The sequence below is a fragment of the Equus przewalskii genome, chromosome 8 (genome assembly GCF_037783145.1).
Source record: "Equus przewalskii isolate Varuska chromosome 8, EquPr2, whole genome shotgun sequence".
Taxonomy (NCBI): Eukaryota; Metazoa; Chordata; class Mammalia; order Perissodactyla; family Equidae; genus Equus; species Equus przewalskii.
The window spans coordinates 54,328,573-54,455,308 of record NC_091838.1 but is presented as its reverse complement, the minus strand read 5'-3'; the positions used below and the strand labels follow the sequence as shown (position 1 = coordinate 54,455,308).

Here is a 126,736-nt window from a genome sequence, read left to right as displayed (position 1 = left end):
CTGTGATCTTGCTAAAGTCACTTATTAGTTCCAGGATGTTCCTGGAGATTTCCTGGGATTTTCTAAGCAGACCATCAGGTTATCTGTAAATACAGTTTTACATCTTTCTTTCCAATTTGTATGCATTTTATCTCCTTTTCTTACCCTACCATACTAGTTAAGACATCAACTACTATGCATAATAGAAGTGGTGAGTGCACATCCTTGCCCTGCTCCCAATCTCAGGAAGAAGACATTTAGTCTTACACCAAGTATGATGCTAGATGTAAGTTTCAGATTTTTTAAATCAAATTGAGGAAGTTTCCTTCTATTGCTGAGTTAGCTTTTTTAAAAATCACGAATGGGTATTGAATTTTGTCAAAATTTTATATTACTTGATATTATCATGCGGTTTTTATTTTCTTCTTAATATGATGGATTACACTGACCAATTTTCAAATATTGAAGCAGACCTGCACATTTGGAATATAGCCCCCTTGGTTGTGGAAACAACTCAAATGTCTTTCCACGATGAGTGGATTACAAGACTGTGGTACATCCATACAATGGAATACTTAGCAATAAACAGGAACAAACTATTGACACATGTAATAAAACCAAGGATCTAAAGGGCAATATGCTGAATGAAAAAAGCCAGTCTCAAAGGGTTATATATTGTATGATTCAACTTATATAACATTCTTAAAGTGACAATTATAATGATGGAGAAAAGATCAGTGAATGCCAGGCATTAGGGTGAGATGACGGTGTAACTATTAAGGGAGTAGCAACAGGAAGTTTCTTTGTGATGTGAAGATCTGTATCTTGATTACGGTGATGGTAACATTAACTCACACAAATAAAATTTCATAAACAGAAAAAAAAGAGCATGTAAAAATTATGAAATTCAAACAAGGTCTGTTACTGAGTTAATAGCATCGTTGCAATGTCAACTTCCTGGTTTGACAATGTACTGTGGTTACAGAAGGTAACAGGGAGAAGCTGGTACATGGGAACTCTCTGAACTGTTTTTGCAAATTTTGGGGAATCTTACAAAGTATTTTAAAATAAAACGTTATTTAAAAAATACAGTAGGAAAAAAAAAAAGAGGAGCCTGACCTTCGAACAATGAGTCAAGGAAGGCTTTGTTCTATACAGCGGGAACAAGCACCAAGTTTGTGGAAGAAGGAAGCATAACAACTCCATGGCATTTAAGTGTGTCTAAATTCAGAAATAGACGACGAGAGTAGAGGCAGACAGTTTAAAGGATCTGAATCATCCTTCCTGGTTCTGATGCCATATAGAACCTCAAAGGACATGTTTAGAGCAGTAAATGGAAAAACCAACTGAAGATTTTTAGTGAGGGGGAGGGTAAAAGGGCATTATTAGTTATGTTTAGTCACATTCTAACTGCAGTGGAGAATGGACTAGGGAGGATGTGAGGATGCAGGAAATCTAGCTATCTGGCTACTATTGTAAGCCAGGTCAGGTGATGGTAGTTTGGATTAGGGTAATGCTGGCAATGGAAATGGAAAAAAATGGACAGATTTGAGATGCATACTAGATGTATTTTATGCATGGAAATACATGAAACATGGTCATGAATTAAAAGACTGAAAATGTCCATTAGATTGGTGACATGGAACTAAACTATTTCAAAGGAATAATTGGGCAAGTGAAATACCAGACTGGAGTAATTTAAAGAATGGGAGGGGAAAAACAGATACAAATTTAGACAACTGAAAAAATTTGGCAGTAAAAACAAAAAGAGAGAAATGAGGTAGTAGCTGGAGGGGAGTTATGGAAATGAGGGAAGGCATTTTGAAAGTGGTAGCCAACAAAGCACATCTTAGTTCAATAGGAAAAATCTAGTTGAAATAAAAGAGAGAAGAGGTGATGAAGAAAAGAAATAGTTTAAGGACAAGCATGAAGAAAAGTGATGATGTGAAGTTTTGGAGGAAGGCAGAATGCTCTGTGGCAGAAGGGAGTATGGCAATTTCATGAAACAAATACGGCTAAAGTATAAAAATTGATGGGGGCAGTGGTAGGAAATTGTTCAGAAAAGGTTAGGGCTACTTTCTTCTACTCTAAGAGGAAAAGAGGTGAATGTGGGTACAAGAATGTCTGATACTGGGTGTGTTTTTATCTGGTGAGTTCTCTTTTTCTCTGTGAAATAGTAAGACGGCTATATTTTTTGCTAGGGCTGCCTTAACAAAGTACACAGAGGACTGGATGTCTTAAACAACAGAAATTTATTTCATCACAGTTCTAAAGGTCAGAAGTCCATGATCAAGGTGTCAGCATGGTTGGTTTCTTCTGAGGAATTGCTCCTTGCCTTGTAGATGAACATCTTCTCTTTGTCACCCCGTCGTCTTTCCTGTGTGTGTCTGTGTCCTATTCTCTTCTCATAAACATATCTAACGTATTGTATTAGGTCCCACCCATATGAACTAATTTTACCTTAACTGCCACCTTAAAAATTCTGTCTCCAAATAAAATCACATTCAGAGGTACCATGGGTTTGAACTTCAACACATGAGTTTTTGGGGGACACAATTCAGCCTCTAACAAGAGGTTATACTTGCTGAGAGTGAGAAGGGAGATAGGATACATCAGAAGGTCAAAGTGAAAGAGGTTTGAAATAGTTCTAAACAGTGTGAAATAGTTCTCAGATTGACTGTAAATGAGGTAACATCTTAAATGAGTAATTTAACTTAAATGCAATTTAGTTCACAAAATGAAATTCTGACTTCCTTATTCCATTAAAAAATTACTTTACAAATCAGAAAACATGGATTGTAATCCCTGCTCTGCTAATAAGCAATGTCCCTTGGATATCTCCAGCTTTCACTTTTGCCACTCTGAAATAGGAACAACATATCAAGGAAGAGACATATGCCTCAGAGTATACTAGACAGAGCATTGACTTGGGAAACCCTGAGACCCCAGTACCATTCCCTGCTCCATCACAGAAGAGTTCAATTTCTTAGAACCTCGATTCCTCATCTTAAAATGAAGTACAACTAAATCATCTCTAAAATCCCTTCTAAAATCCTACAGGTCTATGAAATGAAGTAAAATGAAGTTATACCGAGAATAAATGGACAGTGGCAATAGAAGAAAAAGATTCTTTGAAATATTTGCCAATAAAAACTGTATGCTTCCAGCATACTGAAACATTGGTGTTCCATTCCTATTTTTTCTACATCTTCTATTCCCAAGTCAATACTATCCTTAAAGCTGTTTTAATATACCTTTTTCTCACCTCTGTTGGTTTAAATACTGGGTTCTGAGTTGCAATAAATTATTACTTCTTTTGTTATATGTAATTATCTACTTAACTTTAAATCATTACATTCTGAAAAAGCATACCTAGTATGTCTAAAATAAGAGAGTTATGCATGTTAAAAAAAAAAAAGTTGAATGGTGGATATATTAGTCAGAAACACACATGGCTAAAGTAACAGAATATCCAAACAATGGCTTGAAAATCAAGAGTTTATTTTTCTCATGTAATAAGTGCAGAGGTTGGCAATTGCTCACATAGGTTCAGGTGTTCAACAACGCCATCAGAGACCTAGGCTCCCCCTAATCTTTCTACAGAACCATCTTTGAATAGTAGCTTTCATTCTCATATTTGCTGTTTCATGGTACTAAGATGGCTGTTGTACCCCTAGGCATGTTGTTGGCATTCATGGCCAGAAGGAGGAGGAAGAGGCAAAGAGCCTCACCTCACAAAGCTTTTTTTGCCTTTTTAATTTGAAAGGAAGGCCATTCCTAATAGGATTCTGTTCATTTGAAGAGCCCTAAGCAGGTCACATGCCTACACTTTAGATATTTGTGCTGTCCAATATGGTGGTCATGAGTCACATGCAGCTTTCTAAATTAAAATAAAATTAAAAATTCAATTTCTCAGTTGTACTGGTCACATTTCAAGAGCTCAATAGCCACAAACAGCTACATATTGGACAGCACAAATACAGAACAGTTCCTTTGTTGCAAAAAGTTCTGCTTTGGCATATTACAGGCCACAAGGAATAAAACCACTTCTGTTTTGGATCAGTCATTATATATTCCCTGGGGCTGAAGTAAGGTCCTAATCTCCTTGAAGATTATTATAGGACACTGTTAATAACGAAGAAGTAGAGGTAAAAGCAGTGGAGGGAATTGTCTGCCACAAGGGACATTATCAATACATTTACACTAAAGTTTACAAATTATTACACATTAAAAACGCACTTAATAAATTAAGTAGGAGGTGTTAAAGAAGGTATTAAAATTAGACAAAATAAAACTAAGTCTGATAGTTACAAGAGGCACTAAATTACTTATTACACAAATATAATTGCTAAAGTAACACTACTAATAGTGACTGATAGAAGATTAGAGGGAAGAATGGTAGTGGAATAATATGTGGGCACTATTTTCTCTATAGTAAATAAACCTGAAATGGCTGATTATATTGAAAACGTAGTTACTAATAAATGCATGAACAAAAAGAGTGCATCTTGTGATGATAAAGATTAGCTGATAACAATTATTGGGAAGAGTTATTTCACATCTGCCTCATTACTCATGGGAGAATAAAATGAAAAGGAGTACAAAAGAAATGAAAGACTAGATATGGAGAATAATTTACTGACAGAATTATTCAAAAGGTTAAAAATCTGATATTGACAATAATTTTCTTCCTAAAACTTTCAGGTTGCCCATTCCTCCATGATCCTCACTTGCCGAAATCCAGCAATGACAAGTGTGGAGTTTCTGTATAATTTTGGTGAAAAATAAATATTTACATATGTAATTATGCATATATATGTAATATATATTACAAACTAATACTAACAATATTTGTTCTGAATGAACAACTGCCAATTTTAAACTGATTTGTATCTAAATAAAATTTTTAACTCTCAAAGTTCTTACCTATTAGAATATGCAAAATACTGTTAAGGTAGTATAATGGTTGTTTTTCACGAAAAACTTAAAAGGAAGAATAAATTCTAATTATTACTATGAAGTTAATGAGATATAAGAATTGTAAAAATTTTACTTCTAAAGATAGTTTAGATTTTCTTATTTTTCCCTAAAGTAAAAATAACAGCCACTGAAACCCCTCCCCTTTCATCCCTATTCTCTATGATCTCTAAATATTCTTTTATGTAATTTATAGTTAAACGTTCAATAAATATAACTTTCATAAAGGTTAAATTTGAGTATTTTAGCATGCATGAACTTTTAAGTATTTTATAGGTAAAAATCTCAATTATGTCCTATGGCAAAACAAAAATTTTACAAAGAGATATTGCTGAACTTCAAGGAATGACATATTTTAAGCAAGATTCATCAGAATAACATTATACCACATTAAACAACAGCCCACCAGAATGCAGAGTAAAATCCCACTTGACACTATAAAGAGAGTCAAAATCATCTGCCAGCATTTTGTTCCTGCGAGCTATGCATGCTATGTATTTCCTATTACCAAAAAAGGGAGTAAACTAGAAATTGAGTTCTAAAACAATACGTTCACTATTTGAGTATAACAAAAAGAATCTAGAATCTTCATATGCAAGTTTATTAAATCATCATGGTTTATTTAACAAGGTTATTTCTACATCAGATTGTGGTTTAAAAGCAGTAATATATGTGTGATATGAAGAGAATGATGTACAATCAATAAGAGTTTTATTAAGTCTCTCTTCCATGGACTTTCCCCATCTTCCTGCTTAGCAGTAAAAGGCATTTTTGGGTTTATATAAACACATTCTTTACAATTGCCTTCTTAACAGAAAACTAGTATATAAATAGCACTGGGCATTTAGTAAATAAATCACAGGCCAATAAGTTCAATTGGCAGTTGTGAAATGTAATGTGAAAGAGTTTTTGAAACCTTAAGACTGGGTGATCTGCAGTGTTTCCAACATGTCTTCGACTGCCTTAAGAGAGTATTTGGTTTCCTTCTTACTGCGACCTGCAAACTAATTTAAAAAAAATGCAATTAGACTCAATTTCAGTGGCAGCTTCAAAATCATAATCTTACCTTCACATTACTAATGAAAGTTAACGTTATCTATTTTATCACTAGCATGAAATCAAATATGTTCTTTCTCTTCAATAAACACAAAATATGAGTTTTAAGGACATTTTCACTAAGGTTTCATCTTTAGTTGAAGTGTACAAAAATTTCACTGCAAAATTGTCCAGGTTAAACACTTAAGTAGCATGATAATCTATAAAACCAAAGATTTGATTTTAAAACTATTCTAGGCCAGCCTGATGGCATAGTGGTTAAGTTCACATGCTCTACTTCGGCGGCCCAGGGTTCACAGGTTTGGATCCTGGGTGCAGACCTACACACTGCTCCATCAAGCCACGCTGTGGTGGCATCCCACATACAAAATAGAGGAAGACTGGCAATCTTCCTCAAGCAGAAAGAGGAAGATTGGCAACTGATGTTAGCTCAGGGCCAATCTTCCTCAGCAAAAAGAAAAAAAAAAACCTATCCCCTACACACCAGAAAACTTTTATGAAATAAAAAGCACAATTTATAAATGAAATTTAGCTTATAGAACATGGACCATTTCTACTTGTCTGGTCTCTAAACAAACTTTTATAATTTCAAACAGAGGTAAAATATAAAGTATTTTTTATTAAACATTTTAAAGTTGCAAGATATAGCTACAATTATTTACAGTAGGTCACAATTTTAAAAAATTTTCCAGATTTATTAGCCAACTAGATAATATCATGTTTCTGCAGCAAAGAGCTGCCAAATAAAATTCTATGCTACATATTAAAATGATGTAAACATGTTTTAGAACATGCATCTCTTGTTTATTAAGTTGTCATTTACTTTATAAAACCAAACTGAAATTGGATTTTATCATGAAAACAAAATATAATGCACTAAATACTGTCTTTGTATATTTAAAAGCAAATTCATGGCATATTATAAACTCAATATAGTGAATACAATCAGTGAGGGAAACATTGTTGAATACCCCATGCTGATTTCAAAGTGAGTTTTATAATTAGACTAACAATTTCCAAGATTTATCAGTTTTGATTTAACACTACAGCGTTACTAGATAACTAAGAGTTCCATGTGGGGCTAGGGAAAGTTTATTATATCTATGTTACTCTTTTTCCCCTGGTTAAGGTATTGATTAATATTTGCAATTAGCAACACATAGTATTCTCAAGTTAACATCTAAGCACTCAATACATTTTCAAGTAACTGATCTTTCCTTCAAATACCAATGCTGTCTTAAGTACTTAGTACTTGATTTATGATGTGTTCCTTCTCTTTCTTAATTAACTTAATTTGGCAAACTTCTCGTGACCTGTTGAGACAGATTACATGATCAAGCACAGGTAACATCATTGCTTCAGGAACTGCTAACCTGCTTCTGACCTCTCTGGCTGCAGCTTACCATTATGATTACCCTACTTCCTAAAGCATCAGTTTCTGCGGTTGAATCTTGATTTGATAGAGTAATTAAAGGAGATTTCTATAGGAAGTGCCAAGGAAAGATTCTCATAGAAATCAAGATCACTTTGCCTTTCATAAGACACTACTAATTTAAGGAATTCAAATGTTGCATATACAAGTCACAATTACAAAATATGGTAACAGCAACACCACATTCAAAACTTTGCTTTTTCATAATTTCCCATGGTGAGTAAAGGACGTGGGGTGTGCTTATTACTCACATTATCCTGCTAATAAATTCACTTTCACAAGGACAACCAAGAACAGAAAGCCTTTTCTTTTACCATGGCCTATCCAAAGTAAACAGGAATGGTTCTAATCAGATACTTAAAGGTCTAATTCTGAGAAAAAGCTTTGAAGGGCTGGGGGAGGGGGTACAAAATTGTATACTACCTAGTAACATTTACTCTACTTTTTTAAATAGCAAATAAAAATGAAAACTTTCTGTAAAGCTGAAGTCATAAGGATTTTAAAATACAGCACTTTTCTTGGTTTGTATCTAAACACATTAAAAATAATAATAAATATGAATGTGTAATTTTAAAAAATTTGCTAATCAAAAAATCACCTAAGATTGTGTCTCACTACTACTGACAACCAGTGCAATTTAGAATAAAACTAACTTATTTGTGTCAGAACAAATAAAAAGAAAGTTGGAAATATAAATCTATCACTTCAAATTTAGCCTGACATGCAATTATTTTGTCTATTCCAGAATTATATGGCAATTTAACTGATTAAGCCGGAATCCTATTTTTCCCTCAAATCATGATTTAATTTTCTATTTCCCAAAAGGATAGTAACAGAATCACCTCTGCAATCATAAATAACATATGGATCACTAGCACAGACAAATTTAACAGTGTACCAAAAAAGCATTTATCTGGAAAATTATTTGAGTAGGCTCACATTAAAGTTTTTCAAGAGCATTAATCAAACTTGCCTGCCTCTACTGAACATGCTAAACCAATTACCTAATTGAAGAGCAAATAGTAGCTATATTCTGTTTCATTATTAAGTAGAAACAAAGAAGGAAAAGCAGTTCTTAAAATCTCATTTTCTCTAATTTATAAATGCCTAGAAAAACATTACAATAAGGAACATTTATTATATACTTTATACATGTCTATATGCCTAGACATGAGTCACAAAGTTCTCAATTACATCCCAGAAATGTATCTAATTAATAAAATGTCAATTTCTGAAACTTATACTTTTCCACATTAATCACAAATTCTGCATTTTTGTTTTCATGGACTAGGTTTTGGTTAAGTAAACTCTTCCTTCATATTTCCCCATTGGATCTTAAAGAAAATACACCAGAAAGAACACTCAAATAATAAAAACTTATCAACTTCAAAGTCCAATGATTTATCCATTGTGATAACTGGGATGTAAGATAACTAAAATTTACCTTTATATAATTTACGGAAAATAATATGGGGGGATAACATAATAGGATGAATAAAATGAAATAATGGATAGATGAATCTCAGAAACATTATGCTGAGTGAAAGAAGCCAGGCACAAAAGAATACATAACCTATGATCTCATTTATATAAAGTTCTAGTATAGGCAAAACTAATTCATACCGATAAAAATCAAATCAGTGCTTGTCTGCAGTGCAGGGTAGTGCTGACTGCAAAGTGGCAGAAAGGAACTTTCTGGGGTGATGGAAATGCTGTATATCTTGAATGAGGTGGTGGTAAGAGGGGAGCATATATTTGTCAAAACTCAACTACACACTTAAAATGTGTGCACATTATTCTATAAATTATACCTCAATAAAGTGGATAAAAAGAGAAAAATAAACAAAAAGAGAAGGATGGGACTATGGAGGTATACAATAATGTAATAAATTGCTAAATGACCACATATTTCTCTCTCCATTGAGAGCTGAAGTACTGCATCCCCTACATCTGAAATGACCATGCGACTTGCTTTCCTCAATGAATATCAGCAACATGTGACACCACCAGTCTCAAAAAGCCCTTGCACACTGGAATTTGCTTGTTTGCTAATCTTGGAACCCTAAGACCACCACATGATTAAGTCCAAGTTAGTCTGCCAAATGACAGGCACAAGGCCCAGCACTCTCAGCTGACAGAAAGCCAACCGTCAGATATTTAAGTGAAGCCATCAACCACTAGCACGGGCAGAAATATAAATTAGACCAGTCGAGATTAGCAGAATTTCTCAACTGAGCCCAAGTCAAACAGCCTACCTACAGAATCAGAAGCAAGTCAGTCGTTATTTTAAACAACTAAGTTAGCAAAAGCCAATGGATATGAATATTTATGGAATCTAATTCACAGAAAGAGAATCCACAACCTCTGCTGAAAAAGCACAGAATACGAAAGCTTCAAAAACACCAAGAGATTTTATTTAAAATCTGTTACTGCTGTTTAGAGGCAAAATAAATTTTGTATGATGGGTGATTCCTAGTTGATGAGTACTGGAAGTTGCTATATAGAAACCTGACACGACAAACTGGGAAATGTGTTATCTTCCTGGAGTGGTATCCAAGGTGACAGAAACTGACAAAAATTCCTAATACTAGTCTTTCCTTTAGAGTCAAGAAAAGAAGGGGGCCGGTCCCGTGGGCGAGTGGTTAAGTTCGCTTGCTCTGCTATGGCGCCCAGGGTTTCGCTGGCTCGGATCCTGGGCACGGACATGGCACCATTCATCAGGCCACACTGAGGCGGCGTCCCACGTGCCACAACTAGAAGGACCCACAACCAAAATGTACAACTATGTACTGGGGGGATTTGGGGAGAAAAAGCAGAAATCAAAAAAAAAGAAAGAAAGAAAAAAGAAGATGGGCAACAGTTGTTAGCTCAGGTGTCAATCTTTAAGGAAAAAAAAAGATTGGCAACAGTTGTTAGCTCAAGGTGCCCATCTGAAAAAAAAAAAAGAAACGCAAAGGCAAATCATATCTTCAGTAAAGATGTGCAAAACATCTCTGGGGACTATGGAGTTTACAGTGCAAAACTCAAAGACTGAAGAGCACAAGTGACGCTATAAGAGCTCTTTCCAAAGAACATTGATAAAATAAGTCTGTGAAAAGAGAATGGAGCTAATAAGATACAATAGAATTTTCTTTTTCTTTTTTTTTTTTAAAGAGGATGGCAAGAAGAGCAAATATTACTAAGAATAGGGTTTGGATCTGTCAACAATGGCTTAAAATACTGAAGTGATGAATTTATGTCAAATGGTATAGGGCATCTCAAAAGCAGGGAAGGGCATGTTTGCCTGGTCTTATATTTCTGAAGAGACAGAGAGAAAGGAAAAAAAAAACCCAAAACAAAACAAAACTGAATTTAGTTACCATTCAGAGTTTTAGGTCTGAAATGAAAAGAGCAACAAGTGAGGGTAGGACATCAATTGTTCACATGAGAAAATAACTGAGAGGGAGTTGGAAACTATAATTACAGCCTCAGATACATTTATAATCTGACATCTCCTTTTACAGGCAGTATATTGAAGCCATTAAGAGCACCAACTTTGGAGTCAGACTGCCTGGTTCTGAAAACAGCTCTGTCATTAACCAGTTTTGTCACACTGGGAAACTTATTTAATCTTTCCACGATTTAACTTCCTCATTTATAAAACAGGAAAAATACCTAGTTTATAATAAATTGTCTATAAATGTTTGCTATTATAACTCTTATCGTTGTTATAATTGCAATGAACATAGCAGGCATGACAAAGTGAACTTAGAGCACATGATCAGTAAACACAATATAATGTGTATTACTATGATTTAGTGAAAATTATGTACAAACTTCTTTAATCCTCAGAAAACTTTTATTGTGTCCATCTTTCAGATAAAAGCTAGGGCCAGAGATAGTATGTAATTTATCCAAGGTCACATAGCTAATAAATGTCACAGCCAAACTTGGAAGTCAAACAATATGGATCTAGCATCTGTGTTCTTCGTTTAACTACTACATAGTACCAGCTTCCATGGAATGGGACTCATGACAGAATATGGAGATGGACAGAAACACTCTGGATAGCCACATGGGGGGAAACTGACCTCTATCTCACATCAGACATAAAAATCAGTTCCAAATGGACTGTGGATCTAAATGCGAAAAGGAGAAGGAAAAAAATTCTACAGACACGTATGATTATCTTTATGACTATGAATAGCAAATGATTTCTTAAACAGAACACAAAAAGCACAAACCATGAAGGAAATGAATAATTAAATTGAACATACTTAACTTCAGACCTTTTATTTAGCAAAATCATTTGAGAATAAAAGCCAGTAAGGAGTTGAAGAGATATGCTTCACATATAATGAACAAAGGGCTCATAATCAGAAAATTAAAAAACAAACTAAAATGTCATAAACCAATGAAAAAGATAAACTTCATGAAAGAGGATATCCAAATGGCCAATAAAGACGAAAAAGTATTCAGCCTCAGTGTTCACCAGGCATCAGGGATATGCAAAATAAAACCCCTACACATACACCAGAATGACCATAATTACAAAACTGACAGAACCAAGTGTTAATGAAGATGTGGAGTTACAAGAACTCTCAAACACTGCTGTTGGGACTATAAACAAATAATTTGAAAAATAAGCTTTATCTATTAAATAAATATACATACGTCCTATGACCCCGTATTTCCACTCAAAGGTATACAATCTTCAGAAGTACACGTACATGTACACCAAAAGACTTGTCAGCAATATTCATTGTAGTATTATTCATAATAGCCCCAAACAGGAAATAATCCAAACACCTATCAACAAATGATTAAAACTGTAGTATGTTCATAGACTACAGTATGATGAAAATGAATGAACTACAGACATAAACCAGGATAAATCTCATAAACGTAATAGTGAAATAGGCCAGACAAAAATGAATCCAAACTGCATAATTCCTTAAAGTTCAAAAAAATGCCAAAATCATGTGATTATAAATCAATACTCTTGGGGAGGATAAAAGAAGTAGAAATTGAGAGGAGGTACCACGAGAGCTTTGGGGTGCTGGAATGTTTCTATTTATTGACCTGGATACATTTACCTTGTATAATTCACTGAAATGTACATTTATGACTCGAGTTCTTTCTTCTATGTATGCTATAATTTAATAAAAATTGATTTTAAATATAGTCATACCATTGCAAAAAATGCACTGTGAATAGCTGTTTCTCAAAAATACCTAAAAAACAATGATGTAGTTTGCATACCATTAGTTTTATATTATCCAAGTCTTATCTTTCTTTCTCTCTCTCTCTCTTTCAGCTTATTGTGTGGAACCCCATTACAGATCTGAGCTAAGTTGAACTGCATTTGCAGAAGCACAGCCTAGCTAATAGTTATAAATATTCTGACTTACATGCCAACAGAACTAACATTATTATACATAATAAAAATACATAAAAGTGACTTTAAATGATCATGGGACACTGAATTTTTTAACCTCCCCAACTTTCTCCAACCAGGAGTAAAAACACAAAGAAACAAACAGCACCAAAACCAAAATGACAGAAAACAAGCCCAAGGAAGACATCTTCAAAAAACACATTGCAAGCAATCCTCCAAAACCCAAGAATATGGGTAGCAGGACACATAAAAGATCAACAGCTATGTTGCAGGAGCAATAGGAAGTAAAAGAAGACAACCTACTACTCTACAAGCCACAGAAATGAGAAAAGTACGAACTGATGAATCTGCAAATGACCTGCAAAAACAGGTCAGTCTCAAAGGCTCCAAATGAAACACAAGCATAAAAAATTGCATGCTAATGTGACATTAAACAAGTCTAACAGTCTAGGGCTTCAGAATCTCTGAAATATCCATGAAACACCCTGTTCCAGAAGGAAAAAAACCTTATACTCTGAATGAAAACTACCAGAAACTGAAACCAAACTCAACAGGGTAGGAACACTGGAGAGATGGTTGAGAAAAGGAGGGGTGAGGAAGGTAGCGATGCCCAGAGGCAGCAAATCCCAGAAGAAAAAAAAACTAATAATAAAAAGCAACATTCAAAACTGAGACAACATCTCAAAATTCAAGATCTATAGAGCTCTAGGGGCAGAAGAGAGACTGAAACCAGAAAATCTTTCTGAACTAGACCTACTTCCCAGAAAGACTGGATATACAGACTGGACAGAGCCCAGGAAAACCATCTCATTTAAATGTGGGGAATAAGAAAAAGAATACGAACTAACCCCATAAAAAACTATTACGGAGAAAAAAGAAGAAAATAAAATATAGAAAAGGATTTGAAAGAAAATGAATGATACAGGAGCTGGGAAAGGATAGCCAATAAACTTGTAATTGGAGACCTGAAAAAGAAAACTTAGGCAACCAAACTAAGAAATATTTAAAACTGTAATCTTTTTTAAAATTTTTTTTTTTTGAGGGAGATTAGCCCTGAGCTAACTACTGCCAATCCTCCTCTTTTCACTGAGGAAGACTGGCCCTGAGCTAACATCCATGCCCATCTTCCTCTACTTTATATGTGGGACACCTACCACAGCATGGGTTGCCACACGGTGCCATGTCCACACCCAGGATCCGAACCGGCGAACCCTAGGCTGCCGAAGCAGAACGTGTACACTTAACTGCTGAGCCACCGTGAATGTGAAAGGAGAAGGAAAAAAACTGGCCCCAAAACTGTAATTCTAAAAGCAACTTTTCTTGAAATAAAAGAGGACTGAATCCAGATATTGAAAGGGTCTATTATGTATTTGGGAAAATTGACCTCAGAATAATCAACAAAACATACTGTGGCAAAACTACTGGACTTTAAAGATCAAGAAAAAATCCCTTTGGGAAATCAGACAAAAAGTCTGTCATTTATTAGAGAAAGAAAATCAAGATGGCATCAGACTTCTTAACAGCAATATTTTATCCTAGAAAAAAATGGAACAATACGTTTAAGATACTTAAGTAAATGTAAGCCAAAGTTTGTATAAAAAGCCAAATTTTTCTTCAAATATAAAGACTATAGATAGTAAATTATAAACATGCAAGATATAAGAAGATACACTTTTCCATGAGCCCTTCCTGAAGAATCTCCTAGAGATGAGCTTCAAAAAACTCAGAAATGAGTGAAGAAGTTTCACATAAGATCTGACATGTAAGGAGTATACAGGAACTTTGTTATATAAAGTCGGGTTAGTTTACTTTTAGGCTTTTCTTCCTCCTTTATTACTTGAGAGACCTCTGATTAAACTACACTCATATACTGAATCTGCTTCTGAAGTGCATCATGCAACTTGTTTATTCTTGCTGGACTTTTAGAATTACTTTTTATTTGCCAAATGCAAAACTACTGAGATTTCCAGATGATAAGGCTAATTTATGGGGTCATAATAGCAACAGACATCTTTTAGGAAAAAAAAAATGTGATCCTATAACTACAAGTTAATTCTATATGGTTAAAACAGATTTGATAAAGGCCCTAAGGCTAAAAGTCCAACGACAGACATCTGTCTTTGTAGTCTGTAGAAACAAAAACAACTAAGGAAAACATTAACTGACCTATATGATAATATACAATTATCAATACTAACCTGATAAGCTCTGTTGATCTGACTAGCTGCCCAACTAGCATATTTCATATTGTCCTTTTTCATTTTTGCACTTGCTTTTGGATTAGAAGCAATATGACTTGCCGACTAAAAGCAAAAAGAAACATCAAAAACAAAATTATTTTTTTCTAGTCAAGATAATCAAAAACACATATGCAACAGTCAGTTTCAATGGGATGATAACAGTTTTAAAAATTGTACCAAAACAATTTTTAAAATAAAAATAAAGTTGAATGAAATTAGTATTTAGAGATGAAAATATATTTTAACATATAGAATAATCCAAAGTAATGTGAACAGAAACGATATCTTAAATAATATCTGAAATTATTTTGTAAGTTATCTACCAAGGCTCTTAAAGTAAAATTCCATTACCACTTAAGTACTTTAGAATATTACTGGTGTTATTTCTTGTTACTGAATTACTTCAGCTTTCCTGTCAGAACTATAGAATTATTGAATACTAATATAAGGAATTCCAAAAATAATTTAGTCCAACCCCTACCTTAACAGGTAAAAAGAAAATTTAAGTCCAATAGGAGTTATCTGACTTGACTAAAGCAAGTTAATGAAAGTCTTAGAAACAGAAAGAGATCCTCACTTTCAGTCTACTTTTCACCATACCAAGTATTTCCAAACTGTGTTCCATAGAACCAATTAGAGTCACTATAATTTGATCCACCTTCTCCTTTTCAAAAATGTATTTAAACAAGGGACTATTAATCTGAGATCCATGAAAGAATCTGTAAACCCCCAAAATCACATGCTAATTTTTAAGTGTGTATTTCTGGGGAGAGGAAGATATAACTTTTATCCTATTCTTAAATATATCTTATTCTTAAGGGGATCTGTCCATGTGACTCAAAAAAAAAAATGTTAAGGCTTTCTTCTATACCTAGCTTGTGTTACAGACTTTTCCCGTCTCCTCCTCTGTCAGTGAGGAATTTATATGCAAAATCTGATTCATATATCTCTATGTCTTTAATGTCACCTTTTTGATATGAATTTCAGCAAATGCAGTGTTAAGAGTATGACTGAGTCAACTGCCTAGGCTGGAATCCACCTCAATCACTTAGTAGTTCTGTGTCCATCCTTGGACAAATTAATTAGACCTCTCTGTGTTGTAGTTTCACTTTCTATGAGAGGGTGGTAATAACAGTACCTTCTTAAATAGGTGATGTGAGAATTTAATGATTTAAAACAAAAAATAGAGGTCAGAACAATGCCTGGCATATAAAGTGCTATGTATAAACTATTATTAATCATTTACTTATTATAGATCTTTAAAATTAGTATTGTTAACTTATTTGGTAAAAAGAGACACTGCTACTATTACTGTATCTCCAAGCTATTACACTTGGCACTGGCAGAATCCAGGAAAAATTTCTTAAAATTCCTTTGAACTGTTTTCCAATTATATTGTGCCATTCCTCTTCCAAAAATTATTTCATTTACGCTTCTTCCAGCTTCCGTTTCTGTAATCAATTCTTTTTCACTGAGCCCCAACAAGACATTCATCCAAAAGTTCATGAAAAGACTAGGATAAATTAAAATTTCAAAGAAGTGGACTACTAAAAAAAGCTTACTTTTCCAGTCATTCTGATTGCAGAGAAGGGCTCATTTTATATATATTTTAAAGCTCAGCAAGTTCTTCCTATTTCCTATATTCTTGTTAATTGACTTTTCTAAATCAGTCATTTGGCATACATATACAACAGAAATATTCAATTACATGCTTCCCACAAACAATTTCCACTATTTTTCTATACCATAAAAAATGTTTTAATTTGACATCAGAGATTTTATTTCTAACACGTCTCTTATTGGCACAGTTTAAAAACATCTCATACAACTATAATTTAAGTAAGAAATACAATAATGTTGGGCATAAACCCAAGAATATCAAAACAATTAAGAAATATGTAATATGGTTTGTATCTGTTATTACTTAATTTTATAAGGGCAGATTTCAATTCTAATACATTAAAAGATATTTTGCAATGAAATGTTAAACAGCTAGGATATATTAACATTCAAAAATAAAAGTGCCTTACAACCTATAGCTCATAATTAGCTAGAGCAAAAAAAATCATATTCTTACCAATGAAATACAAATATAAGAGGCAAGTAATTGGATGGGATAGTTAATGGATTTTAAATGACAGATTTCGTAAAATAACATTAAACATACACTTCAACTCACCATGTAAAGCCCAAACAAAGCTCTCATATTTCTGTTGTTCAGTTTCAATGCCTGTGCAAAATACTTTCTTGAAAGTTCGAGGTTTTCAAGTCCACCTTGGGTATATTTAACCTGTTAAAAATTGCAGAGTGCTGAAACCTGTTTATTTTACTACTTTGAAATATAGCATGTTTCATCATGCTACAGGCATTAGTAATTGAAACAGATATTCTGTAAACAAATGCAAGATGTTAAAAGACTTCATCTTAAAATTGTTAAAACTAATCTAAATTTTAAAGCATAACCTTCTCCAAAAAACTATTCTGTTCTATGAACATTAAAATCATTGAGTAGTTTTTAAAACAAAAATGCTGCCAATATAAAGAAGTCAGTATAATTTCTATTTCAAGTGCCTTGCAAATGCTTCACAATTTTATATATTCTATTACTAGCCTTACAAATCTAGACTTAGATACTAAATTGCCCTTTTCAAAGTTGCACTGACACTCCTTAATGATAAAGTCCTTCCAACTTTACAGCATTCAATTACACTGCTATTCTTAATAGTAAGCAAATAAAATAAATACTTTCTACTTCCCAAAACATTGACCTTAATACGAATTTCCTAGAATATGGATTTAAAAATCACAAACATTATAAACGTCTTGGAAACCAGTAAATGATGACAAGTGGGGAATAATTAATTCATAATTAGGAAAGAAAATAGTATAAAAAAATACAAAGAACTTCAGTTTTAAATACAAGCTTTTAATGGAGAAATCAGTAGTTCCATTACAGTATTAAAAATTTAAAACTTTTACTCCAAGTCAATTTACATCATATGTTTTAAATATTTATATATTTGCCGAACATTAAGGACCTATTTTTAGTTCCATAATAATACCCAACACCAACAACAAAAAAATCACATACAATTGTTTTTGAAAACACTTACTTCAGCATACTGCTGAGAGTATAAGTGGTTGTGTGGATTAGTCATCATAAGCTCCTCTAAACAAAAGGCTGCTTTAGCATAGCTGAAAAATATCAAGAGGAGAAATTAATTTTAAAAGTCACAAATTTTATCTTAGTTATACCTTAAGACAATTTAAAAACAATTTTAGTGACATCACATTTTATTCCCAAAATAATTTAAATAGTTTTATTAATAAAGTAGTTATCTTAAATACGAATTATGCTAATTTTTTTAATGAAATGAATAAACAAACAGAGGTCTAAATCCTAAAGCAGCCTATGAACAATCAATAGGTATTACATTTTTAAAACTGGGTCAGTATTATGACATCCAAACATTATTAACAACATAGGCTTTCAGACCTAGGATGAGGTTACATATAAAATAACTTCTGGTCCACTGATCATTTACTAAAATATTTAAATAGCTAAAGGGTAGGAAGGAAACAAATATTTTATTAAATACTCTCTATTCAGTAAAAATCCTTTACAGACATATATTTAACAACATATTCTATTAAAAAGACTTTTCATTACATAAGTTTACTGTCAAATACAAAATCATAATGAAGCTATAAATTTCCAAACTCATGAAAAATAGATCAACTTAGCGGTTTAGATACGCACTCTACTTAATTTAATCATGTTGTAGAGAAACAAAAATCTTGCTGAAAACCTGAAGACAAAAATGCTGCAAAAGGTTCTAGAAAAATGGCTTTACATCATGTGACTCTAATTCTCCTTAATGTATTTCCTATGTTTAAAGCATATGAATGTCCTCAGTATTTACAGAAAAGCCTAAGAACACAGGTGTTGTAAGATTTATTTCCAATGAGGAGGTGATAACAGTACCCAACAGAAAAAGGCTACCTAAGAGTTATTTTTGGCTTTTGTCACCAATATACAAAGGTACCTATCTTTACACTAATGTCTGATGTACTTACTTTTCAAAATATACATGTTGCAGTTTCACACATGTGTACTGACTACTAGTAGGTAACTTTTATTACCTACTTATTATGTATCATGCACTACTCTAGGTGTGTAATATGTGTTAACTCATTTAATCCTACCAAAGCACTAGGAAGAAGGAAATTCTCACCATTCTATAGTTGAGAACACTGAGGCACAGAGATGTAAACTGAAACTCAGGCTGTGCCACTCCAGATAGCCTACACTCTTAACCGCTAAGCATACTGCCTATATGCACTACACACCACAGTGAAAAATCATGGTGTTGACAGTAGTGATGAAGATGTGAATGGTAACATAAAAATGGGTACAGCAATCAAACCCAAAGGGCCCAAGGAACCAAAAACACCCTGCAGATTACCCAAAAACCACAGCATTTTAGATTTATGAATGACCTTATATACAGATTCTCAAAGATCATGCAGCTATGTAGCCCTTTTCATTTTTATATCCAAAATGTCACACTGGTTTTTGACATAGGACAAGTACATAATAAACGATTGAATAAATGATTGAATAAATATCTAGAACAAAAGCATTATGGCCACCTATTTATTTATTATTCCATAAGAGAAGGGAAAAGGGTCTCTACCTCAAAGACGCAACTTCATCAAAAAGACAGCTCCCGTGTAAATTCGTTCCCTTAACTAGGATGATGCCAAAAATTCAACATAATGCTAAGAATAAATATCCTTAGAGATTTAAATGGGTCGAGCACAACTGTGACTCTGGTTCATATAAGGCATAAAGTAAGATAAAACGGGCAGGTACAGTTTCTACTGAAAAATGAATGCCAAGATATTTTTCTCAGAAATGATTTAGCATCACATATAAGAAAGGGATCGCTTCCCCTCAATTTTACAAAGTATAAAATCAAACTAATTTTGTGGATAAAATATAGAATCAAATAAACTTAGAGCTGAAATGGGCAAGAGCTGGTCTAATGCAGTTTTTTCTGAGCCAGGGTCGCCCAAGTGTATTAAGCCATACGTAAAGTGATTTAAGTGATTATGTACTCAGTCCTCCCAAGGATGGTAGCATTCCAGATGCATAAAGAAGTAAAATTCATTATATACAATGACTCAATGAGACTAAGATTAGAGAAGTAAAAACAATTCGAATCTATGTAAAATAAATACTATTATTACATGGTAGAGTCAGTAACCAAATAAAGTTTTTGAAGTTCTTCTCTTCCTCCCAAAAGCATATGTATACGTTATAATATTTGTCCCTAGATTGCTTTATAAACATTATTTTTCCTTATAGGATTTTGATAATTTCATCTGTTATACAATTTTATAGCAAGACTGACCTACAAAAAGGAATCACAATCAAGATCACAATTAATTTACACTACTGGCTGCTCCTTGTGGATATAATATCTAGTTTTAACTACAAATCAAGTAAAAACAGTAAGTGTCTTTGTTTAAAAAACATATTTTTGTTTATAATATATACTCGTGGTGCTAATGGATAACTAATTTTTTATATTTAGAACAAATAAAGTGTCTCAATATGGTCAACTGGTGTAACATATACTACTGGAGTAACTAAAGAGAAACTAGAACTTATAAATCAGAAGGAATGTTAAGTAAAACTCAAACATAAAAAAATATGTGGCAGAATTCTATATCTCCTTTCTATAAAAGTACTGAGTATGCTTATATGAACATTCTACTGTGGACATTTATTTGGAGTAAAAACTCTAGATCTAGCATAGCAATACTGCCTGTGACCTATTATATTTAAAATAGCTTGTATCTATTCATATGCAGAAAAGAATGTCAAAATGTTAAATATGTCTAGCAATTCCTAAATTGCTACATTTCTGCCACTATGTCCCCCAAACTGTGCTAAACTGACATTCCACAATAATTTATCACTTCTGCCCAAAAAAATCCTTTCTATTATAACAACTTGCCCAAACAAATCAAATGAATTAAGAGATTCTGATTTTCATATCATTTCAAAAAAACCTAAAGATATTTATTTCCACTCACTCTAAATCTGAATATTCCTTCTGTGTGCTCAATTAGAAAAAATAAATGGTCACTTTTTTAGCTTTAAGACCAAAAAGAGTTTGTGATATAAGACAAAAAGGTAGCCTGAACACAATTACCATTGCCCCTGATAAGAGATTATTTTTTAGGTGCCTTTCTGTCTATACTTCTTGATTTTTGGGGATTTTTCAGTTCACTTCTCTTAAACGTACATTCAACCCTATCTCAATAAACTCTTTAGAGACTCAAAACAAAGCAAAACTGAATGTGGCCATTACAAGGTGAGGCAAATAATAATAATAATAAATTTAATGGTAGGTTAAAAATAAAATATAACCTATTTGAGAACTAATTAAAGAAATACTAGAAACACATGCAAAAAAGTAAAACAGAAAGAAACAGGAAAATAATTGACATATTTACATAGTTTTAGAGGACAGAAAACATAAAAGCAATAAAAATTGACATATCTGATTACCTAATATAAAGTTTCTACAAATCAAAAAATCAATATTAAAAAGACATAAACAAGGATATATTTTTGACAGGACAAAGGTTCATATCATTTATATAAAGAGTTCTTAAAAACTTTTCTAAAAGGTGTAACCAATTTTCACCTATCAAAATTTGCAAAGGTTAAAAAGAATGAGAGCACCCAGTGTCGTTAAAGGGACACTCTAATAATTGCTGCTGTGAGAGTAAACTGATATTATCTTTCTAGTGAACAATTAGGAACAATTTATCAAAACCACTAAAAATGTGCATATCATATAATCAAGGAATTCTACTTCTAAGATTTTAGCCCAAAGAAACAATTAAAGACAATCAGAACAGCATTATAGTGAACATGAAAAACAACCTTTATATTTCCCTAGGAAATTGGTGAAGAATACTAGGGCATATTATAAGATAAAATAATATAAAGCGATTAAAATCACGTTTTGGAATATTTATGGTGATAAGGAATTTTTGACAAAATATAAATAAGTGAAAAGCATAAACTACAAAAGATAATTCTATTTTAGGTTTCTGTTTAAGAGTTACTGAGGGAAAAAAATCAACTATGAACTGTAGTTAACTTAGGATGATATAACTACACATGATTTATGTCTTCATCTTTATTCTTTATTGGGTTTTTCAAATTTTCTGCATTAGGTATTACTTTAATTAAAACATTTTATTGATGATTTGAAATGTTTTAAAATGCTTTTAATCACATGACCTTCAAAAGGCATAGAAACATTTTAAATGACTGCCATTTTAGGGACAAAATAAAACTAATGTTAATTTTGTTACTGCACTCCAAAAATTCAGTTTCATGTTATTTACATTATATACTGCATATTTTATAAATGTTGACTTTCAAACTATGAAAAATGGAACCATTACCATTTAAACCAAACACACGACCACTCTCACATACATAAGAGAATCATGAGTATGTTTACATATGTGAACATATATCTATAGTGAATATGATTCAGGAAATAATTTCCTAATGAAAAACAAAGAGAATCTGACAGCCAGAGTATAGTAGAGAACTGAAGAATGGTTCCCAGAATACAGTACATACTCATTAAATGACAGCTACTACTTTTACTTTAGCTCCCACTTTTATTAGAATTATGCAGATAACTACCTTAATTCTCCATTTCACATTACATACACAGCCCTGGGCAAAGACAAGAAAGAAGTGTCTTCATTCTATTTTATTTCCTGTGTCAGCTATTTGTAGTATAAGAATGAAGTTAACTATTCATGCACTTTAAGAATATGTGCATGAGAATCTGATTCTATTCTCTCAAAAAGAAGGAAACAAACAACGTGATATACTTCAGATTCAGAAGAACTAAGCAGAAAAAAAAATCGTGCCTCTAGAGGGAGGTTGGCGTTAATGCTGTGATATTAGAAAACTTGCACTAAGACTGGGCTAATCCTCTCACACTGGGATTTCCTCCTGTCACTACAGCAATAAAAAAGCTAACAAAAACATTAAATATCCAATAAGCAAGTTCCTACAACATTCAACATTCTTGATTATTCTTGGTTTTTTACCCAGGCAACAGAATGCTTCTACTTTGGAAGAGTTGATTCTCTTAGTACTAAGGCTAATAAATGCATTCACTTGACAGAATTTTTAAACAGCAGGGAGTCTAATACTCTTTGTATATAAGAAGAATTTAAACTCTAAAAATTCACAATTTTGATTCATTAAAAATAACCTTAGCTTTGCAAATGCAGGCCTTTCTAATTCCAAAGAATGCCATCCGTATTTGAAAGAAAAACTCATTTCCCAAACAAAACGACAAATGACTTAGTTAAAGCAATTCACCTATTATAACCAACAAATTGTGGATTTATTTGTCATTTGTTTACTTTTTTGTTCATTTAAAATGACATGTAATTCATATCTTCTCACCAATCCTTCAGAAACCATTATGCCTTCTTAACATATAGTGATGAAAACTGTACTCTAACAAAGTTTTATGTGCATCTAACAACTTACTCATGTTCATTGATATAAAGTTCTGCGAGTTCATGCCAGGCTTCTTGGTCTCCAACAAATCTGGTAAGAGGAAAGGGAAAAAAAATAAGCGTGTATATATTCTGTAAATGAACAGCATGGAGGCGAAAAGGAAAATCAAATGCAAATTCCATTTTAATTAAAAAAGATTTATCAGAATAACAAAACACAATCCTCTTGTAAGACACTCACTGTTCCAGATACTCATTCAGCTCCCGAATGGCCTCCACATTTTTCCCCTGGGCTTTTCGAATGGCAATCTTACGCTTTCTTGCAGCCTATGGGTTGACATTAATAAAGGATTAGGCCTTCATGATTCCCTGGGTTTTTGTAAAGAAGGTAATTTGACTGTGCAAATTATTATCTCAATGCCAGTGAAATACCATTGTACCACTACTGCTTAGTGGGAGTTTATAAACATACTCCATGACATCCCACTGGGGAATTCAAACATTCCTCTAACAATCATATATGCTTTACTTTTGATGTACACAATGTATGCATCATTTCATTCAAATAAATAACCATCCAGATTCTGATAATTACAAGCCAGCAGGGAATCCTAATCTTTATCCAGCCTAAAGTCCTTTTACTCTGTTTCATTCATAAGATCTGTATCTTAAGAGATAGAAGGATAGTGGAGATTAGAAAAAAAATCTCACCATGGGCACTTGAATGTTATTATACAAATATGGCTTCTGAGAACTTTTTTCACAATTTTAAGAGAAAAATCTACCTATGAGTCTTTCAAAAGAATAACATAGGTCCTGAAAGACATATTTTATAATAATCAAAGCATTTAAAACTTGTATTTTAAAGATTTTTAAATGATAAATATAAAAATCAGTGCCATTTATTTATGTAGTCATCATTTACTCAGCATCTATTGTGTTCCAAGTACTGTGCTAGACAATGAAAATATAAGCATAAAAAAGGAATAGATAATTCCTTGCAGGAGCTCAGTCTCATGAGAGGAAGACATATCAAATAAAAAGACAATGATAGAGATATCTGGGGTGTTGTGGTAACATGGAGATCCTAACACAGGCTGCGGCAGAGTAGAGAGATGGAAGGGCAGGAAGCAAAGTGAGTCCCAGATGTGATACATGTACTGAAATAAAAAGGGCAAGCAGACATTAAGGAAGCAAGAGAGGAAATTATATGGAGGACACTGCATAGTAGGAGGAACACAAGAGCAAAAGCATAGGAGAGAGTAGCATTGTGTGTAATTACGACTATATGTTTGAGGGTGGAGTGAATAGTCAGGGACTGGAGAGCACTATATGAACTATTAAATTTACATCCCCTCCATCTCTGATTAATTCAAAGCTGAAGGATAAATAATAAAATACACTATAACTAGGGCCAGGTTAAGCTTAATAATTAGGAACATGATTATCATTGTTTTATATAATACACACTCCACAAGATGCAGACAAGAGAAGTAAAATGAATGAGGCCTCTTAATACTAACACAGCTACCTGTCTTGGGGTGGGAAAGGTGGAGGTTTTTGCTCTGAAAAAGTAAAAGTCAAAAAATCAGAGAGAATCAAGAGATTCCCCAATAAATAACAAGAGCAATATTTATAATAATAGTGATATTTTGGTAACAAAAAAATCACATGTATTAAAAACATATATCCTTGATTATTCATCTCAGGCTGAAGGCCTAACACAATGCCTGCCACATAGTTGGCATAGAAATAATTTTGGAATAATTTCACTAGGTAAAACAATGAAAGCACCATAATGAATTCAAAGCTTAATCTCAAGAGTTCAGAAGGAGGGGCCGGCCCCATGGTCAAGTGGTTAAGTTCATACGCTCTGCTGCAGCGGCCCAGAGTTTCGCCAGTTTGAATCCTGGGTGCGGACATGGCACTGCTCATCAGGCCACGCTGAGGTGGCTTCTCACAGGCCACAACTAGAAGGACCCACAACTAAGAATATACAACTATGTACTGGGGGGGCTTTGGGGAGAAAAAAGAAAAAAATAAAATCTTTAAAAATAATAATAAAATAAATAAAATATAAAAAAGAATTCAGAAGGAAAGTAAAAAGCTCTAAAAGTAACTCAATCCTTAAGCCTTCAGGAAGAATTACTAGATTTCAAATGTGAAAGCCTTATCCCAAGTCCTTCTCAAAACAGGTGAGGGATGAATTAATATATAATTAAGGAACTAATTTCTTTTAGACATATAATATCTGATTTCACCAATCCAACATCATTTGAAACAGAATTGTTTATTCCTTTCATTTTTCATGATACTACTTCTTCCAAAGGCAATATGGTAAAGCAGAGAGTCCAGGCTTTGAAATAAAAAAGACAAGAAACTGAACCCCAACTCTTGTCACTTACCAGCTTTCTAACCAAGGGCAAAATATTTAGCCTCTCCAAACCTCAGTAATACCATCAATCTCCAAGTATCAATGTAAAGCAACTGACACAATACATTGCCAACAGAGGGAAAACAGACTTCCAGGCACTCCTGCCTCCAAGGTTTATGCCGATGACCCTGGGAAATGTGGCATTCTGAAAGCATCTTCACCCTTAGCACAGAGGCAATTATATCTATAGTCATGTGCCACATAACAATATCTCAGTCAAGGATGGACTGCATACGTGATGGCAGTGTCATAAGATTAGCACCATATAGCCTACCTGTGTAGTAGGCGATACCATCTAGCTTTGTGTAAGTACACTTTATGACATTTGCACAACAAAGAAATCACCTAACAATGCATTTCTTAGAATGTCACCCTGTCATTAAGCAACACATAATTGTACTTTCCACGTTTTATGGCTTTAAGACTGGCTAAAAGAGAAATCCAAATGGCCCCTTATAGACTATGTATGAGGAGGTAGTAACTAAATCTTTACGTTTTAGGTAAATATTTTAGAGCAAGGTGACTAACATGAGCGTTGCCATATATTATTCTTTCATCAAATAGCAGTTTTATCTAATCTCCCCTCAGTACCTTCTGTCCTTCTGTAAATGTTTATCAAGTATCTGTTGTGAGCCACCATAGTGTTAGTGTTACTAAGAATTAAGACTGTTTCTGTTACTCTATCTGTAGAAAGCACTGTGGTAGACGTTGAGGGAAATAACAAAGCCAGATAAGACCTAGAACTAATAAAGACTAGTAGGGGAAGACTTTCACTTAATATGAAACAGTTAAGTTACTATATAGAAGACATCATAATTTCTTTTTCCAAAGCAACTTTAATGTATTATCTCAAAAAGATGAGAAAGCCCAGTTTCATCCTTTTCCTTAGTTATACTACTACAAAGATAGAGCAATATTTAATTACATATTATCTTAGACCTTGAAGTGAAATAATTTACTAAAAATAGTTCCAACTTAAACTGGTATAGAAGTACGATGTTTGACTCCTAATTCCAAGAAAACAAATTACAAGCTACTGATTTTTAACTTGGTATTAGAAATATACATGAAACTCAAACTTTTCTCAGAAACTTGATTTCATTTTTTCAATATATAGCTGTTTGAAAAATGAATACCTTTGAAACTGTGGTGAAATCTTATAATTGAAATAAGTACATGAGAAAGTCTTCAGGAAAAGAAAAATGGTACTATCTATAAAGGATTGTTTTATTAAAACAGATGGCAAGGCATTAGAATAGTTAAGACTAGAAAAGTATTCAAAACTTTCTGATTTTAACTCTTTTTATTGAGAATATCTAGATAAAATTAACAGAAGCTGTTTCTTTTTTTTTTTGCTGGGGAAGATTAGCCCTAAGCTAACATCTGTCACCAATCTTCCTCTTTTTGCTGAGGAAGCCTGGCCCTGAGCAAACATCTGTGTCTAGACTCCTCTAATTTATATGTGGGACGCCTGTGACAGTATGCCTTGATAAGCAGGACATACATCTGCGCATGGGATCTGAACTGGCAAACCCTGGGATGCTGAAGCAGAGTGCATGAACTTAACTACCACACCACCAGGCCCGCCCCCACAAGCTGATTCTTACTTTTATTTTTTATAATAGGTAGGCTTGCAGCTCTGCCAAAACTTTTCCCTGAACTCTCTACATTCTGAGAATCCTCACAAAATAATGAATCCCTGCCATTCAGACACCAAAAATTAAAAAACCTAGGAAGTTTCCAAAGAAAATTTCCCTGGGGTGGGATAATATTAAAAGCAAAACTCTAAACCATTTCACAATATATACATATATTAAATCACCACATTGTGCAACATAAACTTTCACAATGTTGCTAGTCAATTACATCTCAATAAAGCTTGAGAAAACTCTACCCTTTAAGCAATAGATGTTAAGTATTACTATGGAGTATCAAAAGAGGCAAGCAGGGATCAGGGATTTATGACCAATGAATGCCTGGGACAAATGCTATCCAGAAACTGCACACTTCAGTATTGCATAATTTCCCAACTTAGCACAAATAATTTATTTAAAATGAATCAAGTTACTAACGTTCAATATTAAGCATTTCTGGATCTTATAAGTGACAATTGTACATTATGACTTTTATAAAATGTGCAGTTTTAATGAAATACTTGCCAAATAAGAGAACACCTTCAAGTATTTGTATTATGTGTTAATATAACAATTTCTCCTTTTATAAAAGGAAAAAACAAACTCAAACTGGTTTCTTCTTTTTAATTGGTTATATTGGTTCATGTAACTGAGAATTCTTTTTTTGGCTGGGAATGATTCACACTGAGCTAACATCTGTTGCCAATCTTCCTCTCTTTTTTTTCCCACAAAGCTCTAGTACTTAGATGTGTATTTTAGTTGTGAGTCCTTCCAGCTCTTCTATGAGCCACCGTCACAGCATGGCTACTGACAGACAAGTGGTCAAACTGGTTTTTGTTTAAAAATTCTAAAAATATTTCTCTTTTAGAAGGCACATGTATGGACATAATAACATAAGACATCAAAATACCGGATGTTATCTAAAGTTTCTCTTTACCTCTTCACTTAGTAAAAAGTAAGTCTGAGGGAAGTCATTATGCCAATATAGTAAACCAAAATGTTCTCAACATTAAAAAAAATTTTTTAACCAGGGTATTTTTCAAACAAATAATACTATACATTTGTAACAAATACTCTGCCCAATAACTGATACAAAACACTTGTTCAAAATCAGGATAAAGAGAGAGAGAGATATATTCTTATTCAGGTAGAAGGTAGAAAAAAGCAAAACCAAACAAAACAACTTCATTAATTCCCTATATTAACCACAGAGATGATTTCTTTCATTTTTCATTCAGACAAATAAGATATAACTACCCCCCAAAACAAGTTACTATTTCATAAACTTCAAAATATCACAAAAACACTGAGCTCTGCTGGGCTTTCATGTAAGTACATAATATTCTTTCCTTCCAAATTTCAACTAACTTCTCTCTAATAAGATTTAAGTCAAATTTTGCCAAAGAGTTTTAAATCTATAAAAAAAAAAATATGGCTCATAATGAAATATTTGAAATAAAAAGATAAAACCTGGCTCTGTATGCATTTTTCCATTATTTCAAACTGAACTGATTTCGCCTTCTTTTAAAAGTTGGGGTAATATTGGTTTATAACATTATCTAAATTTCAGATGTACATCATCATAGTTCACTTCTGTATAGAATACATCATGTTCACCATCAAAAGTCTACTTGCCATAATTTTGCCTTTTAAAATAAACTTTAGATGATCTTCAGGACAATCAGCTAACTTACAGTGTTGGTTGGATCTTCTTGTAAAATTCGATCATATAGCTGAATAGCATCATCATATCTATTTAAAAAGAAAAAGAAACACCAGGAATCATCAGCTTAAAATTTAATGACAAATAATAAATACAGAAAAAGATTAAAGTGGCAAAGATTTGAATGCATTTACAACTGCATTCCAAGTGTCTTTTGATCTTCACATAACGGTAAAGGTTTGCTACAGTGTCAATTTTTTACGGAAAAAAAAATCATGTATAAGGTACTTATAGAAAAACTTACTTCAAAAATACACTGATTCAATTTGGCCTAAATACAAAGGTAAAAACTAGCAATAGAAAGAGATTATCTCTGTGATCCTAGTTATACATAGAATTACAGCCAATAAAACATAATAAAAAATTTAATTTTAACAAATACACTCACAAGGAAATGATCTATGCATTAATTCTCCTTTAATATTTACGACAGCTTTTCTTAGTTGTTTCAGTTCAATTTATTAAGCACCCATTAAGCATGCACACACAACACTTCTCTTTGCTGCATTACAATCTCATAAGGGAAACAGTTAACAAATTTATCAAGTGAAAAAATAATCAAATATGACAGCATACAACTAAGAAGCCAAAATTAACATTATGTGATAGTGAATCGAAGGGAGGGATACATCAGAAATAACATAAAGAACTTTACCTAACTATGTACTCTTATATACAATAATCTTGATTGGTATGCAAGTTAATTGCTGAGTGATTCTGAAATACCTTCCTACCCATATCAAAGACCCCCAACACCCTTCCACTCAGTTTCTCCACTTCTGGATATAAATCTACAGAGAAAGCAAAAATTAATATTTAAAAACTTTTACAGTAGTGTTTCTAAAACAAGGAACAACAAACAGATTCTTAAGATCCATTCATAAGTTCCCTATGAGAATTTTTTAATTTCATATTTTCCTCTTAATGATAGTCAACATCTTTTAACTGGACACTATCCCACAATCTTAGTGTCCAAGTCTGTACTTGTGATTACAATCACGCCAATAGGTAAGAATACTTTAACTGTAGTAAATAAAATAAAAATACTGAGAAAAATAAAAGCAGGCTTAGTTTGTAAATGTGTCCATATCATGTGAAGGCCAAATGTCATCACTGTACACTAAGTCAATCAGACTTAGCAGCAGTTCAAATAAAGAATATTAGTTTGGACATCAAATATATAGTAATACAGTAGGCATGCTAGCCTCACGATTATATGGTGAAACAGAAAATAAAATCATTAAATAATAATAAAGCAAAATAATAAAGTACACAAACAACAGCAAAATTAATGCTATAGAGCAGGGGTTCTCACAAGGCACTGTTACATGAGAATCACCTGGGAATGTTTTATATAACCTCTAGGAAACAGATCAGAAATGACAGAAGAAGATAGGAATCCATTCATTCATTTCATTAACATAATAATCTAAATTTTAATAGTTTTCTCATTTTGGTATTTTATAAAGAAACTTACATTGTTTTTATAGTTGTACAAAAATGATACACACAAGGCATTAATACTTAGTTTTATATTGGAATATATTTAAGATATACCAAAATAAAAAAATAGTAATTTATGTAAAAACTGAGTGTGATGGTTAATTTTATGCATCAACTTTACTGACCACGGGGTGCCCACATTAAACATTATTTCTGGTTATGTCAGAGTGCGCTTCCAGATAAGACTGGCACTTGAATTCATGGACTCACTAAAAGATACTGTCTTTCCCAATGAGAGTGGACATCATCCAATCCCCTGAGGTCCTGAATAGAATAAAGGCAGAGAAAGGAGTAATTCACCCTTTTTACTGCCTCACTGCAGAGCTGGGACATCTCATCTCACCTCCCCCTGCCCTCAGACTGGGATATACACCATTGGCTCCCTTTGTTCACATGCCTCTGGAAGTGGATCTGACTGAACTACAGCACCAGCTTTCCTGGGTCTCTAGCTTACAGATGGCAGATCCTGGGACTTCTTAGCCTCCATAATGGCGTAAGCCAAGTCTTCATAATAAATCTCCATTTATATCTTCTATTGGTTCTGTTTGTCTAGAGATTTCTAACTAATATACTGAAGGTCCACAAATATTTACCTTTAGACAGCAATTTCTCAAACCTACCTGTCTATTCACCTGCAGGGCTTTTTAAAGAAAGATCTAGATTCAACCCTTACAGACTGATCTCAGTATAGTGGGGACTAAGCAACTACATACTTTTTAAAATGCCACAGATCCTTCTAACTCACATAGTCATGTATGAGAATCAATGGTTAATGGTCCTATGTGATGAAGACATGTAATAGTTACTCTTTCAAAAAAAACCAGTAAAACCTTATTAGGTAAAATGATGAAGTAAGTTTCAATTAAAGAACAAGAGTTGAAGAAATAAAAGATCACTAGATTTCTTAGAAAACCTCAGATAATACTTAAGAATAAATTAACCATGTCAAATTACCATATCAATTTTTTGTATGGTTGGAAAGGGGTTAGAGGAAGAGTAACTACTAAAATGTGTGCTTTGCAAATTAATACCTCTCAAAACTTTACAAGATAATTTTAAAAATCATTCATGTTCGATGTGTTTTGCTAGTCATATATTTTTAAGACGGTCTAGGAATTCATACCACTTGAAATGAAACAAGAAGTGATATTAGAGTAGAATATTGATTCAGGAGCAATTCTTTGCAGATTTCTTCCATTCTGTCCTGATTCAAAATTATTCTCTGCTAACTTAAAATAACAATATTTTATCTATTTTTCTTTACCTATGCTCTTTGTTTACTTCCAGAGAGGATCCAAAGAGATGAAAAGATACAAACACAAACACAGAAGCCAAAAGCAAAGGAGTAAAGGGGTTGAAAAAAATTGCATAAATACATCCTGCTTGGAAAAAAAAGCTACTATAACTGAGGTACAAGTTAATTCTGTCTTACCTAAAACATCAAGTTAAAAAAGTAAGAAGTAATAAGCTGATTCTAAAATTCATACATAAATTCAAAGGACTCAGAATAGAGAAAATAACCTCGAAAAAAAAGTAAAAAGTTGAAGGACTTACACTTTTGAATTTCAGAACTTACTACAAAGCTACAATATAAATACAGTATAGAATCAATATGGTGTGGTATATGATAAATATATAGATCAATGGAATAGAACTGAAAGCCCAGAAATCAACACTCACATTTACATGCAACTGATTTTCAACAACGGTGCGAAAACAATTAAATGGGAAAGTATAGCCTTTTCAACAAATGGTGCCAGGACAAGTGGATATCCACGTGCAAAATAATCAAGTTGGACACCTACCTCACAACATAAAAAAATATCAACTCAAAATGGGTCAAAGATCTAAATGTAAAACTAAAACTATAAAAATCTTAAAACAAAAGGTATGTGTAATTTTTGTGACCTTGGATTAGGCAATGGGTTCTAGATATAATATCAAAAGTATAAGCAACAAAAGAAAAATGAACTGGACTTCACAAAAAAACAATCAAAATCTTTTATAATCAAAGGACACCTTTGAGCAAGTGAAAAGATAAAACACATAATGTGAGAAAGGTTTTGCAAAGCATATATCTGATAAGGGACTTGTATCTAGAGTATATATAAAGAACTCTTACAACTAAATATAAATAAACCAATTTACAAACAAAGAATATGAATATACATTTCTCCAACAAAGATATACAAATTGCCCACAATTTTAAGAAAAGATGCTCAAGATTTTTGGTTACTGATCCAGCATGTAAATACCCTGGAAGTCATCACTCACAACCTCATAAGACAAAAGCTGAACAAACTGAACAAACTGAACAAACCAACAACTCATCTTACATCCATCAGAGAATTAAAGTCTTAGGGTGTACTGCTGCCCCCAAAACTGAGAGACAGGTGAATACATACAATCACAACTTACCGGAGCACAAAACTCCACCAAAACCTGTTAGAACTAACCAACTCATGTAGTAAGGCTGCAGGATACAAAATCAATATACAAAATCACTTGAGTTTCAATACATTAATAATGAGCTATCAGAAAGAGAAATTAAGAAAACAATCTCATTTACAATTGCACCAAAAAAAATAAAATCCCCAGGAATAAATTTTACAGAGAAGTGAAAGCCCTGAACACTAAAAACTATTAAACATTGATAAAAGAAATTGAAGAAGACACAAATAAACGTAAGGATATTCTGTGCTGAAGAACTGGAAGAATAGTGGTAAAATGTTCATACTACTCAAAGCAATCTACTGATTCACTGCAACCCCTATCAAAATTTCAATGCATTTTTCACAGAAATAGAACAATCACAAAATTTGTATGGAACCACAAAAGACTCCAAATAGCCAACACAATCTTGAAAAGAACAGAGCTACAGGTATCATGCTTCCCAGTTTCAAACTATATTTCAAAGCTATAGTAATCAAAACAGTATGATATTGGCATAAAAACAGACACATTAAGAGAATGACATCAGCATCATGGCAGAATGAGCTCTTCCCTTAGTCTCTCCCGGCTAAGACAGAAGGAAAAGCACATTCATAAAACAACAGAGGACACTCATGAAACACAATACATGTCTGAGAGATCCACGCAGCCATATAGCTGAAGATGGGGGCACTGGACGTGCCATAGGAGACAGTGGAAGGAGATAAGAAGATCTCCTCTCCCGCCCCGAGTGGCAGCAGGGCAGCGATGTAGGGTGTGGGGCCACATGTGGTGGCCAACACGCAACTCTGACAGGAGAAGGGGGAAAAAGTAGTCCTCCGCAGAGACAGTCTTGCTCTCGGAGTTGCCTCACAGGCCACAGGAACACTGTAGACTGAGGCAGCTAAGCAACTGCAGGGGCGTCCCCACCAAGCCTAGCAGCCCAGGTAGGCAGACAATGAGTGTAGGGTGGGACTGCACAGGATTGTGCATGCGAAAGAAAGCACCCCACTCTCCTCCTACCTGGTGCAAGAGCTCAGCCAGTCAGCCAGAGCAGGGGATCCCACCAGAGCTCCTCAACCTATGTGTGTAATGCAGCGGTCAGCAGGCAAATGCAGATGGGCCGTGTTGGCATAGCTTATAATGGACAGGCACAGTTGCCAGGGGTCACAGTGGGTTCGGAAAACAAAGCTCCTACCCACTTCAGTGGGAGCAGGTGGAATCTGTGACCAAATACTACCACTATGCAATGGCACAAATGCACCCCATCAAACAGTATGAAATATATTAACACTCCAGACCTGAAAGAAAATGACAAGTAGAAGGAAATCAAGCCTGAAGCCACAGAAATTTAGAATCTAATGACACAGAATTCAAAACAGTTATCATAAAGAAACTCAACAAGTTACAAGAAAACTAACAAAGACAGTTCAATGAACTCAGGAATAAAATTAACGAACAGAGTGAACTCTTCAGAAAAGACACTGAAACTACAAAAATAATTCATAAGTATTGGAGATGAGAAACACAACGAATGAGACAAAGAAAAATCAGGAATCTTTAAAAAACAAAGCTGATATTGTGGAGGACAGAATTAGTAATTTAAGGACAGAAATATATAAGTGCTTCAGATGGAGGAGAAAAGACAACTAAGACTAAAAAGGAATGAAGAAATTCTCTGAAAAATAGCAAACTCAGTTACGAAATGCAACATAAGGAGTATAGTATTCCAGAGGGAGAAGGGAGGAAGAAAGGAGCAGAGAGCTTGTTCAAAGAAATAACAGCTGAGAATTTCACAAACTTGGTGAAGGAGCTGGAATTACAGGCAAATGAAGATAACAGAACTCCTACTTACATCAATGTAAAAAGACCTTCTCCAAGGCATATATTAGTAAAACACACAAAAGTCAATGACAAAGAAAAGATATTAAGGGCAGCAAGGTTGAAGAAAATAATGTACAAAGGAACCTCTCTCAGCCTTCCAGTCAATTTCTCAAAAGAAACCTTACAGGCTAGTAAAGCATGGAATGATATATTCAAAATTCTGAAAGACAAAAGCTTTCAGCCAAGAATACTCCAGTGAAACTATCCTTCAGATACGATGGACAAATAAAAACTTTGCCAGATAAACAAAAGCTGAGTGAGTTGATTGCTACAAGAACCCCCCGTACAAGAAATGATCAAAGCCCTCATACCTGAAAGAACCCCCCACCACAAGAAATGATCAAGGCCCTCATACCTGTAAAAAAGGAAAAGAAAGGGTTTACAAAGCCTTGAGCAAGGAGATAGACAAAATCAGAAAATTGCAGTTCTCTATCACAACATGTTAGCAAATATTTAATTATAACATTAAAGTTAACAGGGAAGAAAGCATCAAAAGTAACTACAATCCCTTCATTTTAATCACAAACTCACAACACAAAACAGAATAAACTGTGACAATACCTTAACAGGGAAGAGGAAAGGGACTGAAGCTGCGTAGACAAATAAGAGGCTATCAGAAAATGGACTATCTCATCTATGAGATCTTTCATACAAACCTCATGTAACCAATAAACAAAACATTAGAACAGAGACACAAATGATAAATACAGAGAAAAATGACAAAACCATCATAGAGAATCATCAAACTGAACTGGCAGTTGGAAATACACAGGTTGACAAACAAGTGAAATACAGAACTGGAAAACAAGTGATTAAATGGCAGTAGTAAGCCCTCATACATCAATAATCAATCTAAATGTAAATGGATTGAATTCTCTAATCAAAGGTCAGAGAAGGGCTGGACAGATTAAAAACAAGAAGCAACAATATGCTGCCTCCAGGAAACACATCTCAGCTCGAAAGACAAACACAGGCTCTGAGAGAAGAGATGGAAGACAATACTCCAAGCTAATGGCAAACAAAGGAAAGCAGGTGTTGCAATACTTACATCAGACAAACAGAATTCAAAATTAAAAAAGCAATGAGAGAAGAGAGGGGCAGTATATAATGATAAAAGGACACTCCACCAAGAGGACATAACACTTATAAATATACATGCACCTAACACCAGAGCACCAAAGTACATAATGCAACCATTAACAGACCTAAAAGGAGAAATTAACAGTAACACATAACAGTAGGGGACCTCAGCACCCCACTTACATCAATGGATAGATTATCCAGACAGAAAGTCAACAAGGAAATAAATGAAATTTACTTATGGAATTTAATGAAAAACTAGACTAGATGAACTTAATAGATACAACACTCCAACCACATCAGGAGAATACACATTCTACTCAAGGGCACATGGAACATTCTCGAAGACAGATCATATGTTGGGAAACAAGGAAAGTATCAATAAATTTAAGACAATTCATATCAAGCATCTTTTCCAACCGTAATGCTATGAAACTAGAAATCAACTACAAGGAAAAAGCTGGGAAAGAGACAAATATGTGGAGACTAAAAAACATGCTACTGAACCACCAATGGATCAATCAAGAAATTAAAGAAGAAATTAAAAAATATTTGAAGACAAACGAAAATGAAAATATACGATACCAAGTCACATGAGACACAGCAAAAGCAGTCTTAAGACGGAAATTCATGGCAATACAGGCCCACCTTAACAAACAAGAAAATCTCAAATAAGCAATCTTAAACTACACCTAAAAGAATGAGAAAAAGAAGAAGAAACAAAGCCTAAAGTCAGCAGAAGGAAGGAAATAATAAAAACTACAGCAGAAATAAATGAAATAGAAACCAAAAAAAAACAGTAGAAAGGATCAATGAAACGAAGAGCTGGTTCTTTGCAAAGAGAAACAAAACTGACAAACCGTTAACCAGACTAAGAAAAAAAGAGGGAAGGCTTAAATAAATAAAATTAGAAATTTCTCCTAGGAGAAATTACAAGAGATACCACAGAAACACAAAGGACTATAAGAGAATAGTATGAAAAACTATATGCTGGGCTGGCCCTGTGGCCGAATGGTTAAGTTCACGTGCTCCGCTGCAGTGACCCAGGGTTTCACCAGTTCGGATCCTGGGCATGGACATGGCACCACTCACCAGGCCACGCTGAGGCGGCATCTGGTGTACCACTGCTAGAAGGATCCACAACTAAAATATACAACTATATACTGGGGGGCATTTGGGGAGGAAAAGCAGAAAAAGTAAAACTATATACCAACGAAGTGGACAATCTAGAAGAAATGGATAAATTCTTAGACACACACAACTTTCCAACACTGAATCAATAAGAATAGAGAATCTGAACAGAACAATCACAAGTAAAGAGATTGAAACAATAATCAAAAACCTCCCCCAAAGTAAAAGTCCAGGACCAGATGGCTTCTCTGGAGAATTACACCAAACATTCAAGGAAGATTTAATACCTATACTTCTCAATCTATTCCAAAAATTGGAGAAGACAAAACACTTCCTAACACATCCTATGAGATCAACATCACCCTGATCTCAAAGCAAGATAAAGACAACACAAAAAAGGAAAATTACAGGCCAATATCGCTGATGAACATAGTTGCAAAAATCCTCAACAAAATATTGGCAAATCAAATACAACAATACATTAAAAGGAACATACATCATGATCAAGTGCGATTTATGCCACGGATGCAGGGATGGTTCAACATCCACAAATCAATCAATGTGATACACTACATTAACACAGTGAGGAATAAAAACCACATGATCATCTCAATAGATGCAAAGAAAGCATCTGACAAGATCCAACACCCATTTATGATAAAAACTCTCAATAAAATGGGTATAGAAGGAAAGTACCTCAACATAATAAAGGCCATATATCACAGACCCACAGCCAACATCACACTCAACAGGGAAAAACTGAAAGCCATCCCTCTGAGAACAGGAAGAAGACAAGAGTGCCCACTCTTACCACTCTTATTTAACATAGTACTGGAGGTTTGGGCCAGAGCAATTAGGTAAGAAAAAGAAATAAAAGGTATCCTAATAGGCAAGGAAGAAGTGAAACTCTAATTGTTTTAAAATGACATGATTCTAAATATAGAAAACCCTAAAGAATCCACTGGACAACTATGAGAAATAATCAACAACCATAGCAAAGTTGCAGGGTACAATATCAACTGATAAAAATAGTTGCATTTCTATAGTAACGAACTAACAGAAAGAGAACTCAAGAATACAATCCCATTGGGCTGGCCCAGTGGCCAGTGGTTAAGTTCGCACACTCTGCTTCAGTGGCCCAGGGTGCGCCGGTTTGGATCCTGGGTGTGGACATGGCACCACGTGTCAAGCCATGCAGTGGTAAGTGTCCCAAATATAAGGTAAAGGAAGATGGGCATGGATGTTAGCTCAGGGTCAGTCTTCCTCAGCAAAAAGAGGAGGATTGGTGGCAGATGTTAGCTCAGGGCTAATCTTCCTCAAAAAAAAAAAAAAAAAAAAAATAGAATTCAATACCATTTACAATCACAACAAAAAGAGTAAAATAACTAGGAATAAATTTAACCAAAGAGGTGAAAAACCTATACAATGAAAACTATAAGACATTATTGAAAGAAATCAATGATGACATAAAGAAATGGCATGATATTCCACACACATGGATTGGAAGAATAAACATAGTTAAAATGTTCATACTACCTAAAGCAATCTACAGATTCAAAGCAATTCCAAACACAATTCCAATGACATTCTTCACAGAAACAGAACAAAGAATTCTAAATTTCACATATGGCAACAAAAGACTCTGAATAGTTAAAACAACCCTGAGAATAAAGAACAAAGCTGGAGGCATCACAATCCCAAACTTCAGAAGATACTACAAAGCTATAGTAATCAAAACAGCACAGTACTGGTACAAAAGCAGACACACACATCAATGACACAGAATTGAAAGCCCAGAAATAAAACGACACATTCTTTGACAAAGGGAGCAAGAACATACAATGGAAAGTCTCTTCAATAAATGGTGTTGGGAAAACTGGACAGCCATGTGAAAAAGAATGTAAGTAGACCATTATCTTTCACCATACACAATAACTCAAAACGGATTAAATACTTGAAGGCAAGACGCGAAACCATAAAACTCCCAGAAGAAAATACAGGCAGTACACTCTTTGACATTGGTCTTAGAAGGATCTTTTCGAATACCATGTCTACTTGGGCAAGGGAAAACAAAATAAAAACTAAACAAATGGGACTTCATCAGACTAAAGAGCTTTTGCCAGGCAAAGGAAACCAGGAACAAAACAAAAAGACAAACAACCAACTGCGAAAAAATATTTGCAAATCATATATCCGACAAGGGGTTAATCTCCAAAATATATAAAGAACATACATGCAACTCAACAACAAAAAACAAACAACTCAATCAAAAAATGGGCAGAGGATATGAACAGACATTCATCCAAAGACGATATACAGATGGCCAACTGGCACATGAAAAGATGTTCAACATCACTAATCACTAGGGAAACGCAAATCAAAACTACAATGAGATATCACATTACACTTGTTGAATGGCTACAATTACCAAGACAAAAAATAACAAATGTTGGAGAGGATGTGGAGAAAAGGGAACAATCATACATTGCTGGTGGGAATGCAAGCTGATACAGCCACTATGGAAATGGAAATGGAGATTTCTCAAAAAATTAAAAACAGAAATATCACATGACCCAGCTATCCCACTACTGGGTATTTATCCAAAGAACCTGAAATCAACAATTCAATGAGACTTATGCACCACTATGTTCACTGCAGCATTATTCACAATGGCCAAGATATGGAAGCAACCCAGATGCCCGTCAACTGATGAATGGATAAAGACATGCTATATACACAATGGAATACTACTCAGCCATTTGCAACATTTGCAACAACATGGATGGACCTTGAGGGTATTATGCTAAGTGAAATAACCCAGACAGAGAAAGACAAACACTGTATGATTTCACTCACATGTAGAAGATAAACAAACACACGGACAAAGAAAACAGATTAGTGGTTACCAGAGGGGAAGGGGGTTAGGGGGTGGACATAAGGGGTAAAGGGGCACATACCTATGGTGACTGACAAATAATAATGTACGACTGAAATTTCACAATGTTATAAACTATTATGACCTCAATAAAATAAAAAAAAAATAAAATTTTTAAAAACCAAACAGATCAATGGAACAGAACAGAGAGCCCAGAAATAAGCCCATGCATATATGGTCAATTAATTTACAACAAAGGAGCTAAGAACATAAAATGGGGTAAGGATAGCCTCTTCAATAAATGGTGTTGGCAAAACTGGACAGTCCCATGCAAAAGAATGAAACTGGACCACTGTCTTTACACCATACACAAAAATCAACTCAAAATGGATTAAAGACCTGAACGTTAAGACCTGAAACCATAAAGCTCCAAAACGAAAACATACGAGGTAAGCTCCTTGACTTCAGTCTAGGCGATGATTTTTTGGGTTTGACACCAAAAGTAAAGGCAGTAAAAGCAAAAATAAACAAGTGAGACTACATCAAACTAAAAAGCTTCTGTATAGCAAAGGCAACCATAAACAAAATGAAAAGGCAACACAGAATGGGAGAAAATATTTGCAAATCTTCTATCTGATAAGGGGTTAATATCCAAAACATATAAAGAACTCATACAACTCAGCAAAAAACCAAACAATCTAAGTGAAAAACAGGCAGCGAAACTGCAAACACATTTTTCCAAAGAAGACATACAATGGCCAACAGGTACATGAAAAGGTGCTCAGCCTCACACATCATCAGGGAAATGCAAATCAAAACCACAATGAGATATCACCTCATATGTGTTAGAATGGTCACATCAAAAAGAGAAAATATAAGTGTTGGCAGGGACATAGAGAAAAGGGAACTCTTATGCACCGCTGGTGGGGATGTAAATTGGTACAGCCACTAAGGAAAACTGTATGGAGCTTCCTTAAAAGATTAAAAACAGAACTACCATTTGATCCAGCAATTCTACTTCTGGATATTTATCCAAAGGACACAAAATCACTATCTTGAAAAGATATGTGCACCCTCAAGTTCACTGCAGCATTATTACAACAGCCAAGACATGGAAGCCACCTAAGTGTCCATTGACAGATGAATGTAATGGGGGCCAGCTCAGTGGTGCAGTGGTTAAGTTCCCACATTTCATTTCCACAGCCCAGGGTTCATCAGTTCCAATTCCCAGGTGCGGACCTACCCACCACTTATCAAGCTGGTTTGGATCCCGGGAGCAGATCTACCCACTGCTTATCAAGCCATGCTGTGGCAGGTGTCCCACATATAAAACAGAGGAAGATGGGCATGGATGTTAGCTCAGGGCCAATCTTCCTCAGCAAAAAGAGGAGAATAGGCAGCAGATGGTAGCTCATGGCTAATATTCTTTAAAAAAAGGAAAAAAAGGAAGTTGTGATATACATACAATGGAATATTACTCTTCCATAAAAAAGGGAAATTCTGCCATTTATGACAACCTGGATGGACCATAAGGGCATTGTAATAAGTCAGACCAAAAAAGACAAATACTATATGATCTTACATGCAAAATCATAAAGAATCCGAACTCATACACAAAGAACAGATTGGCAGTTCCTAGAGGTGGAGGTGGGGGGTATGTGAAATGGGTGAAGGTGGTCAAAAGGTACAAACTTCTAGTTGAAAGAGAAATAAGTCCTGGAAATGTAATGTACAGCATGGTTACTATAGTTAAAAATACTGTGTCGTATATTTGAAAGTTGCTAAAAGAGTAGATCTTAAAAGTTGTAATCACAAGAAAAAAAAATTTTAACTGTGTGGTGATGGATGTTAACTTTATGTTGCAATCATTTCACAATATATACATATATCAAATCATTATGTTGTACACCTGAAACTAATAATGTTTTGTGTCAATTATATCTCAATAAAAAAGAAAGAACAATAACCTCTATACCTTGAGTGCCTGTGAAGGTAATATATCATTACTAATTCCCAAAACAACCCTGAGAAGTTGGTAATGTTCTCTTTTTACAAAGGAGTGAGGCCGAAAGGGCTTAAAGAAGTTAAATAATTTGCCAGATCAACAGGTAATAGATCCTAGCACCACAATTTGAAGCCAGTTCTCACTTCAAGCATGGTTCCATTTCACTAGACCAGAGATACTAAATGGATTAAACTCCTATGTCAAATCCTATTTACTGGGAAGTAGCAGGATTTATAGTGAGAAGCACTCTGACACTATTCCAAAGCTCAGTCGCAAAAGATCTTACAAAATTAATGATGCTCCTATGGGTATGGGAGGGCCTAAATGTAGGCCCCATGTCTGCCATTTTAAAACAGGATTACCCTGTTTACAAGATTCAGTTACCTTTCCATGGCTTCAAACCTCATTCCAGTTAGTCGCTTGACCCTGTGACTTCCGGGGAACTGTCTTCTCAACTCCTGAAGACAAAACTGAAAAAGTAATTGGTAAAAAAGACTTGAAGAGTAGTAATTACACTACATACACTAAATGAGCTAGATGGAATGCCTACATTGTTTTCAATGTATCTTTTTAATTTCATTAGTGTGATCTAATGACACAAAGTGAAATTAATCAGTAAAGAACAATAGGGTGGAAGAATAATTCTGAAATTACAGAGAGGGTAAAAATCAGTTCTCAGAGACTAATTATGCTTTTAACTGGGAAAATGAGCAGATCATGGGTCCCCTAATAATTCTTCAAATCCTATTACCATATTACTCCTCTAAAAATTGCTTCCATAACGTGTTAGGCCCTACTTAAATGCCTGTAAACAGTTTCCTAGCCTTTTCTTCCTAACTACTGCATAAACATTCTCCTGATAAAAATTAAGTTCTTTCATAGTATTCTCAAGTCCCTAGCTAATACCATTAATTCTTTGTTTAATTTTGCCTTGTTGAAATCACATATTAATCAATCATGTTGTCAGCACACATGTCCTGATTTGGGGTCATAAAATACAGGCACAATATCTATGGAGGACCAATCTCCTTAATTCACCCATCAACTCAACCTAATAAATAATCAAATAGTAACTGAATACCTATCACGTCTACAGCAACATATGAGGAATTATAAAAGTCTTGGAAGTGCTAGAAATGGTAAGGATTATAAAAACGGTCCATTCTAGTGGCCCATAAGTGACCAAGAGATGCCTTTAACTAGTGAAGAAACTATTAACCAGTAACAAAATAAGTTTTAATACAATCTGGAAGTATAGCTTCAAAGTCTGTGATTGAATATTTGCCAGGCTAAGAAAAATATTCAAGTTAGTCAAAACTGAAGATAATATTAAGTTATTTCTTTGACATCATGCAAAACTCATACAACTTATCAGCTAAACTGTGCACAAATTCTGAACCATTAAAAAATAGTGTGCTGTAAAAAAATCATTTAATTTGATCTCCTGCTTTATCAATATTATTATCTAATTTGATCTCCTACTTTATCAAATGGCATTTGGCTATTTCAAAAAAAAACAATGCAAAATTTCCCTCAAGATATAAGCTGGTACCTCTGTGAATACTCAAAAGACTATGTGTGTCTCATAGGTTCTGAAGGTAATCCAAAAAGGTTTTGTGGAATATTTTTTACCACTGGCAGTACCACTGGAATTATATGTATAACCAGCTAACGCAATTACCCTGAAAAGGATAATGCTAACTCAGACATGCATGTGTTTTCCTGGTATTTCTACTTTCTGTTTTTGTGTAAGTCTTTTTGGCTTAAATGAGGAAGCAGCATGAAGTAGTACTTAAGAAATCAGGATAATAAGAACAATAGAACAAAAGAATAGAAACCTTTGTTTCTTGATTAATAAAGTAAATACAATGATAATATCAAAGACAAATCAAATTAAGAAATTATTGTGAAGATTAAATAAAGCATTTAGCATAGTGCCTAGCCAGTAAGTGTTCAAAATATACCATTATCATTCTTTTATTTTAAAAGCAGTATTAGTATTTTAAGTCATGTTCTGTACACGTTAGAATTTTCTAATAATTTAAGATATATAATTACAATATTGCAAAATAGTATTTAACATTATATACTATGAAAGTCATTCAACAACCCAAAAGATAAACTTGTTTTAAACTATCTGCTTCTTAGTGTAAACTCTATAATATAGCATAATTCACCTATTAAGTGGATAACCTTCACCAACTAATTTAACCTCTTCCGTAAAACTGGGATACTACCTAGTTCCCAGAATTACTAAAAAGATTTAAGAACACATTGTGTCCCAAAGTATCTAGTTAGTCTCACCCACTCTTAAGAGTAGCATTGAAAATGAGCTATAGAAAGCATTCAGTACAAGCCATATACTAATTCTTAACTGCTTACATATAATTCATGGAACAAATTAAATATAAAATAAAACATAATTAGTTTAAATACCTACCAATGCCAAGTCATCTCGACCATAGTCTAGGGCTGCAATCATCACCTGCTCATATATGATCCAAACTAGATATACATATAAAAAAAAACTCAATTTAATATAAAAATATCCCAACAGAAATTAAACAATGAATTCTTCTTGTTCTGTTATTTATACTTATAACTGAAAATTGATTTATTGTATTATATCTGGAATTAAGGAAAGAAAGCATCCTTATATGTTTTCAACAATGTAAAATATTTTAATATATTTTTACGTAAAAAAATTTCCAGTTATTTAACACCTTTACTGTTTTAAAAGATTCTTTATGAAATACATTTTCACGAGACCAGAACTGCAGCCACATGAGCTTTAAAATAAAAATGCCTATTTGGGGATTTGGGGGGTCGGCCCTGTGGCTGAGTGGTTAAGTTCACGCACTCTGCTTCGGTGGCCCAGGGTTTCGCAGGTTCGGATCCTGGGCATGGACCTAGTACCACTCATCAAGCCATGCTGAGGTGGCACTCCACATAGCACAACCAGAAGGATCTACAACTAGAATATACAACTATGTACTTGGAGGCTTTGGGGAGAAGAAAAAAAAGAGATTGGCAACAGATGTTAGCTCAGGTGCCAATCTTTAAAAAGAAAAAACTCTCATCGACTATTCCAGTTAAAAACTTTAAAAAAAAAAAAGCCCATTTGATAGCTTCACTACTACCAGCCACAATAAATCCCTCTTAAAATAAAGTATCATTAAACTTCCTGAAAAGTTTTTAAAAAGGTGATAAATCACAGATAGACTGAAATGAACAGCAGAAAAGACGTTATAAAAGATAGTTTTAAAAAAAAAACTAAAAACCATATATGGAACATGTGCTGAGCAAGAATACGATAAATTAAATAAACTTACTATCGTCTCCAAGCTTAGAAGCATATTCATTAATTAATTCCTCTCCAACTTCCACAATTTGCTCACTATTTCGTGAGTTTTCTTCTCTCCATTTTCTCATTTTATCTCGCATTTCTGGAAAAAATAAGCTTGTTATTACACATATATAGTTGATCACTGTCAAAATATTGACAAGATGAAATCAACTTTTTAGGTAAAAAAAATAAACACACTAATACACAAGTCTATGGTATCTCAAAGTTCATAAAGGAAAAAGTCAATTTAAAAAGAGCAACAGATCCTTTAGAAGACTGACAATACATTACAACTGATATTATAACTATCTTAATTTAAAAGTAATGAATGGCTTGGGTCCATTACAAAGATCCTCTATCCCTTTTAACAGCAACGACAGATCTTAACTTTTTGGAGGTTACAGACAACAGTCAGAATTTGATAAAAGCTAGGGATTATTTTTCCAGAGAAATGCATAAAATTGTACATAGAAATCTCAAAAAATTCAAGATGCTCCTGAAGTTCATCCACTGACTCAAGAACATAAAATTTTCATAATCACGCTATCATATTAGGCTATCACACTGAAGGAATATTCATCACAACACTACTACAAGAGTACATATAATGTATAAAGATATACAACTATGCAAGGACATCAACAGCAAAAAAAATTAGAACAAAGGAAATCTTTTGATTATATATACAAGAAGGAATAAAATGAATAAAGTCAAGTCAAGTCAAAAGCATTAGCAAACAACAAACATCTTTGCATATTATAATACAATAGGGTACTCTGGAGCTTTTTAAAGAACAGCATTTTGGTAATAGCAGAAATAATAACTAGAAAAAAAGAGTACCTAATCCAGTAAACAAAAGAACCCTTTATAATAGTTAAGGTACAATCAACTGTCCAATTCACCAATTATACACATGCTCTCTTATTCCTACCTCTGAGAATCTTAAATATATAACTCATATGAAGTACCACCTTCTTCGTTCTATAGACACAGATGTTGAATAGATTCAAACAGTTGAATTAAATTGTGTTGAACAAATAAGTTAAATAAACAATATGCTAGCCCCCTAGAGAATAAAGAGAAGCACATGGGATCTTCACCACTTTTATATGCATCATCTGAGTTCCTACAGTTCGAAGTCTACAAAAGAAAACAAAAATCATGAAAATAAGATGGAAATGGACCCTAGCTGAATTTGAAAAATGGTCTTAGAAAATCATTACAAATTAACATACAGTTAATTTCTTCTCTGAAACCCAGAAATCAGTTTGACTCTCACTCTTCATAGGAAGTAACCTTGAACTGAATCTTAAAGGTTGAAGAAGAATTCAGTAGGCAAACAAAAAAGCAGATTATTCCACACAGAAGGAACTCCTGGTAGTTAGAATTAGAAAGCAGAATGGAATCAGGAGATGAGAGGGCAGGAAGTAAGAAGAATGAGTTTCTAAAGGGTCTTATATTTCATACTAAAAAACAGAAGTTTATTTTTGAAGGTGCAGATAAACCAACCAAAAAACGTTAGCAAAAGGAAAGCAGTATGATTAGATATGCATGTTGGAAAAATCATTCTGGTCCAAGAAAACAAAAACACACAAATAACAAACAGAAGATAAACTGGAAAAGAGCAGAAAAGAAATCAGTCAGGGAGGATGTATAGCATAATGGAAAGAAGATGTACTTAGACTTAGTTTGAATCTGAACTCTGTTACATGACTTCCTACAACTCACCTAATCTGTGCTTAGTTTTCTGCACCTATGAATGGAGATAACAATACTCATAGTTCAGGGATGTCTAGCTAGAATTAAACAAAAATACATATAAAGTTCCCTCAGCAGAATATCTGGCACACAGTGGTGACTTAGTAAGCACTAGTTTCTTCAATGTCAACCAACAGTCTAAGGGAAATATATGCATCAAGCAATGGCAATAGATATAGAATAAGGGAAGGAATGAGAGGCAAAAATTATGTATGAACTATTTTACTTCTTTTTAAAAAACAGATTGGAGAGACTATGGAAGGATGGTGGCAGATATAACAGCAAAGTCAACAGTTATAAGATCGGCATAGTAGCATCATCTATGCAGAAGAAAGCTAATGGAAGCAAGTATTCACTGGAAAGCACCATGAGCCAATCTGAATAGCAACTGAAACAAGGAAGGGCTCTGCCCTCTCCAATCCCAGGCAAATGTATACAGACAGTAGTAAGTAGGACTGAAAAGGCTGAAGCAGTTGAATCTATGTGAATTCTCAAAATTGGCCAAGGCTCCTTCTAAGACAAGATTCCAAACTAAAGAGAGAGTGATGGAAATCGAATAAAAATTCAGCAGCCCAAGGACAACAGGATATGTAGCCAAGAAATCTCAGAAAGCAAAAACACTACACAGAAACAACAGAAGAGGGAGTGCTCTGAAGTTAAAAAAAAAAAAAAAAAAAAAACTTTATACTGAATCCTACCTCATTTCAAAATTTCAGGAAAACTAATTTCACATAAAAATGAGCAATAAATGCACAACAGTATTCAGGTCAAGTTATCAAAAGCAAAAAGAGAACAAACAGTTGAATATCCTTGCAATACACACTGAAAGCATGCCAGAAAGACAAGCCCACAAAACAGATCAAAACTGTAACATTTTATTTCAAAGTAAGCTAAAAGACATTAAGAAAATGATATAAAACATAAAATAACAACATGCATCAGAATTAGAAGAACTGAGAAACGAGGTGACAGGACTCAGGACAGAATGAGAAATAAAAGGAAAATAACTTCAGAAACTAAAACTAACTAGAAGAAACATAGCACAAATAAACACAGAGTGAAAAAGAAAAAACATTTTTTCTTTCAGGTTTGAGATATAATTGACATACTGCATATATAATTTAATGGAGTACAACACAACTTGACTTACATATACTACAAAATGATCATCCCAATAAGTTTAGTTAACATCCATCACCACATATAGACACCCAAAAAAAAAGAAAAGAAAAAAATATTTTTTTCCTTGTGATGAGAAATTTTAGGATCTACTCTCTTAGCAACTTTCAAATATACCATACAGAGGTGTTAACTATAGTCATCATGTTGTATATTACATCCCAAGTACTTATCTTATAGCTGGAAATTTGTACCTTTTGATTACATTCATCCAATTCCCCCACCCTCTACCCTTCACCTCTTGTAACCACAAATCTGATCTTTTTCTATGAGTTTGGTTTTCTGATTTTTTTTTCCAGATTTCACATATAAGTGGGATCATACAGTATTTCTCTTTGAAAAAAATTTTTTTTAATGAAGAGATAAAAAGGGATTGAAAAAATAATGATGAATATTGAAGACAGGCAAAGAATATCCAACATATGGATAAAAGGAGTCGCTGAAGAAAATCAAAGAAAAGCAACAGAACAAATTCTAAAACCTGTAATTCAAGAAAACGTTGCTGACACAGAAAGAAAATGTGAATTTACATACTGAAAGAACACACCATGTACCTGAGAATATTAACCCTGGATAACCAATATGAAGGCATATGCTAGTAAAATGAACGGAGGTTAAGGGGCAAAAAATCCTTTGAGCATCTAGGAAAAAAAGACTTCTAAGACAAAGAAGGTTAAAGGATTACTAAACTTTTCCACAATAATGTTTTATGCCAGAAGAAAATGGATTAACACAATTAAGATACTCAAGGAAAGAAGGTATGAGCCAAAGATTTTATATTCAGCAAAACTCAGTTCCAAGTATACAGGATTCCAAGTATACACAAATTGTGATCAACATGCAAGAACTTAGAGAATATTGTGCCAATATACTCTTCCTGAGGAATCTACTAGAGAAGGTTTCAAACAACCAAAATGGTTAGAAAGACACCAATCTAGACTTGTGGTGATCATTAATTATATAGTTACCTGTGGAACTAAAAACACATAATGGCTAAAAGAAAGAGAATATCTGTTTTATGCTCAGAAAATGCAGACATAATACAACAATTTTAAAAAATGGGTGAGAATAATAGCATATGCAACAAATTTGTTTTAATAACTTCAGTAATAATATTGGTGGTAACATTAGTACTGTTTTTCTAAGAATCTAGTAGTTGTAATAAAACAAATGAGTAAGGCATTCAGAATGGCAGCCTGCAAACCAGGACCGTGATCACCCCTCAGCAACAGTGAAAAGAGACCGCATAAACCACAAATTTTTGTTTCCATGATGGGCCATGGCATTTATTCCAGTTACTTCCATTGATGGCCCAAAGAGGGAAGTGAAACCAGTTGTTTCAGTATTGTTCCACTGTGATCGGTCCGGGAACTCGGGATATACTGTTAAAAATAAGGCATAGTGAGAGGAATTCCAAGATGGCGCCGTGAGTAGTCCTCTTTGTCTCTCGCCCTTCGAGTCTACAATTATTTGGACACTTATCGCTTGACAAAGGATATCCAGACAGCATCTCAGGACGTCTGAGACACCCACGCGACTATACATCGGAAGGCGGACGGACTTTCCTCCGGGAGGATGTGGAAATAGGTGAAAACTCTCCGACCCCGACGGGCAGCCTAGTACCCGCAAGCGGCTTTCGTCCAACGGACGCCCCCAGAGGATCCACACACATCTAGGGCAGGAGCGAGAACACAACAGAGGAGCGACGGTGGAAACAGGTGACCAGAACCCTACCTAAACCCCCGGCAATTACTCCTAAACGCAGAGGGAAACTTTGGAGTTGCACACCTGAGCCCGCGGGGAGAGTCTCTCCCCGCCATTGGCGGGGAGACCCGGCCTGGTGCTCGGGGCGCCCGGAGGGTCCCAGAGAGAGACACGGAGGGCACGGAGGTCTCCCAGCTGCCGTTGCCCGCCCCGTGGGACTAGGGATTGCCGGAGATCTCGGAGAGGACCGGGGCGGGGGAACTTTCAAAGGCCGGATCGGCGACCCGGAGGGGAAGCGCCGCAGCTCCGCCAGGCAGCAGACAAAACTCTCTGTCTGCCGGTAGCAGAGGGGCCACGCTGAGCACTCAGGGCTCCCGGCAGAGGCCCGGACAGAAGCCCAGAGGGCGGGGCGACCCCCAGCTGCCGTTGCCCGCCCCGTGGGACTAGGGATTGCCGGAGATCTCGGAGAGGACCGGGGCGGGGGAACTTTCAAAGGCGGGTCCGGCGACCCGGTGGGGAAGCGCCGGAGCTCCGCCAGGCAGCAGACAAAACTCTCTGTCTGCCGGTAGCAGAGGGGCCACGCTAAGCACTCAGGGCTCCCGGCAGAGGCCCGGAGAGAAGCCCAGAGGGCGGGGCGACCCCCAGCTGCCGTTGCCCGCCCCGGGGGACTAGGGATTGCCGGAGATCTCGGAGAGGACCGGGGCGGGGGAACTTTCAAAGGCCGGATCGGCGACCCGGAGGGGAAGCGCCGGAGCTCCGCCAGGCAGCAGACAAAACTCTCTGTCTGCCGGTAGCAGAGGGGCCACGCTGAGCACTCAGGGCTCCCGGCAGAGGCCCGGACAGAAGCCCAGAGGGCGGGGCGACCCCCAGCTGCCGTTGCCCGCCCCGTGGGACTAGGGATTGCCGGAGATCTCGGAGAGGACCGGGGCGGGGGAACTTTCAAAGGCGGGTCCGGCGACCCGGTGGGGAAGCGCCGGAGCTCCGCCAGGCAGCAGACAAAACTCTCTGTCTGCCGGTAGCAGAGGGGCCACGCTGAGCACTCAGGGCTCCCGGCAGAGGCCCGGAGAGAAGCCCAGAGGGCGGGGCGACCCCCAGCTGCCGTTGCCCGCCCCGGGGGACTAGGGATTGCCGGAGATCTCGGAGAGGACCGGGGCGGGGGAACTTTCAAAGGCCGGATCGGCGACCCGGAGGGGAAGCGCCGGAGCTCCGCCAGGCAGCAGACAAAACTCTCTGTCTGCCGGTAGCAGAGGGGCCACGCTGAGCACTCAGGGCTCCCGGCAGAGGCCCAGACAGAAGCCCAGAGGGCGGGGCGACCCCCAGCTGCCGTTGCCCACCCGGTGAGGCTAGGGATTGCCGGAGATCTCGGAGAGGACTGGGGCTGGAGAGAGTTCCAGAGACCCAGCTTAGTAGCCTAGGGGGAAACCCTACAGGCTCACAGAAGCCTTAGGGAAAGCCTCTGCACAGCACCAGTAGAAGGCACCCAGCCGCCAGCCACAAGGCTGGAAGACCCCAGGGCAAAAGCAGCATAGCTAGGTGTACTAACCACAGACTGTAGAAGATGCTAATAGCTCTCCTGCGACCCATAGAGGACAAGTGAGATTTGGTGGGTGCCGACAGCAACCGAGCGACAAATAAAAGTGATCCCACCCCTGGCCGCTGGAAAAGCCCATAACACCGTTGCAGACCCCAAGGAGAGAGCGCATCTAGGTGGGCAACAACAGTAGGCACCTGCAGCCTGAAGCCCCCCGTGACGGCCCCCACGGCAGAGGAGGGAATCCAAAGGGCCACTGTGGCTACGAAGAGGGGCCCAGGCCCAGTTAGCAACTACGGACAGGGTTCCTGGTTGGTGAAGTATAAACAGCTGCTCCCCCCACCGCAGCAGCTGAAACAAGTGAAAGGAGCAACTAAACTCTATCTCCATGCGGAGGCACAAATCAACATCATCAAGCAATATGAAAAAATACATTAAATCTCCAGAACAGAAAGAAAGTAACAAATACACAGAAAACAATCCCAAAGAAAATGAGATATATAACCTAAATGATGATGACTTCAAAACAGCCATCATTAAAATACTCACTGAGTTAAGAGAGAATTCTGACCGACAACTCAACGAGTTCAGGAGCTATGTCACAAAAGAGTTTGATACGATAAAGAAGAACCAAACAGAAATACTGGAAATGAAGAACACAATAGAGGAGATTAAGAAAAATCTAGATGCTCTGAACAGTAGGGCCGATAATATGGAGGAAAGAATTAGCAATTTGGAAGATGGCAATATAGAATTGTTGCAGGCAGAGGAGGAGAGAGAAGCAAGACTTAAAAGAAATGAAGAAACTCTCCGAGAATTATCAGACACAATTAGGAGATGCAACATAAGGATTATAGGTATACCAGAGGGAGAAGAGAAGGAGAAAGGGGCAGAAAACCTATTCAAAGAAATAATGGCTGAGAACTTCCCAAATCTGGTGAGGGAGATGGATCTTCAGGTGACAGAAGCCAATAGATCTCCAAACTTTATCAATGCAAGAAGACCAACTCCACGGCATATAGTAGTGAAGCTAGCAAAAGTCAACGACAAGGAGAAAATATTAAGGACAGCCAGGCAAAAGAAACTAACCTACAAAGGAACCCCCATCAGGCTATCAGCAGATTTCTCAGCAGAAACTTTACAGGCTAGAAGAGAGTGGAATGATATATTCAAAAATCTGAAGGACAAAAACCTACAGCCGAGAATTCTCTACCCAGCGAAAATATCCTTCAAATACGATGGAGAAATAAAAACTTTCCCAGATAAACAAAAATTAAGGGAGTTCATTGCCACAAAACCTCCTCTTCAGGAAATCCTCAGGAAAACCCTCATTCCTGAAAAATCCAAAAAAGGAAAGGGGCTACAAAACCAAGAGCAGAGGAGATAAGTAGAAGGACAACAACAGAGAGTAGCAGCTCTACATCAGAACAGATTAAACCATGGGACGAGAAACAAAGGAAACTGAAGAAAACCGGAAAACAAGACACAAAATGGTAGTGGTAGGCCCCCACGTCTCAATAATCACTCTAAATGTAAACGGATTGAACTCCCCAATCAAAAGACACAGAGTGGCAGGATGGATCAAAGAACAAGATCCAACAATATGCTGCCTCCAGGAAACACACCTCAGCCCCAAAGACAAACACAGACTCAGAGTGAAGGGATGGAGAACAATACTCCAAGCTAATAATGAACAAAAGAAAGCAGGTGTCGCTATACTAATATCAGACAAGGTAGATTTCAAAGCAAAACAGATAAAGAAAGACAAAGAGGGACAGTATATAATGATAAAAGGGACTCTCCACCAAGAAGACATAACACTTATAAATATATACGCACCCAACACAGGAGCACCAAAATTTGTAAAGCAACTCTTAATAGAACTAAAAGAAGACATCAACAACAATACAATAATAGTAGGGGACCTCAACACACCATTAACACCAATGGACAGAACATCCAGACAGAAAATCAACAAGGAAATAATAGAATTAAATGAAAAATTAGACCAGATGGAATTAATAGATATATATAGAACACTTCATCCAAAAACAGCAGGTTACACATTCTTCTCAAGTGCACATGGAACATTCTCAAGGATTGACCATATTTTGGGAAACAAAGCAAACATCAATAAATACAAGAGAGTTGAAATAATATCAAGCATCTTTTCTGATCATAACGCTATTAAACTAGAAATCAACTACAAGAAAAAAGCAGAGAAAGGTGCAAAAATGTGGAGACTAAACAACACGCTTCTCAACAAACAATGGATCATTGAAGAAATTAAAGAAGAAATCAAATATTATCTGGAGACAAATGAAAATGAGAACACGACATACCAAATCATTTGGGATGCAGCAAAAGCAGTCCTAAGAGGGAAATTCATCGCAATACAGGCTCACCTCACTAAACAAGAAAAAGCTCACGTAAGCAACCTCAAACGACACCTAATAGAACTAGAAAAAGAAGAACAAACAAGGCCCAGAGTCAGTAGAAGGAGGGAAATAATAAAAATAAGAGCAGAAATAAACGATATTGAAACAAAAAAGACAATAGAAAGGATCAATGAAACAAAGAGTTGGTTCTTCGAAAGAATTAACAAAATTGACAAACCCCTAGCCAGACTCACCAAGAAAAGAAGAGAGAAATCGCAAATTAATAAAATCAGGAATGACAGAGGAGAAATCACAACAGATACCAATGAAATACAAGAGATCATAAGAGAATACTATGAAAAACTATATGCCAACAAATTGAACAACCTGGAAGAAATGGACAAATTCCTAGACTCCTACAATCTCCCCAAACTGAATCAGGAAGAAATGGAGAATCTGAATAGACCAATCACAAGTAAGGAAATAGAAACGGTAATCAAAAACCTCCCCAAAAACAAGAGTCCAGGACCAGACGGCTTCTCTGGAGAATTCTACCAAACATTCAAAGAAGACTTAATACCTATTCTCCTCAAACTGTTCCAGAAAATTGAGAAAGATGGAGAACTCCCTAACACATTCTATGAAGCCAACATCACTCTGATCCCCAAACCTGACAAGGACAACACAAAGAAGGAGAACTACAGGCCGATATCACTGATGAACATAGATGCAAAAATCCTCAACAAAATTTTGGCAAACCGATTACAGCAATACATCAAAAAGATTATACACCATGATCAAGTGGGATTTATACCAGGGACACAGGGATGGTTCAACATCCGCAAGTCAATCAACGTGATACACTACATTAACAAAATGAAAACCGAAAACCACATGATCATCTCAATAGATGCAGAGAAAGCATTCGACAAGATCCAACACCCATTTATGATAAAAACCCTCAGTAAAATGGGTATAGATGGAAAGTACCTCAACATAATAAAGGCCATATATGATAGACCCACAGCCAACATCATACTCAATGGACAAAAGCTGAAAGCCATCCCTCTGAGGACAGGAACAAGACAAGGGTGCCCACTTTCACCACTCCTATTCAACATAGTTCTGGAGGTGCTGGCCAGAGCAATTCGGCAGGAAAAAGAAATAAAAGGAATCCAAATAGGTAACGAAGAAGTAAAACTCTCGTTGTTTGCAGACGACATGATCTTATACATAGAAAACCCCAAAGAATCCACAGAAAAACTATTAGAAATAATCAACAACTACAGCAAAGTAGCAGGGTATAAAATTAACGTGCATAAATCAGTAGCATTTCTATACACTAACAATAAACTAACAGAAAAAGAACTCAAGCACTCTATCCCATTCACAATCGCAACGAAAAGAATAAAATACCTTGGGATAAACTTAACCAAGGAAGTGAAGGATCTATACAATGAAAACTACAAGACTCTCTTGAAAGAAATAGGCGATGACATAAAGAGATGGAAAGACATCCCTTGCACATGGATTGGAAGAATAAACATAGTTAAAATGTCCATACTACCTAAAGCAATATACAGATTCAATGCTATCCCAATCAGAATCCCAAGAACATTCTTCACAGAAATTGAACAAACAATCCTAAAATTCATATGGGGCAACAAAAGACCGCGAATTGCTAAAGCAATCCTGAGCAAGAAAAACAAAGCCGGCGGAATCACAATCCCCGATTTCAAAACATACTACAAAGCTACAGTGATCAAAACAGCATGGTACTGGTACAAAAACAGGTCCACAGATCAATGGAACAGAATTGAAAGCCCAGAGATAAAACCACACATCTATGGTCAGCTAATCTTCGACAAAGGAGCAGAGGGCCTACAATGGAGAAAAGAAAGTCTCTTCAACAAATGGTGCTGGGAAAACTGGACAGCCACATGCAAAAGATTGAAAATTGACCATTCTTTTTCACCACACACCAAAATAACCTCAAAATGGATCAAAGACCTAAAGATTAGGCCTGAGACAATAAGTCTTTTGGAAGAGAATATAGGCAGTACACTCTTTGACATCAGTTTCAAAAGAATCTTTTCGGACACTGTAACTCCTCAGTTGAGGGAAACAATAGAAAGAATAAACAAATGGGACTTCATCAGACTAAAGAGCTTCTTCAAGGCAAGGGAAAACAGGATTGAAACAAACAAACAGCTCACTAATTGGGAAAAAATATTTACAAGCCACTTATCCGACAAAGGGTTAATCTCCATAATATACAAAGAACTCACACTACTTAACAACAAAAAAACAAACAACCCGATCAAAAAATGGGCAGAGGACATGAACAGACATTTCTCAAAAGAAGATATGAATATGGCCAATAGACACATGAAAAGATGTTCATCATCGCTAATCATCAGGGAAATGCAAATCAAAACTACACTAAGATATCACCTTACCCCCGTTAGATTGGCAAAAACATCCAAAACCAAGAACGACAAATGTTGGAGAGGTTGTGGAGAAAGAGGAACCCTCATACACTGTTGGTGGGAATGCAAACTGGTACAGCCACTATGGAAAACAGTATGGAGATTTCTCAAAAAGTTAAAAATAGAAATACCCTATGACCCAGCCATCCCATTACTGGGTATCTATCCTAAGAACCTGATATCAGATATCTCAAGAGTCCGTTGCACCCCTATGTTCATTGCAGCATTATTTACAATAGCCAAGACGTGGAACCAGCCTACATGCCCAGAAACTAATGATTGGATAAAGAAGATGTGGTATATATACACAATGGAATACTACTCAGCCATAAAAAAAGACGAAATTGGCCCATTCACAACAATGTGGATGGACCTCGAGGGTATTATGTTAAGCGAAATAAGTCAGTCAGAGAAAGACGAACTCTATATGACTCCACTCATAGGTGGAAATTAGTATATTGAGAAGGAGATCTGATTGGTGGTTACCAGGGAAAAGGGGGGGTGGGGGGAGGGTACGGAGGGGGAAGTGGTGTACCCACAACATGACTAACAAAAATGTACAACTGAAATCTCACAAGGTTGTAATCTATCATAACATTAATAAAAAAAAAAACAAAAAAAAAACAAATGAGTAATTATGAGATATTCTAGTTCTGTCATCTGTGTCCTTGAGAATCAGGAGTCTCTTGTAAAAGAAAGGAGCTACAGATGTAAAAGAAAAACAATTCAAATAAATCTTCTGTACTCCTGAATTTAAAAGCATCAATATGAATTCATTAGGTATTTTGTCCTTAAATATATACATACACATTTCCTTTTTTTGTTAGTGCCCTCGAGTAGATTCCTGCTCCTAGTGACCATGTGAATAGCAGAGGGGAATTCTGCCTGGTCTTTTTTGCACCAAACATCCTCTCACCTTCCGGTGCTCCATGAGACAATGCTCTGCTGCTATTCATAGGGTTTTCATGGCCGAATTTTTTGGAAGTGGGTGGTCAGGTCCTTCTTCCTAGTCTGTCTTGATCTAGAAGGCCCACTGAAACCTGTCCACCATGGGTGACCCTGCTGGTATTTGAAATACTGATGGAACAGCTTTCAGCATCACAGCAACAATATGGTCACCAGAGTATGACAACCAACAGATGGGTAGTGTGGTTCCCTGAACTGGAAAAAAACTACGTTGTAGCAGGGAGAGTACGGGACCTTAACCACTAGACCACCAGGGCTGGCACACACATTTTCTAGCTATGAGCAATTCAATAGTAATGAGCACACATAGCATGCAAATTGTGGTCTTAAAATACCATTTCTCACTAAAAGAAATCAAGACTTCTTAGAAAAATAGCTGATTCCAGGTATGGGACAAGAAATGTATGATGATCCTGGAACATCTTCTTATATCAGATATCAAGGAAGACTACTAGGGTCAGGTCAAAATGACCCAGGAGCCAAAGTGAAGAGTTCCCACTCATCAAAGAGGTAACAATTTTGGGGGCAGCCCCATGGCTGAGTGGTTGGATTCGCACGCTCTGCTTTGGTGCCCCAGGGTTTCGCTGGTTTGGATCCTGGGTGCTGACATGGCACTGCTCATCAGGCCATGCTGGGGCAGTGTCCCACGTGCCACGACTGGAAGTACCCATGATATCAACCCTGATATCAGTTTCCCCACATTAAACCCAGCATGTATGGGGTTAAAACCAAAACACTCATTCCCTGCTGACTCTCTGGCTTCCTGGCTCCAGAATCCACTATCCTCCATGGAGACAAACACCATCAACGACAAGCACCTGGACTATCTCCTCCCTCGAAGAGATATGGGCTGGTGGGAAAGCTGCTGACCAGCAAGGTCACAAGCTCCCTCCTCTCTGTAAGTGTCTCAAGGCCAAAGACAAGCTGGTGGGAAAGCTCCGACCAGCAAGGCCATATGCTCCCCCTCCCCTACCTAAAACCCCAAATAAAAACCCTTCCTTTTAGCTTTTCGGGGAGTTTGGGATTTGAGCGTTAGCTGCCCTCTCTTCTTGCTCGGCGCTGTGCAAAAATAAAATTCCTACTTTCTTCCACCACACCCGGTGTCAGAGAATGGCTTGCTGCGCAATGGGTGAGTGAACTCACTTCAGGTTCAGTAACACCCACAACTAAAAATACACAACTATATACTGGGGGGCTTTGGGAGAAAAGGGAAAAGTAAAATCTTTAAAAAAAAAAAAAAAAAGAGGGAACAATTTGAGTTTCAATACAATGCAATGTACTGAAACTCATGAAATATATTTAAATCCATGAATTCATAATGATGCAGAATAAAAAAGAATTGGTTACCTTCAGAGGATGAGAGGGGACCAATACCCTATTGAAAACAGGCAAAAAACATTGATTCCAACCTTCCCACATGTACCTCTATGTAACCAAATAACAGATGAAAGGAAGTGTTTCTTTATATTAGTGCTCCAACTAATAAACGAAAAAGAAATGATACAACTGGAATGTTACCATTTTGCAAACTCAATGAATTACTACAGGCAGTAAGCATCAATAGCTGCTAAAATAAGAAAAAGAGAGCCAGACGTTATGTGCCTTAGATAGCCTTGAAAAAAAGATATAACCTGAGACTATTCCAGTCTCTGAATCCAGCTGCCACTTTGCAAGAAATACAGGGGATAGAGGAACATGCTGAATCATACCATGAATATTCAATCAGGACAATGTAGACAGTGGCAAACTCAAATGGCCCAAGTTCAACAGGCAAATTTTAAAGAAAACAGAGATGGAACGGGAACCTATAGATCAAGAGATTTTAATAATTTATCAAACTTTATAAAAATTGGCAAGACTAACTTATAGTGTCTAAGGATAAATATTTGGAGAATAAAACCATATAAAATGCAAGAAGGTGATACTAGAAAAGTCAGGATAATAGTTACTGATGAGACGAGAGCGGGAGTTGTGAGTGGGATGAGGCAGGTGGAAGGAACTTCTGGGAGGAACTACAAAGCCCTATTTCTTGTCCTGGGTGGTGGTTTCAAGGGTGTTATTTTGTAATAGATAATTAAGCCATCCATTTGTTTTGTGTGACTTTTTCCGTTTTATTTTACAATAAAGATACTTAGAATGAAAGAACGGAGGGAGGAAGCAGAAAGAAAAAAAAGCAGGGAAGTCCATTAAAACAGAGGAAAGAAAACCTGTCTTTTACCAAATAAAACATTGGGAGGTTCAAAAACTTTTTAAGTTGAGTAGCAACATAATTTCCTTGAAATTCTGACACAAAAGTTTATTAACTAAACAGTTCTAAAATAAACAGCTTATGTTTGCTGGAAATGATCTCAAATCTCTCATAAAACTGTTACCGTATAACACTTTGTAATCTGAAAATCAACCAAACCCACGATGGGGACATATTTCCTGTGCCTGGCTAAAATACATGGCTCTTGACATGAAGAAGCCAAGAAATAAAGTTAAACTGCAAAAGCATTAGTCAACACAAATGCGTTTCAGACAATGGCAGCTTAAAAACACACAAAAAGATCCCATACAGCTCCAAGCTTTAGCCCATTAATTAAGTCATCGAATTTTATAGCTTGCATAAAGTTTTAACTACTTAAAAGAAGAATGTAATAGCAACAGTGTTATCCATTTAATCACTGATACAAAACTAATTTTGGAAAAAAATCAACAGAATTCTATTCATTTAGTGAACAGAAATCAGAAAAAAAAAAGAAGGGGCCATTGTATTTAAATCCAATGATGAATATCTGACTAAAAATATTCTCTTAAAACTGAGGTTAGTTAAGTAGGATTAAAACAATGCAGCAGTATAATGCCTATCTGTAAAGCTGTGGGGTTTACTGTTTAACCCTAGTGGCTTTATCTAATCTAAATTTTTATCCACAGTTCAGTAAACATACTTTTAAAAAGAATGTCTATTAGTAAGATCTGTTTCTACCCACAGAACATTTCTGACACCAAATGTAGGGGGAGGGGCAGTTTCTCCACACCAAGCAATTCTCCAACTCTCTGAACACCAACTTAGTGTCCAATAATTCGATTCAATTCAATTCTCTCACAAACTACCAGGAGTTAGCATCACACCCCACAGGTTAACAGGGCTCAGTTCCACAAGACTGCCCCCACTTAAGACACCAATTACAAGTCAGGGCCACCTGTACTTCTCATCAACTGGCTGTAAAGCTGGAGTTTCCCACAACTCCTCCTCAGGTTCTATACTTTGCTAAACTGGCTCACAGAACGCAGTAAAGTGCTTTACTTACTATTACTGGGTTATAAAGGATACAACCCAAGAACAGTCAGATGGAAGGGGGAAGCAGAGGAGCTGCCATGCCCTGTCTAGGCATGACATCCTCCCAGCACCTTGATATGTTCACCAACCTAGAAGCTCTCCAACTTCCGTAGTTTAGGGGCAAACAAAGGTTTCCTTCCGTAGGCATGACTGACTAAATCATGGGTGATTAGCTCAATCTCCAGGTGCTCTCCTCTCTCAGGACCTCTCAGGAGGTCCAGGGGTGGGACTGAAAGTTTGAACACTTAATCATGTTTTTTGGTCTTTCTGGTGACCAGCCCCGATCCTAAAGCTATCCAGTCACCAGTCATCTCATTAGCACACAAAAACACACCCTTATCACTCTAGAAAATCTTGTGTCAGGAATCTAGGACTAAGACCAAATATTATAACAAAAGATGTTGCTATCAACCTTACCACTCAGGAAATTACAAGGGTTTAGGAGCTCTGTGCAGGAACTGGGGATGAAGACCAAATATATATTCCTTATTATATCATAATATAACATTTATCTTTAGATCCACAACTTTAGTTTTCAAAACTCATTCAAACCATAGCCCATAACACACTTCACATACACTGTCTGAAGCTCACATTCTCTTTTAACCCGACATTAATTTAAAAGAAGAGCCTTGGGAATATAAATTACTTAGTGTTCTGTAGATCTGTTCCACAACACTGCACCCCTTACCCATATCCTAACACTCAAATTCAGAAATGCTAGCCCAGATGAATTAATAAAATGTACTGTTTGAACTGACGAATTATCATTTAACCTGTTAGACTGGGAATTCTCCACAGCAGCCTTTAAGAAGCAGAATTCCTGCCCATAAACTAGAGATTAAAAGAGCAAACTTCATTCCCATCCTCTTTTTTGTCAAATATCTCATTTACCAACAGTCTTCAATTTTTCATCAGTCTCTTCCTGATTCATATTCAAGATATTATTGAAATAACTTTCCAGGCCCAAAATGGAGCTGCTCCTGCCCAAGGTGCCACATCAGCAAACCAAAACTTATATGACTTTTTTGTCCCTGTAAATGCTCCACTTGACCAGGAATGTAGTACATCCAGTCAATCCCTAAACACCAAGCCGACTCTGGGCCTTCTCACCCCAAACAAAACTGACTATGTGGCCCCAGTCAATAAGATACTTTGTATTTGTGTCTTCCTTGTTTTTTATTCCTTACCCTATAAAAGCTTCTTGCCCTCTGCCACATTTTACAGTTCCCCCAAAGGAGACTGTCTACTTTATGAAGTATTAAATAAAATTTGTTTGTATTACCTAAATTGTCTTCTTTAATCATTTTTTTAACAGTATATTATTGGGAAATCTCTGATTTTCAAAACATTCTCCTTTCACCTATTAATATATCACCCATGACTTCTACTTAGTCATTCAAAAATATATTAATACATTATTTCTATAACATACGCTAAAAATATAAAGATAAAAAAATTATTACTTGTGTCTGAGAATCTGACAAGCTCACAGAAAAACTGTAAACAACTGCAAAATAATGTGATAAAAGCCAAGAAAGTGTTATGTTCAGAGCAGTAAGAAAGCAAGGTAAGAGAAAGATTAATGTCACCTGGCAGGGAGAAAAGGTTAAAGATGACATCTGTGATATATGAATTAAATCCTAAGGCTCAAAGGGAGTTTGTTAGATGAGGTTTAAAGCAAGAGAGCATAAGCCATGATAGAGGAATGAAAGTATCTGATGTGCTCAGGGTGGGAAATTGCCCAAACCATTGAGATTAGGGGAAAAGGGAGAAGGCAGGCAAGGTAGTTCTTCCCGGCCATTGCAGAATGGAGCTCAGGTTAATTCTTCATTGGTGTAACCTGAAAAAGGGTGGGGAATACACTTCTCTGTCAAAGAATACTCCCAAGGACCCCAAATAAAAACCTGAAGGATCACCCACCAGAAGAGGGAAAAGTAGGAGAGAAAAGCAGTTTTTCTAAAGACTAAATGGGGGGAAACAGAGCTCTTTTACCCAAATATTTCCTTACTTATCCATGCTCTAAAGTTTACAAGAAAATCAAATTAAGTATAATGTGTATTTCAAGGTATTCTTTAAGTAAGGTAAAAAATAAAAGTACAAGTATTATCTATATATTGTTATGCCTCCTTCAAAGATATTTTTAGTGTTAGATACACTTCGATTTTACCCCACAATTCTTTTCATTACCCAAAGGCTTTTCCTGTGTTTCAAATTTCCACAAGTTTTACATTTTCATCTTCTTTCTCCAGTTTCCTCTTCCTTGAGTTCAAATTCCAGCTCTTTCACTTTCTAGCTGTGTGATACTGGGTGAGTTAACCACTTTGTACTTTATTGTTCTCGTCTAAAAAATGGAGATGAAAATAGTAATAGCTATATCATACAGTTGTTGTCGTAATAAACATTATGAATTAATGTATGTGTTTAGAACAGTGCCTGGCACAATATGTGCTCAAAAAATTCTAGCTCTTATTAATATTCTACCCTCTATTTCCTTCCCTGTTCTCATATCCACTGTTAATTCTCTTTAGTTTCTGAACTGAGAGGCTCTGAAGTGTCTCACCAAGTCAAAAGTACATCCTATAAAATCAAATACTGTTTATCTTTTCCTAAGCCCTCCATCTCTGGCTTTGCTCTTCATATTTCATTTAGAGTAGGGATTTAAAGCAGTGGTCAATAAACCAGAGCCCCAGGGCCAAATATTGCAGCCACCTGTTTTGTACATGAAGTTTTATCAAAACACAGGCACACCTCTCCCCCAAGCCCGAAAAACAGGCACCCTTATTCACTTAGGTATCATCTATGGCTGTTTTTGTGCTACAATGGCAGAGCTGTATTCAGCAGTCCCCGCTTATTAACACGGTTTTGTTTTCCTCAGTTTCAGCTACCCACAGTCAACCATGGTCCAAAAATATTAAATGGAAAATTCCAGAAATAACCAATCATAAGTTTTAAATCATGTGCCATTCTGATTAGCGTGATGAAATCTCCTGCTGTCCTGCTCCATCCTGTCCAGGACATAAATCATCCCTTTGTCCAGGTGTCCAAGCTGTATATGCCACCCACCCATTAGTCACTTAGTAGGTGTCTAGATTATCAGATCGCCTGTCTCTGTATCGCAGTGCTTGTGTTCCAGTAAGCCTCATTTTACTAAATAACGGCCCCAAAGCACAAGAGTAGTGATGCTAGCAATTCAGATATGCCAAAGAGAAGTCATAAAGCACTTTCTTTAAGTGAAAAAGTGAAAGTTTTCGACTTAAGGAGAAAAAATAAAATTATATGCTGAGCTTGCTAAGATCCACAGTAAGAACAAATCTTCTATCCATGAAATTGTGAAGAAAAAGAAATTCATTTTTGCTGTCACACCTCAAATATGCATGTATAGGAAAAAACACAGTATATATAGGGTTTAGTACCATCTATGGTTTCAAGCATCTGCTGAAGGTCTTAAAACATATCCCCCATGGATGAATGGGGATTACAGTAGGTGAGACAGATCATATGTCATACAAAGCTAAAAATATTTACTATCTGGCCATTTAGGAAAAAAATGAAACAATTCCTGATTGAGAGCATAAATTCACATAAAGGGCACAGGATCTAGAGTCAGAGGACTTAGGTTTAAATTCCAATACTTCCACTTATCAGCATGGTGATCCTGGAACTGTCACTTAACACTTCTAACCTCAGCTATAAAATATAGAAGATCACAAGCCTGTCTTATAGAGCTGTGATGAAAGTTACACAAAGCAAAACCTAGACTCCCCAGATGTCACTCAGCTAATACAATGTTGCGGGTAGGGGTGGGGGGGTTATTTGTTTTTAATCTGATTTTGATTACCTTTAGGCAGGGCATGGACTCACTGGTTTTTCATTGGTACCACTATTGTCCTTTCACGCAATTTCACACATTATCCTCATCTGCTTGGCACCTGAGTTTAGGACTCCTAGGACTAGATAATTTATGTAGAGCACTCACAAAATATAAAGTGCTACAAAAATTTTAATTACCTTTATTTTAAGGAAAATCTCTAAGTGTTTCAGCTTCTGGCAAGAAATAAAGGCTCTTCCCTTACTCCTGCCTCAAAGGTGGCTTAAAACTTTTCAGCTTACTCTAAACCCTCCGAAAAAAAGCATGCTCCTCAGAGCCAAAGGCATTTATTATATGCTGTGTAAGGACGGAGCTCACGGCTGGCTTGAATATTTTATTAACAATTGTGCAAGCCCTGGGGATGAGCTAAAGGTCAAAGGTTAAAAGACTAGCTATGATTATTCTATTTATTCCTATGAGGCCTGGGTTTCACTGTGACGAGACAGAGGCCACTGGAAGTTGGAAAAACATCCTTCCTCAATTCCTATACTTTCCCTACTTCACTTTATTATATATTCTAAAATATCATTTAGAGATTCATTTACATGAACCAGCATACTCCCTTAAAAGGTCAATACTTCTGGGACAATAAATAAATTTTAAATTATTCATAGTCCTACAAATTTATCTGGTCGATTGGTTTCAGGATGTTGAAAACAGCTGTTCTGAGAGACAAGGCCATTTGATTTGAAAAAAGGAAGGATTAATTCATTTTAATGCACAAAAAACTCTAGCAGAAGTGTTTCTCAAACTGTGTATTGTGAACCATTAGTGGGGTGTGAAATCAATTTAGTGGACTTCTTCCAGCATTTAGGAGGAAAAAAATGAAACAGTATAAATAGAATAGACTGCATTGCTCATACTAAGAATAAGTACTTTTTAAATAAAACTTTGGTTTCACTTTATACACATGCTAAAACATATGTATGAGTATACTTAATTAAGCATGAGCTAACTTGCAACGGTTATTTCTGATTGTGGAAAAACAGTGCTGTAGGAAAGGGACATACTTTTTTAAAGCATAACTGCTAAGAACAACAGTCTTAACACAGTCACAAACATTATATAAAAATACAATAGCTGAACACAAAACAATGAACGTTGTTTGTGTATGAAAATGTAACTTTTGCAAACTAAGCAGCATTTCATCTGTAACACTTTCAACTATAATTACACAGTGGGCCCTGTCACACTCTGGATACTCCTACAAATACAATGTAAAATTATTTGTGACGTTAAACATTCAGAAATGCCTTAAAAACATTCATTTAAAAATCAGTAAAAATAAAAGTCTCTTGAAGAAAACGTTTTTCACCTTTGCTAAACCTCTACCTCAAACACAGAAAACCAAAGTCATCTTCTCTTCCTGACAAAGGTGGCTTCCCTTCCCAATGTTTACATTTCTGTTAATGCCACCTCAGGATTTCAATTCTGCCCAATGTTTCTGACTCCTCCTTCAGTATCTAAGTCCTGTGATTCTTCTAAAATATTTCTAAGATTTATACCTGCCACTCTTTTTCTACTCCTACTACCCAAGTCCAGGCTCTTATAATCCCATTTGGACAGAAAGCCTCACATCATGATTTAGATCTGACAAGGCATGAGCCAACTCAATGAGAAAAGCTCCTAAGCAAAGATTATCCTTTATGGGCTGGCCTGGTGGCGCTGCAGTTAAGTTCGCACATTCTGCTTCTTGGCCGCCTGGGGTTCGCCGGTTCGGATCCTGGGTGCAGACATGGCACCGCTTGGCAAAAGCCATGCTGTGGTAGGGGTCCCAGGTATAAAGCAGAGGAAGATGGGCACAGATGTTAGCTCAGGGCCAGTCTTCCTCAGCAAAAAGAGGAAGATTGGCAGTAGTTAGCTCAGAGCTAATCTTCCTCAAAAAAGATTAAAATATATATATATATATATTACCCATAGAGGAGGCCTACATTGGGCAGAAATGGCCACGCCGTAGGACCCCAAATTCTTAAGATACTCAATGATTCCTACTGCCCTCAATGATTCCTACTGCCTTTTGGGCAGTACAGTGTGATGACTGGAACCATAGCCTTTGGAGTTATTCATGTACTGAATGCCAGCCACATGCCAAGCCTATATGTGGGCAATGGGAGTAAAGTAAGAAACAAAATAAAATTCCTGGGGCTTACATTCTAGTAGGGTAGAAAGATGACAAACCACGTAACTTCACATAGTGATAATTCCTTTAAAGGAACTTAAAAGGCTATGTGATACAGTCGGGTTGGGGACGGAGGAGCCTCTGGAAAGGGCGGTCAGAGAAGGCTTCTCTGAGAAAGCAGTTTTTAAGCAGAGGAAAGAATGAGAAGGAGCCAGCCATAAAGAGCAAATGTTAAGTTACTGAGACAGAAACTAGTCTGGCATGTTCCAAGAACAAAAGAATGGCAGCCTGGGTGAATGAACTTAACTAGTTAATTACTGAGTGAGGAAGAGCAGTATAACAGCAGCTCAAATCACAACATTCCCTTTTGCTAGCTGTGGTATCCTGAACAAGCTGCTTCACCTCTTTAGTTTGCTTCTTCATCTGTAAAATGGGAATAAAACCTATCTCATAGGATATGTGTCAGAATTGAATGAGATTATACAAAATATTTAGTAAGCCATTTTCATTATTATTACCATTACTAAAGACACTACTATATCAAAGCTCATAAACAAACTTAATATACTAGCACTCACTAACTGAGCAAACAAGCATTTACCAAGAGCTTGTTTTCTGACTCTTACCACTATGCTGGTCAATGGAAGGATTGAGAAGATCTGTGTGTGTAAAGAATGTAAACAAGTAATTAAAACATTACTGGGTGAGATTAATAAGGTTCAGCAAAAACTCTCTTAACCATCATCCAGTTAAAACCAACTCAAAGAATTTCGTTCTGCAAAACATATTAATGATGCCCACAGCATTTTAGAAGCTCTAGGCTAACAGGCCTCATCAGCTAGCTCTTGGTTAATTGTTTCCATCAGGTGTTAGATTAAAAAAAGTTGGCTGTGTTTGTATGCAAACCAGTTCACGCCTGTTAAACTTAACGTAATTATACAGAGTAATTAAATATTACATAAGCCAAAGAAAACTTAAATGCAAAATACAGAATTATTTCCATGAAAAAAAAGCTGGATGCTTTGAAAAACTCTATAAAGATAAACAGGTTTGAAAAACTGCCGTCATATTAGGTAAAGTGACAATTAAAAACATAATGAGGGTCTGGCCTGGTGGTGTAGTGATTAAGTTTGTGCACTCAGCTTCAGTGGCCCTGGCTTCGCCAGTTCGGACCCCAGGTGTGGACCTACGCACCGCTCATCAAGCCATGCTGTGGCAGGCATGCCACATATAAAATAGAGGAAGATGGGCACGGATGTTAGCTCAGGGCCAATCTTCCTCAGCAAAAAGAGAAGGATTGGCAACAGATGTTAGCTTAGAGTCAATCTTCCTCAAAAAGAAAAAAAAATTACACACACACACACACATATACATATATATATAATGAGTGGGCCGGCTCAGTAGTGTAGTGGTTAAGTTCATGCTCTCTGCTTTGGCGGCCTGGGGTTCATTGGTTTGGATGCTGGGCACGGACCTATACACCACTCACCAAGCCATGCTGTGAGGGCATCCTGCATACAAAATAGAGGAAGACTGGCACAGATGTTGGCTCAAGGCCAATCTTCCTCACCAAAAAGAATCTATAATGAGGAAAATAATAAAAATCTAAAAGACTTGCACAGTGAAGCTGCTACACAAGGATCTTTATATTCTTGTTCCATGTTAAAGAACACAAAACTGAAAAGGATTTAGTAAAGATGACAAGGAATTTCAATCAGGGGATCCCTATCAAAGAAAAGGCCCTGCCCCATATCACTATCTACATTTTAAATTTTAAGTTTAATGAAAAGAGTCACTAACTTTTATTTTTTAAATAGGAAAGTGGCTCCCATCTACAAAGTCCAAACTTAAGCTTCAAGGCACAAACTTTTCTAGCTCTTACTTTGCAAAAATGACCTTTACAGAACATATACATACTCATAAATACGAATCTTTAGTTTAGAAGTGAAATCTCAGGGTACATTCCATGAGATCTGGGACCTTGCCTGTCTTGTTCAGCACTGTATCCTCGAGAAATGGAACAGTGCCTGGTGCAAAGTACTCAAATATATGTTTATATAGGCTAACAGTTAAAGCTAGGTATGGATGAGATTGCCCACAGAAGATATTTAACCTTTTTTAGATCTCTTTGAGGCTGATGAGACTTTGGAATGATGTTTTCCTAGAAATATGGGCATTTTTACATACACACTCAATTTTGCATATAATTTCAGGGAATTCACAGACCACATAACACTTATGCCTGCATCAGTCAGGAGTCTATTGATCTGAGGTTTAATAACCACCAATAATAAAGAAGAGGGCTAAGGAAAGAACCATTGAGGGCACCAAAAATTAAGGAGCAAACGAATGTAGAGAACTTAGCAAAGAAAAGGTCTGAAAAGTAAGAGGAGAACCTTAATGTTATTAAGAAACCAAGAAAAGAATTTTTCATAGGGGAGTGATCTGCAATGACAAATGTAGTATAGATGTACAAAACACAAGCATTAGACCTGGCATTATGGCTGCCTAGAAACTTTACTGGAGTGACAGGGCATGGAAAGCAAGTTGTGGTTGTTTGAAAGACTGAATAAAAACAGAGGAAGTAGAAACAGTGAGCACAAAAAACTAAAATTCCCTCATTTTTAATAACTATCTTTCAACAAATTATTCATTTAGTGCCTATTATAGGCATGATGCTAGGCATCCTATCTGTATCCTGCCCAAATACCCTATTCTCAAGAAACTTGACTATACCCTCTTTACAACTCTCTTTCTCACCTTCAAACTCCTAATAACTCCTCTATATAATACCTCAATAACTTTCAACTGGCTGAATAAATAAATCATATATTCTATGTTTTTTTACAGAGCTCAACAGAGTCTAGGAGAATATTAGACTTACTATATAGGTCTTTTATGAACATGTGATAAATTTTCCTATCACAAGAATTACAGTATTCTTTGAACTAACCACTTCTATGACTTTAATTCATGATGCTAGTCAATGACATTCTTAAAGACATATGTCCAACTGACACTCCCCCAAAAATATAAACAAAAAACTATCCCTGAGAGTCCTCCCATCACCCTCTCACATCCTAAAAGTCTGTTACCATAAGTCTCTGAAAGAAAAACTAAAATATTCTTTTATTAAAAGTCCCCCAAAAGGCAATTTTAATTCTCAAAATGGCTCAACTCTCATTTTACAAATGAGCAAACTATAGCCTATTAGTTAAGTGAGTTGCCTAAGTCTATCTAAGATACTGAAGAAATTATCCCAACACTAGAAAAATGACTTATAGTCTTTTTGTGACAATTTGTTAATGTTTATTACTAATCTATTAACCATTCATTTAGTCGACAAATAATTACTGAGTTCCTTTCATATGTCAGGCACTAGAACAAGATAGGCCTGGTCACTCCCTCATTCTAGAAGAGACAAACTTTAAAACTTAAGACAATTGGGTAAGTGCTTCAATAGTATGAGAACACACAGAGGACCAGGGTAGGTTTTGTTGCTTGTTTTTGTTGTTGTTTTTTCTTTTTTTTAAATTTTGGTGAAAGGATGAGAAAGGAGTAGGGAGTAGGCTGGTCAAGGAAGGCTCTCTCAAGTATGTGACCTTTGAGGGGGAATTCTGAGAAATGATAAAGTACATTGGGAACAAGAGTGGGGCAATGAGGGAAGAACACTCCTAGAGGAAGGAATAGCATGTGTCCAGGCCTAACACAAGGACTATGGCAGGTTTAGGGAATTCAACAAAAGCCAGCACAGCCAGCTCACAGAGCGAGGGGGAGAAGAGCCTAAGATAAAGCTAGAGACATGGGCAGGAGCTACATGACCTTTTCATACAGTACTTAATTTAAAAGCACTTTAACATGTTTCTCTCTTGTTCCTCAACAAACTTTGTGAAGTAATTACTTATTTATTAATCCAAATCTAATGACATCACTCCTCTCTAGAATGCCCAGAGGGTAAGGTCCAAGTTACTTAGAACCCCTTGTCTGCTAATAGTTACACTCCTACTGGATTTTGTAGATGCTACTATCACCTAAGCAACCTATATTGAACACATCTTCAAAATAGCACTTTCTAAAAAGCATGAAATCTTTGAAACATTTTTTTTAAAGCATTAATAACAACAGCCACGTATGTACCATCCAGCTTAAGGTATACATCCTGACAAGTTTTTTAAAACTATGCATTTACAGGTCTGTCTTCTCCATGAGACTGTGAACTCCCTGAAGTTAGGGACTGTGTGTTACTTAACTTGATATCTAGCACTAAGCACTTAATACTTGTTTAACATAAAGGAATCTCCCAATACAGATAGAAACACCAAGGTTCACAGTGTGCCGCCTCAAAACCAATAATCAATCATTGAATTCAGTTAAATATTAAACAATTTAGCTTTTCCCATACATGTTTGCAACTTTGTAATACTGGATTTATTCACCATCAATCAATCAATATAATTTTCAGTCTACATGTTACCAGGCCATTTTTTAAACATTCGAAGAAGGTATTCATTGAACAAATAAGCTACTGAAGTATACTGTTAAATGCTGGGAACATGAATTTCAATTACACAAATTTTATGCCTTAGATAAACTCAAGACTTCTCTCTTAAGCATGCCTCTGGCTAAAGTCTTCGAGAGGGGAAACTCTCTCACAGAATTGGTCCAAAGTTTGGATGCTTCCAGATTTAAAAAAATAAACTCCACTTCAGATGAAACTAAGATGAGGGAAGGAAGTCAATCACACCTGAGTACACGCCCAAGATAACTAGTTTTTTTCCCCTTCAGAAAAGGAATTACTGGTGGGGAGTAACAAGGAAGTTGTGTTGTATGTGTACATGTGTTTTGAAGGGGTGTGGGACAGGGAATAATTAAAAAGGGAAGTAATCAAAAACTCGATTTTTAAGACAGAATCAAATGTAAAATGGCATGTAAAGAATCAGATTTGTTCATGAGTCTTCTACACACCTTTTCTACACAGAGTTGTAATCGTTACACAGCAGTTAATAAAAAGGCCTTACAGGCCTTGTAGTTCTTGGCCGCAAAGAAGCTTCAGCAGTCACCATCCCGCCTCCTCCGCACCGCCCAGCAACTCCAGGTCCCTCCTGCCTGCTAGCGGAAGCTGCCCTGGGCCGTTGGACTGGCGCGGAGCTAGGTCGGTGACTCAATCGAGGGGCACAAGCGGGAGGGAACACAGCGGACTCCAGTCGGTGGCCGGGCCAAAGAAGGGGTCAGCCTCAGCCACCACCTGAGGTCAGCCCGTCCAGTGAGAAGTTCATTGCCCGAAGAGAGACCAGAGAACCCAGCTCTCCGAGAGCAGCAGGTATTTCCGAATCGCTTGCTAGGGCTTTAGGTCTTCCCGCGCCCGTCCCGCCCGCAGTTACCTTCCCAAGTGACATCGTAAAGCTCTGAAACCTTCGCCATCTTCTCAGAACCTAGAGGCAGCGGGGTGAGAGGGCGGGGAGGCGCGGTCACGTGACCTGCAACCAGGAGGTGGAGAATTACGACACCATCTCTCATTGGCCGAGAGAGCGGAGGGGGCGGGACCCGCTGCGCACGTGCACGCGGCCCTGCGTAGGGCCTATCGGGGGAGGGGGCGGGGCGAGCTGGGCGGTGCGCACGGCGCGCCGGGAATTTGAGGACGCTCTGGCAGCTGGTCGGGCGGCTGAGTTCGCTTGGGGTGAGGTGTCTGTTTTGCCGTTTTACTTTTAACAAATGCTGGGTTTTTAATGTACGCCACTCCTGGTTTTTCATTTTTCTCCACATAGGTGTATTTATTCTCTTCCCACTCCATGGCCTGCTGCAGCGCAGCGTTCTGATCGAATCCCTTAATTGTCCGCAACTTTCCTTAGGGATTCGCTTTCCATTTCCTGTGTGTGTTCGACTAAATTGATAGACTCCAAAATTTGTCATTGAGTCTCTGGGGGACTAAGCAGGATTCTGCCTTTGCACATTATGTTCCCGTCGGCGAGGACTTCTTAATGCTCACTTGAATGCTTGGTGCCAACCTCTGCCCCTAGTTAGCGCTTCTCGTCGATCCCTGTCTGCCTGCCCCTCTGCGTTTGAAACTCCGTGAGAGCAGCCAGTATGTAAGTGCTTATAAATAAGTGAATAAATGAAATAATAAATGTACAAATGAGACCATCACAGCCTTATCCTTCGCTCCCCCTCTTAACCTCACTGGGGAGCCTCCTTTCCCACAAGGCTAATTGCCTTTGGACCTAGTCTAGAGCTAGGGAGAAATGTCTGGAGTAGAAGCAACAAATTTGAGCATATATTTAGTATTTGAAGCAATAACAACATAAAATTGTAAAGGGAGACTATGTAAAATGAGGAAAGAAGGCTAAAAATCCCTACATAACAGCTACAGTTAAGGGTCAGTGAAGAGGCAATCAAGATATGAGAAAGGAGAAAAGAGAGCCATATCCCATCAAGCCAAGGGAGTAGACTTAAAAAAAAAGAAAGAAATTATCAATGGCACCTGCCACAGAGAGTTTACATAAGGACAGAAAAGACTAGTGAATTTATAAACTTGGATTAGATTCTGAATGAGCTTCGTTCTCTCCAGACGTTTGAAAAAGCCCTTCATTCAAAAAATTAAAAATCCTTCTCTCAGAAATTTACGTATTCTAATACTTAATAAAACAACCTTGTGTAATGGAAAGAACAAGAACTCATCAGACAGTTTTGAATCCAGGCTCTACTCTTTCGTAACTAGTTGACTTTCAGCATGTGTATCTCTCAACATCAGAGTTGTTTATGTGTAAAAAGAAGCTAATTATGTGACTATAAAAAGAAAATATCTACCTTGAGTTGTTGTCAAGATTAAAGGAGATACTGCATGACACTCTCATGGAGATACCAGTCCTGTGGCTGTCAATACTATTTATATGCTCCTGACTCCCAAATTCATAAATCGGGCACTCATTACTTCTACCCTGAAACTCAGTTCAGCTTTCTTAACATATTCATTTAGCTGGCTAATATGCATCTGAGAGTTAACATATCCCAAACAGAACTTTGGATTCCTGCCACCAGGCCCCCCAACTTGCTCTTCCCCATCACTTGATGAAACCATCCACCTAGTTGCACAAACTAAAATTCTACGAAGTATCCTTGAGTCCCTTCTTTGCCAACCATGCTGTATCCACTCTATCAGCAAATTCTGTATGGTACTTCCAAAACTTTCAGAAAATCCATCTATTTCTTTTCATCTCCACTGCTACTGCCTTAATCTAAGCCACAACCATCTCTCACCTGAATAACTGTAATAGCCTCCTAATCTCCTTACTTTCCTGCTATGTGAAATCTCTTTTCTGTACAGCAGCCCTACTGGTCTTAAAAAACACACACACAAAAGTCCTTTGCTTAAAGCTCTCAAATGGTTCCCTCTGTCAATAAAAATACTTTACCATGGTTTTTACAGGGTTTTACTCAATCTCTCTCCCTCCAATACCTCTTACCTCCTCTCCTACCATTCTATTTCTCTTCTGTAGACCCCAGCCATTCTCACCTACTTTCTGTTTCTCAAACATGCCGACCTCCTGTCTGCCTTGGGTCTGGCATTTGCCCAGCTGTTCCCTTTTCCTGAAACGCTCCCCTTCAGATCTTTAAGTGATTAAGTCTTCTTTTTGTTTTTCGTATCTCAGTATTGTTTACTTATTACATAAGTTCCTTGAGAGTATGGGCTTTGTCATACAAGAAACTAGCTGGAAATTAGAGCTGGAAACTAGAATAATTTCATTTTAGACTTCAAAGGTATTTATGATTTTAAGAACAATGTTTTTCAAACTTTTTTGCCTGCAATTCATATTAAGGAATACATATATTTGAAACTGAAAATTTATGAACTACCCTTACAATGTGTCTTGTCCTCTATATTTTCTATTCAAATTGAATCAATTCCATTTTATTTTCTAAAACTACTACTTGTGACCCACAAATTGGGTAATGACTCGTATTTTGAAAAGCATTGTTGGGCATTGTACGTGTTTCCTTTTTTTTTTTTTGAGGAAGATTAGCCCTGAGCTAACTACTGCCAATCCTCCTGTTTTTGCTGAGGAAGACTAGCCCTGAGCTAACATCCATGCCCATCTTCCTCCACTTTATACGTGGGACGCCTACCACAACATGGCTTTTGCCAAGTGGTGCCATATCCGCACCAAGGATCAGAACCGGTGAACCCCAGGCTGCCAAGAAGCGGAACGTGCGCACTTAACTGCTGCGCCATGGGGCCGGCCCTGTACGTGTTTTCTAATCTGAAGCCCCGAAATGAAATGATTTGCTTAAGTTCTTGCCACTAGTAGGTAACAAAGATGGGAAATTTATGTGGAGGCGATGAGTTGTTTAGATCATAGATCAGAGATGAAATATTTGCGGGAAAAATGTATTTAAGGGAAATTTCATCACCAGTAGTACTCTCTGAAGCAGGGAAAGTGAGTGTCTGTTTGTATATTACAACATTTCAGATGTCTTATAAAACTTGGTTCCTCAGGTACACTCAGGAAAAAACTATATGTCAGTGACAAAACTTCTGTATTCTTCTTTAACATTTTATAACATAATTTTCAATGTAAATAAAAAAGAAATATGCTCTATGGATAAAACCGTAACTGTGAGAACATAAACGTCAATCATACATTCTGTAAATCCAACATTCTATAAAAATCTTCTCAAAGTTTTACCTCTCACCCTCTCACTACTTTGAAAAAAAAATTTTCATTCATGTATGTTATAAATATTTAATTGGTTTTCTCTGAACACTACCCAATATTGGTGACAAATATCAAGAAAATATCCAAGCAGCCAAATATTAGATTCTGCTGTGTCAGACACCATGGGAAGCACTATCTCATTTAATGATCTCAACAGCAAATAAGAAAGCCACGTGAATGTGCTCTATGATACACTTTTTTTTCCATATAAGACTATCTTATGATTTTTCTTTTTTTTCCTACAAGGTTATGTTTGGATAGTTACAATGATAATACATGATAATGAACAAGGGTCAGAGAGAAATAACTTTGAATAAACCCACATTTTCTTTGCGCTTATTAGATGGGATAAGCTTTGATTATTTATCAAGCTGGATTGGCCCACAGAGCACTTAGAGTGCTTCTCTTTTATGGTCAGGGTTTACTTAATTAAATTAATATCTTCAAACATTATGAAAGAAACTTCTTAAATTGAATAAACCTTATGGCATTTACAAAATGGACATTAACAGGACAGAGCATAATACCATTTTAATTGATTTTGTAATATTCAACATTATCATCAGATCATTTATTTAGAATCTACTGTCTTTTTGTTCTGTCTTAATCATAGTGAATTAAAGTATCCCACATTATGTAGCACAATTTATAACCTCTATTTACTCTGACAATTATCCATCAAAGTAAATTGGTCTCATTACAAATCTTATATAAAATTCACCATAGCTTTTAAGTCATGTTATTGTTTCTAATTAGTGAATTGTAACCATAATCCCTTTGTGGTTAAGGAAAAATATTATTTCATCTTCGTTCCATGTCAATAGATTTTCACTGTAACATGTTCACATTTGGAAGGAAGTTTTCCTTAGAGTTTTATTTACCAAAAGCCAGATTAACGTGAAGTTGTTTTAGGATCTTCTGAACATTGTTTTTTATTACATTTTTAAAAGAATATGTAATTTATTATGTTTACCCAAAACACAAGAGACTGTGCCCCCTTTGCTGGCACAACTATAGCATTTAGACACTTCTGGTTTTTCCAAGTTTGCCGTCACTTGCAATATATGTTTTAAAATGTGCCAGCTGTTCATTTCACATCCAATTATATTATTTTACAAAGCAAAGAAGAGTCTCTGGGAAACATTTCCAGTGAGATCACTTTGGTCCTTTCACAGTAGAATTCACAAACTGATAATTACCCTTCTGTGCCATAGTTGTAACAGTGAAGAGGAAAGTACATCCAGAAAGAGTACACCCAGAATTTCTCCCACATGGGCAATAAATCAGAGCTAGTTCTTTTTGAGATTTATAACCATACTTAAGAGTCTGCTTTTTAAATGGTATTTATTTAATTTCCCCAAAGTGTGTATTCTGTTCTGATACACACATACATCTGTGCATATGTAACAGTCCTTGTGCAAAAATGTGTTTTCATAAACATCCCTTTTGAGTATCAAACATCCAGGAGTCCCTACATACTATTACTGTGACCTGATGGTCTCTGGAGCCCATCTAGACTATATTTTCTACAATAGAACTGTAACTAAATTCTTCCTTGAAAACTGTTCAAAAAAGTATTTATTCACAGTAAACAAATTGCATTATGGGTAAACTCATGCAAAAATATGCTGAATATTAACTTATAAATTTTTTATAATTACGTGTTATTCTGTTACAGATGTAATTTTCATTTTTCAACATCTCTTTCTTCAGTGGTTTGGTAGCATCACTCTAGCCACAAGTGACTAAGTTATTTGCTCAGACCTGTATTTCTGAGGTATCTTACGCTTGCCACCAGGCCACAAGGTCGTTTACTTTACTGGTAATCTTTTTCTTTCCATGGTCATGCTGACCACTCTTGGCCAAAATTGGCTTACAGGCCAGTAGCCACATTGGGCATAAGGTGTCCATCTCATCTTTCAGATCATAAATCATATGGTTTTTTGCATATAGGAGGGCTTATTTAGTCACTCCATGGATTTATTTGGGAAAAAGACTGGTTTCCTGGCAGAATGTCTATAAGAAAACTGCCCACCCCCTAAAATCCATTCCACCAACCCCATCCAGCAGTCACCACTTCATTCCTGCGGAAAAGGCACGATCTCAAATGTTTTTTTAACTTTATGTAACATGGTTTTTTAAATTGTACTTAAAATTATTTATCTTAAAACTATGAGGAAGGAGCAATGTAGGTGTACTCCAAAGCTTCCACTCGGTGCACATTGCTGCCACCTCACTAGAAATTCTTTCAGTGTTATAATAACTTCCTTCTGCTCTTTATGTTTCTATTACAGATTTCTTTTGCATCCTTTAATAATAGGCTTGAACATTGGTCCTGTGGATGGGGTGGGCGCAGGGACAGGCAGAGGGCGAATGATTTCAGTTGATGCAATTTTTCTAGCAATAGCAAGATTATGGAATATTAAACATAACCTAAGTCTAATCATAAGAAAACATCAGACAAACCCAAATTGAGAACCATTCTACAAAAATAACTGACTGGTACTCAGGGAGCGCAAGTGGTATTATATATTGCTAGGCAAAAGCTTAATCTTAAGCACCCATGGACAGATTCTAATGTCATATATGTGATGCAATCAAGAGTGTAGACTTAGTTATGAAAGAATCCCCAAAGTAGTTTGTATTAATTACAAATTGTACACACCATGTCACAGAGGATGTGGAGCTCCTTTACACTGTAGGTAACAGCAATGGATTCTTTGCCAACATACATATAGATTGCTCTCTCACAGAACTTGCTGGGTTTTAATCCCGGGTTACACATTCTAGCTATATAAATTAAGTAATTTGAGCAAGTTATTTTAACTTCCTTGAATCCTAGTTTCGCCATATGTAAAAGAGTGTAATAATACTTGCCGATTATAACAAGGATTACAAGTAATGAACATGAAATTTCTCACACCAGAATCTGGCATATGGCATAATAATACTCTCAGTATTATATACCATTATTGAGAATGTACTGTATACACACCCTGTACAAATTGCTCTTTGTAGATTATATACAACAACCTCAGTTTACAGCTGAAGGAGCAGTTAGGAAAGGTTAAATAACTTCTCCAAACACACTACGATATACTCCTTCACATAGTAGGTTCTTAGTAAATAGTAGCTGTGTCATTATGGTCCTCTGGCAAGCAAACGTTGAGATGGAGTTAGGAATGCAAGAGGTTTATTAGAGGGCACTCCATGTGAAAAATAAAAGGGGACGGAAGCAGGATTGGGTAGGGAAGTCTTTCAGACCACAATGCATATCTGATACCTGTGAAAGAAAAGAGAGTAGGAAGCAGGAGTGGCCAGAAAGAGCCTCACATCATGATTTAGATCTGACAAAGTATCAGCCAACTCGACAAGAAAAGCTCCAGAGCAAAGATTACACATTAGAGGAGACCTTCATTAGGCAGAAGTGGCCAGACCCTAGGAGCTCCCATGTTCAGTCATGGGCTGAGGGCTGCCTGAAAGGGCATGGCCTCAGCTCAGAAGCTGAGATAAATTCTGAAGGGTTTAATGACTAGAGACTGTCGGCTCCCTGCACTCCTTGCAGCTGCATAGCAAGTTCATTCTTGAAAGGAGATTCTAGCAGTGCACCTCCATAACTGCCACGGTAGCCACTATTATTAGTCTTCCATTCTGAGTGTAATCTTCCATTTTTGATGAGAGGTAGGGGTTGTGTTCTTCTTAAATACTAGCTAGACTCAGAAGCTATTTGACGTATATAGCTCAAGAAATTATTTGACATAGCTATTTGACATATGGAAGTTAGATTTCAGCTCCACAGAATGTCTTTTTCTACTATATGATTAATAGCTCAGCAATGGTTTTCTTGTGTTGAAGAAAAGACATGGTAGAATATATATAACCCACAGAGGCTTGATAATTTGCTTGTTTTTTATGGGACACAAATCAAGAATTATTCATTCTTTTCTTGGGTTAGGAATTAGTGCTACTACCATTGATAAATTACCTAGAACTTCATATTTCTTTCTTTTTTCACTCAGATTCCAAATATATCCAAGTAATTTAGAAGCTTTAAACATCTTTCCAAGAATAACAGTATAACTCTGAAAAATGGCAGCGTTTCTAAAATTCTAGAACTCAAGATTTCCATGAAGTACTAGAAAATTCCAGAGACATTGCACTCAGAATGCCCTTTGATAATTCACTGGATAGCTGCCATACTATCATTGATCATTGCTTGTTTATAAACTTAAGCAAGGTCAAATTTTATCAGTACTTCCCCACCAAAAGATAGTTACAGGTCTGAAATATGAATGGTGCATAAATCCAAAGACCCTTACTGTCAACCTGCCCTTCTCCCTTCAGAATGCCAAGGCAGCCTTAGATAGCATTTGCTGTGCTGCACAGACACCCTTCGAGGAAAGCCATTGCAAATGGTCCACATTCTGGGCTGCCGTATGGAATGGTATAATGAAATTGGTATCTACTGAGAGGAGGGGGAGTATGTCCCAGACTCACATGAATAGCAAAGTTATTAAAGGATTATACCTTTCTTTCTTTTTTTGTTTTTTGAGGAAGATTAGCCCTGAGCTAACATCTGCTGCCAATTCTCTTTTTTGCTGATGAAGACTGAGCTAACATCTGTGCCCATCTTCTTCTACTTTAAATATGGGGTGCCTGCCACAGCATGGTTTGACAAGCAGTGCATATGTCTGCACCCAGGATCCGAACTGGTGAACCCCAGGCCACCAAAGTGGAACGTGCCGACTTAACTGCTGCACCACCAGGCTGGCCCAGGATTATACCTTTTAAAGAAAGAATTATAACAACAGAAGAGGAGTAGAGAACAAAGAAAACTTTGGCAATTATTTTCAGGGAGCACTTACATGGGACACAGTAACTATGAATCTCAGTACACAAATTCAGGTATGCAAGGACAAAATCTGCATTTCTATAAAACTCCATTTCTATTTGAGGTACCATTCTTGGAGGAAGAAAGAAATTTAATCTCAGTTTCTGGAGGCTCCTCTGCTATCCCAGGCATTAATCCTTTAGTTTGGGGAGAGTGGGTGATTCTGGCTAAATGACTCTTTATCAATGAATACAAAGTACTTTGATAACTTATCAACCAGTTGGTTGATAAATACCAGTTATATGTCAATCGTGCTTATGTAGTCTCGAGGCATTGGGAAGCCTACTTGTTCTTCTAGTTAGCAGTATAACCTTGTTTCTCTCACAAGTGCCTCCTGTGGCTCTTCTAACTAATTTTGGATCACATGGGAATTTGAGGTTTCAAACCTTCCTATGCATACCTTCCAGCCTTTTTTTTCCCTGGGTGCTCTCACCTCTTTGAGACACTGACTGGACATAGAACTTCTCTCCCTGGGAGCCATCAAACTCTGTTGTTGTCAGCTCCTCTTTCTCTCTATCCCTCCTACCTCTCGTCCCCAGCCCTGCGCGAGCAATATTTTGATCACAAGGGAAGTTCCCCCACATCCTCAATGCTTGATTCCCTAGGCACTGTCTTACTTGTGATTTATCCAGAGGTACCTGTGTATATACTCTTTGATGGGTTTTGAAAGCCAAAACCAGAGAGATGAGGTTCCTGCCTTCCCAGTTTTCTCCCATGATGCTCTCTCCCTCTGAAACTCTAATTCAGGATCTGGAGGCGAGTGAGGCAAGTTTCACACTCAGAGAGAGACAGAGAAAGAGAACATCACTTTTTACCTCAAAAATTTTATCCCACTACCCTGTCTCTAGAGAAATTAATATCTGCTCACTAAAGAACTGTTGTATCGGCTGGGACATGATTATTTCATCAAAGTTCAGCAGGCTCTAATTATAACTGTTTGCTCTAATTCCGTGATAATAAAGCAGTCCTTTGGTTTGCTTCTCCAGATACCTAGATACCTTGAAGGAGATACTTTGCTCACAAGGCCAATAGACCTTACTCATATTTTTTTAACTCTTTCCTAGAGAAGTCTTTGCCTGACTTCCCCAAATAGGGGTTAGGTGCCCTGCTCACATGCTCTAGTATTCTCTGCACTTCCCTCTCCCTAAAAGCACTTACCTACTGTGTTATAATCATTACTTATTTGTGTCTATCACTAGACTCTAAGCTCTATTTGACACCTGTGTGTCATTTTCACTCTCTGTCCCCAGAGACTCAGTAAGCACTTGTGGAAAGACAGGAGCTCCATTAGATCAGTGCTTACCAGTTGGGGCATTTTGAACCAGTAAAATTTCAAGGAAAAAGATGGGGGGAGCAATATAAGGTTGCCAACGTTTTATTTTGCTAAGTGAGGACATTAAAAGTAACGATTACAATTTTACTTCACACCATTTCATCTGAAAACTGCTATTTTATCACCAAAGGAGTTGTAAGGAGTCACTAAAGAACAGTCCCTGAAAAGGAGTAAGTTTAACTTCTTTACCAGAGACCAGTGACAGCTTCCACCTGAATTGGCACCACATGGCAGACACCTTTGAGAACATCTGATAACTTCTTAAATACCTTCCTCCTCGCAGATAAGTTAAGGCAATTTGAAACGGTAATTCACCTGTTTTCAAGGTGGCAACGTCTAGAGTTTTTTTTTAAAGAAACACTCCCAAATGGCTAGAACTTGTTTCCTATCCTTATTACCTATTTCTTTAAGGAAAAAAAAAGTTACTGAACATCTTGGCACATGATTCTCAGCTGGGACTCATTATCTTCAAGATTTTTTACTCTTTCCCAGTAAATCTCTGAAGGAGTGAACATATTAGAAAGTAAGAACTACTGTAATTTTATTTTTAAAACATATTTGGGGAAGGGTTGCTACAGTCTGATCTAAGAAGAAAAATAAAATTACAGTTGAAGTATCTCATGACGCAAAACATTTATGGCAAATTTATTTTGGATATAGCTCTTGTCTCATAAATTCAGGAAAATTCAATTTGGTTAAATTTTACACTAAAGCAGAGTAAATGCATTATTAGTGTTTCATTTCACAAATCACAAAAGTTCTTGATCTCATTGACAAAATAATGGATTTATAAAGAGCATTTTCATTGGAACTGGAGCAGAAAGTACTGTTATCTCTTCAAATAGATGTGATATCAACAAATGGCAAAGACGATAAAAAACACAGAAGCAATGTTCTTATTTTAAATTTCACTTATTTTTGGAACCAATGGGATAAATTACAGCAGCCTTTGGGAAAGCAGAGCCATTAAAATTAGGAGATGGAAAAGATGAGATCAATGATGATGTAATCTAGAACCTTGATGACACAGGAGACTCTCTTTAAGATCCTGCCTGCATGCTGTGTCTGTTGTAATGCTTGAGGCTAGTAGAGATTTTTGAATCTTACTGGTGCCTTCACAAATCTATGCCGTCTCCCTTTTTTTATTTTACTTTGTATTGTAATTTCCTTGCTGTCCTTAGGAAGAAAAAGAAAGGAGGCCTTAATATTCTAGTTTTAGTACATTTTTTCTTACAACAGTAATACTGAAAGCAAAAGCATGTTATTTTCTGTTATCAAACAACTTTGCAGCTAAATTTCACAGCTAAAGTCCAACCTCTCAATAAAATAGTAGATCAAATAATATCCATATGCAGAAATAAAAAATAGAAATCACATTAATTACAGATCTCCATACACTGTAAGCTCTCAAGAGAAATTATGCTTTTTTTTTACATAGTGTTTTTGCCTCATCTTTGAAAATAAAAGAGTCTAGTACGTTTCACTCTGGTTTGAAATACACAATGTGTAAAATCAATTTTGTGAAAAATAATCTATTTTAATGTATTGATTGCCTCAATTATGATACTACCTAATATATTAATTTAAGGAATAATTAATTTAGTAGGCAAAATATACTGTTTATGATTGTTATCATTAAGCTAGCCTGATACAATATGAGTGTAGGGCATAAGAGGTCAGGTTTGCACTATATATTTTAAAAAATGTAAACTTGTCTTGCAGATTTTCATTTACCTCATAAATAGCTAATAACACCTTTAACCATTAATTTTGAACAAAAGTTTTACCATTGTAAAAATCTTAGGAAGTGAAAAATAAAATGATGGTGGTATCAATTTTTCAGAAGTGTTAATAACAGTTACATATTTTTGAACTATCAGGAGCTAAATTTTGTTTATCACTTATGAAAGTAGTTATAACTGTTGGCATAATATCAAAGAGTAGATATTTTAGTGTCAACACAGACACAATTATCAACCTGAGCTGCATGCTAAGCACAATTAACTGAAAAACAAAAGTTCAACCAGAGTACACTGGTCTGATTTTGAGAATTCTCTAAAGTTTCAGATTACAGTCGCTTAAGAGTAGGTACATGAAGCTAACTTGATAGGCAATTTTTTTAAATGGGAAAAGGTAAAGAATTTTTCAACTTGAGGGAGGAAGAAAACTATGTATTACCCAATAAAATATTGAAACCCTTTTTGCCAAAAGACTCAGGTAGCTGAACTTCTGAAATATATCTTTGAATTACCAGTGGACAGACCTATGAGGAGACAGCTTTTCTGAAGAAGTTCTCTTGGGAATAGACCCCCAAATGAAATTATAGGCATGCAAATAATGATCTGAATAAATATATCACCCAAATATAAAGACAATGCCGTTTCTCACTGACAAAAGGAAACTATTGAATTAGTCGTTTTTTTCAATTGCAGCTAATATGCTAAAACTGTGATATTCCTTAGAATCCTAAAACTTTGACTTGATTTCTGTCTTTACCAGTTATTAATAATATGACCTTGCGTTGTCCTTAACTATTTCATTTGATAGGACATAATAATACCTACCTCAGAGGGTTATTAAGAAGATTAAATGTGAAAATGGCTGTGAAAGCATAGCACAATACCTGACATATAAATAAAATAAATTTTAAGTGGTTAAAAATAATCACTGTAATGAAGTCATCATTTCATGGACTAGTTCTCTTTCCTTTTCCATTCATCATTCAGCTCTAGTACAGGATGATCTAACAAACTGTGTACTATTTCCTTGGTGATAGTTAAATAGAAGTCTGATTTAGATCTGAAAGTAATATCTCAGAAGAAGCAAAGATCATTTCTCTTTGTTGCATTTTTATCCACTGACTAATTCATCTACTTTAAATTAGTAAAATCTGTAGGAATTTGTCTTCCAGCACTGTGTCAGACAATGCTCCACTGTTATTCATGGCATTTTCATGGCCAATTTTTTCAGAAGTCAGTGGCCAGGTCCTTCTTCCTGGTCTGCCTTAGTCTGGAAGCTCTGTTGAAACCTATCCACCACGGTTGACCCTGCTGGTATTTGAAATATCAATGGCATAGCTTTCAGCATCACAGCAACACAGTATGACAACCATCAGACTAGTGGTATGGTTCCTTGACAGGAAAACGAACCTGGGCTGCAGAGTGAGAGTGTTGAATCTTAACCACTAGACCATTTGGTTACTTACAGAGGATATAAAATAGATGGGGCTGTAAGAATTGGTTTCACGTTGTTGAAAATATGTGTAATTTTTAATCCTTTAATAATAAGCAAAGCAACATAGCATGAAAACTTTTCCTGTGACACTTGGTCTACTCTCATACCACTAACAGCCTTAATGAAAATCTTCAAGTAACAGCTCACATCACCAGAGAATTGGCCTAAAATACTAGTCAATCATGGGAATGTCTCTAGGAGGGAAAATAGGACTAAGAAGTTTCCTGGAATTCCCCTGGTTTAGAATTCTAGTACAAAAAAAAAAAAAATGTGAAAAAGAAATCAAGAATGAGAAGAGAGAAATACATTCTTTACACTTTTCACATTTCATCACTTCATTACAAAAGTGATGTCTATCACTCAAATTTATTGAGTGTCCACTTTGGAGGAACTGGATTAAGAAGGGTACCAAACAAGTCCTTGTCAAGAAACCTGAGAAGGTAAAGCAAATGTGTTAGTCAATTTGCCTGTTTGTCAACCTCTCCTCTCTTCCCACAATCCCTGCTCAGTGAGCATAAGGTCACATGACAACCCCCCCCCCACACACACACACACAGCCCTCAGCTGATTGGATTAATTGTAGGCTCCTGACTCAAGCTGAACCAATCAGATTCTGTCTTCCAAGCATTTGGAATTGGCGCTTAGAAATTCTAATCAGCAACTTTGGAACTTTTAGGGAGATGACATAAAGCTGGCCCTGGAGAGTTTGGGCTTGTATAAGTGAAGCACAGAAATCTGCCCCACTGAGAAAGAAAATAATGATTCAGACACATGGAAAGATGAAGATATAAGAGTCTCTGTGACCCTGGAGAGAGAGAATAGAGAGAATGAAGTCAACAGCCTTGGATCTTGAGTTTTTGAAATAGTATTTTATTCTTTAAGTCAATTCCCTGTCATTACTTAGCTAGTTTGAGTGAGTCTCTATTCCTTGCTACCAGTGACTTAAGATAGGAAGGGAGCTGTTCCCTAGACTCACTTTGAAAACAGTTTTGCAGAGATGCATTGTTATAGAGTTACTATTATTAACTCAGTAGAATGCTGTGTATGACAGTTTAGATCTTTTGTTTTTGTGTTTTAAAAGTTAGTATATATTTTATGTAAATTTAAAGATCTCAAAAGCATAAATTTAGTTAAGGCATTAACATAATTGAAAATAAGAGAAATATCATTTGACCATACTAAAAGAAACTATTACAAATAGTGTCCAGCTTTATATTTAAAAGTTCTTTTATAATATTTAAAGTCTACATACATAGGAAATGTCTGTCTTGACTGTCCATTTTCTAGTCTCTCTTACCCTTTGTTATAATCTTGTTTTTTCCCTTTTGTATTAATTTTAATTAGATTTTTATTTTTAGCAAATGTATGTACATAGTTTTTATTAATGCATTTTTTTATCTTTTATTTACTAAAAGAGTTATAATAATGTCAATCCTCCTCTCCCAAACCAAACACTGAATTCTTCTAAATACGTGTTTCCCATGGTATTTTCATATTTCTAAATAATATATTTTACTGCTATCTTACTGTAGCAATGTTATCCCACTGCTGCTTTTCCCCTCCCCCCATCCTTCCTGTATAGGGTTTACTTTATTCTAACCACCCAACTGTATTTTGTCACTGTAGGTCAAATAGAACAAATAGGACATTTTGCATAAATAGGACACTGTAACTACTCCTTGCTTTTGTACAACTCTTCATTTTTTCCTGGAATTAATCACTACCTAAAGTTTTCATTTGCCAGTTTTTATTAGTTTTTTATTTGCCTAAATTTACTCTGGTTTTTCAGTTCTGTTTTTCAAGTGCTCAATTATCAATTTCTTCTTCCTTTGCTTTTATTTTTCTTCTATCCCCCTGTTCCAATCTGGACTATTCTCTACATATTTCAGTTCCAGGGAATTTTCTTGTGTAGTTCTTTAGAGGATTTCTTTCCTTCCATTTTCTTGTGTGAAAGTTGGATCTTTTGTTGGATCCTCTAAGTTCTTTACTTTTCATCTCTTGTTTCCCATATCTTTGATCTTTGCATTCTATTATCTGGGAAATTTCTTCAACGTTATCTTCCAAATCTCCTATTGAATTGTTCTTTTTGGCTATTTTAGTTTTCATTTCCAAAAGTTTTCCTTGTTCTCTGTTCTGTTTTTATAGCATGCTCTTCTTGTTTTATGCTTGCAATAATCACCTGTTATCTCTCTGAGAATATTCCTTAAAGTATGTTCTGCTCCTTTCAGTGTCTCTATTTCCTCCAGGTATTTTATTTTCTCTTTATAGTCTGTCTGTCTTTCTTGTTGAAGACTTTACTCAAATGTCTTGTGATACTTGGCTATCTATTATGTGTTTATGTATAGGGTGCCTCAACTATATGTGATGATTGGTGATGAACTTGCTTTTTTTTCTAATTAGGATCTCTCAAACACCAGTTTCAATAGGTCTTTTATTTGGGATCATTTGGTTCTCCAGAGAAGAATTCTCTTATTCTCCCACCTAGGAAGGGATATGCCTCAATGCCTGTGTTCCAGGAGCAGAGTAGAGAAGGGGTTAGAGTCCCACCAATCAGTATGAAAATTTGGACTTAATCCTTTTTTTTGGCTTCAGCCCCATTTCTTTTCCCATACCTCATGCTAACTAGCATGTCCTCATGCTAACCAGAGCCTCTTAGATGTAGTAGTTCATCTGGAAGCTAAAACATTAGTATCCTGCAGGGTGGGAGGTGGAGAGAAAATAGGGAAGGAATTACTTAGCTTAGGGATGTGGGGGAGTAGATAAAATCTGAGGATTTAGCCACTTTCAGCCTTTCTCCTGTTTTCAACATTGAGCTTCACTGCCAGCTACACAGTACCTTGTGCTTCCATATCCTTAATCTTTCCTGGTTTCTGTAGGGCAAATTAGACTAAAAAGGAAGAAGAAAGACAAAAAGCATGTTTCTCATGCATAACCTACTATTTAGGCACCCAACTTATAGCTTCCTTGACTGAACTCCACTCTCCATCTGCTTTCCCTCTCAAAGAATTCTGTTGAAATCTTTCATCATCTTTATCTCCCTTCATTTTTCCTTTTTTGTTGTTGTTCTTTTTTTAAATTCCTTTGCTTACTTTACTGGGGCTTCAGGAGAATGAGGAAATAGAGGTATGTTTAATCAGAAGTTTTCTCCTCACTTCATGTAGTAAATTCAGACTCCCCTCTAAAAGACACTTCTGCTTATTGTTCTTGCTGGATCTTGATTTTATCCCCAGGATATAATACTTTAGGGATTTCAACATGAAAAAGTTAGCATGAAGAGTTTTCCTGAATTTACATAAAGAAACTTCAATTATCATGTCCTATAGTTTTCCTCACCAAAAAAACACGGGATTAGCCAACAGGAAAAATCACACCATAATAGTGGTAGCCACAGTTGGCAGAGTTGTGAATTTTTAGGCAATGAACACACTGGCTCAAGGCATGGAACAATGATTCAGTTAATTTTATCAAGCTGAGTGATGGAGCTTTAGGGACATCTCCAAAGGAGGAGAATACCATGTGTTTGCCACTGATCCTATAAAATGTACCTCTGCTCTTTAAACAGCAGCCTTAAAAATACAGTACAGAATTTTAGTTTATCATGGTCATTCTCCACCACTGGGAGTCATCTGAGCTTGTACACATTGGCCAAAGCTTTTAAAACAGTTTATCAGAGTATGAGGTAACTCCAGTTGTAAACTATATGCTAAGATAAGTATTCAGATTAGTTAGGAAGACAGCTTAGTCCAGTTTACTAAATAAGCCTGTCCTTTCTTCTTAGTTTCACCCTGCTTCTGCCACCATATCATAGATGCAGGCAGCCATTCTTAATGGTCCTTGAAAAGGCATTGTGCCACTGTGGCCTTAAGGCCCAAGTCATTCTGAAAAAAACGCTTACAAGTTATGCCATTCCACCATTTTTAGTTTTTCAAAGGACACTGAGTGATGATTCTGCTTAAAATGGTAAGGAATTAACTTTTTAATCACTGTAATAGAAAGAATTTCAGTGTGTTAATTTGATGGACCTACGTTTTAATTAAGATATTACAGCTACATAAAAGAAAAATACCTTAAGGCCTTCTCCAAGTTATGCATTTTCCCTGTAACTAACTATCGTGTATATTATGGGCTGAATTATGCCCCTGACTCCAAATTCATATATTGAAGCTCAACCTCCAGTACCGCAGAATATGACTGTATTTGGAGATAGGCCTTTTAAAGAGATAATTAAGTTAAAATAGGGTTGTTAGGGTGGAACCTAATCCAGTATGACTGGTGTCCTTACAAGAAGAGGAGATTAGGGCATAGAGAGAACCCCAAGTTAAGACAGGGAGAGATTGTAACCTGCAAGCCAAGGAGAGAGTCCTCAAAAGAAACAACCCTGCAGACACCTTGATCTTGGAGGTCAGCCTCCAGAATTGTGAGAAAATAAATTTCTGTTGTTTAAGCCACCCAGTCTGTGACATTTTGTTATGTCAGCCCTAGAAAACAAATATAGTGTTTAAGGCAAAAAAAAAGAAAAATGTAAGTCACTTGTGGCACGTGTTGTCCCAGGAAAATAAACATTCTTTCCTAGAAATTTCACTAATATCCAAAAGAGTATTTTCCAGAAACAGAAAAAGGTTGGTAATTTTATTAATTTAATATTGCACTTCAAATTATTCTTGATTGTGTGCATTTTAGTTTAAATTTTACTAACAGATAAGGTAGTAATGTTTTATACCTCATGAATAAAACTGCTACATAGTCATGCATTCAGTAGCACCATCAAAGCCTATGTTGGATTTGCTTTGTTTTTTTGTTTTACCAGACTAAATTTACTGGACTAAAAGCTCAAATATAGCTAATATGCTAGCCATTCTTTTGGCAATTTTTTGTATTTTACTGACTGTATATATATAACACATATATATACAGTCAGTAAATTACAAAACACATGTATAGTCGGTAAATTACAAAGGTCTAGGTGGGAGATATAAATTTAGAAGTCACTGTCTTTGAAAAATAATGTAGTTTCTCATTTATATTTAAGGCAACTTGAATTTTTGAAACTGGTAGTTCTGATATATTACATTATTAATATTTAGGTTATTATTTGTTGATAAATCAATACAAATATATGAAAAGTATGAATAATTTACTGATATCGCCTTGCTCCAATTTATGACTCATAGGAAAGAAGACAAGTGTATTTTATTTAGCCTAAATATAACAAATGCCAAATATTATCTCCGTGAATATTGAAATACAATCTTCCTGTATATTATTTACTCCATCCAGGAAGATTATATTTGATGTAAATAATATAGAGTAAAAAGAATATTATCTTCTCATATTCCCATTAGTGGAATACCCTTACGAGGTGTGCTGGTTACTTTTTTCTTGGTTAAGAAAAACAGTAAAGAAGCTTGAAAAGTCTTATATGTATCTGAGTTATTTCTGCCACTTGGAAGAGTATTGTAGCACACTGGAACTGCTTGAGCTGGAAGTAAATTCTTCGGACTGAAAGGAGATATTCTAGAATCTACAAAGTCACTGTTTTATATGTATAAAAATAAAAATATGTACAAAAATAAAACAAAAAGGAGTTAATTTACTTTTAAAATAATGAACTCATAAGTCAAAGATAAAACATGAATCTAAGAAAAGTAGTATTAATAAATGAGCGTAAGCTGTTGTCTGTAAATGGAATATATTCTGACTTCTCTCTTGTTCCTACTTTTGAGTTGTTTGTGCTCCTATCTAAGGACAACTCCTACACTTGTTCACTAGATTCCACACCCTTTCTTCAACTTAGGTTGTCATTTCCACAATTCTTCCCTCTCCTACTTCATCCTTGTTTCTCTTTCTCATGAATCCTAAGCGTAAAAACATGTGGTTTCTCCCATCAGATTTTTGTCACCCTTTTCCCCAGATATCTCTTATCAAGGACACAAATGACCTTCACTATTCTAAATCCAGTGGTTCATTTTCATTCCTCACCTTGCTTGACCTACAAGAAGCCTTTTGAACAGTGCCTTCCAGAACACTCACTCTCTTGGTTTTCCTCCTGCCCTATTGGCCACTTCTTCTCAAATTCCTTTATTTGATCCTCCATATCTCTTTGACCTGGCAACATTAGAATGCCCCAAAGCTGAGTCACTGAATATCTCTATAATCTCATCCAAATACATTGCTTTAAATGCCATCTATCTGCTGGTGACTTCTAACTTTGTATCCCCCTGCTAGATCTCTCCTCTGACTTCAGACTTATATGTCTGCCTATTTGACATCCTTAATTGGATGTCTAAAAAGCATTTCATTCTTAACATGATTAAAATTGAATTCCTGATATTCCATTCTTCAATCCCTATCCAAGCTGGTGTCGCCCATTGTCTCCCCTTCCTCAATAAGGGCAACACTGTCTTTTCAGGTGTTCAGACCAAAAAACCTTATAGTCTTTCTCTCATACCCCACATCCAATCTGTCAGCAAATCCTGTTGGCCTTGCCTTTGAAATATATCCAGCACTTAACCACTTCTCACCACATCTATCTCTCACTTGGATTATTGCAACTGCCTTTTTACTGGTTCCTACTTAACCCCTTGTTCTCTTATAGTCAATATAAAATCCAGAGTGGGCCCTTTAAAAGATAAGTTAGATCACATCATTTCTTGACTCAAAAATTTTCTAACAGCTTCTCTCTCATTCTAAATATAAAGCCTTACAACAACCTGCTACTCTAATACCTTCCTATTATTGCCTGTCAATCTCTCCTTCCCTCTGCTCCACCCATTAGCCTCCTTGTTCTGGCCTCTTGGTCGTGAAACTTGCTAGAAATGGTACCACCTCAAAGCTTTTGTACTTGCTTTTCATTCTGCTTTAAAGATCACTTCCCCATATCCTCCCACCTTCCCATGTGTCCCTCTTTCCCCTCAAGCCCAATTATTTCATGACTTGTGCCTTCCATTTCAGATCTTTGCTCTGATGCCACCTTCTTAGTGAGAGCTTCCCTGATGACACTATGTAGGATACTGTAACTCTCCCTCCACCCAACTCTTGGCAATTAGTATACCCCTTTCTGCTCTGTTATTTCATAGCACTTCTCACCATCTAATATGATGCACAATTTGCTCATTAGTTTTGTATTCTGTGTCACCCTTCATTAGAATGTGAGCCCAAAAAAGAGTGATTGTTGTCTGTTTTGTTCACTGTTGTAGCCTCATAGCATAGAAGAGTTACTGGCATATAATAGACCCTTAATAAATATTTTTAATAAATTAATATACACTAATATACTCTACTTTAACCTATTCTTAACTAGATTTTAAATAACCATAGTCTACTTTTATTTTGACAAGTTATAGCCAATTTATGTTGTGTTTTTGTGTCTGTTACCATAACCTATTCATAGATTTTCTTTTTAATCATAGGATAATAGATTTTCAGAGCTAGGATGGACCTTTTAAGGTGAAGAAAATTGCCTGGCTACCATGGACTGTTTATTGAACCTGTTTGGACCTTAGTTTCTTTATCTGTAATTGAATAAGTCAAAGTCACTTTGTAAATCCAGCTTATCTTTTAAATCAATATTCAATTTGTATACACAGTATTAGGAAGGTTCGTATTTAGTTTTCTGTCCGACATATTCAAAAGTCAGTCACTTTCACTGGACATATTAAAATCGTTTTCCATGAAGGAAAATTTCCTTCCAGTAGTTTGGGAGGTATAAAGAAGGAGAATGAGGGAGTGCAGACTGGATGTCTTTATGTTGCTAATAAAGTGGTAGTTGAGATCTTCACTTGAAAATGAGAAGGATAAGAATAGGAATAGGAATGGGCAGGCCAGCCCTGGTGGCCTAGTGGTTAAGTTCGGTGCACTCCACTTCCGTGGCCTGGGTTTGGTTCCTGAGCGCAGACCTACACCATTCATCAGTGGCCATGCTGTAACAGCAGCGCATATACAAAATAGAGGAAGACTGGCAACAGATGTTAGCTCAGGATGAATATTCCTCAGCAGAAAGAAGCTTGGCAACAGATGTTAGCTCAGGGCAAATCTTCCTCAGCAAAAAAAAAAAAGAGGCATTTGGAAAGAATGGAAAAGATTTTAAATAATGACTGTGAACAGTGAGGTAGAGAATTTACTGAGTTACTTTTGTTAAATGTATATAAATCATTCAAATGATTTTTCCTGGGAAAAAATCTATAAAAACAGCAACAAGGAAATTATAACAGTTCTTTATAAGAAATACAAACAAAAATATTTTTTAAAGATTAAAAGAAATGGTACATTTAAGTAACTTTGATAGTACTGAAAGAATTTCATATTTTTTATTATTAACTATCTTCAGATTTCTAACATACTTTAGGTATCAAAAAATAAGGATACTGAGCCTTTAATGGTATAAAATCTTTCATATGTTTTGACTCTTATGGCTTTGGAAGGAATTGTACTTTCTGGGCCTTGGAAACAATTGTAGTTTCTTGAAATTCTAGTAAAAAATTCTCTTATCTGCCTATTCCCAGAATCTGAAGTTATGAACATTTAGTGCTCTGCTATTGTAATTCTTTCATTTGGTCATTTATCCAACAAGCAGTTTTTGAGAATCTCCTTCCTGTCGCATACTGCAAGGAATTGTAGGGAATAAAAAAATGTATAAATATATATACATATATGTTTTTTAAGATTGGCCTGAGGGTCCAGCCCTGTGGCCAAGTGGTTAAGTTTGCATGCTCTGCTTCAGCAGCCCAGGGTTTCACAGGTTCAGATCCTGAGCACAGACCTGGCACCACTCATCAAGCCCTGCTGAAGCAGCGTCCCACATAGCACAGCCAGCAGCACTCACAACTAGAATATACGAGTGTGTACTGGGGGACTTTGGGGAGAAGAAGAAGGGAGGGAAAAAAAAAGAAAGAAGATTAGCAACAGATGTTAGCTCAAGTACCAATCTTAAAAAAAAAACAGATTGGCCCTAATCTAACATCTGTTGCCAATCTTTTGTTTTTTCTTTTCCCCAAAGTCCCCCAGTACATCGTTGTATATTCTAGTTGTAGGTCCTTCTAGTTCTGCTATGTGAGGTGCTGCCTCAGCATGGCTTCATGAGCAGTGCTAGGTACATGCCCAGGATCCAAACCGGTGAAACTCTGTGCCACCGAAGTGGAGCATGTGGACTTAACCACTGGGCTACAGGGCTGGCCCCAAAAATCTATAAATTTTTTTTTTATGTGTTGTGCTAGTAATTTGAGAAGGGTTTTTTTCTGGACCTCCACTTAAATGTTTTCTTAAAGAACCCAGAAAAAAGTCCTTACTCCATCCTCATTCTCAATGTGCATTCAGTCTTCAAATAATATCAAATCTACCTGCTAAATTTCTCTATCATTTGTCTTTTCCATGTCTATTACCACTACCATGTTTACACCCTAGTAATTTCCCACCACAGATACCACAAGGGCCTCCAAACTAGTTTCTCTGTTTTAATCTTACCTCTCCAGTCATCTTTACATTGCAATTAGAATTGCCTTCTAAAATCCAAGTCTGACGTCATTCCCCTGATTAAAATCTCCACAAACTCTTTGTATTCCAGCAATACAAAACCACTTGAATTTTCTCTCAAAGATAGTATTATCTATAAAAACATATACAATGTATATGTATTGTATATTGTATCTTGAATATGTTTTTCCTTCTGCTGCAGGGATCCTTCTTCCCCCTGCCCACATTTTATACCTAGCTAAATTCAACCTGTACTTCGATACTTAGTTCAGGCATCACAGAGGAACCCTTAAGCCCTTCCATGCCTACCCCTCTCTGAGTTAGAACTGTCTGAGCCTCTTGAGTGTTTCTATATCACTATGTAAACAACTCTAACATTCCATTTGTCATGCTAAGTTTTCAATAACAGTTGACTTGCCTATCTCCCACATTTATTTCTGGGCAACTTGAAGGCAAGAAATGTGTCTTTGAATTCTATTCTTGACAGCTCTTGCAGTGTCTAATGAACAGTAGACATTTTTAAATGTGAAATACTTTTCTCCTGGGAACTATTCCATACTGTTTCTCTGAGGGTAGTACTCAAACACATGGAACGTTTTGTCTCTATTATATCTATAGTCCTTAAAAATAACTTTAAGAAACTTTTCCTACATTTTTATAATTATAACTACAAAAATACATAACTATTTATAAAATATAAATGTATTTAAAATATAATGTATAAATATGTATTATGTATACAGTGTAGAACACTATAAAGACTTATGTAGGATGATAAAAGAAGTAGCAAAATATTTTCAGTAGGGGCTGGCCCCACGCTCCACTTTGGTGGCCTGGGTTTGTGGGTTTAGATCCTGGGCACAGACCTGCTCCAATCACTATCCACACTGTGGAGATGTCCCACATATGACAAAATAGAGGGGGATTGGCACAGATGTAAGTTCAGGGCTAATCTTCCTCAAGCAAAAGAAGAGGAGAATTCGCATCAGATGTTAGCTCAAGGTGTAGATATATACAGAACAATCCATCCAAAAACCATGGAATACACATTCCTTTCAAATGCATGTGGAACATTCTCCAGGATTGATCACATATTAGGCTACAAAACAAGTCTCAATAAACTGAAGACAATTGATATAACACTAAGCATCTTTTCTGACCACAATGGTGTGAAACTAGAAATCAACTACAGGAAGAGAATTGGAAAAGCCACAAATACATGGAGATTAAACAAAATGCTACTGAACAATGACTGGGTCAATAAATAAATCAAAGGAGAAATCAAAAAATATCTGGAGAGAAATGAAAATGAAAACACAACATGCCAAAATTGATGGGATACAGAAAAAGTGGTTCTAAGAGGGATGTTTATAGCAATACAGGCCTACCTCAACAAACAAACAAAAATCCCAAATAAATAATATAACAGTGCATGTAAAGGAACTGGAAAAAGAAGAACAAAGTGCAAAATCAGTAGAAGGAATCAAATAATAAAAATCAGAGCAGAAATAAATGAAATAGAGACTCAAAATAATAGAAAAAAAATCAATGAAACTAAGAGCTGGCTCCATGAAAACATACACAAAGTTGACAAACTTTTAGCTAGACTTACCAAAAAAAATGACAGAAGGCTCAAATAAATAAAATCAGAAATGAAGGAGGAGAAATTACAACAGACACATCAGAAATACAAAAGATTATAAGAGAATGCTATGAAAACTGTAGGCCAACAAATTGGACAACCTAGAAGAAATGGATAAATTTGTAGAATTATACAACCTTCCAAAACTGAATCAAGAAGAAGTAGAGAATTTGAATAGACCAATCACCAGTAAGGGGATCGAAACAATAACCAAAAACATCCCAAAAAATAGAAGGCCAGAATCAGACAGCTTCCCTGGTGAATTCTACCAAACATTCAAAGAAGACTTAATACCTATCCTTCTCAAACTCTTCCAAAAAATTCAAGAGGAGGGGAAGCTTCCCAACTCATTCTATGAGGCCAATATTACCCTGATACCAAAACTAGACAAGGACAACACAAAAAATGAAAATTATAGGCCCATATCACTTATGAACATTGATGCAAAAATCCTCAACAAAATACTAGCAAATGGAATACAACAAATACATAAAAAGATCGTACACCATGATCAAGTGGTATTTATTCCAGGGATGCAGGAATGGTTCAACATCCACAAATCAATCAATGTGATACACCACATTAATGAAATGAAGAATAAAAATCCCATGAACATCTCAATAGATGCAGAAAAAGCAATTTACAAGATACAGCATCCATTTATGATAGAAACTGAATAAAATGGGTATAGAAGGAAAATACAACATAATAAAGACCGTATCTGACAAACCCACAGCTAATATCATACTCAACAGAGAAAAACTGAAAGCTATCCCTCTAAGAACAGGAACCAGACAAAATGCCCACTTTCACCGTCTTATTTAACATAGTATTGGAAGTCCTAGCCAGAGCAATCATGCGAGATAAAGACATAAAAGGAATCCAAATTGGAAAGGAAAAAGTGAAACTGTCACTATTTGCAGAGGACTTGATTTTATATATAGTAAACCCTAAAGAATCCACCAAAAGACTTTTAGAAGTAATACATGAATATGAGAAAGTTTCAGGATACAAAATCAACATACAAAAATCAGTGGCATTTCTATACACTAACAATGAAGTAGCAGAAAGAGAAATTAAGAATACAACCCCATTTACAAGTGCAACAAAAAGAATAAAATACCTAGGAATAAATTTAACCAAAGAGGTGAAAGACCTGTACACAGAAAACTATAAAACATTGTTGAAAGAAATTGAAGAAGACACAAGGAAATGGAAAGATATTCTGTGCTCTTGGATTAGAAGAATTAGCATAGTTAAAGTGTCTGTACTTCTTAAAGCAATCTAAAGATACAATGCAATCCCTATCAAAGTTCCAACAACATTTTTCACAGAAATAGAACAAAGAATCCTAAAATTTATATGGAACAACAAAAGACTCCAAATAGCCAAAGGAACCCTGAGAAAAAAGAACAAAGCTAAAGGCATCACGCTCACTGATTTCAAAATATACTAGAAACCTATAGTAATCAAAACAGCATGGTACTGGCACAAAAACAGACACGCAGATCAATGAAACAGAATCGAGAGCCAAGAAATAAACCCACACATCTATGGACAGCTAATTTTTGACGCAGGAGCCAAGAACATACAATGGAAAAAAGGAAAGTCTCTTCAATAAATGGCATTGGGAAAACTGGACAGCTACATGCGAAAGAATGAAAGTAGACCATTATCTTATACCACATAGATTAATGGATTAAAGACTTGAATATAAGACCTGAAACCATAAAACTTGTAGAAGTAAACATAGGCAGTATGCTCTCCGACATCGGTTTTAGCATATTTTAAATACCACGTCTGACCAGGGAAGGGAAACAATAGAAAAAATAAATGGGAATACATCAATCTAAAAAGCTTCTGCACAGCAAAGGAAACCATCAACAAAACAAAAAGACACCCTAACAATTGGGAGAAGATATTTGCAAACCATATATGATAAGGGGTTAATATTCCAAAATATATAAAGAATTCATACATCTCGACAACAAAAAAACAAACAACCCAATTAAAAAATAGGCAAAAGATCAGAACAGACATTTTTCCAAAGGAGATATACAGATGGCCAAAGGCACCTGAAAAGCTGTTCAATCTCACTAATTATTAGAGAAATGCAAATCAGAACTGCAATGAGATATCACCTCATGTTCGTCAGAATGGCTATAATTAACAAGACAAGAAATAGCAAGTTTTGGAGAGGATGTGGAAAAAAGGGAATCCTCATACACTGCTGGTGGGAAAGCAAACTGGTACAGCCACTATGGAAAACGTATGGAGATGCCTCAAAAAATTAGGAATGAACTGCCATACCATCCAGCTGTTGCACTACTGGATATTTATCCAAAGAACATGAAAACACGAATGTGTAAAGTTATAGGCACCCCTATGTTCATTGCAGTATTATTCACAATAGTCAAGACTTGGAAACAACCTGAGTGCCCATCAAGGGATGAATGGATAAAGAAGATGTGATATATATACACAATGAAACACTACTCAGCCATAAAAAAAGATGAAAATGAAATTTTGCCATTTCCAACAATGTGGATGAACCTTGAGGGTACTACACTGAGCAAAATAAGTCAGAGGGAGAAAGTCAAATACCATATGATCTCATTCATAAATAGAAGATAAAAACAACAACAACAACAACAAACAAACACATAGATACAGAGATTAGATTGGTGGTTACCAGAGGGGAAATGGGAAAGGAGGAGGGCAAAAGGGGTGCCTGGGCACAAGTGTGTGGTGATGGATGGTAATTACTCTTTGTGTGGTGAATATAGTGTAATCTACACAGAAGTCGAAATATAGTGATGTATACCTGAAATTTATATGACGTTATAAACCAGTATTACCTCAATAAAAAAATAAATATCACCTTGATCAGTAAAACATGGGACTTCCCATTTTGTCACATTTTTACCAACAAAAAAAAAATACTAAAAATGTATTTTGGTTCAGATGTTTTTCGGTACCTGTATACTGTACATGTGGAAATTATGATCAAAGATGAGAATATGTGCATTAAACTACAGAAAATAAAAGGAGAAAAGCAGAAAGAAAGAAAATAAATGTATAACATGGACGTAATCCTTTTGAAACTCATAGGATTATTAATGAGGGGTAGCCAAGATAATGTAGATAAAGCACTTATCTTAATGCCAAGCACATAATAAATGCTCAAGAGATGTTCAGACATTAAAGGCTAATTCATATTTGAGCATGAATTCTACATTTAATGTGTGCTTAGTCTTTCAGTGTCACAGTTAGTGATATTATAAATATTATTAACATGAAAATTAAAATGACTTGTTTAAAACATGATTGAATTACTTTTGGTTTTTCTTACCCTAAAGGACAGTGGATGTATATTCTGTCAGAATTACAAAGAAAAGTTGTTTTCACAGCTCAGATTCACCAGATTGTAATCTTACCCTGCCGAGAAAGGCCTGGCTAACCTAAAAGCTATTCCTCAGCGCCAAAACATGATTATTACTTTAAATTATTTTACAGGTTGGAAATGGCTTTTGTGAAATTCCTTCTACATAAGTAAGAAAAGGAGTAAGAATGCCTGCTTTATGAACTAGCCTTGTTTGTGAGGAATAAGAAGACAGTTGACCCTTTCATGTTCTCATGTGTCCTATCATACGTGTAGGGAGGGTTCAACTGTGTGGAAAATCTTGGAGGTCAATATCTGGGCTTTCACCATCTCTTCTTCCAAAGGAGTGAAAACATTTCTATGGAATCATGGAAAGGAAGGATATAATTGTTGAACATACACACTAAAAAGTAAACACAGCTTTACCTTATATTTTATTTTTGACTTGGAGAAACCCAAATTTATTGTCTGCACTAGTGTTATACAACCACAGATTACTTTATTGATCAGTCACAGACTGAGTTGTCATTTGCCTAGTGTAAAGGGCTTGTTCCTTTTAGTACAAGAATTCTTAGGAAAGGAGAAGAACCAGGCAATAGCAAGTGACACACCAAATATTTCTTTCCTGTTACAAGTTTTGCTTTAAAACTAAGTAATTATGTGACTTTGCTATTTGCTTTCCCTAGGACAATAGTTTCCTGACATTTTAGAACAGTGATTTAGAATGCTTCCAAATGGGTTTGATATTGCATGTTGTTAAAAGAATCAGCTGGTCTAGACTGGAGTTTATTTTTCAAGTATACGGTAATGATCTGCTGTATTCCAGACAGAAGGGCATGTGTGCCCATCTCAAAGCAAGAATAGTTGGATACCAGGAAGGAGCCATACTACCTATGCTATTGTGGTGGGGATGAGGGAATGAAGAGGAGAAAAGATTCATCAGGACTTCATTCCCTAGCTCGAGGAATGTATGAAGTAAAGATATCTGGATCAATAAACAGCTATGTACTTGGTATGCTTCTGCCTCGGAGTAGTCATAAAGGCCAGGAGACCAGCCTTGAAATCAAGAACCTGGGTTCAAGCCCCACCAATGCCACTTACCTTAGATAAACATACCAGTTTTTCTGAGTTTTCTCATTTGTAAAATTCTCATCTCATCCTAATCTCAGCTCATAGTTTCATGGTAAAGGTATAAAAGTGACATTCAAAATATTTTGTAAACTAAAAACCACTATAATATTACTCTCTTGCTCAAATGCAAAAACTTAGAAATAATTACCATAGTCATTTTTAATAACATTCAAAGAAAGAAAAAGGGCCATATTGGTTTTTTGTTTTTGGGTTTTTTTATCCATAGTCTAAATGACTGCAAATCTATTTCTTTGAAATATGTATCAATATTTTCTGAGTTATGTGGTTGATGTTATGAATCTATAGCTTCTAACATTGTTATTTTCCCTCCTTGTGGTTATAAGCACTTAAAACCTAGTCCACTGGCATCAGGCCAGTCTCCCTGGGCCTTGAAAATAATTGTTAGTGGCTTGTGATGACTTCAGCTAGTTCCTTAAGAAACATAAGAGTGAAGAATTGGAATTTACAAATTAGAAATCTCTCAGTTTAGAAAAATATCTATTTTCTCATGTATGTTAGTGCCATCTTTGGTTTTTCCTCCACTTGTAGCCACCTGGATGAATCAGATCACGAAGACAGATTAAAAGTAACACTTCAATCTAATCATTAGGATAGTTGAGATATTCTTTTTATGTTATTTTTCATTCTTAATATATTTAATAAACATCTTTCTATATTTTTTATTTTTCTGCATAATTATAGTTTATTTCTTTTCGCTTCTTATTTGAATCCTACAAGAATATCCTAAGATACACTCACTAGTCTTTAAAAACATTATTCCCTTTGGGCATCCTGGAGGAAAAGTTTTCTGAGTTGCTTTAAATGTTAGCTTCCAAGTGCCGTTATATTCTATTGCTGATTTCATTTGGAATATAAAATTCATAATTTTGTGTTCAACTTCTAAGTGAATGCTTTTTAAGTTTTGCTATATTTTTTAAAGTACTGCTATCAGAGCATTTCTGTTGACCTCATAAAGCAATGACCCTTTTCACTGAATTAAGAACTCTTTAAGTAGAGCTCTTCTGAATTTACAAAATGTTATCTTAAGAAGATCCTTTACCAATCTCTTAGAGCAGGAAACTACTTTTTAACTACCATGTTATTATATCCTGGGCATACAAAATGCCATATTTTTATTGCATAGTCAAGTGGATTTTAAAATTTAATTAGTGAAATGTAATTAAATGAGAGTGCATGGCTTCTATTAATGTTTTGGATAACTAATGAATGAGATCTTCTTAGATGAACGTTTTTGTTTTTATTATGCCTTATTAAAATGGTTAATGGTTAACTATAAGACACATTGAATATTTCATTCACATTAAGTGTCTCAAGTAATTTCATTTTATTTTGGTAAATGTGGCCAATGTCTATGCAAGCTTTTAGTTTTTATTTCCTATTTCATAAACATCGTAATCATAGTTTATTTCAGTATTCTTACATTTCTTTTTTCTCTTTTCTCCATTATTTTATTCCCCATGTAGAAATTCTAAGATAGAGGGCTGGCCCAGTGGCATAGTGGTTAAGTTTGTGCACTATGCTTCTGCAGCCCAGGATTGTGAGTTTGATCCCAGGCATGGACCTACACACCACTCATCAAGCCATGCTGTGGCGGCATCCTACATACAAAATGGAGGAACATTGGCATAGATGTTAGCTCAGGACCAATCTTCCTTAAGCAAAAAATAAATAAATAAATAAATAAATAAATAAAAGAGGCAGATTGGCAATAGATGTTAGTTAGCCCAGGGCCAATCTTCCTCACGAAAACAAAAAGAAATTCAAGAGAATTGAAAAGAAAAGAAAAGAAAAACAAGAAGAAAGGATGCTTTACTCTTAACTTTCTCTAAATGATGACATTGGTCATAAACCTTAAATAATTTAATCAAAAGCACCATGAATAATAATATCATAAGAGGTGTTGCAGGTATTACACAGATTTAGAAATTTTAAGTAAAAACTAATATAGCTGATAAATGGCAAGACCAATACTCAAATCCAGGTCTTCAGAGTCCTAGACCTACACTTCAATTCCCTCTTTGACCTTTCAAAAAAGAACCCTTATTCTTTTCTTATCACATATGTAATACATGTTCATTTGTAAACCTTAGAAATTAGAAAGGTAAAAAGAAGAAAATAAAGGAGAGTAACTCATAACCACTGTTATCATCAACTGTATATATACCCTTCTCAATCTGTGCTGCCCAATATAGTAGCCACCAGCCACATGTGGTATTTAAATTAAAATTAAATTAAAAATTCAGTTCCTCATTTGCACTAGCCACACTTCAAGTGCTCAACAGCCACAAGTGGCTAGAGACTACTGTATTAGACAACAGAGATACAGAACATTTCCTTCGTCATAGAAAATTCATGAGAGTGTACTGTAAATTTAGACTTTTTATGGATGAAGTGCATACACACACATGCACAGAGAGGTTTAAATACACTTGTAAATTCATATTAAAAATATAAATGGGTCATACTGTATATATATTTGTGATCTGACTTTTTTCACTGAACAAACATCAACATTTCCCATGTTAATATATGTAATCTGCATAATCGTTTTAGAGCATAAATTGTTCATTGTAGCTATATACCATAATATATTTAATCAAGCTCTTATTTTTGTTCTTTTAGATGATTACCATTATTTTAATGTGATACACAATGCTACGATGAACATCCCTGTATCTGCAACTTTATGCTTTTACCTGATTATTTCCTTAGGATGAATCTCCAGAAGGGGATTTTTTAGATGGAAAAGGTATGCACAATTTTAAGGTGTTTCCTATAAAGACCAAATTGACCTCCAGAAAAAAATGTAACAATATACATCTTCACTAGTAGTGGGAGAACTCACCTGTTACTCCCTTCCCTAACTAACATAGGTGTTTATTTGCTTTTTAAATTCATGAAGACTTAATTTACCTTATTCTTGGTCCATCAGTCTTCTCAGAAGTTTTATATTTAAAAAGGAGGATACCAACTAAATTGTGTGGAGAAAAGAGTCTGAACTTAATCTGTAAAAAGTTAAAATGAGTTTAAAATTATATATGCATATAAAATTATACATTATATATGAAATAATATGAATTATATATAAATTTTTATATAATTACATAAATAAAACTAGATGTAAAAGTATATGAAATTATAAATCTTTACATGTCAACATTTATAATTAGGAATAGCTTTCACTTAATATTTTAATAGGCATGTTATTATTTTCTGCAAAACATCTTAATTATGACAAATTTGCCACTACACAGACCATTTTGAAACCACAATAATACATTCCAGGATGTGTTATGCTGGGAAATTGCCATTCTGGGAAGAATGAAGTCACTTGGCCTTTAGGTTGGTGCGTCAGAATATGCTCAAGGAAAGTAATATTTAATCAGATGGTATGTGTTACAATAGCCACTTAATTATAATTCATTAAATTTTAGTTTCAGTAACATCTGTTTATTCCATGAGATTTTTTATACATTGTGTTCTCTAAATGAAGGATTTTACTAGTCATTAAGTTTATTTTCTTTAAAGTACTGAAACTAAAATATATACCATAAGCTATAAAACAAACCAGAAACAAAACTTTTTCCTAACTGTGGTAGAATCTGATTAGCTGGTTACAGTTCCCATGCTTGGTGACTGATGACCTCCTCCCTCTTAGCTTATACATTCTCAGATGCCATGTTGTATACCCATCCTATCACATCACCATAGGCAGTGCTACTTCAATGTAATACATTAACTTAGATTAGTTTCCCGGATGATCTAATCATCACTTGAAACCCTGAGGGAATGGAATACAAGACAGGTAAATATTGGTAAGAAAATATCTAAGAGCTATTAAAGGGCAGAGCTCTATAGTAGGAGTGGAGTTATTAGGGTGGGGGAGGCGGGGGCTGGGTAAAAAAAAAAGACAGATTAGCATTTTTACATTAAACTCGCCCACTTTGTGGGATTTAGGTTGAAAAACATTGTAGTTTTGTTGACATTTAGCTTGGGAAGTTTTGGGGAGGAGGTGAGACTTGGGGGAGCTTTGATACAGAAAGGAAAGTGTATCTGGTAGGAAGTAAAATATGAAGAGGGAGGGCATTCTAGGAATGTAGATTAAAAGGTATGTTCAAGGGGCCGCCTGGTGCCATAGTGGTTAAGTTCGCATGCTCCGCCTCAGTGGCCTGGGTTCAGAGGATCAGAGCTGGGCGCAGACCTAGCACCATTTATCCAAACCATGCTGTGGTAGGTGTCCCACATATAAAATAGAGGAAGATGGGCACAGATGTTAGTTCAGGGCTAATCTTCCTCAAAAAAAAAGGTATGCTCAATACATTTGGGGCTGCAACCCAGTCACAGTCTTAATTAATGAAATTATTTAGATCACTGATATGTTAATTCCTAGAACTTAAGATGCAAGTCAACACTTTACCAAAATAGAATAGTTGTTTGGAGACATAAATTACAGCTGAATCGTTCTCATTGATGATAAGAGGCTTAATCTCTAGAGTTGTCTTCTGATATATATCAGTAGCAATTTGTTAGACGAATTATAAAGGATTCCAGAAACTGTAGTTATTGATTCAACGTATATTTTTAAAAGCCTCTATACAATAAATGATTAGTAGCAATCTTATGAGGTAGAAGGTATACATTACCTTTCAGGGCACAGGTTTAAAATTTATCATTCCTTTGACTTATGGTTTATATTATTGTTTTTCTTCCACTTGTGCTAATCCATTATCTAAGTATAGACTATGAAGCAACCCTGGAACGCTGAGTAATTTTTCCATGTGCACTTAATTAGTGTGATTTCTAGAAGTTCCCACAAGTAAATGTGATGTGCTTTTAAGTAAAGCAATCTTTCAGAGGGAGAAAGTCATGGCAACATGCAATTGAGAATAATTGGAATATGATTTTGTGTTTCGTGTTCTTAGAATAATGATGCCATAAGTATAAGATGAGAACATTAACATTAGATTCAGAACATAAAGAGGGTATACTGCCCCTCCCAATAATAAGGCACTTAGAGAAATTTTTAGTTTATAAAAGTTTAATACTTGAGAACCTCAAATAAATTCTCCTCTCAAGCTCTTTTTTAAAAATTAAGTTAATAATGTGCTTGATAAACCTCCTTTGGGAAAAGAAACTTTATCTGTAATTTAAAATTCTGCAATCTCACAATTTTTTAAAAATATATTTCTAAGAAACTAGCATTACAGAAACTTTCGTTCCTCTAAAAAGAATTGTAAATAATTGAGAAAAATTTAACCCCTTTTAATCTAGCTTACCAATTTTGGATTGGCAGTAAATTTCTTCGTGATACTGAGTAATTCAAGTAGATAGAAAGACCAGAGATGCAAATACTTTGTGTGTGTATATGTTGAGGGAGAGGTGATTAGAAAAGGGATAACCTTAAAAATCTTCAGAGAGGAGATGAGGCCTAACCACAATTTTAAACAATGAATGAGAGGTTGTTATGTAGATACTAATAAAAACTAGTAAATACTGAGCTCTTACTATGTGTTAGACCTTGTTCTAAGTGCTGTACATGTATTAACTACTTTAATACTCAGGATTCTATGAGGTAGGAAGTATTATTCTCTTCATTTTACAGATAAGACAACTAGGGCATCTGGCTCAAAGACTCTCAGCTAGTAGACAGCGAAAACAAAAGTCGATCCCAGTAAATCTGACTGAGTCTCTATTCGAAGCAGGGGAAACGGCCTCCAGTCTCTCCCTCCTTTAAACCTATCGTGTGGAGAATGGTAAAATTAATTAAAGTTCCTCATCTCTACCTCGCTTGACCCCTCATTTATACTTTTCACAATCCTTCATTTTCTACAACACTCAATACTTTTCAATCTATTTTCTTTTAAAACTGTCATGTACAGATAAACTAAAACTCCTTCAGAACTTCAGGAAAAAATGGTTTTCCTCCTCAGGAACCCTTTTCTTTCTACAAAGCTCTTATAAATCAAAAGAATTCCTGTTTCATAACTGCTGTCACTGAAATAGGCAGAACCCTGATTCCGTCTTTTCCTTGCCTTCATGCTATAGCAACGCTAATCCTCCCTGAGACAATGAAGGCCTCTAGCTGAGGGAGTAGGGCACAAGTAGAAAGGTGGGAGAACAAAAGAGTGTTTATAGAATTCTAAATATTAAAAACTCAAGATAATTTCAGATTGTGTTTAGTACTAAGCTGAAAAAAATGTGGGTGAGGAGAAGGAGAGCCAATGGGAAAAGAGACTTTAGGAAGGTGGTCAGGGAAAGCCTCTGAGCGGGTGCTCTTTGCTCCTTGAACCAAGGTTGAGGGTAAGCAAGCACAGGGAAACAGCTTCAGGAAAAGCAGAGCAGTCCAGGAACAAGACTAACGGCCTGAAAAGAGCAGACTTTAGTTCCTCCGAGGAAGGGAAAGAAAACCAGAATAGCTATGAGCGATGGAGACAGGATGGGAAGAACTGGAAAGAAATCTTCAGGCAGGGCCTTTGAGACCATGGTAAGGAATTTGAATTTTTTTCCAAAAGAAAGGGAAGCCACTGAGGAAATTTAACCAGAAAAAAGGCACAATCTTGTTCACATTTTTAAAATATAATGCTGTGGAGAATAGATTCTAAAATGGACATGTGACATCCAAGTGGAGATGTAAAAGACAGTTCGAGTTTGGGCGAGTGGTCTATGCTAGAGATGTTGTGTAAAGCCCTGTAAGTGGGTACGATCACCCAGTGATACACCCTAGACAGAGAAAAGAAGAAGATCCATGAATAATTCCTTTAGCTATCTAAATTCAAGAGCTTGAGCAGAGAAGGAGAGGCTAATGTGGTCCAAGCAAAACTTAGACTCTCTCCTGCCAGACAAGATTTAGTTGTCAAAAAGCATGGAATGTTGATGCCTATAACATTTGAGCTTTCATGCTCATCTAATCTATTATTATTAAATGAGATTGTCAGTATGACATTTTAATTTGAGTTTGTGTTTTTGTCTTGTAAAAATATGAGCAAATATGGATTGGACTGAATTAATGGTATTAGCAGTCAAATTTTGGCCATAAAAATCAGTATATATTAAGGAATGTAATTACGTATCAAAGAGGGAGGACTATAGTATATACTCAATGCCTTTTTTTTTTAAAGATTGGCACCTGAGCTAACATATGTTACCAATATTATTTCTTTTTTCTTTCCTTTTTCTTCTCCCCAAAACCCCCCAGTACATAGTTGTATATTCTACTTGTGAGTGCCTCTGGTTGTGCTATGTGGGACACCACCTTAACATGCCCTGACGAGTAGTGCCATGTCTGCACCCAGGATCCCAACCGGCGAAACCCTGGGCCGCCGAGGTGGAGTGTGTGATCTTAACCACTCAGCCCTGGGGCCGGCCTAATGCCTCAATGCCTTTTTAAATGTCCAAATCTTGAAAATGATGTTTCTGACATTAAAGACATCTATTATATTGGGCAGAAGTTAATAAGAATTGCAGTTATTCTTGGTATAATATAATAATATTTTATATCCTAGGAGAAGATATAAACTGTCAACAATATAACCACAGTCTTTCTATAAAGATACTATGTACTCTGTCTGGTTGTCCAATTAGCCCAGTCCACCCAAACTTTAACAGATTTTCCCTTAAGCTAAATTTTATTACTTTTGACAAGTTTGTTGTTTTAGAGTTAGACTTAATGTGGGATAAAGTGTATCATAGAAAACACAAGGACACAAACAGCAAAAGTAGTTTTGTTTGATGCATAAATATCAGCATAGAAAAAGCGATATATTTATCCTGTCTTATTTTTTGAATTTCAATATCAAATTAAGCTCGATAAAAAGTTCCAAGTTTTCTTCAGGCAAAATTTTTTGTTTTCTTAGGCAGCAGTTTTCACTTAATACAAAATAACTCTGTGGCAAATGCCCAGATTTTATATTAACACGTGTAATTTTCCAGGAGAAATGTCAAATCCTATTGCTGGCCCTTTAATATGGATTGATTGGATGCAGTGTCAGAGTTCTATTAAGAACATCTGAAATGAAGAATGCCTAGAAAAGTGGGTGCATCACTGGTAACATTAATATTTTGTTTCAAGGGAGGGACTGATTTTTGCTAAAGCTGCACATTTCTCTGGGCTTGAATACATTGGATAGAATTTCAGACTGAGTGATGAAATACAAACACTTGCATTCAGATTCTTTGTTATTTTACACATGTATACATAGCTGTCGAGGGAGTTTCTGGTTCCTTGTGATATTCATTAGCTTTGGGGGTCTCTTAAATCATCCAGCTGTAACATATAGCAATAGATGTGTACATTCAATTCCAACACCTTCAGGTCATCCTGCATCTCCCATGGGTCACATTTGTCAAAGTTAGTCTGTGAGGCTTTTGGACCTGGAGTCTTGTCTTCTTCAGTGCTAAATTAACAACCGTATTGTTTTTACTGTTCCTGATTACATTTTAATTTTATACCAGCGGATTATTTCTCCTTTTCATTTTCATAAAATTTTCCAAGACTGAATCATATATTTAAAAAGGCCAATGATATTTACCTTTTAAAGTCATAAACAGAAATCACAATTATTTTCACTATAAATTGACCTTGAATCTGATTTTTAGCCATTATGGTCACAATTTAATATATACTCTCCTACAACTTACAATTAATCTTTCTTTATCTCTTCTCTTTTTCATCAGGGTCACAGATGAGGAAGTTGGGTTCTCATTTTATAGACATGAAGCATTAGGGCATTTTTAAAAATATATCTGCCTATGTGCTACACTGCCTCTTTTCTTATTTTTCTACCTATGAAATTCCTTATATTTCCTTATTTTCCGTATGGATTGCTACAATATTTTCTATGATGCCTGCTTGATTATTCATTATTCAAATACTTATTAAGCATCTACTATATGCCAAACACTGCACTAGACACTGGGGATTGCAGCAAGAATTGTAAACAAGTTAGACTGACTTCCTCTTCGTGTGGAGCTTGTGAATTCATGGGGGAAACAGACAGATGTTCAATTACATTCGACGATAGTAAGTGCTAGGATGGTGGAAGTACAAGTTCTAAGCGAACACATGGAGGGACTTCTCCCTTAAACAATCTCTTCCCCTTCCTTTGGGATCACATTTCCTCTATGTAATTCTACTTTATCTTTCAGGAACTTTCAGTAGCTCTACTATATCACTTACTAAGTACCCACCATTTCTTTTCCATAATAACTTTGCTTTTTATGCATAATTTTATTTTCATTATACCCAAAGTATAACATGTTAGTCTTTTAAAGTCACTTTTCCTGTAAGCATACTGGGCTTTTCTGTATGCAGATTCATTAATGTGGAACACTTTTCCTCTGCACCAACTGCCAAGTAACCTGGATGCTCTGTCATTGTTCAAATGTCTTCATAAGGGACTGATGCTTATAATAATTTTTCCTTGGACTCTGAGCAGCTAGAGTCTAAAATATGATGAGATACCAATGATCTAGAGGTGAGCATAAAGATCAGTCTCACCAAGGACTCGCTGCACATTCTGAACCATTATGTCTGATGTTCTTCATTATTTACCATCAATATATGCCCATTTGTGGCCCACGAGGCAGAGACACAATGCTTATGTTTATCCTTACGACTTCTTTATCTCAGAGCACTGGGGAAATGAATAGGTATTTCAGATTGTGTAATAGTCCTTCAGGGTAATTTTTTTTTTTAAAAAAACTGCCATTTAACAAACCGTTTTCTGTAACAAGCTCTTTTACAAACATTTTCGTAGGAACTATGCCATTTAGGTATTTTTATTCATGTATTTTAGAAAAAGAAAGGTTCAAAAAGATTTATAGTTTCTCACCCAGCTAGTAAGGGACAGAAAGTACCCAGGTTATGAGTCCTGGTTCCTGGGCTCTTTTGCATTATACCATATTATCTTCCTGCTTTAAGCAGTCTCAGATTTGTCCAGGCCCTAAGACCACTGGAACCAAGGCTTGCAATGTATCAGGTGCCCCTTTTCCTTAATGGCTGGGATATTTAATTAGTATTTTACCTACTTAAAGTCAGAATACCCAAAATGCAACCTTGGATACCTGTATTATGACTGAATCGTGGTAAATTCCTTAACTTCCATCATGGATTTTAATCAACAGCCTAGCCTGTTAGTCCTTCTTTTTGGTGCGTCCTCTTCATTCTCACTCCCTTAGGACCACTTACCTGACTCTAACCCTGACTAATGATTATATCAACACATACATGACACAAGCCACCATTCCCCACCTTCCATATTAGACTCTGAATACCACTGAATCCTTCCAGGCCCAAGTTGCCATGTTCAGTGTAATTTTGATTCTTGTCACCTTCCCTTGGGACCCATCCTGCAGCTAGCCCTAGCTCCAGCTGCATTTATCCTGGTCTTGCTCTCTATTTCTCCCTGACCCACTAATCAAAGAATAACACTACCACTACCAAGCTTATCTAGGTTTTAACTGGAAATAAAAAAGGAAATGAATGTCTTCACACTTTATTTTGTTGTTCACATTTTTCTTATTTAGTTTTTTTACTTCTTTCTCCACTTTCAAATGGCTCCTCCTTTCACATTTCCAACAAATTTGTGTTTCTGAAGCTTTCCTTCCATTAGATCATGCATGTAACATCTTTAGACTTTCCGGTTACCTAAATGTTCCTAAGTCTTATGTGCAGAGTCCACTATCATTTGATCAGAACTTAATATACCCAAGTCAAACGGGTATATTCCCTACCTTCTCCTACCCCTGCCTGCTTCAAAACCTTTTCTCATTTCATTCCACTTACCATGAATACCCTCTCTTATTCTCTCCTCTACTTATCTAATTTCACCCATCATTTAAAGTCCCAGTTTTATCTCCACTCAGAAGTCCATCTCTCTGTGATCAGCAAACACTAATCTCCCAATATAGAATTTATAGTCTGCGCTACTTAAGACATACAGCTTCTTAAAACATGTATTGGACCAAATGATTTTCCAGGCTAAGACTCTTCAATGGCTTACCATTACATTTAGATCAAAATCCAATCTCCATACCATTGGCTTCAAGGCCAGGTATAATCAGGCCCCTGTAGGCCCTGGTCTGCCTCCTCTTTGTCAAGCCCTAATTGTTTGGTTCTTTCATTAAGAAATGAAATGAGGATTCAGAACTCCAAGAGAAGTCAGTCAAAAGGTTTTCACCAAAATTCCTTTTATTATTTCTATCCAAGCTAATATTGAATAATAATGAAATTTTACCCACACAGTTCCTCAGTCCTCAGCTGGTAAGGTTTCTTTCTTTATTTCAGAATTCTGGACAGTTGCAATTGCTATTCCTATCCTACTTTTCCCCTGTCTTAAAAGAGGAAGATAAATAAGATTCATCTATCGTTAAGGTCTGTGAACATAGTTGGTAACTTCTTCCAAAGGCGAGGTGGAGTACAGCCTTACACATTCTTTTATAACTCAGATGAATGGTAGTATTGATATCCAATTACAATGTTTCTTATTTGAGACACTGAGAGGTGGGCTTTCATCATTTTCTAACTTAATAAAAACACAAATCAGCAAGGATATGTACTTTTTTTGACAGAGAGTGGGATATAAGAACCTTATAAAACAACACATACTTAAGTATTAGTTCTTTATCATAACTTTTATAAACTCTCTCTTACAATGCAGTGATTGGATTTTGTACTACTTGCACTACTGTGTTCTAAGAACCAAGGTCAGTTTTTCAATCCCATAACTTCCTAAATTAAGAAGGAGACTTAATATGGCAAATACTGAAAAGTCCCCATCAGCAAACAGGATATGCCAAGGGTCTTTTGCCATGTCTCTGGTCCCTTACTGTATTTACCTGCACTGGCTTCCTTTCTGTCACTCAAGAGGGCCAAGCTATTTCCTACCTCGGGTCTTACATGTCTGCCCAGAACATACTTCCTTTCACCTCTTTTCATGGCTGATTTTTCTTTTCTTTTATGTATATCACCTTCTCAAATGGACCTTCACTGACTGCCCAATCTAAAAGAGGTTTCTTCTTTAATCTCTGTTTTAGCAACCTGATAATTTCTTTTACAGAACTTTTCACAACTTCTAATGATTCTGCTTATTTACTTATTTGCTTTTTAAAAATTTCTTTCTCACTGAACTCTAAGGCCACATGAAGGCTGATTGTGTCTGTTTTGTTAACTGTTGGATACCCAGTGCCTACTGCAGTGCCTGGCACAGAGTTCACAATTAATAAATATTTCTTAAATTAATACTTCCCATTTTTCAATTTTAACTTCAATAGTTATTTTTTTGTGCCTATGTCTTCATTCCTTGATTATACTGTAATATCTTTAAGGAGAGAGATAGCATTTTAAACTTCTTAATCGAGTTTTAAATGCTTTTTGAATGATATGATTTATTTGTTTGTCAGAATTGCAGTCTTTCAAATTATCTTTTAAATCAGTATTTCATTAAAATTTTGGTTAATATCTTTGGGAGCACCTTAAAAATTAAATTTAACTGGCAGGGGAAGATCTAGGTGAGAGCTTGGAGCTCACACAATTTAGGAGGAACTTCTGAAAAAAAAGATACCAATTAGGTAGTGGTCCTTAGGAGAGACCTGTTTGAGTGAAGGGAGCCTAAAACTTAAGCTTCATATAGCTCCACAATAAATCTGTCTCTGATAATTGGACTGAAATCTTGATTGCAACGTGTTTCTTCTTGCATTTATGTCCAGCATTTGCAAGACGTAATATTTGAGCCACATTCAACTCACAGATTATTCTGTCTGACCCTTGATATAGCTCCACCCTTTCTCCCCACCCCCATCCCTTCTGTTTACTGCGTTCAGCTAAATGCCAATTAGATATTAATATGAGAAGCCAACCTCACCACAACAGCTGTTAATACACTGATACTAATCCAATGATGTCAGTAGTTATGTTGGCATTACTCTAGCTTCACATTGGCCTAAAAATATAATTCTTCCTCTCTTTCTATAATTTTTTACAAAGTCCCAAGCTTTCTATTTTTTCTCCTTTAACTGTCACTCTACATCAGGAATTGGCATCTGTTTTATTGACAATAGTAACTATTTTTTTCTGCCTATTTTTTTCTCCTGGGATTTGAATTTTTAAAGAGGAAGGGTAAGAAAAATGCATAGCAAACACTACATTGCCCATGTGACTTTTATTTCCCAGCTACTCTATTTCAATGCTTGAAAGCAGTTTCAGTTTTACTGATGAGGCAATAAAGTTAAGTGAAAAAAATGGGAATATACTAAATATGTCATTAAGAATTAGAGTTTCTCAAATAAAGTTTCCTTGCAACAGCAGAAGGGCAGTCCTCTGCCCTGCTGCCCATATTTTAGGCCAGTGAATTATTGGCTTTCATAAGTGAGCTGGATTTCAGTGGGTCTGGACACGATCTGCCAGCTGTGAGGCAATGTTTAGGTTAAAAGATCTGTCTCAGAGATTGGGAATGCTGAAACATGGGTAAAGAAAATAAATGTCTTGAGGGACATTCACTTATAGAGAGCATATTTATCCCATATGAATACCTTACCAGCCTGGAGAAATCCAGAGATTTAACCTCTGAGGCAGCAGTTGAAGCAGAGAGTAATGAGAGTGATGACAACAAAATGGAGAAGGGAGGGGGAGAACTGAGGTGCTCAAGGGACCATGACATTTGTTTTTTTGAGAGGAGTCCTTAGGTAAGAAACTACAGAGTAGGGTCTGATAATGGATTCAACATTTAGTCAGTACCTACTACATGCCAGGTACTGTGCTCAACAATAGAAATGTAGCAATGACTAGGACAGAAGCATACAGTATAGTAGGAAAGAAACACACTTAAAGTGTGCTATATTAGGGGCTTATACCATATAGTAGTCACACAAAGGAATAATTAACTTTTTATTGGGGGCCAGAGAAGTGGCAGACACTGTTGACTGCTGACTTAGTTGAGTTCTTGCAAAAGCAGACCCCAAGACAATGATTTTGGTGTGATCCTAGGAAGCACTGTGGGGAAGTAAGACACTGAAGGGAGGAGAGTCAATGAACAGTGGATGAATGAGTGGACTACCACTGTGGGCAAGTAGGGCTTCATTCTACTGGTGACCCTCTGGGAGACTCTGTGGAATATACCGCAGAAATGTTCCCTTAATTGGGGGAAGCTGAAGTATTTACCCATCACGTTCTATCCTCATTAGTTGACGATTCCTTCTGGTACAGCAAGCTCCCATAGGCAGAGAGCACTCTTGAGCAGAGTGAAACAGAAAGCCGTGGGTATGTGAGGAAACTCTGCAGGAGTCCTTCAGACTAGGCCTATAGGGTACCGTTGGGGCATCAATAGTGTCTGCTAGAATTGTCTATTCAACAGCTATTCTCACTTCTATTCCTCGTTAATAGAATTCTGATTTTGTTCAGGTATTTGAATGCCTGAGAACCAATGGGCCCCTCTCCAGCCCCAGAGAGTGAATGTTGATTAGTGTAAACCAGTCGTAATTATTCCATTTCTCTTGTCAGTGATCTTTCTAAGCATGAAACACTAGCCAATAGGATGTAACGAGATGTTTGCTAGGAGCCTTCTGGGAATTTTTTTCTCAACTTTAAAATAGGATAGAGGCAGGGATTCATCTCTTTTCTGCTGTTTGATGTGGATTTGTGAGGATGTGATGCTTAGAGCTGTAGCAGCCATCTTGCAGCCATGATTAAAAAGCCTGAAAACAAGATCCAACATGTTGAGGATGGCAGAGGGAAAAGAAGAAAAATACCAGGTCCTTGACAATTTCTTTGAGCTGCTGAAATTATAAATTTGGAACCACCTGCCTCTGGACTTATTAAAAAGTGAAATAATAAGGCTCAGTTTACTAACTGAATGAGGGGCACATGGCTGAGGAAGAGGTTGAGGCTAACTTGCTATATTGGTTGGATGTGGATGGTAGATGATGGCTCATCAACTGTTTACTTGTTCTCTCAACAAACTTAATTAATGTCTTCTACATGAATAGATATAATACAAACATTTGCTTGACTTTAAATATTGATTGTTACCTGGAACCACCCCCTCTCCTTTTCTAGAGTTGTAACATAGAATAGAACGGCTTCCTGGATCACAGTGGACTTAATCGTGTCTTTTGGACTGTGCCTTCAGATGTTGTTGTTGAGTTAGTTTCTGCAGTTCCCACACCAATTCTAGCTTCTACTCCTCCATGCTAGCTAGCATAGTTGAGGTCTCAGGGAAATTTGCTCCAAGACTTGCCCTGCAGAGTCAAGTATGCATTTGGAGCAGGATATGAAGTCTCCAGGGAGGGAGTAAATGTCACCATGTTTTTAAGGACTAGACTTCCTGGAGTCTGAATGTAGGATGTACAAGTTTTAGGTTGCAAAGGCTGGAATTCTAAACCTATATCTTTTTGAGGACTGTTATTTTCTAGAAAAGAAATAAACTTGAATATTCGTGGGAGAAATCCTATAGAGAATGGAAGCGTCTCTTGGGGGAGGACCATGGGAGGGGAGAGAGAACAACAACACATCGAATCTCAAGTCCTGAGGTTCAGATCCCAGGGCTCCATCTCCCAGGGCTTGGACAATTCCATAGCCAAGCAAGGGCCTGGACTATGGCGCAGGGGTAGAACCACTATGAGGGGCATAGTGCTACTGCCAAGAAACCATGTCACCCCCACAGAATCTAGGTTGCACTAGAACCTGAGGGCCAACTCACCTGGAAAGGCTGCCCATCCAGTAGGAACACATGTGCTTATCTTCCTAAATTTGGTAAGTATGATACATATTTTTAATACAGTTTAATACGTGTTTTTTAAGCTGTCTATAAAAGTTTGAACTTTATTCTTATTCTTGATAGTTTTCCAATATCTGATAATTTTCTTCCTTGGAGGTAAGGCAGAGTCAGAAAATGCAGAGCTTACATGTGGGATAATTAGAGTGTAGGAAGAAGAAGAACTATTTTTCATTTGTTCATTCAAAAAGTGTTTATTGGGGTCAGCCCCATGGCCGAGTGGTTAAATTTTTGGCACTGCACTTTGGCGGTCGGGGGTTCAAGGGTTCAGATCCCAGGTGTGGACCTACTCCACTCATCTGCCATGCTGTGGAGGCATCCCACATACAAAACGGAGGAAGACTGGCACAGATGTTAGCTCAGGCTAATCTTCCTCACAAACAACAACAACAAATTTTAAGTATTTATTAACACTGACTATGTGTCAGCCGTTAGTCTAACTGCTGGGGATACTAGAATGAACAAGGCAGGGAAGTACCCTACCTTCATGGAACTTATATTCTAGTGGAAGAAACAGACAATAAACAATATAATTTCAGAATGTGATATGTGCTGGAGTGGAAATAAACAGGGTGAAGTTTTAAATAGAAACTGGGGTAGAAGGGCAGGACAGAGTCAAGGGACTATTTTAGATAGAGTGGTCAGAGAAGGTTCTCAGTAGAGGTACAATCTGCAGCCTTGGTAAGACCTGAGGCTGGAGATTATGCATTAGAATTAGTTTGGATTTTATTGTAAAGTACAGCAGAATATCATTAAAAATTTTAGACAAGAGAGTGTTGTGCTCTTATTTACATTTTTAAAAAGTCATTTATTTGGGGACAAGAGTTGAAGTAAAAAATAATCTGTTAGGACTTTATTGCTAGAAGAAATAGACAATACTGGAAGAATTGCTGTAGTCTGAGTATCAGATGGATCTTAAGTTAATCAATTCATTAAACAGAAATAATTGAGAGCCACTGGAAAATACGAAAAAAAAGGTTATTCCTTCATCTTAATGAGATAAACCTTACCTCAAGTAAAATTTCAATATCGCATGTACAATAAAAAGTTAAGAATACCTACCAATGCTAGTTCTATTCAACAGAAAAGATCCAAAAGTATAAGAATAGAAAAAGAAGAAATAAAACTCTCATTATATAAAAATGATGTGATTGTCTTAATAGGAAAATCCAAGGACTTCTGTAAACAAACTATATGACTGATAATAAAAAATCAGCAAGGTTGCTAGACTCAAGATCAATTCACAGAAATTGGTTGGGAAACCTATTGTATACCAAAAAAGAGTAGAAAAAAGTTATAGTAATTTTTTAAATATGTTTTTACAATAGGTTAAATTTTATGAGGAATCTAGGAATTAAATTTTTTAAAGATGTGAAAAATTTTATGGGGAAAACTGTAAAATGCTATTTACAATTTCCTATACAAATGGGATATACCAAGTTCATGAATAAGACGACTCTCTTTTGTAAACATTTCATTCTCCCCAAGTGTATCTGGAGTATTCATTGAAACTCTGATCAAAATCCCAACAGGGTTTTGTTCATTTTAGAAAGCTGAAAAAGTAATTTATGTAGAAGAGCAAAAATAAAGAATAATCAGGATAATTTTAAGGGACGACTGGTGGGAGGAGGGAAAGAAGAGACTTTCCTTACAAAGCATCAAAACTTATTTTAAAGTTACAGCAATGAAGACAGTGTGATACTGACACAGAAACAAGCAAATAGACCAATGGAACAGAACTGATATCCTCAAAACTCAATATATTCACCAGTGGCATTATAAACTTGAAAAAAGCGTGGGCTACTCAATAAATTGTGCTGGGACAAATGAATATTCACATGGAAAAATAAAATAAGATCATGTTCTTATGTGTAAAGATAAAACCCAAGTTGATTAAAGAGCTAAATATGAGAAGCAAAACTTTTGGAAGAAAATAATTGAGTATCTTATGACTCAGGTTTAGATAAGGATTTCTTAGACAAGACTCAAAAAGCACAAGTCTGGGGAATAAACTGACAATTTTTACATTAAACTGGAAATTTGCTATACAATAAAAGCCAATGAAAGTAAAAGATGAGCCAAAGCCTGGGATAAGATATTTTCAATGCATATAATCAACCAAAGATTTAGTGGCTAAAATATATAAAGAATCTCTTCAAATCAGTGAGAAAAATAAAAAGCAATAAAAAAATTAGCAAAGAAAACCACTAGGTAAATCTTAGCTTGAAAGGCCAACAAATTTATGAAAAGATGTTCTATTTCACTAGTAATCAAGAAAATACAAATTAAAACAGTAATGAAATACCATTTACTCCCATTAAATTGGCAAAAATGAAAAAGTGACAATGATTAGTATGGAAGAGGAATATCAGGAACTCTCATACACTGCAGATAGGAGGGTAAATTATATAAAATAATGTTGGAGAAAAATTTGGCAATATCTGAGAAAGTTCAGGATGTGTAAGACCCAGCAATTCCTTGCAAGGTATATCATAAAGAAATTCTTGTCTGTGGGCACAAGAAAGTGTGCATAAGAATGTTCAAAGCAACATTGTCTGAAATAGTGAAAAACTGCAAATAACATAAATTTTTAGCAATAAAAAATGGATAAATAAACAGGTATGTTCACAATATAGATCATTCACAAAATAAATTTAAACACATTATAGATCTGTTTAAATGAGTTAGCTTGGGTCACATGTTTCAGCCTGGATGAATCTCAACGTGTAATTTGAATGAAGAAGGCAAGATGCAAAAGAATTTACATGCATATAACTTTTAAAATTTGCAAAAAATAATACAATTTTTAAAAATACTTGAGGGGCTGGCCCAGTGGCGCAGTGGTTAAGTGTGCACTTTCCACTTCAGCAGCCCTGGGTTCGCTGGTTTGGATCCTGGGTGCGGACATGGCACCACTTGGCAAGCTATGCTGTGGTAGGCGTCCCACATATAAAGTAGAGGAATATGGGCCCGGATGTTAGCTCAGGGCCAGTCTTCCTCAGCAAAAAGAGGAGGATTGGCAGCAGTTAGCTCAGGGCTAATCTTCCTCGGAAAAAAAAAAAAAATACTTACCTATATAGCAAAAGTAAAAGAGCATGCATGAGAATGATAAAGAGCAAAGTCAGAATAGTAGTTATTTGTATAGTAGTTGTAGAAAGAGGATTAAAATTTGGAAGGATAAACAGGGAGCTTGAATTTATATTTAACGTTTTATTTCTTTTAAACAAAAAATCTTAAGCAAAATAGGAAAATATTTAAGCAAGCTAAGACATGGTTCTGGTGTGTATAATATTCCTTATTGTTTTTTATGTTTGAAATTTGTATTTTACAGGCATGTTCTATTTATAGTAGTTGCTAATTCAAGTACCTAGTAGTGCCAGTCAGGGGATGTACATGCAAGAGGCCTTCCAAAGGGGCTCTAACACTTGAGATCCATGTCCCCTCCAAAGAGGGCAGCTGCTACCCAGCTCTAGGTATCTATTACCAAGCAAGAACTCAGACCTTGTGTTGCCAGACCTGATTTTTCCAGAGAAATCAATAATCTGGATTTTTTTAAAGAAATATGAAATGTCTTGATTTTTTAAAATTGGCAACTAATTCAAATTAACTAAACAAAGCAAAATGAAACTCTATGAGGATCCAAACCAAAAGAAAAAAAAATACCTGTGCATTGGGTTCAGCCCACAGGTTACTAGTCTGCCACCACTCCACTGTAGGATCTTCTATCATAATCTCTTTGTGTGGCAAATGTAGGCAAAATATTGTAAAGTCTTTTATTGTGGAGGACATTATTCAAGTGGAGAAGGTGAAAATGTTCCAGGGCTCTGTAGGAAAAGTGTACTAACCAGACTCCCTGCAGCCCTGCAGAGAAGAGTTTTGGCTGTGCTAAGGGTGATTCTTAGCTTCTTATATACTTTACAGTCTGCAAATCCTTCACTGTGAGGACCTCTAAAGAGAAGCCAGAGTTTTCCATTGACTCCAAGGCTGTGTCAGCAAATGCCAGACCCAGCAGCCTCTTTATATTGTATGTTAAGGCTCCAAACAGCTGTAAATAGTTTGTGCCAAGATCCCTACAAGTGTGACAAACATACAGCATTCTACATACCCCAGGAGGCCAATTAAAACTAGGAGACCACAGATCACAGTCTCTGAATATAGTCTATAACCACACCTCTCAGGGCTGTTGGCCATGATGTTTTTTTCCTATTCTCTCTTCATCAGAGATGAAGCCTTGGATTGAAGATTATTTATCCATGGGTTTTGGTTTAATATTTAGCAGAGTGTTTTGAACTGAATATCTCCTAAAAAGAAACCATTGTCTGGATGTGTAGTCCATACATTTTCTTATCAATGTATTCATGAGCGTGAATTACATAACTTCTTATAGGTTACCCAGTCCATTCAAGAGTTGGGCCAATATTTCTTTGAATAGAAACTGCAATTGTTAAAACCTCCTCAAAAGTGCTGAAAAGTTCTTATGTTGTAGAAGTCATTTATGAAAATTTGTGAAAAATTTGGGGATAAATTGTGCATCTTAATTTACAAGCTTTCAGACCAGAAAATCAGTCCCTCTTAAAGGAACTTGATTCCATTTCTATAGTGACACATCTCAAATATTTTTCAATTTTTTATCACAATATTCTTGTGTCTTTGGACCAGATTCATATGATAACATATTGTAATATAGTATTAACTACATGGGATTGGAACAGCCAAATGGGGATAAAATAATCATATGATCTTGTCATGAATATTTGTATCTCTGCCAGCTGCTGTGATACCTCAGACACGATTGGTGTAAATGGACACTCGCAACAAACTGGGAGACTTCTGGTGGGCATTATAGCAAAGGCAGCAGTGGGTAAAAGAGAATGAAGAGTAGTGATGTAGAACTCCTGCCCAGTGGAAAACAAAATAAAAATAAAATAAATACAGAACTTAAGGATGAACCTAACAAATGGTTTGTACTCTCTGAATAGACATTTTCATATTTTGCTATTATTCACAATGAAAATTAATCAAATTCCTTTAATTTCTTAAAGTAAAAAACCAAGTCCTCAAATAGACTAATTGCCTTATTTCTAAATGAGTATGGTTTCTCATTCTTTTGTTTTACACACAGTTTTCACCTACATTTCCATCTATTTAACATTCACTGCTGAGTAATTCTCTTGTAGATCAGCTATATGCAGAACTTCAAAAATAAGATAGTTGGAAAATAACTTACATAATTAGAAAAAACTTTTTTCTCTCGGATATATATGTAATTCACACTAGACAGGCATTATTGTCCAATCTATTTTTAAAAACTCATAAAACAAGCAAAAACATCTGTACTTAATGTTGAAAGACTGTGGATAAACTTATAGAGTATAGTTATGAATGAAAACATTAACCTGGATCATTCAGAGAAAATGAACAAACCACCACTGAGGAAAATGGCCTGTCAACACACACTAAATTTCCTTATACAATTGTATAGACCTGTCCTTTATGTTGTTGTTTAGAAGCAAAAGCAAATAAAAAGTCCTGGCCTCCTTTTGCTATTTATTGCAATGACAAAGAACTAACAGAGTAGTAATAAGTCAGCTGTACGTTGTTAGTCAAGCTTTATTACAGAGGAGTCTTGGAACTCAGTCACCCTTTCGTTTGCCTTGTCAGTACCTTTGCACTCTTATGCCTTGCAAACAAAACTACAATTTTGTTTGGATAGCAATCCTCCAGCATGAGGCCCAGGGGATAATTTCTTATTAGCCTCCATGAGTCATAGGAATCTCATTCTTTATTGGCCTACAGGTGAGCATGCAACCCCGTTCAGGAAAATGAGACATAAGGAGAATCTTCTTGGAAAAACAAAGTTTGTTTTCTACTTATTCCCTTCCTTCCTACATGAGGAGAATCTCCTTGGAAAACTAAAGTCTCTTTTCTGCTTGTTCCCTTCCTTCCTGCTTTGAATACTCTCATGTAATGTTGTAGCCATCTTATGATTATGGATAGGGGTTGGGGGCGCAGAAACCAAAAGAATTCCAGAAACATTGACTAACACCCTGACATTGTTGAGCCTCTGAGGGGACTGCCTATCTCCAGATTTCTTGCTAAGTGAGAAAACAAACTTCTGTATGTTTTGACCACTCTAACTTGACCTAAAACTTAGAGCTAAAAACATTTTAACTAATACATTCAGCGTGAAAAATTATGCTAAAAAGAAAACAAGAAACAATAAATAGCAAATGTTGAGTAAGTCACTATGTGCCAAGCCCTATTATTATCATTCAGGTTTCTCATTTATGCCTCACAACAATCCTATAAGATATACACTATCGTCATCTTCATTTATCAGTAAGGATGGTGAGGTGTAGAAAGGTTAGGGATATGGTAAGAGGTAGAATTTGGTTCTTAACCACTAGACCCCAGCTGGCTTGTTTGACAGAATTGCCATTTAGAGATTTTTATAGATCACCTTTTAAAAAATTACTTTTATTTGAATTCAGGTAAATAAAATGATTATAGATGAAACTGTCAAATAAAAATGTTCTCAGGTAATGAAATCTAATGGAAGAAGTAAAATGAGGTCTCCTGCAGTTGTTCTCACTCCAGTCTGTGTCTGTTCTTCATTGCTGCTAATATGATGCTGTGATTGTACATGTTTTTGGATCCAGTGTTTCATAATTTTTTGGCAGAGTAGTGTCTTGTACTCAATAGCACTAAATCCTAGTAAAGCACAGGTACAGAACCTTTCACACATCTAGCATGTAAGCGAAAAAGCTATTAATTTAACACAAAATGATACCAAGTTATTGCAAGTACAATTTAATAGTAAGGCTGAAAAAACTGGCAAATCATTAAGATTACCACTACCAATGTTCAATCAATGGATTTTCATTTTCCTTATGTCTAGAAACCAGGAAGCAAGGAAAAGGCTTTTTCAATACCAAGCATATAAATAGCAACCACCACCAATAGGGGGGAAAATTGCATACTTGGGATATAGAAATTTGGTACCAAAACCGATTTCCTATGTGTTTCCAATAAGTAATTACAAGAAAGTCAAAATTTAAAGACATGACACAGAGTCACATATTGAGCACTCATTCATGCATACACTTTTGAATGCATTAGCCAATATATTTCTATCATGAACATACAACTTACAAACTGTAGTTCTTAATGATTCATTTCCTATGTTCAATTCCTTTTGACTTTCCCCAGAGTGTTTGCTTTTAAATTGCATTAAATTCTTGCGTCATTTGTGTTTAGACCCCATACTTCCATCAGTATGTTGATAATAAGATATATTTACAGAATAGCTTTTATTTCATTTTGGCTTAAAGATTTCTTCTTTATAGAACTGGGCTTATTAAAATAATTCATTTTCTTTTATTAAAATATCTTAGAAAAAAGACAGACAGAACCAAGATGGAAGGGACTGTGTCTCCTTATAAAAATATTGATAAAGCAATCATACTAGAGGGTAACTTACCTCTTTTAGAATGTATATTAATTTTTGGCAAAATTTTAAAAATATCCCGGAATACCAAAATCAAACTCATTAATATCTTGAAATGGCAGCTCCAATAATTCTAAGCATATGGACAGTTTTTAATTGATTTATCTATTCAGAAGGGGTATAGGCAAAATTTGAAGTAGGTCAAATTTGTCCTCTTTCCTCCCCTGTAAGGTTTGGATTTTTTTGTAATGTAGTGGAAAACCTGTAATCACTTTGGTCGTTTGGGCAAGTTCCTTAGCATATCTGAGTCTGTTTTTCTCATTAAAAATAAAAAGGGGTTCTACAGCCTCAGAGTTTTAGTTATGAGTGCTTGAGCTGATGCTTGTGAAACAATTTTATAAAACGTTAAACTTTCTAAACTTTTTTATCTGTTCCCCCTACATCATCAAAACTTACTCATTACCTGTCATTGTTTAGGGAACCACTGAGGCTAGCTATCATCTGTCATAGTTATTTCTGTTGTAAGTTATTTTAGCAAAAGGAAAGAAGAACTGATGATGTTAATACTGTGAAGTCCAAATTTGCCAGCCTTCCAGGGTATTCAAACAGATTTGCTCAGCTCTCTGTTCTATAGACACTGGGAAATTCAGAATCCTCTGCAATTTCCCAGGTGTTTCTTAGGATGGTGGGGGCATGGGAGAGGCTTGCAGATCCAGTCATCTCTCATACCCAATCTCCGTTCATGGCCTTGTTGCTGTGACCTTTGTTTGTGTGTATCCTTAACCCCCTGTTCTTTTCCCAGAGCTCCACTAACAATAGACTGTTTGGTCAGCAGCCAATTTTTAATTAAACAAACTGTTTGGGGAGGAGGAATATGCCCAACAAAGAAAAGGAAAAAGTAAAATTAATCATTAGAAGATTGTTTTAAACTGTTCTGTTTCTCTATCTTTGGATATTTCTCAGTCATTCCTCTTCTACTACTCCGCCTCTCCTCTCTGTCCAGGCAGGACCCCCAAACCTCCAGTCTGTACTCCTACACTCAACAAATTGAAAGTCTGTTAATATATTATGCAAAGCAATTTTTCTTCTTTTATTCCCCCTTCAGTTTTATTCTTCCAGACTATGTCTAAGGACCTTGCCATCAATTAAAAATACTGATATGTTCATTAAGGTGTTTTCCTAACCGGAACAGTGTAGAGAACTAAGCAGAAGCATTGAAATTAGAGTTTACCTTTGAAATGGCTTGAAGCACTATGCAAATTGCTTCCGTGTATTATTTTATTTAACCTTCACATTGACCTTGTGAGATGGTACTATCATTATCCTAATTTTACAAGTGAGGAACCTGAGGCCAAATCTATATTTGTTTCTGTTCTTTTAATATTTTGTTAAAGACAAAGCATTTCATATAAGCTAGATTTAAATAATTTTCTGATCTAAAAGAGTGAGCTGAGGTCCTATCGAATCAAAAACAAAAATAATCAGTCCTGCTGATGGAAAATAATTGGAATAAAATTTTGGTTTGTGTGTGTGTATGGGTAGCTTTCTCTACCCTTCATTGATTTCATACGTATACTATAATTAGCCTTGGGCCAATGTTTATCCACTGATTATGTACTTGATATTATCACTTATTTGGCTATTTATACTTATTCCTGATAGTTTTTATTCAATTGTGGATTGCCACAGCTTTGGAAGAAATTGACTTGTCTACTTTTGTATCTCACAGGAATTCATGAGTCTTTGTCAAATATGCACAATTAGTTTACAATAGTGCCAACATTGTTGCTTCTTTTTTTCTTTTTGGCATTCTCAAATTATTTGGTTTTTTGTTTATTATTTTAAAAATATTTGGGAAAATTCAACATGATTTTGTGGCATGATGACAGAGAATTGGGAATGTTATGTTCTGATCTTGTTACTCTCCCAAAATTCCTAAGAGATCTTGGGCAATTTTTGAAATTTCTCTCAGTCTCTGAAACTTCATTTTAAATTGGGGAAAATGCCTAGCTCCATAAAGATACAGAATACATTAAGTAAGAGAAGATTTTAAAGGGCTTGATTTAATGGGATTTTACAATATGTAAATTTAAAAAACATTTTGTATATAATAGTACGTGTTTTACTTGTGAATTACTGCCTCTAAATACTCTATTAAACTTAATTAAGAGGATTTTAATTTACTGTAAGTAATCTTAGAAGAAAATTCTAATAATCAAAAATGAAGAAATTTTTTCTTTTTATCAGTTCTTCATACACATAATTTATAGAGCTAAATTGTTCTACAAAGATCATAAAAACTCTATTATGAAAAACAGTACTTTTAGACAATATATTTATTTACTTCCATAGCTCTAAAAATATATGGTTGTGATGTTATTTTTGTTTTTTTCAGATGAATGTGGTTCTCTTTCCTCTCTCTATCCCATCATACACACAATTGCTTCCCATCCCTTGTCCTTCTCCTATAGTTAAAGCACACTTTTAGTTAGATCATTGTTTAGTATTCATATTAGCATAATTTTATAATGCTATTCAAAGCTGTGCCATTGAAAAAACTTTGCTTTACTACTAATCTTTACATTTTCCCTAGAGTTAATAATTGCCGCATTTTTTCTTCATTTTAATTTTTAATGTATTTATCATAAATTTAAATTCAAACCTTGAGTTCTCTGCCACTTATCTGAATTTCCACTTAAGAGTTCA

At 36.0% G+C, this 126,736-nt stretch overlaps 1 protein-coding gene across 2 annotated transcripts; it reads right to left on the bottom strand.

Annotated features, from left to right (window-relative positions):
* Nucleotides 1-5,549: 5,549 nt before the first annotated feature.
* On the bottom strand, nt 5,550-72,518 carry EMC2 (ER membrane protein complex subunit 2). 2 transcript variants are annotated; one of them, XM_008519321.2, is made up of 12 exons: nt 72,385-72,506; nt 63,204-63,357; nt 45,673-45,786; nt 44,781-44,845; nt 42,725-42,810; nt 29,404-29,461; nt 23,883-23,968; nt 23,673-23,732; nt 18,175-18,256; nt 17,241-17,351; nt 15,020-15,124; nt 5,550-5,960 (listed from the first exon to the last, which is right to left on the bottom strand). In XM_008519321.2, exons 3-12 carry the CDS (start codon nt 45,782-45,784, stop codon nt 5,874-5,876), a joined length of 852 nt encoding a protein of 283 aa, XP_008517543.1. In that variant the 5' UTR covers nt 45,785-45,786; nt 63,204-63,357; nt 72,385-72,506; the 3' UTR covers nt 5,550-5,873. The 2 variants fall into 2 exon arrangements, with proteins under 2 accessions (XP_008517543.1, XP_008517542.1); XM_008519320.2 differs by lacking the exon at nt 63,204-63,357 and having other exon boundaries at nt 72,385-72,518.
* Nucleotides 72,519-126,736: the final 54,218 nt, after the last annotated feature.

Bases quoted from the DNA above. Each gene is read 5' to 3' on its own strand.
- EMC2 (XM_008519320.2), bottom strand. From the start codon at position 72,424: ATGGCGAAGGTTTCAGAGCTTTACGATGTCACTTGGGAAG. The intron at 18,257-23,672 runs GTAAGTTGTTAG...GATATTTTTCAG, and splicing joins CTTTATATCAATGAACATGA to CTATGCTAAAGCAGCCTTTT. The intron at 17,352-18,174 runs GTAAGTGTTTTC...AATTTTTAACAG, and splicing joins ACTCTCAGCAGTATGCTGAA to GTTAAATATACCCAAGGTGG.